This window comes from Rattus rattus, chromosome 14 (assembly GCF_011064425.1).
Source record: "Rattus rattus isolate New Zealand chromosome 14, Rrattus_CSIRO_v1, whole genome shotgun sequence".
NCBI classification, from domain to species: Eukaryota; Metazoa; Chordata; class Mammalia; order Rodentia; family Muridae; genus Rattus; species Rattus rattus.
The window spans coordinates 26,584,281-26,707,619 of NC_046167.1; the positions used below are offsets into that span (position 1 = coordinate 26,584,281).

At 42.1% G+C, this 123,339-nt stretch overlaps 1 protein-coding gene and 2 pseudogenes across 1 annotated transcript; 1 reads left to right on the plus strand and 2 right to left on the minus strand.

The window, feature by feature from the left end:
- Positions 1–15,008: 15,008 nt before the first annotated feature.
- Positions 15,009–118,945, plus strand: Ccny (cyclin Y). The gene is made up of 8 exons (XM_032885290.1): positions 15,009–15,596; positions 79,421–79,495; positions 88,279–88,313; positions 100,858–100,958; positions 104,488–104,523; positions 110,472–110,529; positions 110,621–110,740; positions 117,946–118,945. The coding sequence occupies exons 1-8, from the start codon at positions 15,443–15,445 to the stop codon at positions 118,114–118,116; spliced, it is 750 nt and encodes a 249-aa protein (XP_032741181.1). The 5' UTR covers positions 15,009–15,442; the 3' UTR covers positions 118,117–118,945.
- On the minus strand, positions 36,128–38,147 carry LOC116883892 (annotated as a pseudogene).
- On the minus strand, positions 72,573–75,846 carry LOC116883893 (annotated as a pseudogene).
- Positions 118,946–123,339: the final 4,394 nt, after the last annotated feature.

Consider the following 123,339-nt stretch of genomic DNA (forward strand, 5'->3'; position numbering starts at 1 on the left):
ACAATGAAAAAGAAAAAAATGGAGCAAAAAGAAATACCACCTGGAGAGAAAAAGAACACTAGGAAGCTTATGGTACAACCAAGAAATGTGCTGAAAGAGAGGATGTTAACCGTTAAGGAGATCAGAGCATTAAGTAGAGGCCTGCCCTGTGCTAAACAAAGGGATAGGTCCATGAAGTACAAGACTCCTAGCTAAGTTTTCAGTTTATGAAAGGACAAAACCTAAGGAGTTGCCTGCTTCTAGAAAGCAACTGAATACAAAAGTTCCTGTTCATGTGGTCAAAGAAAGCAAGGATCTAATCTAAGCCAGAATTTGAACCTAGGGGTCCCATCCATGTCACTGGCTTTGGAGAGATGAAAGATGCAAAAGTGATGGGGTTACGAACTTTTGCTCCAAGGTTTCAGAGTGACTAAGACCAGGCGTTGTTTGACATGGGAGTCCCCCAGGAAGGCCCCAGTAGGGCAGGAGGTTTTGGAAGGTCACTGCATGAAGCTGCCAAAGTGAAGCCTGCATTCCAGTGAAGGCCCCAAGATCACGAAGGTGCTCGAGCCATGAAATATCTGCCAGAGAGCGCTGCACACGGGGAGTGTAAGCAGCCCCAGTGAAAGATCTGTGCTGCAGGTAGCAAATGCTGAAGGAGCAGATCCCTCTAAGCCCCTTTAAAGTGTGAGACGTCAGGCAGGAAGATACAGGATTCAGTGTTTGCCTGCTGCATTTTGGACCTAATTGGATTATTATTCTCCCACTATGCTCCCAATATCCTTTGCAAGAGAAATGTATATTCTCTGACACTGTATGTTAGAAGTTTATAAGTTGCTTTTCCACTTTACAGGAGCTCACGGTTACGAGATTGCATCAAGTCTCTGAAAAGTTCCTTTCTGGAACTGCAAATACAGAGAAACTTCTTCCTTTAGTTGCTTCTGATCAGGAGGACCAATCTAACTGCACTCAGAGCTTCCAGTCCATCTTGCCTTCTACTATGGGGAGACATGCATTCATGGTCAGAACCCCTAATATCTGCAGATTAATCAGTGGAAATTGTAAATATGAATACATAGATCTGTGATTAAAAAATAGTATCAGATCCTGACTAGACCAGGGCAAGGCTTTTCTGAACATAATTTGGCAGTTAAAAGTAACGGTTTATTACCATTCTTATAAAAACTTAGCAGGCCATTACCTCAGTACATTGCTCTCTTCTTCAAGGTCACCCCACAGTCTAAAGTGGATGCTAAAATTCCCAGCCTACATCCTGGTATTCGAAAGTGGATGCTAAAATCAAGGTCACATCCCGATCAGTAAAGAGGAAGTCTCTATAGGGAGTTCCCCTAGAAGCTGCAGTTCACATTTCATTGGCCAGACTTAGTCATACAGTCAGCTTCCCTTGCTGGGCTGGGAATAATGATATCCCTCAAATTGGAGAGACCTGCACTCAAGGAAGCCAGTGAACAGACACTGCGTGGGCATGCAGCTTCGGCCAGTGTGACAGCTTCCTCGATCCTCCTTGTTATAGACGCTGAGCTTCCTTATTAAAATTAGTCTGAACTTCTGTGAGCACACATGTCTTAACTACTTTTTATGGATAGCAAGACAGACTAGGATTGAAGCCATATAGCTTCAACATTGGTGATAATTATTTTAAGTCTGAGGTAGCTAAGCCAGTTTCCAAGGAGGCTTCAATACTCTAGAAACCATGGCTTTCCCAGCATCCTTATGTATCCCCTAAACAAATGCTTTGCTTGTGCAGACAAAGTATGTATGAGAGTATACATAGAGGCTGCTTCTTTACCAGCCTCTCCTCCATCAGTCTTCTTTACTGCTAAGCTGGAGCCTTATCTCAGAATCCTGAACACCATGTTTTGGGCAATTATTGTGTCCCATAATACTTGACACAGGTATATTAAGTCTATCTTTATTTTCTTGTGGGAAGTTTCATCCGAACCCCACAGAAGACTGTTGGTATGTTCATGAGGGTAAAGGTATATATTTAGAGTAAGAAGTTGGCATTTTTCAAACATTATCATTAGCTGGTTATACTCACTGTCGTTACTGGAAACATTGTAAACTTGGTTGTATTTCCTTCACTGGATTGTAATTTCTCAATGCCAGAGGCTAGACTATAACCACTTTTGTATTTGTATAAGTTCCTAGGTCATTACACTCTCGAGAAATGTTCTGTTTACACGCAGAATGCCTGGTGACGAGTCAAGTGGCTATCAAAGTAAGTGTCTCTGCTATACCCATTTACATCTCAGGCAGCTTCAACCAGGACCCTTATCTGGAGGGAAGGACCCTGGAAGGTACTGACAAGTGACAGTTCTGTGTCCACAACTGTCTTAGAAACATCGAATTAACCGACAGTGAAACTGGCTTTCCAGGTGATACGAAAGGGCAGCTGTACCTTGAGTATCTGTCTTTCACTCCAGTTCTAAATTTCCTTTATTTTGAATACAAGGTTAGGTCTCAGGTTTTAGTGTGGCTCAATCTGTTCTGTGCTGTGGGATGTAACTTAGGAGTCGTCCAAAGGACCATTCAATTATTTCACAAAGGCTAGTATGGTTGATGTGAGGCTGCGTTATGCTCTTTGGTTCACTTAAGATTGTCTATTCTTGTTGATATTTTCTCTATTGGAAGTGCTAGGGATAGAAGCTATGGCTTTATACATGTTAGTAAGAAATGCTACTATTGAACTGTAAGCCAACTTTTGATTTTCTTTTATAATCAGATCTTACTGTGTAAGTTAGTGTTAATACTATCTATGGCCTAAAGATGATTCCATACATTTTGTTAAAAAAAAATAAAAACAATCATGTATCCCTGGTTGGCCAGCACTTGGAGGCCAGAAGAAAGACACCAGAGTACCTGCCGCAGGTGCCTCTAGGATGAACAAATGTGTGATGGAAAGATGGGAATAAGGGAGTGCATGGAAGAGAGATGGAAGAGAAAGCAAAGCCGAGGGGTTTGTATGCTGTGGAGAAAGGCGGAACTGCAGTGACTCCATGGCAGTGAGGAACAGGGAAATAGGAGGAGGCCATGATAAGGTCCTGGGTCCAGGCTGCCCCTAGGGCCCCCTAGGTCTGTGGTTGTGCTGCAGCTGAAGTTCTGTGTTGATATATGTGGTCTGCGCTGCCACTGGAAACCATGGGGATGTCTGAGGGTGGTGCTGCTGGGTGCGTTTGGAGGCATGTTGATCTGAGTGCCCTGGGCTATTAAGGTCATGGGGATATTCAGGCTTAGGCTGCTGGGGGAGGGGACATGCCTGAGTCTATGGTCTTATATTAGCTGGGGTCTGTGACCCTAGGCCTGTGCTAACACCAAAGGACAAACAGATGTCCCTGGTCTGGACTACTACCTGAGGAACTGTGCTGAGCTAAACCCGCTCCTGTGTCTGGGAAGCACAGTAGAGCTGATCCTACTTGGGGGAGGGAGGTGATGGTGGGGATAGAGGGGAGTGGGTGAGCACCAGGAGAATTGGCCCTGCTTTACCTGCTGTGGTGTGGCTTGTTCAAGAGTGAGATGATCCCTGCCCCACAACATCCCACTCCTCCTGCTCCTGCAGCAGGTAGGAGAGCTGGTCCAGAGTTCATAAGAGTGAGCAAAGCTGTCTCTGCCCCTCACCAGCTGTAGCACTCCAGTGAGCTGGCCCTGCACCTCACCAGGGCAGCATAGTTGAGCTGGCTCTGATGTCTGGGTATAGGTGAGCTGGCTGGAGGATGTGAGAGCAGGAGAGCTGACCCTGCCCCTTCCTGGCTGAAAAGCGTTGGGTGAGTTGGCCAGGGTAGTGCTGGAGATTTTGTCCTAGTGGTGCATGTCCAGGAAAGCTGGCAGACTGCCTAACTCAGTTACCTCCCAGGACCAGGGCTTGAGTTGGGTCACTCCAACATCTACACCATCGATGTTCTACTGGAGCGTATGAAAGGACCAGTTCTGCAGATCCAAAGCAGCAGGATCTCCATAATATAGGGCAACAACAGGACACCCTGAAGGATTCCCTGTGAGGATCTAGTATTGATAGTGTAGCAAAAATTAGAGTCTTCTAGCAGACCAATGACTTATTGCAATGAACATGTGCAAATAAAGATGTATAGACAAAAGTGTATACCGTAGGATACAGAATGACACATTACAGCTTTCAGGATATAATCTATGATCTCTCTCTCTCTCTCTCTCTCTCTCTCTCTCTCTCTATCTATCTATCTATCTCTCTCTGTGTGTGTGTGTGTGTGTGTGTGTGTGTGTGTGTGTGTGTGTGTGTAATTCTATCTTACGTAGGAGGAATGGCAGTGGCCACCTCTATGGTGGGTGCCTCACAGCTGCAAAGGCATCTCCCACAAGAGGACCTAATTGAACACTGCCTGAGAGACCAAGGATTGCTGATGCAGACAATGCCAGCCAATTGGAAACTGTTGTTTAGGAGAGATATTTTCTTGGGCCCAATGAGGCATGGGCGGGGGGTATTAAAGGAGCTTGCAGAGCTCAGATGAGCTTGCTGCTGCTTTTAGCTCCTGCTCCCAGAGTCTGTATTGTTGATTCTGAGCCACTTCACCTCCAAGGTGCAGGTAGGGTCCGGTAGTGAGTAGTTCAGGGCACAGGCAGTGTCTGACGCCCAATGGCATCAATGGACTACTTCATAGTCCTCATTTTGTGGCTGCCTGTGAACCTCCTTTTCTGGGGACTTCTTTTTACCTGTTGCTGCGAGGACCGCTCCTGGTTCAACCTGATCTGCTGTTCATCTCTTTGTGGTTCTGCTGCCCTGCTCTCTTTGGTTGCTTCTTTGTTGAGTTGGTACCTTAGTGTTTTATGTGGTGGGTCCCACAAAGGTAAGTGCTAGGGACAGCATACCAGGATAGGGACTGCCAGCAGTATGTTGGGATGGAGACATCTCAGAAGCCTGCAGCAGCTCCTTGTAAAAAAGGATGACATCTGGGACCCTGAGAAGCAGGAGACACATCCCTCCAGGGGCCCTGCCATCTGAAATAAGGAACTGCCTACAGGATGGAGACATCTCGGTAGCCTGCGGCAGCTCTTTATAAAAAATATAAAAAATGGTTGTTCCCATTTCTCCTAACCTTAGTTCTGGAAAACGGCTGTATAGATTTCATTTGTGCGTGGCTGATTTTTAGTTGGCCTTGGTGTGCATAATTATTCTATCTGACTTACCTATTTCTCCTTCTGCTCTGGTGAATTCTGTAAAACTATATGTTTCTTGATGTTAATGATTCTTAAACAATTAAAAATTGAGGCACAAGGGCACAGCACAGCACAGTCCTAATGGCCCAGGTGCATGCTGTGTGCTCTCATCTTGAAAACAATGTAATAAGTGCACAATGGTAGTTCTAGATTCATGCTTGACTGGCAAAGAAAGTTTGAAGAGATTATTAGAAAAAGAATAGCACCAACATTGATACCCTGAGAAAGGAAAAGCTTTTGAAGTTATGAAATAAGTTTTACACAACATTTGAGAGTGGTTCCTGTATGATAAGTATAGAATACACAAAATCTTATACTAGTAAAACTACGTCAAAACACTGGGACTCCTACGAGAGTCATTGTGTGCAATGTGCAGAAGCAGAAAGTTAGTGGAAGTACTGAGTTAACTTGATTCTTTCTGGCCACTGCCTGGCAGCTTTGCCCATGTCATTTATCATTAGTGCTTCCCAAGAAAGTAGTAGCTAACCTCGAAACCCTGAGCTCTGAAGTATAAGTCAAAAGTTAAAGTTTAAAAAATGATAAGTTTGTAATTACTGTTATTTTGGCCAAAGGCCTGGGAATAGAGGAAGCTTGAAACTTTGGGGAACAACTGTAATTCTTGATTCTTTGTGGGATGTGGCTGCTTTTGGAGTATCAACCAAAGACTGGGGCAAGAAAAAGACAAGACAGCAAGTGGAGAGCGTGTGAAGAGTGAGTGGAAGGCAAGTGAGGTGAGAGTGAGGTGTGTATGAGGTGTGCATGAGGTAAATGTGAAGAGTGAGTGAAGAGAGAATGTGAGGTGAATGGCGTGTGAGGGAAAGGAGAGTGCATGGGGTGTGTGTGAGGTGCGTGTGAAGAGTGTGCATGTGAGACAAAGGGGAATGCACGGAGTTGTGTAGGAGTGTGGGAGCTGGAGAAAAGAAAAAAGCATGAGAAAATCAGAGTGCTCAAGAGAATGCAGAGTGTGTGCAGCCTCAAGCTGTGAGCAGGGGTGTGTGTGTGGAGAGAGAGAGAGAGAGAGAGAGAGAGAGAGAGAGAGAGGCCTTGAAAATTTGCCTGTCAGTTTGTACCCGTAAAGTAGTCTGTGTGTATTTATTGTGCAATTTCCAGATATCCCTGCTTCTAGCTGAGAACTCCAATTCTGAGTCAAGGCTGGACCCCGACAGGTGAATACACAGACCTCATTTCTGTTTTCTTTGTCTGTTCATCCAGGCGAGCATAGTACTTTCACTTTTGGTCTCAGTGCAAGGGTGAGTGTGCAGCAGCCGTCTTTTCTTTCTTCTTTGTCTTTTTCATCCAGGTACCTGACACGGGCTGGTCTCAGGAATCAGCTCCTGAATGCCTTTTCTATCCTGGGGACACTATGCAGGCAGAAGGCCATTGAGCTACACCCAAGGGAGTCCTCTGCTTAGTACATTACTTTCATCACCTTCCCTGTCATATTTGTCATCTCTGTTCTCCGTTTGTTTCCTTTGCACTTACAGTTGTAGGTTACCTCCCATCCGCCATCAAGGAACCCCAGATTAGGGCACTGAAAACCCTTCTGGTTACTCGTGGTCTCAAGGTTAAGACTCATGACCTGGACCAACTTTTGGAGGAGGCAGATATTTTGGTCTCCTGGATATCGCTGGAGAACATGTGGGACTCTGCCCTCTGGATGGTGTTCTTTTCCTTGCCTGCAAGCTCGAGGTGCATTCTGGGATTACCCCTCTCTTGTTCTTTGTCCTCATCCTCCTTTCAGTCATCGCCAGTCTTAAGAATTCTTCCCCTGAAGAAGTGGTGGCTGCCCATAATAAACACAATCAGGATCAAGCTAATATTACTTTCCATTACTGACCCCATCCCACTTTTTCTGGCCAAACAGGTTGATTTTAGTGATGAGGATGAGGGAACCTCTGCTCCAGCCCTCCAGCCACCAGCCCTCAAGCTGTCCCCTATCCCTCCTGTCCCAGGTCCCTCACTCACTAGCCCTCCTGCTCTGCCCCACCAGAGGTACCACCAGCTTACCCCTGTCGTGATTTATGGGGACTTTGCCTTCCAGCGGTCACTTCTGTGGTGGTCTCTCCTGTGATGCCTGTCTCCCATGCTGGACTTTCTCTTCCTTGGTGGTCTCATTCTCCTCAGGTATATTGTGAGGCTTTCCCTGTCAGTCGTGGTCTTGATGTGGTGACCAGGCCCTGGATTCCCACTCCTTTGGCTGAATTGGCACTAATCAGAAAAGCTACCAATGATTCTGGCCCAGATCCCCCCTTGTTTTGAACAAATGCTGAAGCAATGGACCAAGTACCTCGACCTATTGTGATTGGTATAGTCTCCTTAAGGTGGTGCTCAACCCTGCTGTGTTTCTTAACTGGAGGTCTGCATATCATGACTTGGCTGAGAATCAGGCTAGGATTAACTGGGATGTAAGCTTAACATTGCCTTTAATATGCTAACTGGCTATGGGGCATACAATAACCTTGTCACTCAGGCCACGGTTGGACTGCATGCTTACTTTAATCAGGTTGCTGATCTTGCCTTTAAGGCCCTTAAGGCCTATACTCCTCCTCGGGCCCCTCTGCTTACTTTTGCAATCTTATCCAGCAGTCTGGGGAGTCCATCATTGATTTCCTGTCCTGTGTGACTGAGGCAGTAGGAAGGCAGGTTTATAATGGCCCAACCAGAGACATACTCATCAAGCAGCTTGCATGGGAAGGCCTTAATGCCCCCATTCACAATGCTGTGGCAGCCATAAGGAATGATGATATCCATAAATGGGTTGTTGCCACTCGTGATTTAGACCCTGGTGTGGGTCCCATTGTAGCACTGATGCATTGGTGAAGTATGAACAGAGGAAGTGCCCTCCTGCTGAAGGGCCCCCTGATCACACATGTTGGGGCTGTGGCAAGCCTGGTCAGCTCAGACTGGACTGCCCCTCAGGTAGGCCCAAGACCAGATGTCCCTGTTGTAATAAAGGTTACCATTGGGTTGAGGATTGTTGTTCTCAAAAACAGGACAACAATTTAAACTCCAAAGGGGGAAACCCTCAGCCCCACCAGTAAGAAGGACCACTGCTTGGCCAGGAGTCTTTTGAACCTTGCCTGTATTTCCTCACTCCGAGATGATGATTATACATTTAGATAGTAATCCCATTAAAGGGTTGGTTGACACAGGGACAGATATTGATATAATAACAAAAAATGAATCACTGAGGTTCCCTCATTGGAGATTCCAGTCTGGTTCCTCCATTATGGGAGCTGGAGGCTAATAGGCCATCAAAATGACTACCTAACTTGCCCATTGGCAGGATTTGTACAGCCATCTGGGATGTTTTACACCTGTTGTAGCTGATGTTACCCCACAACCTTTGAGGAGGAGATATTCTGAAAGTCATGGGGCCACCCTTACTATGATTGTGCTTTTTTTGATGACCATGACCAATTAGACCTCACAGGTTACAAAGCTGGGGATCACCTCCAATTCTAGTGGCTATTGCCCACCCAGCGACCATTGATATCAAAGTACCTGACCCTCTACCATTGGCCTGGCTGTCTGAAGCTGATATCTGGGTGGACTAGAGGCCCATCTTGGTACTTAAGTCTTCTGCTCTCAAGGAATTGGTCTTGGAACAATTAGCTTTGGATCGTTTGGAACCCTCAACCAGTAGACATAATATTCCCATTATTGTCATTAAAGAGAAGTCAGGGAAATATAGGCTTCTACAGGATCTGAGAACTATCAATGAACACATGGAGAAAATGGGGACTACTCAAGTGGAACTGTCTCATTATAGTGCTATCTCACCCAAGTACTGAAGGACCCTAATTCTTACTGAAGTGCAAGAGCTATTAAGAGGCTTGGCCTGGTAGAAAGTAGGTAGGTTATGAGGACCCTAAGGGCTTTCATCAGCTTTACGCCTACTGCCTCAGGTCAAGATTAGGCCAAGTACCAGCTACTGGCCTCAGGTCAAGGCTAGGCCAAGTTCCATTCTCCACCCACAGTTATTGGGAAGAGCAGGGACATTCCTGAAAATCTGCAGAATGTACTGACATAGTCACCTGACCCTCTGGTCCCAGATAGAGTTCGAATGCATGTCATATGCTTGCTAGCCAATAGATTCAAAGGTCAATATGCTTAGCCAATAAGTTTAAACTGTACCCTTGCTGATGTAACCTTTACCCCTAAAAAGTATAAAAACTGCTTGTTATAGCCCTTCAGGGTCACCTTCCAGTTAGTTGCCATGAGGGGCTGATAGAAGGTTGATCCTGACACTCCAGAAAAAATAAACCTCTTGCATTTGCATCGAACTCCGTACTCATGTCTCACTTGGAGAGTCTCCGGGTAGTTAAGACTCACTTCAAACCTTACAGTACATGTGATGATCCTAGAAATTAAGGATTGCTTTTTCTAGATCCCCTTGGCTCCCCAGGATAGATGCTGTTTTGCCTTCACAGTATGGAAGTCTAATATGAATAAACCAGTTAAAAAGTTTATTGGACAGTCCTGCCTCCAGGCATTAAAAATAGCCTGACCATTTGTCAGCTGTATGTGGCTGAAGCCATACAGGGAATCTCTAGGGATGTCCTTGTAGTCCATTACATGGATGATATCATGCTTGTACACTCTAGCCTGCCTGATCTTAAAACGGTGTCCTCTCAATTGTTGCTTAACTTAGAAAAACTCAACTTGAAGGTTGCTCCCCAAAAGACTCAGAGAGTCCCCCCATATGCCTTCCTGGGCTTTTCTGTTTCTGACAAGGTTAAGCCTCTGGCCTTCTCTATCATAGCAAAAGAATCCAACTCCCTTGTGGAAATATAAAAATTGTGTGGAACTGTTAACTGGCTCAACCCTTTCCTGCCTATTCTGGACTAGGAGATGAAGCAACCCCTCTGCCAGGGTTAAACTAACATCTAAGGCTAGTAACCTACTACAGAAACTTATGGTGCTACTTTCTGTATCAATTTTGGAAAGTCATGACCCAGGTAAGCCCCTCTTGGCCATAATCCTGTGGTCTCTTGAGAGGGTCCTAACAGTATTGTGGCAGAATGGGCCCCTCATGTAGTTGCACTAGGCCCAGTCTGATTTATTTAAGGCTACCTTGAAGTTTGAGATTGCCCTCTGCCTTGCCCTTAAGGCCTTAGCAAGAACTTATGACAGGGAACCAGACAAAATAATTTTTATCATTCTCCATACAATATTCTTAATCATTATTGACAGATTCCATCAGCTTTCAAGAAATGATGGTGGAGTTCACAAGCTCGTTGTGTAATCACACACCACCAGACAAGTGTCTTACTGCTTTGTCTCAGTTCCCAATTACAGTTAAACCTCATAGCACACCGAGCTCTTGCCCCATTCCCAAGGCAAATATGGTCTTTTCTGAGGCTAATAAAGCCAAATATGGGATTCTTATGCAAAGACCAGAGAACAAGGACACAAAGGAAATTCTCTCTAATCTTGCCTCAATGCAACTAGGTGAATTATTTGGACTCCTGAAAATTTTTACACGTTGTCAACAGGAACCAGTTAATACTTTCTCAGAGAGTCAATATGCAGTAAAAGCTGTCTATATCCTGTCCTTCTCCTATATTACAGAGCAAAACAGCCCTATACATACATGTCCACAGGGGACCTATCCTGAAGGCTCTCAAGAATAGGGCACATTCATGGCTCTTCTCACATATGAGATCACATTCTAAATTACCTCACCCATTCACAGAAGGAAATGAGAGGACTGATGCCCTGATTATGGCTGTAGACATGGAATTGCTAGAACAAGTCAGTGCTACACCAGCAATTTCACCTTTCTCCTCTATATTTGTCACACTCTGGCTGAGCCTCTCAGAAGAGAGCTTTATCAGGCTCCTGTCAGCATGTACTTTTTGGAGTACTCCATGGTCTGGGGGCAGGGCAGGCTCTGAATGGCCATTCCTTCAGTCTTTGCTCCAAACTTTGTCTCCATATCTCCTATGATTATTTTTGTTCTCCCTTCTAAGAAGGACTGACGCATTTACACTTTGGTCATCCTTCTTGAGCTTCATGTGGTCTGTGGATTGTATCTTGAGTAATCTCAGCTTTTGGGCTAATATCCACTTATCAGTGAGTGCATATCATGTGTGTTTTTGTGATTGGATTACCTCACTCAGGATATTTTCTAGTTCCACCATTTGCCTATGAATTTCAAGACGTCATTGGTTTTGATAGCTGAGTGGTACTCCATTGTGTAGATGTACCACATTTTCTGTATCCATTCCTCTGTTGACAGGCATCTGCGTTCTTTCCAGTTTTTGGCTATTATAAATAAGGCTGCTATGAACATAATGGAGCATGTGTTCTTGTTATATGTTGGAGAGCATCACTTGGGTATATGCCCAGGAGTGGTATAGGTGGGTCCTCAGGTAGTGTAATGTCCAATTTTCAGAGGAACCTCCAGACTGACTTCCAGAGTGGTTGTACCAGCTTGCAATCCTACCAACAATGAAGGAGTGTTCCTCTTTCTCCACATCCTTACCAGCATCTTTTGTCACCTGAGTTTTTGATCTTAGAGATTCTGACTGGTGTGAGGTGGAATCTCAGGGTTGTCTTGATTTGCATTTCCCTAATGACTAAGGATGTTGAATATTTCATTAGGTACTTCTCAGCCATTTGATATTCCTCAGCTGAGATATTCTTTGTTTGATATTCTTTGTTTAGTGCTGTACTCCATTTTTAATAGGGTTATTAGGCTCTCTGGAGTCTAACTTCTTGAGTTCTTTGTATATATTGGATATTAGCCCTCTATCAGATGTAGGATTGGTAAAGATCTTTTCCCAATTTGTTGGTCACCATTTTATCCCAATGACAGTGTCCTTTGCCTTACAGAAGCTTTGCAGTTTTATGAGGTCTCATTTGTGGATTCTCAATCATAGAGCATAAGCCATTGGTATTTTGTTCAGGAAAATTTCCCCAGTGCCCATGTATTTGAGGCTCTTCCCCACTTTTTCTTCTATTAGTTTCAGTACATATGGCTTTATGTGGATGTCCAAGATACACTTAGACTTGACCTTGTATTGGGCAATAAAAATGGATGGATTTGCATTCTTCTACATGCTGACTTCCAGTTGAACCAGCACCATTTGTTGAAAATGCTATCTTTTTTCCACTGGATGGTTTTAGCTCCTTTGTCAAAAATCAAGTGACCATAGGTGTGTGGGTTCATTTCTGGGTCTTCAATTCTATTCCATTGATCTACCTGCCTGTCTCTGTACCAATATCATACAATTTTTATCACTATTGCTCTGTAATACTGCTTGAGGTCTGTCTGGGATGGTGATTCCCCCAGAAGTTCTTTTATTATTGAGGATAGTTTTCACTATCCTGGGTTTTTTGTTATTCCAAATGAATTTGCAAATTGCTCTTTTTTCCTCCATTTTTTCCTTTTTTTTAAATTGGATAAATTTTTATTTACATTTCAAACGTTATTACCTTTCCTGGTTTCCCAGACATAAGCCCCGTATCCCATCCCCTTCCCACTTCTTCTATAAGGGTGTTTCCCCCTCCCCAACCACCCTCCCTTCCTGCCTCCCTGCCCTGACATTCCCCTACACTGGGTGGTCCAGCCTTGGCAGGACCAAGGGCTTCTCCTCCAATTGCCCCATTGCAGCACCAGGATTTTTTTTTATAATATTTACTACAAACCACCATCTAGGTGGTGAGTCAGCATGACTATCATTTGGGCATCCTAACTCTGTGAGCAGTTGCTTAGGATCCTACAATTAATTCTTTATAAAGTGCCACTGTTTGTCAGTCCAGTGGCACTGCTACCTGGAATACTGTGTAAGTTTGTTTACATGTAGTGGTATGTGACAACTATGTAAATCACTACTGGAGCTTACGGCCTAAATTTCTATTTCTTGCCTGGTGACCATACTCCCCAGTATATCTAAAGAGATACAATTTCTAAAGAGAATGTGGTGAGGGCATCAAAGAGGGAGTGGAAAAAGTAGAGGGGACAAAACAGTCCCTCTGACCAGTGCCGTTCGACCATTTGGCAAGCATGGGTGGGTCCAATTTCTCCAAATCTGCCCCCCCCATTCCAAACATTATTCCAATGACCCACATGCAGGCTCTACTGCTTCCTGAGTGTTTTCCCATTTCTCTCATGGCCCCCCAATTAACAGTAACATAACTATGAACTCTGATTAAATTGGTAACTTTGAGTGGATATGTAATGCTCTCACACAACTCTATTTCAAAGAGCTCTAACAACAGACAATGTAATTTTGAACCTCCTTAAACATTAGCCTAGAGAGTCTCAGTGTTTGCCCTCGAGGAGCTGCATATATGCTCCCAACATTCCTGTTGTTAGAAATAGCCCCGGAAGTCATAAGAAAATGGTATCAGGCAAAAGTTTTAATTCTTCAAAATGGTGCACTGTGGTAAGTCATGTGGTCGTGTTACTGGGTTTTATTCTTCATAAAGGGTCTTGTGTCTTCTTCTGAGAAGTCAGAGCCTGGTCTCACGTTTTTATGAGATTGGCTAAGGAAGAGCAGTGTGTGCAGTTGTTAGGCAAAGCACACTTTTTTGAGAAAGGTTGAGAACGCAACCTGGTTGCACCCCCTTTGATCTTTCAAGGAGGCTGACTGGAGGAAGGACTTTGTCAGATGACATCTTCCATCTTAGATGGAACTTCCTTTGTCTCATTTTATCCTTTGGGAGAAAAGACAGTACCTTCTATTTACATCTCACACTGGGAAGGTCAGTGTAGCCTTGTTTTGATGCTGTCTAACCCACCCACTCCCACCCCCCATTCCCCAGAGCTGGAATTTTCTAGAACTTCCCTTTACTGTTTTCTCTCTCATTTGGTCAGCACCACCACTCTTCAGCCATCATTTCCCATTGCATTCTGTCACATAAGTCTACATATGACATTATTACAGCTAAGCATGGAGCCTCCGCACCGCTTGTAGAGCAACAATGTATGAATACTCCTAAGCGGTGGATGGATTGACTGCACAGGCTTAAAAAGAGTACAAGACAGGTACAGATTGCTAATGTTTGGTATCATTTTCTCATTTCTCCAGTTAGGACAGAGAAGATCATGCACATCCTCCCCTTTACTGACTCCTTCACTAAGATTTTGAACTCCTGATGCTCCTGTCTTTACTGCCCTACTTTAAAGGCGTGACTTACACCTGTTTATGCCTGGTTGAGGATGGTAGAAGGGCCCCAGTACCCTTCACTATTTGGAAAGGATTTAAGTGGCTTTCCTCATATTAAATCTTTTCAACGTTTATCTTGGTTCACGAGGCAACCCACGCACAAAATCTACGGCAGGTGAAACATAAAACAAGTGTAGTCCAAAAACTCAGAACATTACAGTTAATTTGTCATGACTTCAGCTCCTGTCCCCAGGCTGACTCCCAAGTCCTCCGAAGAGATTGACAGATGAGCTCCTAACTCAACTGGGAACTCCTTCTAACATTAGCAACACACTGGCCGGCCGCCCCCAAGAGGCAAGCAACCAGGCCCCCTCCAGTGCGCGCCCTCTCGTGGCTCCTAGGGCTACTATCTACTTCCTGACGTTGAGACTCAAGAGCGGAAGAGCGGAGAGCCGCATTGGCGTCTAGAGGGCGAAGACTTTTAGACAGGGTGCCGGCTACTGCGCACTTTCACGGCTGGAGAATCTGCTTCCAGAGCAGTGGGAAGGAAAAGGGCTGTGTGTAAACCGCGGGGGCCTAGCACAAAGGTGGAAGAGAAGCAAGCGGGCGTGAGGCGTGGCCGCGGGGAGGGGGCGGGGCCGACGTGTGCAGGCGTGGGGCGGGGCTCGCGAAACCCGGTCCGCACGCTAAGATTCACCGTGCAGCGCGGCGGACGCTCCAGCTCCTGCGGTCCCGTCATTGTATCCGCGCGCACTCGCGAGTCCCCGGCGTGAACCGGAACAGCTTGCGGAAATCGCGGCTGGGAGCCGGGCGCTGAGCAAGAGCGCGGTGGGAGGCGGCCTGCGCGGCGCCGCCCGCCATGGCCGCGGCGGGGTGAGCTCTGCGCGGGGCCGCAGTCGCAGACTCAGGCTCCTCCGCTGCAACCCAGGGGCTGAGGCCGTAGCAGCCGTGGCCGCTGTCTGTCGGTCGCCGTAGCCGCCTGCTCGTTGCCGCTGTCCATGGCGCGGCCCCGCCGCCGCCGCCGCTGCTGACCCGGGCCCCGCGCGGTTTCCGCCCTCCACGGGGCGCGGGCGGCCTGCCTTTGCGCCCGAGCCTGCGCCCGCGCCCCGGGACTACCAGCCCGGTGGTCAGCGATGGGGAACACAACTTCGTGCTGCGTGTCGTCCAGCCCTAAGCTCCGGAGGAATGCGCACTCGCGGCTGGAGTCCTACCGCCCGGACACGGACCTCAGCCGCGAGGACACTGGCTGCAATCTGCAGCACATCAGCGACCGGGAAAACATCGACGGTGAGTGGCGCCCGCCTCCGCCTCCGCCTCTGCCTCGGCCTCTCCCTCTCCCTCCTCTTCCCTCCCTGCAGGACTTGGAGCCTTGCGGTTCTGCTGCACTCACGGAATGGTGGAAATTTTGTTAGCCACGGCCGGGGAGGTCCAGTAGGTCCAGGGAGGGCGTGTGGCATGTGTGTGCTGGGGTGCGTCTACATGCGTGTGCACCCCGGAGATGGCATGGGAGGCCCCAGGCTGTGTGCTTTTGGGATATTGCCAGAGTTATGTTTAGGGTGGCGGTGGTATTTGCTCTTTCCAAAAGGAATTGTGACAGTCTTTACCTGACTGGAGTTGGCATGGGTTCCCCCAGACAACTCTACCCCTTTTCCAATTAAAAACTAAACTAGGCCCAAGGGAGTATGCTTGTGACTATATAGGCACAAATGCATACATATGTACTATGCGAGTATATACAGTCCTGTGCACAAACACATAAATACTTTATGGGTATGTTTGCTGGGTAAACAAAAGTAAAAGGTACACCTCAGACTGTTTAAAAAAGAAAATACCAGTCGACTGTAAGTTAAGTGATCTAGTTTTAGCATGGGCTAGAATTATAGTCCTACGAATTTCAGATTCGTCTGGGCAACTTGTGTATTTGAAAAAAAAGTTAAAAGAGGCATCATTGCACCTAGTAACTGGTTTTGCAGTATCTTTCTGAGTATTGTTTTGTAATCAAACTCATTGTATACTGGGCATAAAATACAGTTTATATAATTTCCTACTTAAAAGATTAAATTGGAAATATCTTTAGGCCTTGTTTTTCGTTTTTGTTGTTTTTACGAAAATCCTCACACAAATAATCTAGTTAAATTCACTTGTAATTTTTCTTATATGAATGAATTGATACTGGTATTGACTCATTCTTGTTGCCTTTGGAGTGGAGTATTCCTTGCAATCGTGAAAGGCTACATTTGAATGCTAAGAAGAGTTTTCTTCTTGTTTCTTATATAAATAGTGTCTGCATGTTAGGGACAGCAGCTTTATTAAACAAGTATCATAAGGTTACTCACAGTTTATACTAAGCTCTGGCACTACGTGATTTTTCTAGTGTTATTAAAATTTGTGTATTCGTGTGTGCAAGTGCACACTCGCACTCAAGAGTGTGCTACCTGTGTGTGGCAGTTGAGGTAAGAGGAAGGTGGTGTATGTCACGATCTGGAGTTACAGGTGGTTGTGCTGGGAACCTATCTCGGGTTCTGTGGAAGAACAAGGCGCACTCTTAATCACTTAGGCATCTCTTCAGTCCCTCTGGTGTCATTTTATGTGTCCATTAGCTCGGTTTTTTTTCTTTAGGTGATTTTGAACTGCAGCTTCCCATTTACACATTTAAAAACATGTAGAAGAATATTGAAGTAAGAACTCCCAAACACATAGTAAAACTGTATTTTCAAGGGCAGAGTGAAGAAGTGAACACGTCCATTGTAGAATATTGCTAACGGCATTGACAAGCAAAAAGCATTAAAGAGTACTTTAACAATTAATTTTATTATACAGGTTTACATTAGGCCATTTTCACGCACAGTTTTGCGTCTATTTTCAGGCCACTCCACATAACAGCATTTTATGTCTCTCACTCATAAGCGAGGGAAAATGATTTGCCCTTCTGAGACTTGTTTAATATAATTATTTCCAGTTGTACCCATTTTACTTCAGAGACATAATTGCATCTTTATGGCAGAAATGAATTCCATTGTATATAAATCACAGTTTCTTTTTTCCATTCCTCAATTACTGGGCAGTGGTGCAGTAAGCGTGGATATGCCGGTATTTTTTTTTTTAATTTGTTTTGTTTTGTGTTTTAAACTTTTGAACAGATACCTGTTAGAGGTATACTGAGTCATAAGGTAGGTCTGCTTTCCATTGATCCCCATTCTGACTATCACAGTCTGGACTAGTTTCCATTCTCACTGTTAGTGTATAAAGGGGTTCCTCTTATCTGCTTCCTCACCAGCATTTGTTATTTGTTTCCTTAGTAATTGCCATTCTTATTGAGGTGAGAAGGAAAAATAGAACCTCATTGTAATTTGTGTTTCCTGCTAGTGATGTTAAATTATTATATTTTTTATTGTCATTGTTATTTTGTTTGTCTGTTTTCGTTTTGGGTTTTTCGTTTGTGCTTTTTTTGAGAGATCTGTGCTTTTTTTGAGACAGGATCTCTGCATGTGGAACTCAATGTGTACGATAGGCTGGCCTCAAACTCACTGAGCTCTACCTGCTTGTGCTCCAAATGCCGGGACTAAAGGTGTGCATTAACATGTTTGCGTTCATACACTTATTGAAAGTTTCTACCTCTTTTTCATCTTTTGGGAATTGTTTCTCTAATTCATTAGACCAGTCTTTGATTGGGTGGCTTAGTTTTTGATCACAGGTGATGAGGTTTCTGAGTTCTTGTGCATTTTAGATTTTAAACTCTGTAATTTGTATACCCGGCAAAGACTCCTCCCATTTTGTAAGTTGTCTCTTCGAGCAGTTATTTTCTTGAGCGTTCTTAAGATAATTTTTATCTTCATGAGAATCAGTTGTTCTATTTCTTGAGAGACTGTGTTCTGTTTAGAAGTATTTGCCTATACTGGAATCTTAAACATTTTTTTCTACTTTGTCCTTAGGAATTTTACCGTTTCAGGTCTTTAAATAAAATCTTTGATCTGTTTAGAGTTATCTTTTTGTATGTGGTGACACATGGGTCTAGTTTTCTTCTGTATGGCAGAAGAACATAACCAGTTTGCCAACAATATTTATTTGTTGAAGAGCCTGTTTGCTCAAATGTGTATTTTTCTGATTTTGCTTAAAAAAAAATTCCATGGTTATATTGGTTCATAGCTGGGTCGCCTCTGCTTTTCTTTTGATTTATGCCTTGTGTTCTTGTATTAGCTTTATGATGCTTTTCTCATCTTCATTTCGAGTCAGGGTCTTTGTAGCTCTGGCTGTCTTGGAAGTCACTAAGTAAATCAGACTGGCCTCAAATTCAGAGAGATCCTCCTGCCTCTGCCTCCTGAGTGCTGGGATTAAGGCCAGTGCCAGTGATGTTTTTATTACAGTGTTCTGTAGTCAGCTTGGAGTCAGGCGCAGTGATGGCCTCCAGCATTGCTGTTTTGCTCAGGATTGCTTTGCTGTCTGATCTTTTGGTTTCTCTGTAAATTTTAAGCTTTTTTCCCCTTTCTTATTTGTGAAGAAGAATCTTGGTGTTGGAATTTCGATGGGACTCTTATCCAATCTGTAGATTTTTTTTTTTTAAATAGCATAGCTATTTTCATATCTATTGTTTAGTTTATGAGCATGGGATGATTTCCCATCTTACAGTATCTTCAGTAATTTTTTTTAGTGTTCTAAAGTTTTCATTGTAGAAGTTTTTTACTTCTTTGACTAGCTTTATTATGAGGTCTTGTTTGTTTTTTAATTATTTTTAATTATTTTTCTGATTTCTTCCTCAACATAATCTTTACTGGTATCTAGGAAAGCTAGTAAGTTTTGTGTATTGATTTTCGTATCCTGTCTCTTTGCTGAAGGTGTTTTTTTATTAGTGCTAATGTTTTTCTGGTGGTCTTTTATCTGCCAATAAAGTTACTCTGATTTATTTCTTTCACACTTCTTTTATTTTTCTTTCATCATACTGTTCTACCTAAAGCTAAAGGAATAGTACTGGGTAAGGAGTAGAGAGAGACACCTTTGCCTTACTCCTTATTTTATTGGAAATGCTTTCCATCCCACCTCTCCACCCCCATTAGTATAACGTTGGGTATGGGTTTGTTATGTATGACTTTTATTATGTTGATAAGTTCTTTCTATTCCTAGTTTTTCCAGAACTTTAATTATAAAGGGTTACATTTTGCTGAATGTATTGAGGTAATCATGTGATTTCTTTCCATGTGATCTATTACACAAACCATTTTAAATCATGATCTTTTGGATATGTTCTTGAATTCTGTTTGCAGAAATATTTTTCCTTTCCTATATTTGGTGGAGGTTTTGTTTTAAATGAGAGATTAGAAACACCCTCCCCCACAAAAAAAAGAAAAACAAAAAGAAAAATAATTCACAACTGAACTGGATATTACTATGCACTAAAGAGATGGGTATAATGGTTGTAATCAGCTGTTTGGCACTAGGGTTTTATCCTAGTTGGACTTATGATTGCTGTGATGAAAACACCAAGACTCAAAGCAACTTAGGAAGGAAAGGGTTTGTTTGATTTTCATATCCTGAATCACAGTCCACTGAGGGAAGCCACGGCTGGAGCTGATGCAGAAGCCATGGAGGTGTGCTGTTAACTGGTTTGCTCTCTCTGCTTGCTGATTTTGTGTCAACTTGACACAAGTTCAAGTCATCAGAGAGGAAGGACTCAGCTGAGGAAATACCTCCCTGAGATCCAGCTGTCAGGCATTTTCTTCTCAATTAGTGATCAATATGGGGAAGATCCAGCCTAATGAGGGTGGTACCATCCCTGGGCTGGTGCTCTTGGGTTTTACAAGAAAGTGGGCTGAGCAAGATGTGTGAAGCATATCCAGCTGTGTTGAGTTTCTTTCCTGACTTCCTCTAATGATGAGCTATGATCTGGAAATGTCACCCACAAAACCTTTTCCTCCCCAGCGTGGTCGTTGGTCATGGTGATTCATCTCAGCAATAGAAACCCTAACCAGGACATGCTCTAAGATACACCTAAGTTCATTTGTGAGGCCTCTTTGAGAAAAACCTCTAGAAGACCACAGACCTGTTCTTCAGACTTAGAGTAATTTAGAGCATAAAGCTGGCAGTGAGATCTCTAGTGGAGGCTGTAGGTTCTCTACAGTCCATTTTTATGATTATGCTAGTTTAGACCTCTAAGTACTAATTTGTCATAAAAATAGTATTCTACCTCCCAAGTTCAACAGATACATCAAGAATTTATCTAACCAGAAGTTTTCAGCATTGGTATTATTTAGAGCAGAAATGTAAGCCTCTTCAATAGAATGAGTAGGTTTATTTAAAAGTTTCCAAGTAGCTCTGAGATGCAGTTGGGCTGGTTGGCAGTGCAACCTGCTGCTCTAGGGTTATTTTGGTACTGAATCATGTAATGGCAACAGATTTAAGTAAAACTGCATAGATTCACTGTGTGTCTTTGCATATCTATGTTTGAATATTTCAATTTCTCTGTTATGGTTGGTCTTTGGTATCCTTGTGTTCTGTATATGGATTCATTTAACTGCAGACCACAAATACTTTTAAACAATTGTATCTGTACTGAATACATGTAAACTTGTTTTGCGTCTCTTGGGCATACATGTTAATAACTATCTAAATAATAGTTATAGTCAGTGTTATAAGTAATTCAGAGAGCATCACTATGTATAGAAGGTGTGTGTCAGCTGTGTGCAAACACTTGGCCATTTCTTGGAGGGACTTGAATACCAGCAGACTCTGATATCTAACAGGATCCTGGAATAATCACCTGCAGCTACTGGGGGACAACTGTATATTGTTAAATTATTAGTAAATTTTTAAAATTACATGTCAAGACTTCTTGAGTGTCACTGTCTTTCTTCTATCTTGAGAATCATTCCAGGCAACTACTAGTATTGAAGATTGATAGTTTGTTCACGACTCTCCCAGACTATCTGAGGTTTTTTTTTTTTTTAATGGCAGATATATGCATTTCCGCACCACGCTCTAAAAATAGAAAGGAGGCAGTGTTTGTTTGTAGTATCAGTAACTTGTGTTAAGGTAGGCAGGCTTCTTTGATGCCCATTGAGAATTTGCTACCCTTTATAGTAGTGTGAGATTCTTTGTGGTTTTGAAAGTTGTGGGCAGTTTAACTAACTCTCTAGGACTTATCTTCCATGAAGTCACTCAGAGGTCGAGAAAAAAAGACTAAACACTGATAGGAAAAGTCACAGCTCTTCTCTCAATTCTGTACCCAGCACTGCTCTGAGTGTAGAGGTAAGGATGGATCTAGTCTAACAGTTACAAAGCTGAGTAAGAAAGAAGAATAATAGGAGAGGAGGAAGGGTGGAATGTTGGTTTAGAACACAGGATTATGGAAAGATATAAAGCTTACTGTTAGCACACACAGAGTCACCCACAATGTGAATGTGTACAAAAATGCAACAGTAGTACAAATATAAATTAAAGTGAAGCCCCTCAGGTTCAGAATGACTTCCAATTATATAGAATTTCTTTGAAACATAATAGACTTTGGGTCTGAGTAGGTGCTTGCTTGAGTGGCTGCATTAATCTAGCTCCCTGTTTGGTTTGTTTATAATAAAGAGGGTTTTGTTAAATGTTGAGATAGAAAGAAGCTGAAGCCAGGGTTATTTTATTTTCTTCAGAGGCTTGAAATGTATATAAATATGCTGTATATTAAATGTTTGCTGTTCCTAGAGAGGGGCATTGGGTGTAAAGATAAGTTCTACCAGTCTTGATCAGATCGTTAGACATCCCCTAACATTTCTTTTAGGAATGAGTCTGGCTAGATCCAGTTTCAGAAAGCTCAGAAAGGAAATTATCCACTGTTTCTCAGCTCTATAAACCACCTGTATTTGTTGCTGTAACTCCCTTCCTTCGGAGAAAAGTGGCCTGCCATGATAAAAGTTGAGAAGTATTGGTCTGACAGCTCACAAATGATAACTCACAAGATTCTGCCTGTCAGATCTCTTGGTAGCTTTGAAATTCCTATCAATTCCTGCAAATGAGCGACTGTTTTCTTACAAGGGACAACTTTTTAATAAAGACATGGAAAACCTTGAATACTTTTTCTTCACCTTCATCAGAATGTTTGCATTCTGTATATTAGTTTTGACTTTGTAGTGGACTTTTCTATAAAAAACTGCACCTGTGGTTTTGGTGTGAAAGTGAATTGTGTAAAGACATTTCAAAAGGACTATAGCCATGATAATGTCTCTGGGCTAAGTGATTGATAGCCCATGGTTGTACTACTATTCCAAAAGAATCTCAGTCTGGTTTTGTTGTTGATTGTTACCTAGGGTTTGTGATTGTTCTGTCCCTCAGTCATGATCATTGTCCTCTGCTCTAGATGATAGACACAAGACATAAGTTGCACATATGGCTCCTGGTGCCCAGGGAAATATAGCTGTGTTACACTGAAGATAATTGTTAGTTACAGTTATATCCATGCCAGTTTGTTCCAAAAGCCTTGCAGCAGCCTTTGGTGAGTGATGAATTGCAGGTCACTTCTGTTTTAGATTCTTCTGATACAGACCTGGCGGAAGGATGACTGGGATATACTGTACATGGGAGTTCATAACGCTTGCAGGTATTGGCACAGCTGAATGTTGAAGACATGTAGGCAAGTGTTTTACTCTAGATTGGTATTTTTGTGAATTCCTTGAGAATTTCCTAAAATGCATTTTTATAATGTTCATTTTCTTCGGTCCCCTACTTGGTCTACCTGTCTATCCACTCAACCTCATGTTCTCCATCTGCTCCTCTCTAAACCCATTTAGTCCAATCTGTGCAACTAAATACTCTTTGGAATGGGGCCTGCCCAAACATTGACCTGCCAGGGGTTACACTCTTAAAAGAAAACTGACTTTCCTTCTCCCACAGGTGTCAAACGCTAATGGTTTCTCAGCTGCAATGGAAGTTCATGCCTACCTAACACTTCCTATGCTGGAATTTTGTCTGGCACTAGCTTGAACATGTCTTATGTTGCAAGCTGTCACAAACACGGGGAATTCATATTGTTCTTAATGTGCTACTGTCCTGTTATGCCTGGAGAACACTTTCCTTGTAGTCATATGCTACCTCTGGCTTGTACTGCAATCTTTCTGTCCCTTCTTCTGCAAAGATGTCTGAGCCTTTGAAGGAGGGAATGTGATATGATGTCCCATTTAGGCCTGAGCACTTCGCAGACTTATTCTCTTCTGTACATTGACCAGTTGTGGGTCTCTGTTAATCCCTGTGTACTGCAAAAAGAAAGCATCTCTGATGAGGTTTGAGAGATGCACTAATCTATTGGCATAACAATACTTATTAAGCAGATAGTTTAATACTATGTCCACTTAGCAGAATAATAGAAGCTTCTTCCCTAGGGTCTATGACCTTTCTACACACAGGTTATTGACTCTAAAAACTATGCCAAGTGTGGGTTTCATCCTGCAAAGTGAGCCTTAAATCCAATCAGAAACTCCTGTAACAATTGTACTACTATTGCACTAGTAGACATATTTTACCAGGCCAGTCATTATTATGACTCGGAGAGTTGAGCTAGGCAGGAGCATTGATTCCTATCCTTCTGTAACACGTTTACCACTTTTGCAGCACTATGAAAGCTAGCCAGTTGGGGTGAAACTACAAGGTCAGTGCCAGCTTGGTTCCTGTGGTGTTCTATACTCAAGAGTTTTACAGTCAAGCTTTAGAGGGTAACTAGGAATGATAGTGATAGCCTATAATGCTTGGAAGTCTATAGGACCCCATCGGCCATCAGATCTAGTACCATTCTTGGTACTTAACTAACATGAGGTGTCTAGTTGGGGTATTGCAGCCTCTGTTATAGGATGGTTCCATGTAAATCCTTTTCTTCCTCTTCGTCTCCTTCTCCTCCTTTTCAATTTTATTTATTTTTTCCTAATTCACTTTGTATTCTCACTGCCCCCCTTCTGGCCACTCCTCCCAAAATCCCCACTCTCTATACTATACTCCCATTCTCCTCTGAGCAGGGGTGGGGGTGAGTGGGGGGGTGAACTCCCCTCCCCCCCAGTGTCTGCATACCCTGGGACTTCAGGCCTCTACAAGGCCGTGTGATTCCTTTCCTCAGGGGCCAGACAAGACAGCCCAACTAGAAAAACCTACCCCATATACCTACAACAAACAGCTCCTGGGATAGCCCCATTCCAGTTGTGTAGGACCCACATGAAGACCAAGCTGCACATCTGCTACATGTGTGCGGGGAGGCCTAGGTTCAGCCCTTGTATGTTCTTTGGTGGGTGGTTCGGTCCTGAGATCCTCAACGGTCCAGGTTAGTTCCTATGCAGTCAGTTCCTATCCCCTTCGGGACAGCAATCCTTCCTCCTGTTCTTCCGTAAGAGTCCCCAGGCTACATCCACTGTTTGGCTGTGGCTGTCTCTGTCTGAGTCTGCTGTTGGGTGTAGTCTCTTAGAGGACAGCATGCTCCTGTTAGCAAGCATGACAGAGTGTCATTAGCAGTGTTAGGGATTGGCGCTTGGCCCACGGGATAGGTCTCAAGTTGGGCCAGTTATTGGTTGTCCATTGCCTCAGTCTCTGCTCCCTCCCCTGTGCCTGTCTTACTTGTAGACAGGATACATTTTGGGTTGAAAGTTTTGTGGGTGAGTTGGTGTCTCTGTCACTCCACTGGGGTTTCTGTCTGCCTACAAGAGGTGGCCTCTTCAGGTTCCATATCGCCAGTGTAGTGAGTCACGGCTTTGGTCACCCCTGTTGATTCTTGGGTGCCTTCCTTATCCTAGGTCTCTGTCTGTATCTGGAGGTTCCCCCACCTTCTTCACCCTCATCAGTGGCAGGTTTCCATTCTGTTTTCATGGCCATCTAGCCATCTCTCCTGTCCTTCCCTACACTTGATCCAAATCCTCCATTCCCCTCCCCATCCCCTTCCCTAAAAGTTCCCTCTCCATCTGCCTCTTATGACTATTTTATTCCCCCTTCTGAGTTTCAAGCTTCTCCATTTGGGCCTTCCTCTTGTTTAGCTTCTCTGAGTCTGTGGAGTGGTAACGTGGTACCTGTATTTTATGTCTAATATCCACTTATAAGTGAGTACATACCATCCATGCTTTTGGTATTGGGTTACCCCTCACTCAGGATGATATTCTCAAGTTCTATTTATTTGCCTGCAAAATTCATGATGTCTTGGTTTTTAATAGCTGAATAGTATTCCATTGAGTAGATGAACCACATTTTCTTTATCCATTCTTCAGTTGAGGGACATCTAGTTTGTTTCCAGTTTCTTGTTATTATAAATAAAGCTGTTATGAACATAGTTGGGCATGTGTTTTTGTGAGATAGAAGAACATCTTTTGAGTATATGCCCAGGAGTGGTGTAGCTGGGTCTTGAGGTAGAACTATTTCTAGTTTTCTGAGGAAACACCAAATTAATTTCCAAAGTGCACTCCCACCAGCAATGAAGGAGGGTTCCTCTTGTTCCACATCCTTGACAGCATGTGTTTGATCTTGGCCATTCTGAAGGGGATCAGATGGAATCTCAGAGTTCTTTTGATTTGTATTTCCCTGTCGACTAAGGACTGAACATTTCTCAAAGACTTCTGGGCTATTTGAGATTCCTCTCTTGAGAATTGTTTAGTTCTGTACCCCATTTTTAAATTGCGTTATTAGTGTCTAACTTGTTGAAGTCTTTGTAAACTTTGGATATTAGACATCTTTCAGATATACAGTTGGTGAAGATCCTTTCCCAATCTGTAGGCTGCCAATTTGTCCTTTGGCTGTCCTTTGCCTTAGAGAAGATTTGCAGTTTTGTGAGGTCCCATTTTTCTATCTACTGTTGCTCTTAGATCCTGAGCCATTGGTGTTCTGTTTAGCAAGTTGTATGTTGTATCAGTGTGTTCAAGGGTATTTCCACTTTCACTTTTTTGAGACTTAATGTATTCGGTTTTATTTTGAGGTACTTGATTCACTTAGACTTTTTTCCCCCAAGGTGATAGATTTGCAATCTTTTACATAGAGACGTCCAGTTAGTCCAGTACCATTGTTGAAAGTGCTTTCATTTTTCCATTGTATGGTTTTGCCTTCTTTATCAGAAATCAGGTGTCCAGAGGTCTGTGTTTTATTTCTGAGACTTTGATTTGATTCCATTGATCAACATTGTCTGTTTCTGTACCAATACTTTGCAGTGTTTATCACTATTGCTCTGAAGTACAGCTTGAGGTCAGGGATGGTGATTCCTCCTGAAGTTCTTTTATTGTTCATGATTGTTTGCTGTACTGGGTTTCTTGTTTTTCCATATGAGGCTGAGAATTGCTCTTCTGAAGTCTATAGAAAACTATGTTGGAATTTTGATGCGGATTACGTTGAATCTGAAGATTATTTTTGGTGAGAGGGCCATCCTTGAGCATAGGAGGTCTTTCCATCTGATATCTTCTTCAATTTCTTTCTTCAGGAATTTGAAATTCTTGTTATACACTTTCACTTGATTGGTTACAGTTCCACCAAGATGTTTTATATTATTTGTGGCCATTGTAGAGGGTGTTGTTTCCCAAATTTCTTTCTCAGTCCATTTACCATTTGTATAAAGGAGGGCTAGTGATTTCTTTAATTTTGTATCCACCCACTTTGCTGAAGTGGTTTATTAGCTATAGGAATTCTGGTACAATTTTTGGGGTCACTTATTTGTACTATCATATCACCTGCAAATTTTGATACTTTGACTCCTTCCTTTCCAATTCATATCCCCTTGATATCCTTTAGTTGTCTTATTGCTCTGGCTAGGACTTCAAGTACCATATTGAATAGATAGGGAGAGAGTAGACAGCCTTGTCCCTGCTTTTAATGGAAATACTTTTAGTTTCTCTGCATTTAGTTTGAGTTGGCTTACTGAATATTGCTTTGATTATGTTTAGGTATGTGCCCTGTATCTCTGATTTCTCTGATACCTTTACATGAAGGAGTGTTGGATTTTATCAAAGGTTTTTTTTAGCATCTAATGGCATAATCATGTGATTTTTATTTTCCAGTTTGTTTATATGGTGGATTATGTTGATAGAATTTCACATATTAAACCATCCCTGCATCCCTGGGATGAAACCTACGTTTCATCCATCTTGATGGATGATGTCTTTGATGTGTTTGTTCCTGGATTTGGTTTTCAAATATTTTATTGAGTATTTTTACATCAATGTTCATAAGACAAATTGGGTTGAAGTTCTCATTTTTTTGTTAAGTCTTTGTGTGGTTTATGTATCAGGGTGACTGTGCCCTAATAGAATGAGTTCAGCCGTGTTCCTTCTGTTTCTATTTCGTGTAATCATTTAAGGAGAATTGGTATTAGCTAGCTCCTCTTTGAAAGCCTGGTAAAACCATCTGGCCCTGGCCTTTATTTTGGTTGGGAGACTTGTACTTCATTAGGGATTATGGGGCTTTTTAAATAGTTTACCTGATCTTGATTTAAGTTTGGTTGGTAAGTGGTATCTGTCTAGAAAATAATCCATTTCCTTAAGATAGTCCAGTTTTGTGAAGTACAGGCTTTTGAAGTAAGACCTAATGATTTGAATTTCCTAATGTCAGTTGTTATGTCTCCCTTTTCATTACTGATTTTGTTTATCTGGATATTGTCTTGTCTCTTGGTTAGTTTGGGGGTTTGCCTATTTTGTTGATTTTCTCAAAGATCCAGTTCTTTGTTTTGTTGATTCTTTGTATTGTTTTCTTTGTTTCTAACTGATTGATTTCATCCCTGATTTTGATTATTTTTTATTTTTTGGATGTACTTAACCTCTTTTGGGTTTTAGTTTTCCTTCTAGTATTGACTGTAGAGCTGGATTTGTAGATAGATATTGTTAGAATTATCTTAAAATATTTTGTTTTTTCCATCTATGGTGATTGAGAGTTTTGTTGGATATAATAGTCTAGGTTGGCACCTGTGTGTTTTTTTAAGAGGTTTTACGATATCTGTCCAGGCTCTTCTGGCTTTTAGAGTCTCTGTGGAGAAGTCGTGTGTAATTCTGATCGTCTGCCTTTGTAGGTTACCTGGCCTTTTTCCCTTGATGCTTTTAATATTCTTTTTGTGTTCTGTAGATTTTGTATTTTGATTATTATATGGCGGGAGGATTTTCTAGTCCAATCTAATTGGTGTTCCATAAGCTTTTGGGATGGTTATAAACATCTCTTTCATTAGGTAGGTAAAGTTTTTTTCTATGATTTTTGTTGAGAATATTTTCTGGGCCTTGGAGCTGGGACCCTTCACCTTCTTCTGTTCCTGTTATTCTTAGGTGTCCCAGATTTCCTGGATGTTTGGGTTTGGAAAGTCTTTAGATTTAACATTTTCTTTGACTGCTGTATCAATTTCTTCTATTGTATCGTCTGCCCCTGAGATTCTCTCTTCTTCTGTGTTCTGGTGGCCATGCTCACATCTTTTGTTGTTGTTCTTTTCCCTAGGTTTTCCATCTCTAGGGTTTCCTCAGTTTGTTTGTTCTTTATTGTTTCTGTTTCCATTCTCAGGTCCTGAACAGTTTTATTTATTTCCTTCATCTGTTTAATTGCATTTTCCTGTATGTCTTTAAGGGATAGCTTCTATCATCTTTATAAGATCAGATTTTAGGTCATTTTCTTGTGTTTCAGTTGTGTTAGGAGGATATCCAGGTCTAGCTGTAGAAGTGTAGTTATGTTCTGAAGGTGTCACATTCTCATGGCTTCTGTTGTCTTCTTCTGAAGGCCTTTAACCATCTGGATGGCTTTGATCCCTGGATGTTCTGCCATACCTCAATGGTCCTGGTGGCAGGCCTCTAGTGGGTATCCTTGGATCCTTGGGCTGTATGGTTCCTGACCTGTACATCTGTATGCATGGTTCAGGACATGTCCAATGAAGATGAGCAGAAAGGTGGCAGGAGAATGGAGGTCTCCCTGGCTAGCAGGCTACTAAGGGCATCTTGGCTTAGCCCAGAGGGCTCAGACTACTCAGAGGGCTCAACCAGCAGAGAAGATGGGTAGGGGAAGGGAGCATACCTGTTTGGTTCAGCAATCTGATGGAGCTGGAGAGGTGTTGGAGAATAGACACCGCCCCCATCCCGAATAGCAGGATGATCAGGGCAGGTTGGCTTGGTCCAGAGGGCTCAGCCAGCAGGGAAGATGGGGGTGGGGAAAGGGGTGGAGAGGGGAAGCTAACTTGTATGGTTCAGGAGTCTCAGGTCTGATGAGGGGGTGGGGGGGAGGGGGAGAGGCAGCAAGAGAATCTAGGTGCCCCTGGGATAGCAGGCTGTTCAGGGCCCCATTTAGATTCTGTATATGTATATAGTTTAGGCTACCTCCACAGTAGTAGGTTTCTGTGTTGTGTTTTCAAAAGCTCTTTAGTGTTATTCCTCCTTATGACTGTCCTTTAACCTGCTGTTTCATTCCCTAGTCCACTGAATTTGCTCCCCTTTCCCTTGGTATCATTACATTCTGCAATCCTTCCTTCGAAAGAGTTCCACATCCCTATAACCTCTTACTAGTTCCCTAACTCTATATCCCAAATGAAACATACATATTTAAGATTCAAAGAAGCTAATATCCACATGAGAGGAAAAAAAAAATCAGTGATTGACTTTCTGGGTCTGGGTCCCCTCTACTCAGAATGATTGTTTCTAGTTTCATCTATCTACCTGCAAATTTCATAATTTAATTTTCTTAACAGCTAAATCATATCCCATTGTGTACATGCACTACATTTTTATTATCCGCTCATCAATTAATGGGCACCTAGGCTGTTCGTGTGAGTCAGAGCAACAGTGAATGTGGGTGAACAAGTATCTCTGCAGCTGGAATAGAATCCTTTGGATATTTCCACTGAAAGGCATAGTTGAACCATATTGATATGTGTATTTCTAGCTTTTGGAGGGACCTTCACACCAGTCTTCATAGTGGCTACACCAGTTTGTACTCTCACCAGCACAATATAAGTGTTCATATTTCCCTGAATCTTCACCAGGGTCTGCCGCTAATTATTTTTTGACTTTGGCCATTCTGAGTACAGTCAGATGATATCTTAATGTAGTTTTGATTTGTATTTCTCTAATGGCTAAGGATGTGAACATTAAGTCATTTGTATTTCACCTTTTGTTCCCTCCCAGTTTGGTTCCAGTGTTGCTGGTATCGCTGGATGGCTTGGAGTGCACTATACCAATACTCCCAAATGCTGGCACTCAAGGATTGTGTCTCCATGCCCCAACTGTGCCCCAGTCCTAAGTACTAACCCAGTGTCACAAGTGTAGCCAGTGATACTTTGACAGATGGTAACCGCTATACAGAAACTTTAGTTTCTTTTGATCCCTTTTGCTAATTATGATGTTTGTGTCTGTGTAAGCCTGGTACTGTTTAGAAAGTCCTCTCCTATGTCTGTGAATTTAAGTCTATTGTGTACTTTCTCTTCTGTTGGATTTAGGGAATTAGGTCTTAACACTGAGGTTCTCTTGCATTTGAGTTTTGTACAGGTTGAAAGATACAGATCTAGATGAATTTTTCTTCTTTAGCCACCCAGTGTGACCAACACCATTAGTTGAAGATAGAGTATTTTCTGTAAAACCAGGTCACCATAAGTATGCAGTCTTAAATCTGGGTCCTCTATTTCATTGATCAATGTATCTTTGCTCTTAAAATGGGGAATTTTGGTACTTTCAGCAGTGTTTTTATTGTTTTGGGATTTTTTTTTTTGTATATAAAATTGAGATTGCTTTTTTATTTTCTTTGAAGAGCTGCATTGGAATTTTGAAGGGAATTACATTGAACATGTAAACTGCTTTTGTTAGGATGGCCATTTCCACAGTATTAATTCTACTAATCCATGACCTCCCCTTTTTTGACAGTATGGCCTTCTCTTCCTTAGTGTTGAGATAATCACTGACCACCTCCCCCTGGCCTTACGTTTAAAATTTCTTTAGGTGTTGTCTTGGGGATAGAATCTAGAGCCTTGTGTATACTGGGCAAGTGCTTTACCACTGAGCTGTTAGCATTCCTTCTAAGCTCTACCCAATACTTACCTGGCAACAGCCATGTAGGCCTGGCTTGCTATAGAAGTTTGGCCTCCCTTTGCTCTCTTTGACTCTTTACCCCTTTGTTTCTTTCTGACTCCTTTCTCCCTCTTCCCTTTCCCCTCATTCCTCTCTCCATGTGTTCCTGGTCAGTCTTTTCTCATTTTCTCTTTCTTGCTTTCCCTTCTGTCTCTGCCTCTACTCCCTTCTCAACTCCCCTTCATGTGTCCCCAGATAAACTCTGTTCTATACTACACCCGTCTTATGGCTGGTATCTGGGGAGAGGGATGCCTGAGTATGGGCCCACTGAGGTCTGCCCTCCCAGGGCACCATGCCACGCTCTATAAACATATCATTGTTTTTATAAAACACATCACAAACCCCTTAGTTAGCCCTTGAGAAACTTAGCAATTTCAGAATATGTTTATGGTTATTGGGTAGGATATGAAATCTGGCTTTTTACCTCTCCAGGAAAGATTTTACATTTACTATTTTGTTCCTTAATTACAGAACTTCAAGATTTTAAATGACTTTAAGATTTAACTTGGAGCTGGAGAGATGACTCAGTGGTTAAGAGCACTGACTGTTCTTGCAGAGGTCCTGAGTTCAATTCCCAGCAACCACATGGTGGCTCACAACCATCTGTAATGAGGTCTGATGCCCTCTTCTGGTGTGTCTGAAAACTGCTACAGGGTACTCATATATAAGAAATAAATAAATCTTTAAAAAAAGGGGGGGGATTTTTAACTCATTACTGCTATTTTAGCCACCATTATCTCTGATTCTTGATTTTAATTTTATTGACCTGTTTGAAACAAGAGATTTGCTCTGTTACTTAGGCTAGACTAGAACTCACTGTGTAGTCTGAGGTTATGTGGAACTCAACAGTCCTCCCCCCTCAGCAGCTCAGGTGCTGAGGTGGATAGGCTGAGGTGGATAGGCTTGTGCTTACCGTTCAGCTTCACAGGTCAGGGTTGGCTGCTGTCTGTGTTTCATCCCTTCCATTGGCGGTGTTTTCTCTTGGTGTGGTGAGCTGATTTACACCCTTTGTTTCTTCAAGGATGTTTGCTGACTTTTTTAATGTGTGTAATTTGAAAACCATTAGTAAAAGTTTGTTATTTTATAGCATCACAGTGCCTTTTGTAGTCTAGAAGCCAAAGTTGATGTGGTTGAGAAGTTGCATCGTTTCTTCATTTCCATTTTTTTTCGTTTGTGGGATTGTTTTAAAGATATCCAGCAAAGCTGCTACAGTTGGTTTTTCATATCTGTAGACTTGGCACACATGGTGAATCAGTTGTGCATCAGAAATACTTGGAAAAACTTTTATCCTTGCTGACATTCTCTGAATGACACAGTGTATCTGCTGTGTGCACTGTTTCAGAAGCGTTACAGGAGACCCAGACATGGTTTCCAATGTGCAGGAAGTTGTGCATGGCCTTATCTACAACTCTGCCATCCATTTATGCAGCAGTAAACCACTGAAAAGAATGTGAGCACCTACTGATTGTGCTGCCTGCCAGTGACATGGCTATATTCAGAAGGAGTTCTGGAATATTCACAGACAGATCCCAGGGTGCCTCTGTGGAACACTGTTGCTTCTGAGAGGCCATCTTGGTTACCTTTTGCTCTCTCCAAACACCCTTGGCTCAGGTGGAAGAATATGCCTTGACATCTCTGGTCATGAATTTGTGACCAGCAGCCTCTGTGTGCTGGAGATTTCAAAACGACCAGTGTATATTGGAAACTTGTTTCTTGTTTTCACATATTTTAGATGTTGAAAAATGATCAAAGTGTCGCATAGAACATAATATAATTGTCCTTAGAACTGCAAGTTGAATATGATATATTTCATTGATTGAGTTAGAGAGCGCCTAGCTAAAGGGTCTTAGAGACCCTGTTTACCAGCAAGAGAGTGAATCTCTTAGGATTGCTCCTCATCATATCACATAGCATTGTCAGTTGTGTGACAGGACTCTAGAGAGTATGTTTATTTTCAGAACTCCGATCCCTCTGTACCTGTTCTGACCAGTTTGTGTATTACCCCTCAGATCACCAAAGTGAGCCATTTCGGTGCTTTGAAAACAAACACACAAAAACCATGTTAGTTCAAATAAGATTTATTATCCAGAGACTCTTCTTAGTTTTCAAGGTGTATAGCATCACCTGTCAGAATTTCTAGTGCAGGACCTTGAATATGAAAGATTGCTCTCTGCCGTCATTTGGGCTTGCCATTATCTCAAGGGCTCTATACTCTTTTTGCTTCCACATTGACTCACAAGGTTGTTCTCACATCAGACTTTCACCAATGGTTGGGTGAAGCATCACTTCCTGCCACATTGGCCTCTGCAACTAGTAATATAGCATCTTGCAGACTAATTTACCTGAGAGAGAACAAGACAGACGGAAGCCATAGTCTTTAGATAAACTAAGCTCCAATGTGTCCAAAGTCTACCCACACACAAGAAGTGATGCAGTTTGAGTCTGAAAACCAGAAGGTATGCTGTTGTCAGTCTTGGAGGCTGCGTGGGACAAACATTACGATTCTGTCAGTAATACCTAACAGAGATCTAGTAAAATTGACTCGGGTAACTCAGTTGGCATAGCCCCTTGCCAGCAATTACTGGTTTTCAGCCTCCAACCCATATAACTTGGCTGTAGTGGTACAGGCATGTATTTCTAACTCCCAAGGAGTAGGGGCAGGAGGATTAGAAGAAGTTCAATGTCATCTTCACTTGGGTAAATTTGAGGATAGCCTGGGCTACCTTGTCTTAAAGAACAACTAGTAAAAAATCGACTTGAGTAGTTGTGTTGAGGAATTGGGTAGAGAAGAGTTACTATATATGAGGACTTTCCATGGAAGCCAAAGGCAAAAGGCCATACTGAGTTTCACAAGGAACTGGAATTAGGAGTTGTAAGCCTGTGCATACTGAGGTTATTATCTCCTCCATTAACTTAGTCTTTTTCTGTGTCACAAATTAGCTTCTCAGAAATTCTTTTTTTTTTTTTTTTTTTTTGGTTTTTTTTTTTTGGAGCTGGGGATCGAACCCAGGGCCTTGCGCTTCCTAGGCAAGCGCTCTAACCACTGAGCTAAATCCCCAACCCCAGAAATTCTTTATAAAATAGTTCTCTTTCTTTGCCTATACGTAACGGAAATTTGCCACCCCTAATCCTTGCTTTTAGAACTGCAAAAAGCCAAAGGAGTCTTTACATCCCAATGGAGAGTAGAGAGTTGACTCAGACCCTTTATTGAGTGGCTCCTTTGGAGTAAAGACTCAAATGAATGGAGGTACTGAGCTCATGTAATATTTGGCAAATGTTGTCTTGTGTTTCTTGACCTTGGTATTTTAAGGAACATGAGCTACTTACTTCATCCCTCAGTTTGGATTTATCTGATATTTCCTCTGGATTAAATTTACATCATACATTTTGTCAGGAATATGGTAAGAGTCACACATCACATCAAGAGTCCTGTGTTCCCTGTTCATTCTGACTGAGGACCTGTCTTCTAAACATGTAGGGAAGTAAGCCAGGCTTGACCTCCTACAAGATTCTGGCCTCTTATGTTACAGAAACATTACCTAGTATCTTCCCACACAATCTGCTGTGACTTGTGACTTCTCAGAGCATGTTAAGTAACTGAGGAGATGCAGGTCAGAGGTGGAGCAGTTCCTCCCCCTGCTGCCTTCTACTCTGCCATCTCTGAGGCCAGTCACTTGGCTTTTCTGCCCCTGCTGTTCTGCCTTCCCTGAGTCCATCAGTCCTGCAGCTAACTGGTAGACCCTGGTTATTGCTGGGTACTTTCTTGCTCTCTCCCCTGCCAGGTGCTGTGTATATGTGTATGTGTGCCATTCGTAGTCTAAAGTTTAATTTCAGATATTATTTCTGAGGTATCTCTTCACTGGCTAAGAGCTCACCAACTAAGCTGGCTAGCCAGTAAACCCCAGATGCGTATTTGTTTCCCAGTGCTAGGATTACAAACCACCATGGTGGTTTTGTTTTGTTTGTGGGTAGGATATTAAGTTCAAGTCTTCATGACTGTGTGCAAATACTTGAGTGACTGAACAATCTCCCATGCCTCTCTACTGATCTATCTTTTTGATGGCTATTTTGTGTTTGTCTGTTCCTTTTTGCATTTTTGTGGTAAAGCGTGCTATAAAAATGAGTGCTTGAGTGTATATTGGTAATAAGTGCATTCATACTGTTTTGTACTTATTACCCCCCAGCCATGTTTAGAGCTTTTCATCATCCAAACTTCCAATCTTGCTCAGTTAGGAAACATTCCCCAACCTCTAACCACAACACTTTTGTGCTTTGACTTTGAGTTTGATTTACCTCAGATAAGTGGGGCCTAAAGTGTTTGTCTTCCTGTGACAGGTTCAGTAGTAATGTTGTCTGGATTCATCTATAACCTTACTTTTCAAGGCTGATAAAATCATTGTATGTGCCACTGTTAATCATTATTAGCTTGTCCTGGACATGCAGATTGCTTTCACCACTCAACTGTTGCATGCAGCGTTGTCATGAACAAGAGTGCATACACCCAGAGACGTCTGTTTGAGCCCTTGCTTTTACCCAGAAGTAGAATTTTGCTAGGAATTATACTTTGAAACTTTGATGCTTTGGCTAATTTGTGTTATCATTGAATGTTAAAATTGACAAGAATAAAATTGATCAAGAAGCTGTATTTCTGTACCATATATTGTGTAAAGACTAGTATAGATGATAGTAATTTTAAAAATTACATTCATTTTTCCACTTTGTTAATGAAGCTGTTGAATGGAAAATTGAGAAAAGGGAAAATGTAGAAAGGGATCATTTGTATACTATTATAAGTCAGAGCAGTGCTTATTTTTGGTATTTTTTTTTCACAGAATTCACGTTTAATAGATACTTTAAAAAAAAAGAGAGAGAGAGAGAGAATTAACAGGCTGGTTTCTGTGACTGATATAAGATGGTCTGTCCCTTACCAACAGTGGAAGAAAGGCTAACCACCCCCAGCCCTTGTAGGAAAGGCTTATCTGGAATCACACCACGTCATGTGTAGAGTACAAATTTCTTCTGGCTGCTCAAAGCTGTCTGGCAGAAAACTGGTCCAGTGCTCACTTCTGCTTAGAGAAATAACTCTTTGCTCTTATTGACATCAGGCTTGATGGTATCACGGCCAGGTTTCCAGCCAGCTGGGCACACTTCGCCATGTTTGTCAGTGAACTGGAAGGCCTGGACTAGTGTCAGAACCTCATCCACAGAGCGGCCAACAGGAAGATCATTTATTGTCATCTGGCGAAGGATACCTTTATCATTAATAAGAAAGAGGCCCCTGAAACAGATACCTTCATCAGCCTTTAAGACTCCATCATCCTGAGCAATGGTGCGCTTGGGATCTGATACCGAGGGAATGTTCATGGGTCCCAATCCTCCTTGTTTCTTGGGTGTGTTAATCCAGGCCACATGACAGAAGTGAGAATCCTCAGAAGCTCCAATCACTTGGCAGTTGAGCTTCTTAAATTCTTCTGCTCTATCACTGAAAGCAATGATCTCCGTGGGACACACAAAAGTAAAGTCAAGAGGGTAAAAAAAGAATACAACATATTTTCCTTTGTAATCACTTAGACTGATATCTTTGAATTGTCCATCTGGCTTATTTTTGGTATTTTAAAGTAGTATTTTATGTTGACTAAAATATTTATGATTATCTTAGTGGAATATCTACATATGATTATGTACAGTGTATTGCTTGAAATATATTTGCATCAGAAAGCAAATTTAGTTATTCACTGATTGAATTTTTTTCCCTTTAGATGTTTAACTGTTTTTATATTCATACATGTAGATAGATATAAATGGGACAATACTATGACTATGTAATCTCCCTTTATCTTTTTATGAAAGGAAGATCTCTAAGTGGTTGTCTAAAACATTATTATTACATAGTATTAAAAACAAAGGATATCAGTTACATAATTATTTTATTTTTATGATTTTATTGTATTTTTACAGGATTTCTAAAGCCTAGGCTGGTCATTAATTTTGTTGTGTGGTTGAGGGTGGTCTTAAACTTTTGCCTTCCAAATGCTAGAATCACCATTGTACACCACCATAGTTCACAAACAAGATACTGTGTCTTTGAGGACTTTTTGTAACTTGACTTTTAGCTACTTTTTATGCGTTCCCTTCTCTACCCTTATCCCTTCCCCAACACTAGGTAGTAGAGAAAGAAGGCTAAGGGGAAAGGGGGCATTGATCTCCTCAGACTACTGACTAGTGCCCTGAGTTTCTTGCGTCAGTGTTGATCTTCCTTGGTAGGATATCTCCAACCAGCAAACAGCAACAACCACCAGAGTTTCCAGAATTCCAAATGCCACATGCTCTTGCAAAAACTATCTGCAGCTTGTCAAAACCATGGCCCTGCTATATAGAGCATGAGGCAGATTATGGTCTGCTGCTGTGGGCAATCTGAAGGAGCCCCATATCCCACACCTGTGATTAAAACAAAAACTTTTCCTTAATAATTTGTGTGTTTAAAGAAACCAAGGCTTCACCACAGCCTTTCTTTAGGACCTGATAGAATTGTGAAACCTCCATTGATTCTTGGGCACCTGTCTTATCCCAAGTCTCTGTTGCATCCTGAAAATGTCCCCCACCTCTCCAACCCAGTCAATTACGATTTCCATTCATTCTCATGGCCATTTGACCCTCTCCTATTCTTCCCCACACCTGATCCTGAACCTCCCTATCTCCTCTCTCTCCCAGTTTCGTCCTCCATTTGCCTCTTATGACTTTTTATACCCGCTTCTAAGTGAGATACAAGCATCCTCACTGTGCCTTCTTTCTTGTTTAGCTTCTTTGGGTCTGGAGTATAGTATTTTATGGCTAACATCCTCTTATGCGTGAGTACACACCATTCATGTCCTTTTGGGTCTTTGCTACCTCAGTCAGAATCAATGGTCGGCCTTAGCTGTGACTCACTGCATTGGGAACATGCTTGGTCTCCCATCTCGTAGACAGGATACATTTGGGGTTGACAGTTTATGGGTGGGTTGGTGTCTCTGTCACTCCACTGGGTTTCTTGCCTGGCTACAGGAGGTGGCCTCTGCAGGTTCCAGATTAATGATACTCTTATGCTTGTAGACAGGAGCCTAGCATGGCTGTTCTCAGAGAGGATCCACCCAGCAGCTGACTCAGTCAGATGCAGACACCCACAGCCAAACAGTGGATGGAGCTTGGGGATTCTTAAGAAAGAATAGGAAGGATTGCTACCCTGAAGGGAATAGGAACTCCACAGAAAGACCAACAGAGTCAGCTAACCTGGAGTTCTCAGAGACTGAATCTCCAACCCAAGAACATACATGGGCTGAACCTAGGTCTCCCCACACATATGTAGCAGGTGCTTTTGAAGTAGTTAACAGTAATGTTATGATCAGACAAAGTAGCACACACTCTTAATCCAAGCACTGTACAGATAGAGGCAGGTGGGCGGATTTCTGTGTTTGATGCCAGCTAGCCTCATTTACACAGTGATTTCCAGAACAATGAGGGCTGCATGCGCCTGTGTGTGTGTGTGTGTGTGTGTGTGTGTGTGTGTGTGTGTGCGCGCGCGCGTGCGCATGAGTGATGCTGTGAAGAGTCTGTTCTCTTGCCTTCTCTAGCTTCTGTAGTCTGCCTATGTCCTCAGCTCATGATGTCCTCCTGTCTTCAAAGCCTGCAGCTTCTGTGTGCATTTGCCATCACACCTTTTCCTTCCACTTTCTATTCCCAATTCAAATGGGTTACGTTGGATACTCAGATGACAGAGATTCATGTGTTTCAAACTTCGTTCCAATGTCATATACACATCTACCTTATACACAGTATGTTCTTCAAGAGTTTATGAAAAGGGCAGTGATCTCAAAGCTTGGGGAGTTGCTTTACCCCACATCTGTTCCCTGGTCCCCATGAAGAGGCGGCCACCTCTGAGCTGTACTCTTAGCTCATTTACATTTGCTGAACTCCTTAGCTCTTGGGGTGGCAGAAGTGCCAACGGCGTAATGTCTGCTGACCTTTAGGAAAGCAGTTGTGAATTAGTTTTTCTGCGTTATTCTTTGTATGCCTGTTTTTTGCTCCTAGACCCATGTACCTTGTATGCCGTCTTCTTCTGTTAGCTGGGCAGGGCACGCTCTCAGCGCAGTGTTCCTGACTTCTGGGGAGGTGTGCAGTGCCTGCTGCTTGCTCGATGCTGCTGCTCTTTCTCGTAGAGACTCTGGATTTTGTCCTGATTTTCTGCTTACTTTTTAGTTCATTAATTCCTGCACTTTGAGAAGCCTGAAAGGCAACTCAGGAATAAACTCATTTTCCCACTGGCTTGTAAACATTTGCAATTTTCCTGTCTCTGTGAGAAGCCTGATATTTACAATTTCAAAAATACCCATTTGATTGAAAATGTAGGCAGTTCACTTTTGTTTTGCTTGCTTTCTTTTAACTCCTCTAGAGGAGGGGAGAAGTGTCATTGGTTAAATGTAAAACCGTTTGCATTTATGTGTTGTTTGTGTGTGGTGTGCACATGCAGTGCTGCAGTGACATGCAGGATAGAGAACAACCAGGGAGGGAACGCTTTCCTTTCAGATATGCATTCCTGAGCTCAGACAACAGGTTCCGAATGGGTGTCAGCTCCTAGACTGTTCTGGTACTCGAATGCTCTACTTCCCAGAGTCCAGAGCAGTGCGTGGTTCTGCTAGAGCCATAGGGTTGTGGGGGCGCAGCTTTATGATTCTTCCATGACAACTGGTCTTGGGGCACACTGACTTTTTGGAGTTATAGTCCTTGCTAGCAGGTACTGTACCTGTTGGTCAATTCTGACATAAGTTTCAGTTTTGAAGGGGCTTTGTGACCTCAACAGTATAGATAAAGTGGCAGGGCCAGAATGCACTTTTGAATAACCATAGGAAAATAAAAATAAAGATAAAATTGCTTTGCTGGAAGCAAGATCTACTTTATTCCAAAGTATTTTTTTTTACACTTGGGTAGGGGGTGTATAGCCATTGGCTTTTCTACCCACATCCAAGTTTACGAAATAATGACTCTGAGATTGAATTGAATTATTGTAAATAATTGCCTAGGCCAAAAGCTCTGGCTCGTTTCGCTAGCTTGTAACTCAGTTATCCTATTTATTCTATTCTAAGTCACTCCACAGGATTGGTTATCTCTCCTCAGTTTCATCCATCTTCCTCAGAATTGGGGTGAATCTCCTTAGGTCTGTCTATCCCAGAATCCTCTCTACTGGATGTTTTACCTCTAATCATGCCTCAACTCATGCCAGCTTTTTATTGATAGGTGATATTTTCATACAGTACACAAGGTCAGTTGTTTCAAGCAAAGGCAACTTTTGTCCCTCTGAATAGTTTTTTACTCAAATTTATCATGACTGTGAGATGTATTGGTGCATGTGTTGGTGTAAAGCTACATTTCAAAGAGCTAGTTCATTTTGGAGTCAAATATAAGTGACCATGGCCTGCTAACCCAAATTCAAGTTACCTGTTTCCATATTCCAATAAGATCAAGAAAAGTCTGGTTATCTTTGTCGTACCCTCAGATGTTAGATCTGATTACATTCTTAGGCTTTTAATTGGTAGATGCTAAGGGTCTATGAAGTTATTAGATTTCAGAAAGTTTTCAGTTAGTTGTTTGTAACAAAGAAGACATGTGTCAGATACTGAGGTGGGCAATTCAAAGAATGGCTGTTTTGGGGACTAAATGTAATCCAAGATAAATTGGAATTAGGTTCTACCCTGTACCCTAACCTCTCCACAGTCACTGAAGTGTACTACTCAGTTAATCAGCTTTGTGGATATTTCACTGTAAAGTGTGATTCCCCTGCCCCGAAGGAATTTTTCAGACTCAGTATTTGGGAGGCTTAGGCAAGAGGGTGGCTATGAATTAGAGGCCAGTCTGAGCCACATGAGAATGGCCCAGATAGCTCATGTATTTGAAGGCTTGATCCCTAGTTAGTGAAAATATTTTAGAAAGCATCAGGAGGTGTGTTGTTGGAGGTGTGTCCCAGGCCCACCCTCCCTTCCTCCCAGAACCCCTGCCCTGACCCTCGTTTGTGGTTCAGATATAAGCTGTCAGCTATTGCCCCAGTGCCATGCCTGCCTGACTGCTCTGTTTTCCCTTTCATTTCATGATGATCATGGACTCACACTTTGAAACAGTAAACAAGCCTCCCAATTAAATGCTTCATTTAATAAGTAGCCGTGGTCACGGTATCTCTTAATACTAAAACAGAAATTGGTACCAAGAATGAAGTATTGGTGTGACAATCCTGACCATTCTGTTCTTTGCGGGATTATGGAAGATGGTGGGATTATGGATTAGGAAAGTGGTTGAGTGCTGTAAGCACTCCTAGTAGAGGCCTGGAAGACAGTAAGTACTGTTGAAAGCAATTTGGACTTTGGAGGCCCTACTCAAGGTTTCCCAGGGGAGCAATATTAACAACTAGACTAAAGGTCATTTTTGTGATAGCAAGGAAAATCACTTCTTTTTGCCCTTGTCCCAAGAAGCTTAATTGAAGAGTTTTGAACTAATTTCATTGGCAGAGATTTCAAGATAGCCTACTGTTGACTCTGTTGTGCAGTTCTTTGTGATCACTCTTATGTAGGTCTACAGTGAAAAAGAGTAAGGGGGGGGGGGGGAACAAAATGAAGAGTTTGAGAAGAAAAAGAACAGTAGGAACTTTATGTGCACAGATCTGAGTTTAAAAAAAGGCCTGATTGAAAAAGAGAGTGATGCTTCCTGGGAAGGACCCCATCCAGCTAAGCTTCCAATCAGGAGGAGGAAATGTCTGACAAGTCCTAAAGTAAAGGAAAGCTTATTCAGCAAAGGAGATTAACTTAACAAGTGAAAGCCTACCACAGAGGAAACTGTTTGGGAAGGGTTAGGAGATGAGGCCCTGCTTGGGGAGTTGTTTCACTGGGAATGAATGGGCTTTGAGGTTTCAAAAGGCCCTTTGTGTTTGTGGGTCAGATGGATGCTCTCAGCTACTGCCCCAGTGCCATTCCTGTCTACCTGCTGCCATTCTACTTAAGTGGAAGGTTGGGCACACCCCTGTGAAAGCATAAACAAGACCTCAGTAAATGCTTTCTTTTATAAATTGCCTTGGTTATGGTGTCTTTTTGCTGCACTCAGGAAGTAACTAAGGCAAAGTCTGAGGGAATTTGTTTTCTTGAGCAGGGAGAATTAAAACCCATGTACCTTTATTGAAGAATGTAGATGATGGAACAGGCAGAAGTTTAATTCTAGTCCGCCCCCCCCCCCCATGTTTTCTAACAGATGCTTCATTTAGGCACCAGCCATTGTTGCCAACCTGATGATACCACAGCTTTTGTCTACTTGTATGAGGAAGCAGCCATGTACAGGGTGCCAGACCACGGACAGGATAAAGTCTGAGTCACTGAGAAGAGACTGCGGGAGCTGAAAACACCTGTAAACAGGGAAAGGCTTCAGGGGAGTAACGAGAGGTTGAGGAACAGAAACAAATGTAATTCTAAATTTTTTTAAATTACTGAAAATTTAACTGATACTTCATACATTTCTTAAGTTTGAAAAGAAAAAGGTGGCAGCGGTGGTACATGCCTTTAATCTCAGCACTTGGGAGGCAGAGGCAGACAGATCTCTGTGAGTTCAAGCCTGGTCTACAAAGTGAGTTCCAGGACAGCCAGGCTGTTACACAGAGAAAGCTTGATTTGAAAAACAAACCCAAATAAAGAGGCAGTATCTGTAGGAAAATGTTGGGATCACATTAAACTTGCCTGTGTGTTTAAGGGAGTCTGACTTTTAAGCATTGCAAGTGTATAGCACAGCAAGGGAGGAATCTGCTCCCTGTTGTGTCCCTTAGAAGGAGATGCATGAGAACCACTGGCTGGAGGACTGGTTCAGACCAAGCCATGCACTGGAAGGAGCCTGTTGACAGCCCCTTGTGCAACTACCTCAGTTTGCGTACCAGCTGGAACCCAGATAGGGGACCCAGATGCCAAGGGAACAAATGGATGTGATCACAGAAACACTGAGACAAACTGAGAAATTGTCAGGAGAGGCGTATTTATTACTGGGAGGAGTGATTTGTTTTAGCTAAGTTTAAGAGGACACAGACCAACATGGTGGGGAAGACATAGTTGTCCTAGCCTAATGTTGGGAGCTGTTCGCAGCTATGGCAGCAGAAGCTTGAGGTGACTAGTTACTTCAGCATGGCATACAGGACAGAGAGAATGCAATCCATCACCATGTGCTAGTGATCTCTAACCCTGCTCTCTGCTTCCCAGTGTTCTTGTTTAAACACTTCTGAAAACAGTGCTGCAAGCTGACACAGCTTTCAAATGCACGAGTCTATGGGAATCAGTTTTATATTCAAAGCATTACAAATGGGGAAGAAATGCTGCAAGGTAAGACTAGAGAAAACAGGTAGCTGGGAGCCTTGTAGATTGCCTCTGTGTCAGCAGTCAGCTCCTGAGGGTTCAGGAAACTTGGACTTCCTGAAAGCTGGTGAAAAATTGTCAGGGGCACAGTTTTGAGAGGATTGCCAGGAAGGATAGCTGCAAAGTCTACCTCTGTGTCTGGGGCTTTGTCAGAATCACTGGGTTCTTTTACAGGGACACAAGTTTACATCCCACTGAAGTCCAAGGGACAATTGCTAATCTGAAGAGTCTGCTTTGGTGTCTATAGTACTGGACTCGGGGAGGATAGGACATAGAGAAAATTAGGAAGTTGATTGGAAATCGTAAACAGTGTCTCTGACTGAAGAAAGTGTAGCTACTGTCTTGCCACCCTTTTAATGACACACATTGTCTTTTTCATTTTGCTATAATATTCTGATCTGGACTCACATGTAAAGTGATTCCTTGGAGATCTAAGGTAAAAAAAAAATGTGCCTCTCAAATTCATAGCTCTGCAAAATTAAGAGCCAGAGTTCATGTTGTTGTTAATATATACATGGAACATATCTATGGGCCAGTACATACAGGAGGCAGGACAAAAAATCCTAAGGGCCCAGGGACTGTTTAAAGAAATTATAATAGTGTTGAGGCAGTAGGCAGTTTTCATTACAAAGGAATAAAAGATGAGGTTTATTCTGTAGAAAAATTAAATGCAAAATGGGAACAACACTGCTATAGGGCTGTGATGCTAGCTGATTTGAAGAATGGGTTTTAGGCTGCTAGGTGTGGCTTTATCTGTTAGCCTTGGCATGAGGTGGAGAGTGTTGAAGGTGGGGCTGGGGCAGTAGCTATTTAGAAGGCTAAAGATAGCCAGGGTACATTGTCACTGGGCTGTGGACCTGTGATGTTCTAATGTCCCCACATCAGTGATATTCCAGTCACGTGATGTTCTAATGTGTCCACATCAGTGACATTTCACTCAGTCTGCCTTTGTAGGTAGAGCTTCTTTCTTCTATTTGGTGATCTTTGTTTATTTCTTCCCATGGTTAGGCTAGGTCTGAAGTATTTTGTGAAAATACAGTTTCACGTTTTAATATTTTGACAGAATTGAAAGTATACTGCTGGAAGAGTCCAGAATCTGTAAAAGAAGGCTAGCAAGCTTCAGCCTTCTTAGAATGCCTGAGCCCTGAGACTCTAAGAGAATACCTGTGTTGGTTAAGAGAATACCTGTGTTGGTTAAGAGAATACCTGTGTTGGTTAAGAGAATACCTGTGTTGGTTAAGAGAATAGTGTTGGTTGCTGAAGTTAGGTTGTTAGATGTGTTTTGTGTAAAACATGGATAAAATGAAGTCCATATCTGAAAAACAGTGAGGTATATGTCTCCCACCAATTTGAAGAAAGATTTTATGCTAATGTAACAATTTCTGAAAAAGCTGTGAATATTATACTAATATTTTATATTCCAGGTGAGACTTTGGATGTCTTGTCTTGTCTTGTCTTGTCTGAATGATCTGGAAAACTTAATGGTTTTGCCTGGTTACAAGTATCTCACAGCTGGTAGGAGCAAACCTTTTATTTTTTGCTCATGTTCATGATGGCAGTAGGTAGCCTGTGGCTCCAGATGTCTTCTTTTAAGGCCCAGAAGATTTAAGCCCTTGCTGTGTTAGAGGTAAATCTCCCGATGACAGAGGAAGGACTGTAGGAGAGCCAGAGCCAACCCATAGGGCAGGGATGAGGAAACATTTTTTAATGTCTGTTGGCCAAGTGTGTCACACTGCTTAAAGTATCTAGACACAGTGAGCTCCCACTGAGTATGGCTGCTGTGACTGTCATGGGATGTGAATTAGAAGCCCATTCTTTGAAAGTACAGAAACTTAAAACAACAATCTGGTAATCATAGATCAAGGTTCAGCTTACCTTAAACTTTGGTTGATTGCTAACAAGTAAGGCATGGATTGTAAAGATTTCAGAGGACCAATCACTGAGTGAGGAGTAGGCGGGACTTCCAGGTGGGAGGGGGGAAGAGAGGAGGAGAAAAGGGACTTGAAGTTTTTTTGGAGGAAAAGGTTTTGGGGTACAAGATGAAACAAACTGGTAGATGGCATATCTGCCCCAGAGGGTTTAATGTAGTGTGGCTTACTGATTAGGATGTTAGTTTAATGTAGTGTGGCTTACTGATTAGGATGTTAGTTTTCGTGCCCAACACTTGTGCTATGTGTTGATTCTAAACTAAGATTGTGTGGTGTTTTCCTTCCTGTGGCCACTCAACTGAGTTCCAGAGAAAGGTATGGTGGCAGGGCACCCCAGCCGGCCCCAGAATTTGGGTGCGTGGGGCTGGTGTGGCAGTGACCTGCCATGGGAACATAGTGAGTTGGGTGGACAGGCTTCAGGAGCTCTGGGCCAGTTACTGAGGTGAGAATGGTCCGCCGGTGCCACTTGGCCTGCTGGTGTCCTGACTACTCTGTCTGGGATGGCGCATTTTTTAGTATTTCCCACTGCAATGCATGACTGAGATCAATGAAATAGTCCCTCGAACAGCTCAGTCTAAAAGGACAGATCTAATGTCAATATAAAACACAGTTCTTAAAAAAAATAAGAGAGAGTTTATTCTGAAGCCCAACATGAGTAACTGTCTCAGGGATACAAATTCATGTTGCCCCAATACCATTTTCCAATGGGAAAAAGGGAAAAAGAGTGCCATGAAGGTTTTATAAATGCGGAATAAAAGAAAGCCATAAGTCAAGGCACTTAGTTTTTTTTTTTTTTAAATTGTGTGTGCACAGCTTATACCTGTGCTTGAGTGGATGTGTACCAGATGTCAAGTGTGCTTTTTGAGGCACATCACTAGACTCACTAATTATGCTAGGGTGGTGGCCAGAGACCTCAGGGATCTGCCTGTCTCTATCATTCCAGCACCAGTTCAGACAGTCACATTTAGATCTTTTACCCAGCAGCCACCCTACTGACTGAGCCATCTCCATCTTCCGTCTTCCATCTTCCATCTAGGAACTTCTCAACTACATTGGAACCCCACTAAAATGGAACCATGGCTGCTATAGGTTTCAAGGGCTATTTGGTGACATTCTTAACATCTGGGTTAGTTGGATCCAGTGGTCTCTTAATATCTCATAAAACCTGGAGTCAGAAGAGTACAGGTTGTTTATTATTGTTGTTGTTGTTGTTGATAATAATAATAACGTTGTTAGAGGGCTGTAGTTAGGCTGCTTTGGAGGCCTTACTGCCTTGCTTGTTCCATGTAACTTAGCCCATGATGGAGTGTGCTGGCAAGATGAAGTCATTATCCATGTGGTGACACACATGTCATGTTCTGTTGATTAGAAACAAGCCACATGTTCACACATGGCTGGACGAGGTGGTTACCTGCAGGCACACATGTCAGGAGGGAGTAAATTTGCCTGGGGATGCCTTAGAGTGCACTATCTCGGTGCATTTGTGATGTTGAGAGTTAGCCACCTGCCTTTCCTCCACGGCTAGAAAAGAGTAGCTCAGCTCTCTGTGAGAGGAGTCCTTAAGGGAAGGGGAAATGACAGTGGAACTGTGAAAGGCAGCGCCTCCAGATCCATACACTAAAGGAGTAGGAGAGGAACACAGCTAGGACACACGCTGCCGCAGAGGCTGCACACGAAAGTGAGCAACCACGAGTAAGCTGAGCGGTGTTGCTAGGGAAGAACAGAAACAGAGACCTGGAATTTGGCAGAACACATGGTTTTGCAGGGAGGGCGAGGATAGCAAGTTTAGGAGATACAGCGGTCAGGAGGAGGAGGTGAGGCTGGAGAGGTAGACTGTGTGCCTGCAAAGGAAAAGGGGAGCTTTCGCCCAGAGGGACGTGGTTAGAATTGCTTCCGATTGTGTTTTCTAGGACTGATGAAGAGAGGCTCCATCATTTATTGTTTGGACCTGCCTAATTACCATCAGTGTTTGTAACACTAAGCGATTTTGATTATGTTGTAGCATGTTGGTGTTGACCTCCTGTGGCTCCTCTTACATATTTGAGGAAATCAGACTTCCAGCCTTAATTGTGTTAATTTGTTTATAAAATTCTCATATTCCAATAATAATGGAACAGCCAGCCCTGTGGCTGAGCACTGTGCATTGACCAAGAATTGTCCTCCATGCTCCATGCTGCATCAGTTCTCTTTGTTCAGCAGTTTACAGAAGAGCTCCCATCAAGTTGCTGTACAACATTCATTCAGCCAATACCAGCTCCAATCCGTCTAAAAACTCTAAGCCCATGGTCTTTTGTGTATGTCTCCTTTAGAAGCTCTTGGTTGAGGCTTTTAGAGTATAAAATGTGATTTGTGGTGCAAAGAAAAAACACAGCCATTGAGATTCAGTTTTTCTGCAGGCCGAGTTGATACCTGAGCCATAAGCCATCCTATATTAGGAGTTGTGAGGTTTTATGCAAGAGGCAAGGAAAAGAGAAGCTCTTGTGCTCCAGGTGGGCTGTCCTACTAGCCTCGCCCACTCAGAGTGTCCTGTGCAAGCCTTGCAGTTAGAATGGGAGTAGTGCAGGAGCTGAGGAGCCCTCCTGGCTAGCTTAGTACATCTGCCTAGGAAAACGTCTTGGTCCACATAGCTATCTGACCAGGAGAAACAGAAGCAGCTAGGACGGAGTATATCCTCACTTGATGATGCCAGGAAGTTAGCCAGTTTTCATGTCAGGTTCCAAGAACCAAGTGCTAAGGGTAGAATTAAACAAGATAGCTATCACGGATTTTGCTTAAACTCCATTTGGCTGTGGTCAGTCTGTGACTATTAAATCTGAATTTTTAATAATTAGTGAATGTGTTTCAAAACAGGTAACTTTATAAAGTGTTTGCTATGCATTCAGGCTAGTGGATGTGGTCCAGTATAAACCAGTGATAAGTGATGGCAGAGTGTGTATCATAGCTCAGAGAGTGTGTATGCCATCATAGCTCAGAGAAGGAGCACAGTAGAGATTGGCCTCTGGAATCTGAAGCCCTTGATTACTTACTGAATGGCGACAGTTGATGTCTGTTCTTCCTTTACAGAGTGTTTCCATATGCTTGGTGTTAGTGCCATACTCTGTATGCTATACTGTGATTTTGAAATTCTTGGTATACAAGTGGATACGGAACGAGCAAAGTCTCTCTAAAGTTGTCATTATGCTGAGTAATTCAAACCTTGCCCTGTGAACAGAGGAATGGTGAAATATCAGTATGATAGTGAGGACCTGAGGTAGCAGGAGAATCCTGGCAGAAATGAAGGCCACTGGGGAACTCACTGAGACAGCATGGTATGGTTCTGGCACATACCAGTGCATTCAGGTTTTCAGACAAGGATGTATGATAAGGAAAGTCTTCAGATATCCATGATTGAAAGCCACCTAAAATATGACATTATTTTGACTAGTTCTCACTAAAATATAGGTATCAGATAAGGAATATCAACTTGGTGTGTAAATCACAGGAGATTTTGCTTAAGCGGCTTCATTTTTCTGTAGGAGTCTGCATCACATCTCTCATCTCGTTTTTCCCTAGGAGCATTTAGGAATGCTGAACAGTTCCTTCCCTGCTGTATGGCAGAGTATCTACAGTCTCAGTTCTGGGTGCCCTGGCACACAGGGGTGCTGGGCTGGAGGAGCAGTACTCCTGGATTCACTCCATTCCTTGCTGATTCCCTTTGTTTCTTGGCACCCTGGAGGCTGCCATGAAGTTTTTGTACCTCTCGTTTGGTGTAGGTAGCATTTTGGTGATTATCAGTCTTTCTGCATATCTTAACTATTTGAATTAAAATAGATAATATGGCTGGAGTATGACTGGAATGATTTGATAAGCCAGTAAGATAAATGCCAGAGTGCAGAGCCCAGGATCAACTTTTCCATTCCTGAGGGGCTCTCAAGACAACCTTTACCTCAGCCTCCTTTGAAAATGACAAGCTCTTCCAAAATGTCAGAGAAGGGAACTTTTTATGTTTTCCTTGTGTTTGAGGCTTTTGCAATAAATATACAAAAGCTTTATTTGCCAGTTTTGGCTGTCACACCTAAATGAAATGTGATTGGAGACCCATTTATAGCTGTAACTCAAAGACTTGATGGAATTGGAATTCTAATCTCAGAATCTTACTGGAACTATTTGGCTGGCTCAGGTGAAAAACATGCCATTTGTAGCATTTCAGCCAAGTCTTATATAGAATCATGGTTGGAGTGTATGTTCTCATATTGCCATTTATTTCTCCCATTCATTCTAACAAACCCTTTCTGATTTAAAGGCAGTGCTGCTCTACTCTAAGACTAGCTTTTAGGTCTAGGATGAGGAACAGCCTGAGGCCTGGGGGACTGCAACCATTCTGAGGCTCCTGTCTCATGACCTCTTGCACCTTTTCTTCTCCAAGGTTGTGCTTCCATAAAATGTCTGTTGGGTCAAAGTCAGGTTTGGACGTTTCTACCAGCTCGCAAACCCCAGATTCCTGCGGTATACATGATAACTGCCCCTGGCCACTCAGCGCTGTCTATTGCTCAAGAATTACTGCTGGTCAGCCATCGCTAGAGCTCCATTCAGAGCGCTGAGTTCTTTTGCATCCACATATTTTGAGATTGAGTGATTTTTATTGGGGTCCTTTGGTCTTTTTTCCAAAAGTTGAACTGGGATCCTTGAAGGGACTACTTTTCCCCTAAGCTATCTGCTGATCTCTTTTTGAGATGCTAGCAGCCCATTCTGATTTTTTTTAATTGGATATTTTCTTTATTTACATTTCAAATGTTATTCCCTTTCCTGATTGTTCCTCCAGAAACCCTCTATCCCATCCCCTCTGCCTCTATGAGGGTGCTCCACCACCCACTCACCAACTCCCTCCGGCCTCCCTGCATTCCTCTACACTGGAGCACAGAGCCTCCACGGGACCAAGGGCCTCTCCTATTGATGCCCAACAAGCCCATCCTCTGCTACATATGCAGCTGTAGCCCTGGGTCCCCTCTTGTGTACTCTTTGGTTGGTGGTTTAGTCCCTAGGAGCTCTGGGGTGTCTGGTTGGTTGGTACTGTTCTTTTCCCTTCAGCTCCTTCAGTCCTTTCTCTAACTCCTCTATTCTCAGTCCAATTGTTGGCTTTGAGCATCAACTCTGTATTTGTCAGCATCTGGCAGAGTCATCCTGATCTTTTTTTACATTTTGCCCTGGTTTATGGGCCAAGCATTGTTCTCAGTCTCCAGTGAGGTAGGGTTTTTTTTTTTTTTTTTTTTTTTATTCCCCTCCTATTTATTATAAATATATATATATATATATTTTTTTTTTTGCAAGTGCTGGGAGTGGACCCCACATTCCTATTCCTGAGTGATAGGAAAGGGCTTTTGCCCCATATCTAGTGCATTTTTATCAGTACACATGGCATTTCTATGAGATGGACAACGATCTTCCCATTTTGCAGTTGGAGAGCCAAAATATAGAGACGATAAGTAACTGCCTCAAGTCATCAAGTTTCCACCACTAAGGAAGTGGTGGAAATTTGTTTAGAAACTCCAAAAACCTGCCTAGGCACTGAGATTATAGCTCAGTAAATGACATGCATGAAGCCCTTGGTTTCATCCCCAGTGACACATAAATGGGCATGGTGGCTCATGCCTGTAATACCAGGTGGAGGTGGGACGGTCAGGAGTTTGAGACCATTGTGGAACATGTGAAACCCTGTCTCAAAAAATAAATAATCACTCCTGCCCCCAAAACCTGTTCTTTTAAACAATTTTGTATTTTTACTGACTTGGGGCATCTGCTGTCTAGAATCCTTTCCTTGTGGTCTGGTGACTCCAGGGTGCTTTAGCCCTCTGTAGGACATTTAGCCACTATTTTATTCTACTCTTTATTGTGTATGTGGAGGTTTGTACCACTTGGAGAGCGTGCGCATGTGTGTGTGCGTGCATGTGTTTTTTCATGCTTATTTTTTCTTCTATACATTTTGGTATTGATTGCCTTTAATTTCAACACTCAGGAGGCAGAGGCTGGGCGATCTCTGTGAATTCTGATATACATTAGAAATTCCAGGTCATCCAGACAAAGCTACACAGTGAAATGTTATCTTAATAAACAAGCAGACAAACATACAAGCAGATACTGTATAGAGGAAGGGCCCTTCTAAGACATTAAAATAGAGTTGCTTTCATTTAATATTTGAAGCTATTAAACCCATTGAAGTTCTGTATCAGTCTTAAGGGTGTTTTGTATGCTTTCCCCACTTATAGACTAACCGGCTCTCCTTGAGTGGTTCTGCTATTGGTATTCATTGTTATCATGACTGTATTCTGGAAGAAGCTTTGTGTGGGGGAGATGTAAATGGAATGCTGTTACAGCAGCAGGTCATCGTAATGCACTGTAACTAATACTTTATTAGACAGACACACAGCCTTTTTGATGATTGGTTCCACATGCCAGTTTGGTTTCTATGACTGAGTCTTTTGAGGTTCCTGAAAGGAAACTTTTATTCCAACAAGAACTTTGCTCTGCTTTACTGCTTAGGTAAATGATTAAATACAGCATAATTCTTCCATAGACAGTTTGAAACTTGTGTTTTCTGAACTCCAGTAAGAATACAGTGAGCCAGAGGTCAGATATTTACTTAGAAACCGCGCAGTAGAACGTGAAGTGAGAGTCCCTCAGATAGCATTCGCCTTGCATCCTCTCCTTTGGACGCATTTGGGTGGCATCCCCTCTTGTTGGAAATGAAACAGGCTAGGTATCTTTAGCTAGATCCCGTGCTGTAATAAGGTAGTCTGGCCAAAGGTCAGAGACTGCCTCTGCTGTCACATTGCAAGTATGCTTTTCCTGTCTGCCGGAAAGGTTCTTTCAATCCTCATGAGAGCAGGGTTAGGATGGGCTTGAGAGTATGGAACCTGTTCCCCGATCACCATCGGTACTCTGACGTTCTGGAGCTTTTGTATAATAACATGAAAGCTCACAGAGTGCTTTTCTCTCTTTTTCTCATTTGCTGCTTACAAAATCATCTCTAGTTCATTCGTGTGTGTGTGTGTGTGTGTGTGTGTGTGTGTGTGTGTGTGTGTGTGTGTGTGTCTGTGTGTGTGTCTGTGTGTGTGTCTGTGTGTGTTTGTGGTCTGTGTGTGTGTTGTGTGTGTGTGTGTGTGTGTGTGTGTGTGTGTGTGTGTCTGTGTGTGTGTGTGTGTGTGTGTGTGTGTTTGTGTGTGTCTGTGTGTGTGTGTGTGTGTGTGTGTCTGTGTGTCTGTAACGGACATTGCTAAGTATTTGCTTAGTCACCCAGCTGACACATGTCTTAGGTAGTGCTCAGTCTTGTTACTGTTACAGAAAGCTAGCTGAGAACTTATATTATGTGTGAATGCAAACCAGAGAAAGACAATATTCAGGCTCTTGTATTCATCTGTGCTTTTAGCCTTTGTTGAGAGTCCATTTGCTTTTAGGGGTGAGTTTAGGTGACTTCTAATTCACATTACTTTGTATCTGTACCAGTTAGGCAAACATGACTTACAGGAACAAAACAGAGACAGTACAGTGTCTGGGTTCTTACTTAGCCTTTGCTGTGTTCTTTAGCAGTGAAGAGGATCCGCTGTGGCTGTGGAACTGTTGTAAGCAGCGGTACCTTTGGTGTGTGCATGAGGTCAGCTCGGCGTCACTGCAGAGCTGCACTTTTGACAAGACTGCTCACTTGAATAACCTCAAACCTTGCATAGGCCTGATTGCACTGGAATTGAGGATAACAACATTAACCCACAAACCACTGGTCCAACTTGATTGGAAGGCAGATGTTTAAGTTCTTCATATTTGACCCAGAGATTTCATTCCAAGCAAGTAATAGTGGGAATACATCTACATGTTTAAGATTAGGGATTTTATTATGCATTTATAACAACTCCCCACTGGAGACTGGTAAATTTCTGCTATTAATATAGCCATTGAAATAGATATTAAATGTGGTTTTATGATGAATTATAAGTACAATTGTGTACAAGGTACTTGTCTTAGTCACTGTTCTACTGCTGTGAAGAGATTCATGACCAATGAAACTCTATAAAAAAAGCATTTGTTGGGACATCCTTATAGTTTTAGGCTTTATCAATCTATTGCCTTTTGCAGGTCAGGAAGACAAAGAGCTGAAACTAGTTTGACATCTGGAAGCAGGAAGAGTGCCAAGGGGATGAAAACCTCAAATCCAGTGGCATACTTGTCCCAACAAGGTCCTACTCCTTTCAGATAGTGCCACTCCCTAGTGACCAAGCTTTCAGACCAGTGAGCCTGTGTGGTCCTTTCCTACTCAAACCACCACTGCACCTGAAGTGAGAATGTACTACTAAAGAGAATGATGAGTTTTGGATGCCCAATGCTTATTTATAACAATGCGAAGAGGATGAGAGCTCAGGAGTAACGGGAGGTGGAAGGTCCGCTGTAAGCTACAGAGCAGAGTGTTCTGGGTAGATGCAGTATAGCATTAGTATGGAGGACTTTCACACTTCAGTATAACTTCTTTTCTTAGGGGATGGTGCACAGTTCCTGCTATGTAGCCTTGCTAACCTTGAACTCTTGATCTTCCTCCCTAAACCTCCAGGATGCTGGGATTAGAGGCATCAGAATGGGCCATGCATGGATTATGCATGTGTATAAGTGCCTAAGAGTATATTTTGGGTGTATATGGGCAACCAAAGTATGTTAGGAGTCATCTTCAATCACTTTCCACCTTAATCATTGAAGCAGGGCTTCAATTGATCCCAGAGAGTCACAGATACAGCTACTCTGGGTACCCAGCTTGCTATAGGGCTCCCCTGTCCCCCACACCTTTATAGTATTAATGTGAATTCTGGTGATCTAAACCTCTCTGCTTATGTTTGCACAGTGCTTTACCTATTGACCGTCTTCCTAGACCTACTTTGTAACTTTTGAAACTGTTACTTTTGCAGTCAGCAAAACTATAAACTAAATGAAAAGTTGTCCATGGCAGTGGCTCCACCATTGCCCTCAGTGGTCAGGCTTTCTCTTGGGACTCTTTCTCTTTGTGCTGCAGAAATGTTTCAGAATGGGCCTGGAATTTCCTCTTGGCCTTGGGGACACCTAGCTGACACCAAGGAACCCCTTAGTCTGATCTTTGTTCATACAAGGCCCTTGCTTCTCTCTTTTAGTACCTTTAGTACATACCATGTCCATTTTCATGTACTTAGACCTTTTCACATACTCATGTACCTCCTTCTCTCTTACACACAATCATACAACCTTTTCCATACACAAACCTCTTTGTGTAAGAGGCTAGGTGGGTGCAGGCAGCTAGGACTTTGCTTTGAGACCCTCTGCAGACGTGTTTTTCCCAACTGGCATCGGGTTATTAAGAGCTCCCACACTTTGGGAGGGGGTCATCAAGAACCAGAAAATTCCATTAGAAAATGCTCAGTTGAGGAATTGCTTTAAAATGCAGTGCTAATTTGAGGTCCAGATTCTTTTGCGTGAACCCTGCCTTTCTGGTACAGTTCTGAGTTCACCTGTGCACAGAGGCAGACACTGATGTGGAGAAGGGGCTCACCTTTTTTAATGAGTTTGTTCAATATTAGATTGCACTCTGAGGTTTCCTGTCTTGGTCTTTGCACATTTGTAACACACATTAGTACGTGCATCAAAACTGTATTTGGATCTTGGCCAAGTAGAAGTAAGATCATTTTACTATTTGGCTATGTTCGGTTGGTAATTAAATGCAGCAGAGTGTCCCATGAAATTATCCATTCAGCTGTAGCACTGGGTGCCCCAAGGCTCTGACTGAAATGCCTGTGACATGCAGAACACTAGCCTGAGGCAGCAAAGGTTGCAGTGAAGAGCAGGGAAGGTGACTTTGGAATGTTGGTCTTCCACAGGAGTATGGCACGCATGGTATGTATTGTGTTCCCCAGCAGCTGGCTGCTCCATGTGACTTCTAGGTGCTGTCATAAATGAGTTCTACGCTCACTTAAGTTTTTAGGGTACCCAGTGGCAAATCCACTCCCGCAGGGACACACCTACTCCAACAAGGCCACACCTCCTAATACTGCCACTCCTGGGCCAAGCAAATACAAACCATCACACTCTATGTTGTGGATTAGGGACCTACCTTTATTGTAGTTGGGTTTGTTTGTTTGTTTTGCAAGACTCATTCTGTAGCCTACACTGGCCTCCAACTCAGGGTGATTCTCAGCTTTTAGAGTCCGAGATTACAAGTATTATCCACATTCCTGGCTTGGAATGCTTACTTATATTTTAAGAACTTTCCTTTTATAAATGAGTTTGTAAGGTGGCTTGTGGGGTACTTTATAGTTTTACAGCCTGGTAAAATAAAAACATGGGTCAAAAATTGTCAATGTTCTCTATACATATGCGAAGGCAGTTCCTAAGAAGAGTGCTGTTCTGGCCATGGGGAGGAATGATGGTAAACTCGAGGTGACACAGTTTGGCCTTTCAGGTGTGGCTCATTAGCAGCTTCAGCATTATGGTTTGACATATTTCTCTCAGAAGGAAGAGAAGACACAGTCTCGGAATCGAAGTGGTCAGTTGTTGGAGACAGGTCCCGAGCATGACGGTCCTTCTCTTTCGTGCCCTCTCGTTAATGCTCCCTGTCTTTCCATATTGTCTTGAAGGGAGGAGGATAAGATCAAGGAAGTAGCCCATGGGATGTGCTAGGGGCATGCCTTTCATTTACTTACCAGCAAAGTGTAAAAAAAATTTAGAGAAATGAAGGCACAAAGAGACCTGGCCAGTAAGGTGTCTGTAGCTGTGGAAGAAGTACAGTTGAGATGCGGGCTGCCAGCCAGTCAGAAGACTTCAGTAGTCAAGTATGTATTTTGCTCCCTCATGTCTTGGTGACCAGGGGGTCTGCAACAGGAAGGCTGTCACCAGGCTGCAGATCCTTGACCTTGTACCTTCAGAACCATGAGCTGAAAGAAATAGTCTTTCTTTATAATCAAAAAATTCAGTAAAGCTCTCCCTGACTGTAGAAGACACAGGGCACCTGCCAAAAAGTATAGAAGAGAAGACAGTGAACTGGATTACAAGTAGAAAGAGGCAGGAAAATGGAGGGACTGTGTGCAGAGTTGTGCCGAGCTTTGGGACAGAGTGTAGTTGGGCGCTGTAGTTGGGGTTGTGTGGAGCTGCATCAAAGAAAAGCTTCTTTTCCCTTCAAAAAGCAAAAACCTTGCACATATTTGCATATTGGAGAGGAGACTTTGTCAGTACGGAATAGAGGGTTCGGGCTTCCAAAGCTGCAAGAGGAGCGTCTGTCTGGGAAGGGTAGGCCTTCAGTTGGCAGGGCTGTTTAAGCAAGAGGTGTAGCCTCAGAGCACTTGGGAGTGCATACCACTGTAGCCATTCCTGTAGATAGAACAGTTTTGCAAGGGCCGTGTTGTTCTCTTTTCTTGTAGTCCTTGGTTGTGTCTTTGTGCTTCAAAATTTACACCAATTCGGAACTAGTCGCACAGTTGGGACACAGTGCCAAGAAAATTTCACAGTATTTTGTCACCCTTTAAGTAAGATAGAATTTAGTGACAATTAAGGTAATCTCATTATTGAACAAATTGTTTTGTGTTCTTCAAATTAGTCACACTTAGTGGGGAAAGTTCAGCATTAAGTATATTTAAAACTCTTAAACAAAACAAGTTTGAGACCTTCAGTTCTCAGTTTAGCTGATGACAATACTGAACCATTCAGATGGTTATCTCTCTCTCGGTCTTTGCATCTGATGGCTTGAGCTACAGGGTGGGTCTGTGGCCTACCCTATGTTACTTTTCTTACAGTGACAAATACATGAGAAGAAGCAACTCAGGGAGGAAAGAAAGCTTATGTTGTGCCTCATTGTTTCAGGGTACAGTCCATCCTGGCCAGAGAGCACAGTGAGAGGAGCCTAAGGAACTAGTCATGGCAATGTAGTGAGGAAGCAGGGTGAGCGCTGCTGGTCAGCTCACTCTCTTTATTTAGTCTAAAATCCCAGCCTGTGTGGCCTAGTACACCCACATTTTGGGTGGATCCTCTCACTTCAGTTAATTCAGTCTAGAAACTCTGTCTCAGAAATGCCATGCTCAGAGGTGTGCCTGCTTTGTGATTCTAGGTCATGTCAAGTTAACAATATTAACTGTGATAATTACACTTTGTCAATATGACACTCAAGTGTACTGCTTTTAAGCTGTAACCTTCGACCCTTTGACACCAAATTCTTTTTTTTTATTTTCTTTTTTCCTTTTTATTTGATTTTTTTATTTATTTACATTTCAATGTTAACCTCTTGCTCCATTTTCCATCCAGTCCATAAACCCACTATTCCATGCGCCTTTTCCCTTCTTCTGTGAGGGTGTTCCCCTACCCATCCACCCACATCTTCCCACCCCCAAACCCTGACATTCCCTTACACTGGGTAAATCAACCTTGTCAGGACCAAGGACTTCTCCTCCCATTGGTGCCCAAAAGGCCATCCTCTGCTACATATGCAGCTGGAGCCATGAGTCTGTCCATGTGTACTGTTTGGATGGTGGTTTAGTCCCTGGGAGCTTGGATTGGGTGGTGTTGTTGTTCTTATGAGGTTACAAACCCCTTAAGCTCTTTCAGTACTTTATTTCCTCCAATGGGGACCCCATTCTCAGTTAAATGGTTGGCTGGCAACATCTACCTATGTATTTTGACACCAAATTCTTATGTCCCTTTAATAATTATATTCAGATTCAGTACAATCTCAAAAGTCCCTGTGGTTTTTAATGGTCCTAGCAGTATTTAGAAGTCCAAAATTTCTTCTGAGATACCAAAATTTTAATTGTCAGCCTCTGTTCCTTTTAAGCATATTTCTAACTTCTAATTACACAATTATGGAGTAAAATTGCTGTTGCAAAGGGGACTAAGGAAACATAACAAGGAATGAAGACCAAAGCAAGAAAAGCATAGCAAGGCAAACAGCAAGTGTTGTTGCTCTGTTTCCAGGATCGCAAGCTCAGAGCATGGGCAGTCCCACCTCTCTGCCTCTTGGGGTCTGGAAGAAACTCTGAACTCAGTTCCATTCAGATCCTTAGGCTGAGGCCAGCATGCAGCGCTGGTGTTTATCTTGCTAGCGTGTCAGTGAGTGGTCTCCACCTCTGTCCCTGATAGGCCAGCATGCAGCGCTGGTATTTATCTTGCTTGCTAGCATGTCAGTGAATGGTCTCTGCCTCTGTCCTGATAACATCCTTGCTCCCTTGTGGATCGTTGTGAGCTTGGCTTTCACTGTCTTCATACTCCCGGCTTCCTGGTTCTCTTCACATTCCCATTCAGGCTCTGAACATAACCAAATACAGATTGGGGCTAGGAGAGGAGGTCACATTGAGTCTCTGTGTTGGGTTGGGGCTGGGCTCTACCACTTGTTATTTTACTTCAGAATAGTGTCTTGTTTCATGTCAACTTCAGTTTCCTAGTTCATAAAATGAGAAAAGTAATGGCTTCCTCAGAAGGCTGTTGGAATGATGAACAAAGATTTTCTAAAATAATCCAATAGTAACTGATACACAGTAAGCCTTAATGTGTGGAAATTCCCTAAAGCTGTTTACCTTCTTCCATAATTTTCATATTACTAAGTTAACGATGACTGAACAGATATATTTGTACAAGGGTGTGGTATCTTTACTTGTAAAATGTCAGTGTTTTTCTTCTCTGCTTCTCCTATTATCAAGTAGAGAGTATGTATTGATGTATCATCTCAGTGAGAGAAACAATTAGCTCCTGCCCAGAGCTGTCACCCAGAGGAGCCAGGAGAATTCTTTAGCAAAGACCTCCATTTACCCTTTAGGAAAAACCAGTTGCTTGGCCACACTACAGGGAGAAGTTAAGGCAAGTCAGCATGAAGCAGTGTTGGTATCTATGTGGAAAGAGGAGGAAGGAAGGGGCTGAAGAGACGGCGCAGTAGTCAACTTCAGCACCTTTACTCTTCTAGAGGACCCAGGCTTGATTCCTCGCACTTACAGAGCGGCTCACAGCCATCTGTACCTCTAGTTAAGGGGGGTCAAGCACACATGTGACACACAGACATCCACAGCAGCAAAGCATCCATACTGAGTGACTGAGTGAATGGAAGGAAGGAGGGGCTCTCAGTGAAAGGATAAGGTACATCTCAGAGCCTCAGTGTGGCTTCCTAAAGAAGAGTCATTCTTAAGAGGTCTAGTGATGACCATAGGTAGCATTAGGGGATTATTGGAGTTTTGTCGTTCACCCTTTTTGATCGTGAAGACTGTAGGGTAGCTTTGGAGGTACCTGCGCTACAGGTGTACACTGACGAACTCAGGAACCACTCACTGTGTTTTCAGGAGGCATTTAGGGTGTGTCCGTAATGGTTTCTGGTGAAAGAAAAAGGCCCTACTTAAGCAAATACTATTTGGTTTGGAATTCTTTTTAATCTTATTTTTAATTAATTTAATATGTGTGAATACTTTGCTTGCATGTATATATATATGCCACACAAGTGCCTGGTTCCCATAGAAGTGAAAAGAGGTTTCAAATTCCTGTAGAACTGGAGTTAAAATGGTTGTGAGGTACCATTTGGATACGAGGTGTAATTCTAAAATAGGAATAAATATTATCGTAAAAGAACTTACATTTTTATCTAATTTCACAGCTCAGAGAAGCAGTGTTTCAGGAAGATCACAGCTGAGTTGTGACCTGGCCTCTGCAGATTGCTCTGAGTGCTAATAGACAGGTGCTGGAGGCTAATAAAGCCATTTGCTTTCCTCTGAAATGATATTTTGCAGTGTGTGATCTTGAATTATCGGACTCATAGTTTTTCGTCCTCGGTGGAGTAACAGATTTCAAGTGTGTGTGTACATATTGGTCACTTGATGTTTTTGTCAGTATGTTTTTTATCTTTTCTTTAATTTATCTGAAATATAGTAAAATATTGTTAAAAGTTTGAAAGGGACTGCTGTGTGCATCCCATGCATACATTACCACCAATATTTATAGCCCTGTGAGTCTATATAATTGTGGCAGATTATTAATGCCTGTTCACTTTCTGTTGCTGTGATAAACCCTCATAACCAAAAGCAACTTGGGGAGGAAAGGGTTCATTCTTAAGGTTCTCGGCTCACTCAGATCAAAGGCAGGAACTAAATAGAGATGGAGCCATGAAGCAGTGCTGCTTGTTGGCTTGCTCCTCATGGCTTGTTCAGTGTGCTCTCTTCTGCTCCTCAGGACGTCCTGCCCTGGGATCCTGCCGCCACCTGCATTGAGCTGGGCCCTCCCACAGCAGCCATCAATCAAGGAAATGCCCTAGAGACTTGCCTACAGGGAGCTGGATGGAGGCATTTTCTCAATTGAATCCTCTTCCCAGATAACTCTAGCTTGTGTCCAGTTCTCAGAATCCAAGCAAGAACAGTCTTGAACTTGGGGTTCTCCTGCCTCAGCTTTCATAGTGCTGTAATTACAGGCATGCATGGTAAATGCCTTGTGCTTCTGTGCAGTCTTTCCAGAAAACCAGTTTCTTGATAAGTCAGCACTTTCTAATCGATGTCTTGGTTGATCTACTTTGAGCCATTTGTTCTAACTTTCATTTGCCTGACAGACTATTCTTCTAACAACATTGCTTGTAAAAATTGTATTTGCTTCTCTTTATAGCAGTGATAGGTGTTCACCAAACAAAATTTAGAAAATGGCATATAATCACAAAGCAGAAAACAAGTATCCACTTTGAACCTTACTCCTAAGATAATTTTATCCCTTTTTGTTATCTCTTTTTAGCATACTTCTTGTTCATATAGATAGTTAAATTTTTCTTACATGAACTTTATTTTTTCACTTGATGTCTTCTTGTAGCTATCCTACAATCATGTTAAAATGTTTTCTTTAGAACCCAACAGATATATGTTCACATTTGGCTTCATACTGTGGTGGCTGGTGACCTTGTATGCTTTTCCTTGTCTCTACTTTCATTTGTAGCAGTTACAAAAGTACTTTTGGTTTTTTGTTTGTTTGTTTGTTTTTTGTTTTTTCTTCATTAGATTTTTATTAACTTCTAAGGAACTCCAAATAGAGCCACACATCTTGCTGTTAAAATTTATGCAAAGAAAAGTTTAAATGTTAATAAGATGGAGTTCTCAGAAGAACAAAGGGCCTGCTTGCATTTTGTCCATCCATCCATCCTCCCTCCCTCCTTCCCTCCCTCCCTCCCTCCCTTCCTCCCTCCTTCCTTCCACAGGAATTTGATTTATATAGTTACCTGTTATATTTTTGAGTATTTAGAATTTTAGGATTATTCAGTATTTGCCAGTAAGAGGCTCTTGAATAAATAGCATGATATTCATAGAATTAAAAGAGTGGAATTCCATCTTGTTCTCCTAAACCAGTTTTGAAAAAAAACAAAACAAAACCCAAAGACACTTCCTGTCTCCCATGGTATTTCTTACCAACCATTAGAAGAGCTGATAGTTAACTTAGCTGCTGTGGAAGGGAGGGTCCATTCTGAAATCAGCTTGGGCTGGTCTCAGTATCCCCTTTCCTGTACACTCCTTAAACATGAATTTACTACTGACATTGAGTTTTTCCTTGGGAATGGCATCTGTGCTCCCTGTATCCCAGAAGTTCTTTTACATATATATGAACAGTCTTGACTTTGTCCTTATCTCCAGACCCAAGGTCAGGCTTTCTGGAAAAGTTTACCTGGTCTGTTTCAGCTCTGAGATTGTTAGAAGTAATCATAGAGAGAGGGACAGGAAAGGGCCTGCCTGCTTGTTTTCCTGTTAAATGTCATTCACAAAACTAATGGGGTCTGGATTTATCTCCTGCTTCATATTTCTCCTCACTTTACATATCAATGACATCCTAGGATTTTAGAACAAGCTTTCAGAGTTCTATGACACTGATCTCACCAGCCATACACAGCCTTTTAAATATAGAGATGTTAGAACAGTTGAGAAACAGCTATTGTCAGTGGGGAGAAATGAGACTTCACACACCACAGCAAAAATAATGGAGACTGGAGTAAAGATGCAGACGTGTAATAGAGACTGTGGTCCTTAGATGCCTCACTCCTGGTTGCCATCCTTTGTGGCTATTGTTTTTAATACGCCATGAGTGCCTCCTCATCTCGCAGATCATGTCAGCTGAGACACACATGTAGAGTTTATGTGGCAGTATTATTTTAAGACATCTCTTCCTCCCTCTCTCTTAACAGTGTTCCTGTGTAGTGACATATTCCTACATGATAAGTTTTTTATTTCATGTTGTGTTTCAAAGGTACCCAGGCTTTTCCAGTGCGTGTGGGTTTTGTTTTTCCTTCAGCAGAGAGTACTGCATTTGCAAATGGAGAGACCATTCTGCATGCTATCATTTCTGATCACACAGGGTCCTTTAAGGAGCTAGAGTGATTCTAGGGAGTCTTTGCAGTGCTGACAGGTGACTGTGCTGCTTGCTGTGAATACAGTCTTGTTTTTACCACGTTATAGAATGAAGCCATTGTTAGCCAAGAACAAATTGGCATTTACACTGTTGTTAGCCAAGCAGAAGCAGCCTACTTTGAAAATACTTTCAATTTGGAAGGAACAGTGAGTGACAAGTCTGATAGAGCTTTCCCAGATGTTGGGTGTTTATGGCCTCACAGAGCGAGCAAGACAGTGTTTCTCCTGTGTCTGTCTACACTGAGTTCACTTCTTGTTTTCTTAGATTCAATGCCATTTGAATTTGGTCTTAGTATGGTGAAAAGGCCAGAGTGTATTAATTTGGTAAACTATTTATCCCCCAATCTCCATCCCCCAGAATAAAATGTGTTTCTTTGGAAAGAACACATTTTGATTTAAGATGATTTTCCTTAAGAAGACAATGGTGCAATAAAAAACCAATTTCCATTTGTCAGTTAAGTACGGTGAGGAAGAGTTGGACCTACTGTTAAGTAACAGTTTAGATGTTCGGAGAAAGCATATGGAGTATATGGGTGTAACTCAAGAAGTACGAAGGTCAGAGGGACAGCACTACCTGGACCTTTGTGGATTGCTTGGCTTGGCCTGGGGTGGTAATAGATCACTAAGGCCACAAGGAGCTCATATGCAGAAGCTGCATGTGAACTAAGCTGACTATGCTAGATAACATTGGTAACAAAGAAAACCTTTAAAGCAAAGGTGTTGAAAGGCAGCTGGAGTAGCAGAAAGTAAATTAGCAAGCACTGTCGGGAAAGGGGAAGCCCTTTGTGCATAGTCCTAGCTAATGTGGGCAAACCCTAGTGGCTTAGTGTACAGCATGGAGAAGAGTACAGTCGGTTTCTGCTTTCAGAATCTGAGGAAATTAAGAAAAACTCATCAGATCCTACTACAAAAGCCTATATTCAACAAAACTAGAAAATCTAGAGGAAATGGGCAATTTTCTAGAAAGATATCAGGTACCAACGTTAAATCAGGATCAGATAAACCATCTAAACAGTCCCATAACTCCTAAGGAAATAGAAGCAGTCATTAAAAGTCTTCCAACCAAAAAAAGCCCAGGAACAGATGGGTTTAGAGTAGAATTCTAACAGACCTTCATAGAAGACCTAATACCAACACTGTCCAAACTATTCTTCGAAATAGAAACAGAAGGAACACTACCCAATTCCTTCTACAAAGCCACAATTGCGCTATACCTAAACCACACAAAGACCCGATAAAGAAAGAGAACTATAGACCAATTTCCCTTATGAACAACGATGTAAAAATACTCAATAGAATTCTCACAAACCGAATCCAAGAGCACATCAAAACAATCATCCATCATGATCAAGTAGGCTTCATCCCAGGGATGCAGGGATGGTTCAATATACAGAAATTCATCAGTGTAATCCATTATATAAACAAATTCAAGGACAAAAAACCACATGATCATCTCATTAGATGCTGAGAAAGCATTTGACAAAATTCAACACCCCTTAATGGTAAAAGTCTTGGAAGATCAGGAATTCAAGGCCCATGCCTAAACATAGTAAAAGGAATGTACAGCAAACCAGTAACCAACATCAAACAAAATAGAGAGAAACTTGAAACAATCCCACTAAGATCAGGGACTAGACAAAGTTCCCCATCCCTCTCCCTACTTATTCAATATAGTACTTGAAGTCCTAGCCAGAGCAATCAGACAACAAAAGGAGGTCAAAGGGATAAAAAAAGGAAAGGAGGAAGTTAAAATATCACTATTTGAAGATGATATGATAGTATATTTAAGTGATCCCAAAAGTTCCACCAGAGAACTACTTAACCTGATAAACAACGCCAGCAAAGTGGCTGGACATAAAATTAACTCAAACAAATCAGTAGCCTTCCTCTACTCAAAAAATAAACAGGCTGAAAAAGAAATTAGGGAAACGACACCTTTCACAGTAGTCATAAGTAATATAAAATACTTTGGTGTGACTTTGACCAAGCAAGTGAAAGATCTGTATGACAAGAACTTCAAGTCTTTGAAGAAAGAAATTGAAGAATATCTCAGAAGATAGAAAGACTTCCCATACTCATGGATTGGCAGAATTAATATAGTAAAAATGGCCATTTTGCCAAAAAGCAGTCTACAGATTCAATGCAATCCCCATAAAAATTCCAACTCAATTCCTCATAGAGTTAAAAAGAGCAATTTGCAAATTCATCTGGAATAATAAAAAACCCAGGATATCGAAAACTATTCTTAATAATTAAAGAACTTCTGGGGGAATCACCAACCCTGAAGTCAAGCTGAATTACAAAGCCATAGTGATAAAAACTGTATGGTATTGGTACAGAGACAGGCAGGTAGATCAATGGAATAGAATTGAAGACACAGAAATGAACCAAGATACCTATGGTCACTTGATCTTTGACAAAGGAGCGAAAACCATCCAGTGGGAAAAGATAGCATTTCAACAAATGGTGCTGGTTCAACTGGAGTTCAGCATGTAGAAGAATGCAAATTCATCCATTCTTATCACCCTCTACAAAGGTCAAGTCCAAGTGGATCAGGGACCTCCACATCAAACCAGATACACTGAAATTAATAGAAGAAAAAGTGGGGAAGAGCCTCAAACACATAGGCACTGGGGGAAATTTTCTAAACAGAACACCAATGACTTATGCTCTAAGATCAAGAATCTACAAATGGGACCTCATAAAATTGCAAAGCGTCTGTAAGGCAAAGGACACTGTTATTAAGACAAAATGGCAACCAACAGATTGGGAAAAGATCTTTACCAATCCTATATCCAATTGAAGGCTAATGTTCAAAATATACAAAGAACTCAAAAAGTTAGTTAGACTCCAGAGAGTCAAATAACCCTATTAAAAATGGGATACAGAGCTAAACAATGAATTCTCAGCTGAGGAATATCAAATGGCTGAGAAGCACCTAAAGAAATGTACAACATCCTTAGTCATCAGGGAAATGCAAATCAAAACAACCTTGAGATTTCACCTCATACCAGTCAGAATGGCTAAGATAAAAAAACTCAGGTGAAAACAGACGTTGGCGAGGATGTGGAGAAAGGAACACTCCTCCATTGTTGGTGGGATTGCAAGCCGGCACAACCACTCAGGAAGTGAGTCTGGAGATTCCTTAGAAAATTGGACATAGTACTACCTGAGGACCCAGCTATAACACTCCTGAGCATACATCCAAAAGATGCTCCAACATATAGCAAGGACACATGCTCCACTATGTTCATAGAAGACTGACTTACTTTCTAGCCAGAAGCTAGAAAGAACTCAAATGCCCTCAAAACAGAAATGGATACAGAAAATGTGGTGCATCTACACAATGGAGTACTACTCAGCTATTAAAAACAATGACTTGATGAAATTCATAGGCAAATGGATGGAACTAGAAAATGTCATCCTGAGTGAGGTAACCTAATTACAAAACAACACACATGATATGCACTCACTGATAGGTGGATATTAGCACAAAAGCTCACATTACCCAAGATACAATCCACAGATCACATGAAGCTCAAGAAGAAGGATGACCAAAGTTCAGTCCTTAAAAGGTGGAATAAAATATTCATAGTAGGAGATATGGAGACAAAGTTTGGAGCAGAGACTGAAGAAATGACCATTCAGAGCCTGTCCCACTTGGGGATCCAACTCATATACATACAGCCACCAAACCTAGACAATATTGGTGAAGCCAAGAAGTGTCTGCTGACAGGAGCCTGATATAGCTGTCTGCTGAGAAGGTTCTGCCAGAGCATGACAAATACAGAGGCGAATGCTCACAGCCAACCATTGAACTGAGAACGGGGTCCCCATTGGAGGAGTTAGAGAAAGGATTGAAGGAGCTGAAAGGGTTTGCAACCCTATAAGAGCAACAATTCCAACCAACCAGAGCTTCCAGGGACCAAACCACTACCCAAAGAGTACACATAGACAGACCCATGACTCCAGCTGCATGTGTAGCAGAGGATGGCCTTGTTGAGCACCACTGCGAGAAATCCTTGGTCCTGCTAAGGGTGGATCCCCCAGTGTAGGGGAATGTCAGGTCAGGAAGGAGGGAAAGGGGGGATCGTTGTGGAGGGGGAACACCCTCAAAGAAGAAGGGGGAGAGGGGTGGGACAGGGACTTTATGCTGGCGGAAACTGGGAAAGGGGATAACACTTGAAACGTAAATAAAAAAAGTATCCAATTAAAAAAAGTTCTATTATAACAAATTCATATTTGTGCACATATGGTATGTGTAATCCATTTATTAAAATAATTCTAACTTTTGTTCTGAAGTACATATTGAATAGTTGGAATGGGGTTTATATTCCTGAAGAAAGGTTGCTGGCTCTCATGGCATAAGTTTTGGTGCATATGTGTGTTTGTGCGTATCTGTCTGAGAAATGTGAACCAATTTATGTGGGACAACTCATCTGCAGAAGGCTCTCCACGCAGCCTATCACAAAGGGCAGGCAGCCCGGAATCAGGTAACTGAGGAGCCGCCTCCTATTTGTTATTTGTTACGTTGTTGCTGCTGATTTAATGTTTTTTATTGCCCAAGATAGGGAGTTCGTATGTCCTAGACTAGTTTTGAACCTGGGATCCTCCTCTTTGTCCTGAATATGGCAAGTGACATGCTGTAGAGAAGCAGGATTCCTGTGACACACCAGCACAGCCGTGGGAGGGAGTCAGGCACTGTTTCCTACGTACTGTACCTTAGAGACTGGCTTCCTCTAAACACTTTTCAGAAAGATGGTGATGGGAGCTTTAATTCTACAATCTTTTGCTTTTAAAAATAAATTATTAGTTTATAAAAATGTGTTATCTGGGTGCTGTAGAGATGGTTCAGAAGTTAAGAGTACCTGCTGCCCTTTGCAGAAGACCCAAATTCAGTACTCAGCACCTAATTCAGGCAGCTTATAACCCACCTGCAACTCCAGCTCCGAGGAGATGCCCGTGATTTCTGACCTGAACTCATATGCACATGACCACACACAAAAATCCTCCATATATGCAATTAGTTTTGAAGTCATAATCCCTAAATTTCTTTGCTTTTTAAAAGTTTACCAATATACTATCCATTTAAGCTATCTATGTCTTACACACAATGCAAATAAGCGAGTTCTACAGAGTATTATATAGAATAAACATGTCTTTTTTTTTTAGTATGAAAGGGATTATTGATAAAGACTTGGCCAGTGCAAACTGAATTGGCATGTATGTTTATATAAATTGCAAAATTATCTTCTCCAGCCCTATCCCTTTTTTATACAAAAGTGAAGTTTAAGTGGGACAGGAGAGAAACAGAATTTGATTGGCTATCTGGGTGCTGGTGTTCAGTTTGATAGGAGCTTACAGCTCCATCTTTCCTTAGAATGGTGTGTGTGTGTGTGTGTGTGTGTGTGTGTGTGTGTGTGTGTGTGTGTGTGTGTGTCTGTGTCTGTGTCTGTGAGCACTTAGCAAAAAGTTGCAAACCTCACTATATTATTCAGATCAGAATGAATGATTAATTTTTCATTTTCTTAAAGTGGCCACTGACTGTGTCTTTGAAACCATAGTATAGATAGACTGCAACCTGAGCTAAAGCATGAAGCTAGGACCTTTTCCAGGGCTCTGTTGGTTTGGCTCCTCTTTTGTGAGGTGCTCAGCAGATAACTCGATAAGTCAGATCTCCCTCTGTGGGTTGAAGGTGGGTACCACCTCACCTGGGGCTTCTAAGGCCAGCACAAGAAAAGCTTGTTACTGGAGCAGGCAAGAGGGATTCTTGGTTTCCACCCCTCAGTCAGTACAGCTCTCAGTAGGGAGTTCATGCCCTGGGGAGCTAACTTAAACAAAAGTGGGCCAAAAGCTCCTTCTCAGCAGCTCACCTTGCCTGTCTAGTACTTGGCATGTATTTGTCTAAGACCAGAGTGGCAGTGATGTGGGAACTAGCAGTACCTTCTAGTCATCTCCTTTGTAGTTTATTTCAGGTTACAGGCTAAGGATGTATTTGAAACAGTTTTTTGAAACAGTTTTTTTTTTTTTTATTCTTTAATGGTGTGAATAATAATACATGATATTCTGGGCTTATTTCTAGTGCACTAAGTTTAGTCTTGTTTCTACGTGAATGAAGGGTAGTAGTGTGGCTGTATGTTGCAGATACAGCTGTTGGCTGCAAGCTTGGAAATGTCTTCCTTGACATTTGCTGCCTTCCTGCTCAGGCCCAGAACACTGGTACAGTTCTACAGGGAGTTTGCTCTACAGCTGAGATTCGTTCGTCTGTATTTCAAATTTTAGATCATTTAATGTGCTCTAGAAATAAGAAATGGAGAATTTTTCCTCCTACTCAATGTCACCTTTTCTGTTTATGCTAGGTCAGTGATTAATACGTGTTTGGTGTTTAAAAACCAAGCATAGTCCTACTTATAGGATGGAAGTGCTCTTATTTAGAGGTAAATGTAAACTTCAGTTTAATTTTTAATGTTCTAACTAGTGCCCGTTTCTTTCATTCTTCTAAATAAAGGTTCTCAACTTTCCTAATGCTGCAACCCTTTAATAGAGTTCCTCGTGTGGTGAGCCCTCCAACCTCAAACACTAAGATTTTGTTGCTACTTCATGACTAATCTTGCTACTGCTATGAATCGTAATTTAAATACCTTGGATTTCCCATGGCCTTAGGTAAGGCAGCCAGATCTCTGCGTTTTAGACCAGCTTGGTTCCAGGACATCCAGGGCTATGCAGAGAAACTCTTTCTCAGCCCCACTTCCCTCCACCCCAAGAAAAGGAAGCGATCTGGTATGCTGGCTCTGCCACAGGAAGCCTCCCCAGTGACCGTGGGTACCTTCCTCTTCTACTTGTGGCTTTCCCCATACTTAGAAAGGGGGTGAATGAAACCTGTAACAAGAAAATGTATTTACACATGAATTCAAGCCTGCCTTTCATAATGATAATCACATGTGAGTAATATTTTTGCACTCCATATTTCCTATTATGTTTCTCATGAGTCATAATCATGTAAATCGATTTCATAGTCTGAAAAACACTGTACCACACGGTGTTTTGTAGAACTCGGGAATTTTCTCCCGTTCTCCTGCCCTGTTAGATTTTGCTTTTTCTGTGGGTGATGAGACTAGCCTGAGAACGGAGGGAGTGAAGTCCTTTACCCTTTGGTTTCTGACAACCAAATCTAGTCATGTCAGGGGAAAACCCCTACCAGATTTCCACACTCTCAGACCAGATAAATACTTCTAATTCTCTTTCTAAACCTTTGACTTCTATTTCACTCTAACTGCAAACCCTGCCTCACACACATTGTATTTCAGGACAAAGTATCAAGAGAAAAGGCAACCAAAGGTTGGTTGGTTGGTTGGTTGGTTTGTTTGTTTGTTTGTTTGTTTGTTTGTTTTACTGTTAGAGCCCAAACTCCCTTTAGTCTAGGGTCTTTCAGCCTTAGCAGGACCAAGGGCTTCTCCTCCCATTGGTGCCCAACAAGGCCATCCTCTGCTACATATGCACCTGGAGCCATGGGTCTGTCCATGGGTAGTCTTTGCCTCTGTATTTGTCATGTTCTGGCTGAGCCTCTCAGGAGACAACTATATCAGACTCCTGTCAGCAGACACTTAGCTTCATGAATATCATCCGGGTTTGGTGGCTGTGTGCATATGGGCTGGATCCCCAGGTGGGGCAGGCTCTGAATGGCCATTCTTCATTCTCTGCTCCAAACTTTGTCTCCATAGCTCCTCCTATGAATATTTTTGTTTCCCCTTCTAAGAAGGACTGAAGCTTTGGTCTTTCTTCTTCTTGAGCTTCATGTTGTGTGTGGATTGTATCTTGGGTAATGTGAGCTTTTGTGCTAACATCCACCTATCAGTGAGTGCATACCGTGTGTGTTGTTTTGTGATTGGTTACCTCACTCGCTGATACACATTTCTTTGGTCTTCAGCAAAGCAGTTCTGAATGCAAACCTTGCCCATCTGGCAGCCTTGTGCCTTTCCCTACTGCATAACAGTTTTGGTTGAATTCTGAATGACTGTGCCTTTGTAGTCACAGTTTATTTCATCATTTGCTATGCTCCTCATTTCCTTCCGTTTGAGGTGACCACGTACTGGTACAGTGTCTGGAACCGGAACGTATGTGGAGTGAGATTACAGTTACAGAATGAAATAGGAACTTAAAATTTTAGAAAGAGAAGTAAAATATTTTTCTGGTCTGAAAGTGAAACTCTGGTGGATGATTACCTCACTTTCTCACATTTGATTGTCAGAAACCCTAGAAGGGATATATGTGACATGGACTGGTTGAAAATAATCTTCAGTTTCTTGTGTTTAAAGTAGCTATCTGCCTTGTCACCTGTTAGTGCTTGGCAGCAGAGAGAAGAACCATTTTCCCAGAGAGAAGAGGCCTCCAGAGCAGCCACTGTTGCCTGTGATTCAGAGAGAAAGCATTTCATTTTTTACTGAAAAGTCTGCGGGAAGTGCGTCAGTGTCCTGCCTAAGAGTGCCTTCCTGTTAGCTGTCCTGCCAAGGTTTCTTGCACTCGAGTCCATTGTTGGTCCTGAGTTGTATGTTTTTCCTGGTGTTTGATGTGATAGCCGTTGATAATCTTTCCTCTTACACTCCAGAGCTAAGTTCCTGTTCTATGGCTGTGACTTTGGTTCTCAGCCCCCGCCCATTTCCATGTGCTTTGATTCTAGATACCTTAACATCTCCGGTGGTGATGGCTCCTTTCTGTCCAGTGTAAATCTGTCCCTTGACTTTGGTACTCCTCATCTGTCCACATGCCTTCTTGGCTAGACATCTTCCCGTGCCCTGTAGTACTGGACGCTGGAGCACAACCCAGGGAGGGCTTGCTTTCAGGGCTTCCTAATGCGCCAGGAAATTGCTTACAGCTGAGTCGCAAGACATCTTACTTCATCATTATGGATACCTGACACCCCCCCCCCGCCGTGTTTTTGGGTGTGGGTGTGTGCGCACGTGTGCACATACATGATTGTGCCACAATACCCATGTAAAGAACTGGAAAACTTCAGGAATCAGTTCTCTCCTTCTACCATGTAGATTCCAGGGATCAAATCAGGCTGGTACGTTTGGGGCACTTCATCCACTGAGACATTTCACTGGTCCCAGCTTTAAACTCCCTCATAAGAGGCTCAGTTACATGAGTCCCCCATGCTATTCTGTTAGGGTTTCTTTGGCTGTGCTGTAAATCCATGAACAAAAGCAACTTGGCTTAGATTCCTACACCACTATTCATATCAAAGGAAATCAAGACAGGAACTCAAAACAGGGCAGGAATCTGAAGGCAGGAGCTGATACAGGGGCCTGAAGGGTGCTACTGCCTTTGGCATGCTAAGCCTGCTTTTTATAGAACCCAGCCCACCAGCCCAGGGATGGCATCACACAGAATGGGCGATGTCTTTCCTCATCACTACGTAAGTGAACAGCCGATAGGCTTCGTGCACCAAGGTCTTCTGAAGGCATTTTTTTTTTCAATATATAAGCCTTTTATTGTCCCCAAAGAGCCCAAATTATACTTGTGATCAGGATCTTGTTTCTGAAGCTAGGAAACTGAGGTCTCATTCGTCAGGTTGCTGCACAGCTCCCTTCTCAGAAACATAGATGCCGTCCAAAAACTTTCTGATATCCTTGATTTTAGCTGTTGTGGCTTGCTGAATCAGAGCTGCTGAATTTGAAACAAGTTCAATATCATTTCCTTCAAGGATTATCTCATCCATCTGGGCTTGAGAGACAGAACAAGCAACACCTGTCCTCATCCGAACCCTCCGGATGTGTTTTTCACCCAAGAAATTTCGGATTTCAACCAAAGACCCATTCTCCTGAATAACAACGTTGATAGGGAAGTGAGCATCCACAGACCTCATCTTGTAACGGAAGCCCAGTGTCACACCCTTCATCGTGGTCTGAACAGGACTGCAGACAGTTCTGACAGTGGCCAGTTCTTCCTGTTACCCCACCACTTGTCAACATGGAGCCTTTTCTTTTTCTTTCCAAGAAGACTCAGCTGTACATTGATGTGATTGAAGCCCCTCTGCAGAGTTCCCCTGGGGCCCTTCACAATGGCTATGAGCCCTTCAGAGTGATGTCGACATTTTCTGGATGAAATGCTGAGAATGGTCTTCAGAGTTTATGAAGGCATTTTTAAATTCAGGTTCTCTCTCATGACTTTAGCTTTTGTCAGGTTAACATAAAACTATCCAGAACACATGCTAAAATCATGAATTAAAAATTGTGTCAGGCTTCTCCTAAAACAAAATTCTAAGAAAATCCTAAATGTAGAAATGGGAATTCGATTTTTTTCTGAAATTTTTAATGCCTGTTAATTTAACTATTTAATTTTTTTAGTTTCTTTTTTCCTTCTTGTTATTTTGAGAACAATGAACAAGAGCTGTTCCATATGTGTTCTTTGTTTAATGGAAATTTGCAGGTAATACCATCCTCTTCCCCTAGAAGGAACAGTAGCATTAGTTTTTTTCCAAGGGGTAGTTTTTGTAGTTTTGTCCCTGACCACTGTGGAGTTAGTCGTCTTTGGGTCAGGGAGGGATGTTGGTTGACTCAATCCTATCCTTTACCACTGCAAGGTTCTTTAAGACAACTGGAGTAACAGGCATCACTAGAAGATTGAAAGATGATCAGACGTGGGGCATGTTTTAAAAGCTTACTGCCAAGCTCTGTTGAAATTGGATTTTTACAAGAAAGTGTACAGATGGGTCTGTGAGAATATTCAGAAGCTGAGAAGGTCGGCTGGTTGCTAACTAATTCTGCACCTTTTAAGAGTCATCCTTCAGTATCTTAGACATTCTTTGGGGGACACTTATGCAATGGTGTGTTCACTACCTTCTTTCTGATGTATATTTATGAAAAAATGGGTTAAGGCTTTCAAGTAGAAACACATGATGAGTTTTGCAGACATCTCTGCTGCCCATGTGTGGTGTGTCCAAGCATATTGTTCCTGTTGTAGTTAGTTGTCTGAATATGTAAGGACATAAGGAAACCACTCTGTAGACTCCCCTCCTCCTGCTACTCCTCACTCCACAGCATACCCACAGTCCATAGTCCTCACTTTATTCCACGACCTCTTCCCAGTTCAGAGCATTTGCCTAGTAGGTGTCCGGACTCTAAGGAATTTAGTATGTAGATTCCATCATGCTCTAGAAAACTATGTATTTATCTCAGCTGCAACCCTAGTGACTGAATAGGATCACAATGTAATAAAATGTTTTTTTTTTCTCTGAATAGTTTTTATTGTGGGACTGGTTTGAATGTTTCTGATGGGTTGCTGTTTGAACTGGTTTGCTGTCAGTGGACAGGGCCTGTTCTGTTTGCTTCATTTGTTAACTTGGTTTCACTGAGGTTTCTCCACCTTGTTGTCTTCTTACCCCTAGAATCTCATGGAAACCAGGAGACTGGGTAGCAGAGCTATCTTGAGACCAGAGTCAAAATGAGCCTCACTGTGACAGAGGCAGCAGCGCTTGGAAATGCTAGGCACTGGATTTGTTGACATGGGTTGCAGTTAGTCTCTGACTGCTTCTCCAGGTAGAGACTACAGGAGTCTTTTCAGAATAGAAGGGTGATGGACTGAGGGAATGCTGTCCACTCCAGACGTTTCATCAGCTTTGTGCACCTCCTCTCTCCCCCCACCTAGCTCATGGGAGTCACATCTAAGGCACAACATAATTTATGGGCTCGTTTTACCAGGTGGGAAGGACTAGGCAGGTCTTTCCACCTCAACTTCAGTTAACGTTATCAAAATAATCTGTGACAGACCCTACCTTCCAGGTGATGGTTGATTTTCTTAACTAACCATTAAGCAGGCCCCTTACGTAGAGTAACTTCTGGTCTTCTCAGCCATGTATGATCAGCCCACCTTACCAAGAAGGAAAACGAAGGAGACTCAGAGTTGGTAGAAGTTATGTCACATCTAGGTATTTTATAATGTAAAATGTTATTTCTACTCCATTTTTGGCTAAGGGGAAATCACCAACTTGCCAGAAAAATCTCCTTTCATGTGAAGTCACTCTCATTGGGGTTTCAGTTTGTTTTCTCCATGATACTTCACTGTGGTGTAGCACAGACAGTGGTTGATGACCCTGGAGTTAGTAAATAAGTAAATGAAAACGGTGCACAGTGGTCTACCCCCGTATTCACTGTATTAGTTTTCTTGTACTGTGGAAAACTGAACCAAGAATCAAGACATTAATTTCGGCTTACAGCTGTGGTCCCTTCTGGTGATGGCCATATGGTAGAGACCAGGAGTGTACTCACAGCTGTGGTCCCTTCTGGTGATGGCCATATGGTAGAGACCAGGAGTGTATTCACAGCTGTGGTCCCTTCTGGTGATGGCATATGGTAGAGACCAGGAGTGTACTCACAGCTGTGGTCCCTTCTGGTGATGGCCATATGGTAGAGACCAGGAGTGTATTCACAGCTGTGGTCCCTTCTGGTGATGGCCATATGGTAGAGACCAGGAGTGTACTCACAGCTGTGGTCCCTTCTGGTGATGGCCATATGGTAGAGACCAGGAGTGTATTCACAGCTGTGGTCCCTTCTGGTGATGGCCATATGGTAGAGACCAGGAGTGTATTCACAGCTGTGGTCCCTTCTGGTGATGGCCATATGGTAGAGACCAGGAGTGTACTCACAGCTGTGGTCCCTTCTGGTGATGGCCATATGGTATAGACCAGGAGTGTACTCACAGCTGTGGTCCCTTTTGGTCATGGCCATATGGTAGAGACCAGGAATGTACTCACAGCTGTGGTCCCTTTTGGTGATGGCCATATGGTAGAGACCAGGGTTGTACTCACAGCTGTGGTTCCTTTTGGTGATGGCCATATGGTAGAGACCAGGAGTGTATTCACAGCTGTGGTCCCTTTCTGGTGATGGCCATATGGTAGAGACCAGGAGTGTATTCACAGCTGTGGTCCCTTCTGGTGATGGCCATATGGTAGAGACACAGGAGTGTACTCACAGCTGTGGTCCCTTCTGGTGATGGCCATATAGTAGAGACCAGGAGTGTACTCACAGCTGTGGTCCCTTCTGGTGATGGCCATATGGTAGAGACCAGGAGTGTACTCACAGCTGTGGTCCCTTCTGGTGATGGCCATATGGTAGAGACCAGGAGTGTACTCACAGCTGTGGTCCCTTCTGGTGATGGCCATATGGTAGAGACCAGGAGTGTACTCACAGCTGTGGTCCCTTCTGGTGATGGCCATATGGTAGAGACCAGGAGTGTACTCACAGCTGTGGTCCCTTCTGGTGATGGCCATATGGTAGAGACCAGGAGTGTACTCCATCTTTCCTGATCTCGACGTCTGCCTGCAAAGCCACCTAGTTCTGAGGGCTCCCCTGATTGCTCTACAGTGCTAATCTTCTTTAACTGCTGGATTAAATTGAGGTTTCAGCTACCTGAACTTTATAGTGAGTGTTAAATCTCAACACAAGAAGTATTTTTGTTTGGGGTTTATTTTGTTTTCGTTTTGGAGTTTTGCTTGTTTTCGAGGGGGTGGTACAAAAGCCATCTGAGAACAGAGCACCTACCTTTACATTGTAAAGATTCAACTGCTACTTCTTCACACTCAGGTAGCCGTAGTAACCTCTTGTTTGTACTCAGTGTTGAATTTTGGTATGCTGCCTTTTATATTTAGGAACTACTACTAAGGGTTAGGATTCAAGAAAATAAAGTCATGTACCAACATTTAGGGAAATGTTCCCTGTCATGTCTAACTACTGAAGAGTCCTTGCTACCTCACTAGCAGTAGAGTGTGCTCTGTTTAGAAGCAGAGGAAGATTTCCCTCTAGAATTTTCACTTTAAAATGTAAAGTTTGGGGAGATATGTGAATTTACTTTAGGCACAGGCTCTAGGCCTTCTGGGGAGACAAGGTTTAAGATTATGTTTATAAAGTGTGCTCATTCAGAAAAGCAAGAATTGCTCATATGCTTTATTTAGATGAAACCCAATAATTCTGCGTGCTGTGTGTTTATTATGTCTGTGCATATTTTCTAGTATATCACACTGCTTCCTGGTGGGTGACATAGGTATGTCTGTTTCTGTGTCAGTACAGTACTCTTGCATTTAGTGGTTGGTAGTTACTGTGTTGTCTAGGTGGACTGAAACAATATGTATGTGCTCTTCTTGGGAGTCCTTTCAATCTGTGGTGGCCCCAGTTTTAGTTCTGGTTGCCAGCCTTCCGTGCTCCAGAACAGTGTCTGCGATATAAAAATAAGTTCTCAGTTTGAGAAAACCCAAGAGTCCTATAATTGTGACTACCAGCAGGGAAGTATATCTGTTGCTTTTGTTTTTCTAACAAGCCCTGTCTGCTGTGTTTTAATGGTAAAGGAGAGTTAAAGTGGTCTGATAGACAAGTTTATGATGGATGGTACAGGTTTGAATGTATGAGGTTATGACAGCATCTAGGCAACCTTTGTGCCAGCACCTATCTCAAGCAACAAACGCACCTTCTCTTCTAGTGACTGGGATGCTTTCTGAAGGTTACCTGCTCTGGTTAGCATTCTATGTTTGCTCTTATCTTTGTTATATAGAAGTCCTCATAAATACTAAGTAACATATTTGCAACCTCCCTCCCTCCCCCTCCCTCCCTCCCTCTCTCTTAAAGTAACAAGATCCTAACCTGAATAGGAAGAAACTATCTCACATCAGGACTCTTTATTTAGTTCAGGTTCAAGCAAGTTTGAAAGATTGTGTCTTCCTTTCCCATCTTCTCCCTATAGAGCCTCCTCCTCAAGGCATTTATTTACCTGTGAAACTCCAATGTCTTGCAGCAGAAGTTAAAGTGCCAGAAGGTCTAAATTACTTGAGTCTGTCAGTGATTGTTCTTTTCTTTTGCTTGTTTTCATTTGTGTGTGTGGTATGTGTATATTTGAGCACAGTTTTGTGTGCAGGTATGCAAGTGCATGCATGGGTGTATTTTCTGGGCAGATGCAAATATGTGTGCATGTGTGTGGAGGAGCCTTGTTCTTTGATCTATACTTTGTTCTTGGAGACAGGATCTTTCAGTCAGACGTGTAGCTCACTGGTAAAGCCTGTCCTCCCTAAGACTGAGGTTGCAGGTGAGTCACCGTACCCACTCAGCATTTAGGTAGGCTCTGGTGATTTAAACGTTAGCCTTCTCCATTACCAAGTAAGCACTTCAACCACAATGACGTCTGTCTCCTCGGAGTTTGCTTCTTGAATCAAATATGGCGAACAGTTAAAAACTGTTTGTTTGTAAGAACTTGCCTCCCATTTATGTTTGCCCAGAATATGTCAGCACCCATGTGAGCCAACATTTAGTGTTGTCTTCATTGTTTTTATGACTATCCTGTTTTTTCTCCTTTTACCTTTAGTTCATTGCTTCTTAAAGCTAAAGACAGGCACTGTTTTATTTAGTGTTGATTGAGTTCTTGAAGATTGTTGGAATGGTTTAATCCCAAATACTTTCTTCCTGGTACTCACTGTGAGTGAAGCTGAATGGTCATCCGGGCTCTCCAGCGTGTTTAGATGTTCTCTTCTCCCTGGACTTCATTCTCCTGCCTGGATTACCCATTTCCCAGCTCTGGTGTCAAACGGTTCTTTTGTTATTGTACAACTTAGACTGGGATTCTTTTGATAGAATATGAAGTTAAATAGAGAAGCCCTTGATCCTTGGAGATAAAGCTGGGGCTGCAAACCAAATGCCCATGGGAATGGGAAGACAGGAAGATTAGAACAAGGACTTGTAGCCCCTGCCATATTAGGGGTCTAGTGCTACCAGATGGCTTGATTGTCCAGAGATGTTGAAAATAAGGGTATATGCTTTTCTTTCTCTGGGTGTGCGCATGTGTGCACACACAGTCAAAAGGGTCATGCATGTGACTCTCTTTGCTCTCAAAACCTTCTGATTGCTATGTGTTAGTCTGGTTTTTTTTAAGTTTGGATTGAATAGAATACTTGCCATGGCCCACATTAGATCCCACATTACCTATATACTTCAAACAGTACCTTTTCGTGTGATCATGCCAGTGACCTGAAATGACCTCAGACATCATTTGTACACTTCTGAGGAGCACATGCTCTAACATAGGTATAGAACTTGTACAGAATTGTGTGTAATAGTCTGCCCTAACTTTTCAGGGCCTCTCAGTGCAGGGGAGAATTTTCAAAAGACAGTGGAGTTTCAGACCACTAGCTCCCCTATGGGAGCATATCAGATATGGGTGGGTTTTTGGTTTCTTTGTTTGTTTGTTTGTTTTCCAGAGTTTTTCAATAGTAGTGTTCTTAATGGAACCAAAAGAATCTACTAACACAAAATACGGCTTCCACAGTCATAGACTATACCAACAGTTTAAGATGGAAAAGTTGAAAATTAATCATGACTCTACCTAATTATCAACTTGTTATTTACTTAATCTCTCTTTCTTTCTTTAAAGATTTAAACATGGAATTCAATCCTTCAGACCATCCTCGGGCCAGCACAATATTCCTCAGCAAATCTCAGACAGACGGTAGGTTATTAATTTATTTGCCTTTAAAAATATAGTTAACCTAAATGTGGACACTGCCAGGATTTGATTTTTCATTTATGGTAGAGTTCTCTTTAGTAACCATGAATTACTATGTGTAATGGTACTCTTGGTTATTCTGTGGTAATGAGTTACATTTTTACAATGTCTCATTTGAAGCAACTATCATCATTTTGCCATTAGCAAAATGGTAGCATTCTATAGTGAAAGTTAATTGGGTCAGAAATTTCCCTTTAGGTCCTAAAGTTTAGGGCATGACACTTATGAAGTTCTGAAAGATCAGATGTGTTCATTTGTCAGACATTAAGTAAAACAAAAATCTAAACCTTACATGAAAGCCAATTAACCCTCTTCCTATCACTCATCAGCTCAGTTGAACCTGCACAAGAGATACAAATCCTTTCTTTTCATTTCTTTCCTCCTCTTCCCCCCCCCGCCCCTTTTTTCTTTCACCAAACATTAGGTAACTAGGTCATTCTGAAGATGTTAGAATCCTCGCAGTCTGTCCTAGGTGTGTGTGTGTTTCTCCTATGGTGCAGGCTTATCTCTTCTTAGCCTCTTATTTACCTCACTGTTCTCTGGCCATTGGTTTCAAAGGAGAGGAAAGATAATACAAACTCAGTTTTTATAAATCTTCTAGGACACCAGTGGAGAAGTAGGGCATAATGGCAAGGTGACCAAGGTATGTCTGGTTCTACCCTTGACTCTGGACAGATTAATGGTTCTAATTCAGCTCAGGTCCTACAGAGACCACAAAGAAGACAAACATAGCTAAAACAGTGGTTTATGTATGAGGACTAGAGCTCTTCAGTAGGGTGGGTGTCAGTTTTGGTAGGATACTGTGTTGACACAACATGGATGATTATCAAGCAAACTTTTGAAAGATTTCTCCAAGAGTAAGAAAAGAAAAACCAGCAAACATCAAATACTGGAGAAGGATACTTCCAGTCTGTTAGGTTAAAAAAGTCAACCCAAAACTTTTCTCTTTAACAAATGAAAAGCTGCCGAGAGGTATAGCATATTGCAGGCAAAAGAAGGTGGGATATGTATGGGACTGTGGTGAAAATGAGGATCAAAACTGATTTTCCTCAAAAACTTGAAAATGGTGAGGTGAGAAACTAGTGTCAGGCTGTCTGGCGGACAGGACTCTTCTGTCGAGCTGAGATATCTTCCCTATTATCTCCTGTGATTGTCAGAGCCTCTGGGTGAGTAACACACTGTGATTGTCCTGGGAAAAGGAAGTGACCTAACTAGGGGAAGGATTATTCCAGAAATAGACTGTGGCCATTTTGCTAGACTCTGTCTTTCTTCCTTTTTACTAGAACTTCAAATCTGTGTATTGCTTTAGTTTCTCCTAACTACTAGGGCTTTCTACCTTTCATGCAGACATAACTGAGTTCTGTATTACAAACAAGAAGAAAAGAAACCTTCTCTGCTCTTTCCATTCAGATTGCTTTCCTGGCCTGGGATTCAAGGGGACATTTCAGTCCTGTGGCCCTTATTGCTGTATCTTCAGGCAGAGCCATTTGCTAAAAACAGTTCTCCTTAGTGAACAGTCAGTGATTTTTTAAGATGTGCTTTTATACATCTTGGCAACTCTAACAACTTATTTTTGAGTGAAGTGGTTGAGAGAATTGGTTATTTACTTTATGAAACAACTTTGAACAACTTGATACAGAAAATTTAAAGCTACCATTGCTCTATTCATATACATGGCCAGTTGGAACAGTTGCTGCCGGGTTGCAGTGTCTGTGTTTTCTTGTTCGCTCCTTAATTCCACATCATCTCTCCTCATCCCGTAGAGTCTGCCTTTCCGACGGGATTTCTTGGTGACTCAGATGGGAGCCTTTGGGGGTTGCACTAACATATTTACATTATGGTTTATTATAGTAGCAAAATTACAGCTATGAAATAGTAGTGAAATAATTTTCTGTTTGGGGTCCCTACAACATGAAGAGCCTGCAGCATTAGGAAGGTTGTGAAGCCCTGCTTTAGAGCCTGTGCACAGAGCTGGCAGAGTGTGCATCCTGTACTCAGAGGAGCTGCTTCTCCTCAGCCTTCTGCTATGCACCAATCTCTGGCCATTTTAGCTCTGTAAGCACCTGAGCTCGAGACCTTACTCTCTTTGTAGCCTTGAATTATCGTATGACAAAATACACTTTTTTTTTTTCTAATTTATTTACTCCTCAGCAGTTTTTTATGTGCTGTGTGCTGGCGAACTTTGGAACTGTAGATTGCTTGATGCCATCTCACTTATCAGTCTGTTTTCTTTGGCCTATGAACAATGACATTTCTCTCTTCTGGCTCTTTTTAATTATGCAGTACATCATAATTAACCGTATTCACCCATCTGTGTAACCAAACAAGAGACTGGGATTCCTAGCCAACTATGCCTTTTTACCTGTAATCAGCCTCTATGTCCCATGTCCCGTGTTCCGTGTCCCGTGTTCCGAGGCCTGTAACTATTGCTTTATGCTATTCTTCTGTGAACTGCCCTTTGAAGTCCCGTATGTCAAGACACAGTTTGCTTTTCTATGATGACTTACTTTATTTCACATTGAATCTCATCATTCAGAGGGAACTTTTTGATTTGGATTTTTGAAACAATGTCTTGTTTTGTGTCCCATATTGGCTTGGATGGAAGGCAGCATTCCTCCTGCCTCAGTCTCAGTACTGAGATTACAGGTATGTGCCAGCAACCCCAAAACTGTCTAAACTGTTATAAGTAAAGACGATTTATCTATATTACTTTTTGCTTAAGAAGAGAGATTGTTTTCTTCAGTTTGTTCTAAGTATGTTGCTACCAGGTGTAGGAAGTTGATAAAACGTGGGGAAGGAAAGGATAAAGGAGTCTTACTACTTCATTCTCAGCAGCTGAACCATTATGAGATGGCTTTATGTAGCAGTTCACTTTCTCCCTCAACGTCTAGCTTTATTATAAAGGGATATAACCATTTCATAAGCAGTGGTTCTCAACCTGTGGGGTGTCAACCAACCTTTTCACGGGTTAGGTGTCTTGCAAATTAGATTTTTACATTACACTTCCTAACAGTAGCAAAATTACAGTTACGACGTAGCATTGAAAATAATTTTATGATTAGGGGTCACTACAAACTACTAAAGGATCAGAGCAGAGGCAGGGGAACATAGATATTTCTTACCCAGGTAGTAAATGTGCAGTTGTTCTTCCCACTTTGAATTTAGTATGACTAACCTGTCCTCTTTCTCCACAATTATCCCTTGAGCTGTATGAGGTAAGGGCTGTGTATGTGATGGGGGAGTGGGGAATAAAGTCTCTTGGCCAGGCCAGCTCTGTGGCCTTGATACTTTTTTCAGGTGCAGTGGTTGCTCTTCTAATGACCATTGCCTTTCTTTGAGAATCGGGCTTTTCAATCTGGACAAAATTGTTTGCATAGTACAAACTCTGATGCAGTCAGTTAGAGCCAAAGGTTTTCTTACTTGCTTTTACCATAGCCTAATAGTGTCCCCAGATACAATGGTTAGGGGACTTCATCAGGTAATACAGACACAGAACAGAAATGAATGGTAGTGGTTTGCCCAACAGGGTAGGGTTCTCTCCCCTTGTCTTCATAATCTCATTCCACTGTTGGTAAACAGCCTTGTGCTGTGGTCTGTTGGTCACAAGTAATATCTAGTTATCTTTCATCTCTGAACATCTTCTCCTCCCCTTCTATCAATACCAAACAACTCTCTCTGTGTTTCATAGCTTAGTAGCCTATCTTCAATTAAATATGCATTTGATTACCTGAGCCATGACATCAAGTAGGTTGCAGAAATAAAAATATAATGTCACAGACATCTTGTAATAACAGCTAAAAGCCACGTGTAGTGATGCAGGCCTTTATTCTTAGCACTTGGGAGACAAACAGATAAACACAACCAAACAGAACAGCTACATATCTTGGGAGGATATCCCGAAGTCCACAGTGACTAGAAGCTCAGAACCATAACCAGCTATTTATCTGTTCTTTGTAGGTATGTCTTTTTAAACAAGTTTTTGTTTTTGCATGTACACATCTAAAAGTGTGTGGGTGTGTCTTATGTGTACACATGGAAGATAACCTGAGGGGACGGGGGCCAGAGACATTAGATCCTCCTGGAGCTGGAGTTGTAGGAAGTTGTGTGCTGCCCCATGTAAGTGCTGAAAACCTGACAGAGGTCCCCTGAAAGAACAATAATCAACTAATGGACTATTTTTCCAGTCCCTGAATATGTTTTTCATCTTTCAAGTAAAGTTGGTAAGTGGTTCTGAGACAAGCAAGATGGGAAGAATGCCCAGTCTACCAGAGCTCTAAGCACCACAGTCGAAACAACTGAAGCCCAGCAGCTTTTTTACACTGAGTTTCTTCCTTTGGCTAGGGCTCCGCCATCCTCTCTACAGGTCTTGGTTTCAGAGTCATGCTACCCATAGCACCTTACGCCAGAGCACAGGGTCTGAGAGGAAAGAAGATGCACTTCAGCTGAGAGTGGAAGTTAGCTCTTTTTTCAACTGCTACTGCCTATCTTTCTACTTCTAGTTTTCCTTACTACAGATAAATTAGTCTTGGACACATTTAAGAGTTACTTCTGAACATCTTGGAAAAACCAGGAATAGGTCAGGTCTGTAAGATGGTAGCAGTGCTCTGAAGTAATGTACCCAACGGATACCTTGAGTCATCGTAATAACTCCTCACCTCCATCCTGTGCAAGAGGCTGTGCTAGTGACTTTGTTAGCTCAGTTGTTTCAGTGGATTCATGAAATCATGGGCACCCTAGTGCAGGACAAGTATACATGTGAACTTATGAAAGCAGTACAGAGATTGGGCATGGTGATACATGCCTGTTATTCCTGATCTCACGGGGCTGTGGCAGGGGGACTATGAGTTGGGGTTAGCCTGGTATAAAAAATAAGACCCTTTTTGAAAAAATGAAATGGTGGAAAATTTTTCCTAAAAATGGAATCAAGTAGGAAAAATATAATACATATGACAAAGTGCATTTATGTTTCAAAAAATGAAAATATAGTCAGCAAAAATGCTGATACCAGTACAAAAATTGACTTGTTTCTATTGGTGTTTATGAAGAAAAACACCCATTTCAAAAGTACACATTTCTGTACATGCACGCAGGACTTAAAAATATACATCAAACATATACTGTGTTGGGATTGCTACTGTTTGTTTTCTCTGTGCTATTTCCCAGGCCTTAAGTTTTACTTACACCATTCCTTCTGCCTCATAGTGCAGTACGTTTTCCAATTTGACATAAATATGTCTTTTATAATGAGAAGTCGTTTCTGGTTATAGTTAGTTGACTTTTCTGTGTTTTTTAAAGAAATCCCCTGGTATTCTCTGTGGAAACAAGTTGATTGATGGATTTTTGCTGTGTCCTGCTGCCCTTATATTTTCTGTCTTGCAGTGTCTTCCTCTGAGTGTAGACGTCTGAAATTGTCCTGTCTGTCCCTGTTGCCTCTTTGCTCATTTGTATTTCCTCTTGAATGTACAGAGTATCCCAATCCTCAGACTCTGGATCTAGAAATAAATGAAGATCTGCTTACACTTCAAGCTCCCTTCCTGCATCCCTGTGGAAATGACCTCACCAGGATGCCTTGCCTAGAGCTAGGAAGTGTGAGCTAACATCCTCTTACAGCACACTTTGTGTTCTGGCCATTGTGTTCTTGACCTCTGGTCAAGTTATGAGCTCAACAAAGTGGAAGTTCAGTGTGCACTCCAAACTAGGGCTCAGCAGTTGTTTCGATATATGTGTATGTGAGTACGTGCGTGCGTGTGTGTGTGTGTGTGCGCGCGCGCGCGCACGCGCATGTGTTTGCTGCCCTATGTATGTAGAGCCGGCTGGTTTTGTGCTCACAAAGTGAGTTGGTTTGAACTCACAAAGTTTAGTAGTGTTTAGTGGAACCTCACTGGCAAACAACTCGGAAAGAGGTAACCCATTCCGATGTTGGGGGTTTATTTGCTAGCATGAGGCACCTGGTTGTCTGTATTGTCGAGCTGTCATTTCCCTCATCCCTCCTTATTGAATGACTCCATTTAAACTTTGTATTATGTATATTTATTTTAGAAAGCGTCTACAGTGGTATTAGTTCCCCTCCGTTCTATCCCCTCTCCTACCTGCTTTCCACTCTACCCCATTTACTCCTCTGGCTCCGTTACTTTCAATTCCTCTTCATACTGCCTGTGTTCTGTCTCCCCTCTCTTAAAGTGTCCTCTACCCCCATGACCTTTATTAATTTCCAGGCCTCTGTGGGCACTCCAATATTTTAAACATGCATATGTAAAAATTTCAAAACTAGAATCCACATATTAGAAAGAATAAGCAGTGTTTGACTTCCTGGATTACCTCTGTCAGAATGATTCCAGATCTGCTTACCTGGAAATTTTGTAATTTCTATTTTCTTATTAGCTGAATGATTTTCCATTATAAAAATATAACACTTCATTTGGGTGATAGACATCTGGACTGTTTCCATATTCTGGCTATTGTGACTAGAACTTGAGTGAATATGGATGATTGGGTCTCTAGATAGTAGGATACAGTCCTTTGCAGAGAGACCAAGTGTATGGCTAGCTCATGTGTGGATCGTCGGTAGCTTTTCGAGGAGCTTCCATTCTGATCTCCACAGTGGCTGCAGTAATTTGTGTTCCCACCAGGAGTGCATGTGCCTTTTCCCATACCCAGACCAACACTTGTGTCATTCGTTCTTTCAGTCTTAGCCGTTCAGATCAGGGTAAGGTGTGACTTCAAATACATTTTAATTTGTATCTCCTTGATGGCTACAGGTACTGAACATTTTACAAAAACATTTCTCAGCCATTAGTATTTTGTCTTTGGAGAATTCTGATTAATTACATGTCCTACTTTTTTAATTGGATTGGTTTCTTGACATTTAGTTTTTTGAGTTCTTTATATACTGTAGACTAACTGTCTGTCAGAGGTGTAGCTGGTATTTTTCCCATTCTGTAGACTGCCTCTTCTCTTCAGTTATAGTTTACTTTGTGGAACAGAGGCTTTTCAGTGTTAGAAGTTCCATTTATCCGTTGCAGGTCTTGAAGCCTATATTACCAGAATACTGTTTAAAATATCTTTTCCTAGTCCTGTAAGTTAAGCTTATTCCCTACGTTCTCCTCTCACAGATTCAGGGTATCATCAGGTCCTTGATTTATTTGAAGTTGAGTTCTATGCAAGATCTGAAATGTTGACTGAGTTTCATTTCACAGATGGCTAAACAGTTTTAACAGCACACTATTTGTTGTCTTTTTCTCCAATGTATAGTTTTGGCCTGTTGATCAAAAATCAGGTGGCTATGTAAGTATGGGCATAAACATACATACATACACACACACACACACACACACACACACACACACACACACACACACACACACACAGACACGGGTCTCAAGTTCTAATGATTGTTTTTATGCCAGTTGCTGGTCTTATTATTATAGCTTTGAAGTATAACTTGAAATCTGGGATGATGCTGTCTAACATTTTCATTGTTCAGGATTCTTTTGGCTACTTTGAATTTCTGTATTCTTTTGTGTTTCCATATTAACTTTAAGGTTACTTTTTAAAATTTCTGTGAAGAATTACATTGGGTGAGTTTGTTTGCTTGTTTGTTTGTTTTGAGGTAAGGTTTCACAATATAGCTCCGACTGACCTATCACTCAAGAGATCTACCTGCTTTTGATGCTGGAGTGCTGTGATTAAAGGCCTGACCCTGAACTGGAATTTTGAAGGACATTGTATTAGATATGTAAATTTGCTTTTAGTAGGATGACTATTTTCATAATATTGAACCCTACCAATCCATGAACATGGGAGGTCTTTCTGTCTTCTGGTATCTTCAGTTTCTTTCTTTCAGTTTTCATTTACAAGTGTTTAAGAACAGGTCCCTTCACTTGCTGGGCCAGGACTTTGACTCCGTTACATTGGAGGCACCGAGAGTGTTTCCCTAGGAATCTAGAGCAGTTCTAAGTGCAGGATTGCTCGAGGGTTTCGTGGGTACAGACTACAGGAGAAACGCTTGCTCAGTGCAAAGCTGAGGCTGTACTTTGTCGAGTTAGTGCCTTCTTCTTGCAGAAGCCTGAAAGGACAACACACCATTTAGTTTCTCTGTGTTCTCTGGCAACCTTCTGGTTTCTGAGGCTGGAGGTTGCCTGTTCTGACAAGAACTGAGGCTAAAGGCATGCAATGCCATTCAGAATAAGCAAGAGCAAGGCTGGACGAATCAATATGGGAGGCTCACGTGCCTCCTTGAAAGTAGATTGGAGCCTCAGATGTGTTTGCTGATGGTAGTAGCTAGAGGAGACACGTGTCTTCCACTGGAGAGCACTTTTGTGCCACATCACTTGGTCTGCTATCGGGGATGTCAATTTTCTTACTAATAATTCATTCATATAATGCTGATCTATAAAAAACCATTTGGGTTCTAGGTAAATAATCATCAATTACCTTAACGTATTGGATACATATAATTTTCATGAGATACACCAATACTTCATTCAGGTAATGACAATCTGTCTTCAGTTGACTTGAGATAGTTATGGTGCTGTTTAAATGGCTATGTACTGACCTCTGTTGATCAACCATTCATGCAGCTTCTTTACACTTCAATTGGTAAATGAGTAACTGGGAACTTGGTTGCTAGGAGAATATGAGCATAGCAAAGAGGCTCATTCCTCTGCCACCTACAGGGGTTGATATGCAAGCCTGTAACATTTTTGTCCCATCTTTTGTTTTCACAGTGAGAGAAAAACGAAAGAGTCTCTTCATTAACCATGTAAGTGAAACTGCCTCCCCATATTTTCATAATAATTTTATAGTAAATGTGGTAGGTGAAGGTGCCCTGTGTGTTTTGTGGAACTTACAAGAAGGTGAGGGGTGAAGAAATGATGGTTTGCTGGGCATGGCTTGGGATTCACTCCCACAGCATGTCACCAGATACTCCAGGACTGCTGTGGAAGGGACACGCCCCAGGAAAAGACCACAGCAAATACTGCATGCGTCCAAAGAAAGCAGAGGCTTTTCATTTTGAACCTTTCATTTCTGCTCCTTCCCAAATTCCTGGGTTTTGTTGTTATTGAGGCTGTTTGGTTTTTTTGTTTGTTGGTTTGTTTTGGTTTTTTTGTTGGTTTGTTTGTTTGTTTTGGTACAGTTCTCTCTTAGTAAATGTAATTGTTTTTCAAGAGCAGCTTTCTGATTCCTCTCTTTCTTCTATTCAATGGCTGTTTGTGGGACCGTTTCTCACATTTTTGTGTGTGTGCTTAAAAGCAGTTCTTATGTATGGGGAGACTAAACTTACCCTTTAATTTTAAAAGCATTTTCAAAATTTTCCTCTAGTGCCTTGTTATTCTCTGCAATATCTCTCCCCATGGAGGCCACACAGGATAGGATCAGGCATATCTATCTTCTCCAGCCTCTCCTCACCCGCCATGGCAAACTGTCAACAGACAAGCTATAACCACCCCTCCCATTCTAATCATTTTTGTTCTTTAAAAAAGAAAACTGCTTCCACAAGGTAAGGAATGATATAGTTAGGTAACTGCCAAAGTAAGCGTGCTATAAACTCTCATACTGAAAACCACAGTGATGAATCTGACCTTACAAAGGCATGGCTTAGCCTGCATTCCTAGCCTGCATTTTAGAACTTGTCCATCCTAATATGTGTAATGATAAAGCTGTGTATTAAAGACTCTTAAGACCATCAGAAGATGAAGGCGGGGTCATAGGAAACTGGTGATCCCTCTGCAACAATGACAGCTACTACTTACAGATCACTTTCTAGAGGTTAGAGGCTCTCTAATTTCTATGGACTAATTTTTTTTGTTTTTTGGCTTGTGTTATGTGAGGGTGCCATGGTGTGTGTGTGTGTGTGTGTGTGTGTGTGTGTCTGCAAGTGTGTGTTTGTCAGTCAGAGGACAATTCTCAGGAGTCACTTTTCTCCAGCTACCCTTTAGGATTAGGGTTATAGGCTGCCTGTCCAGAGGATCTTTACTCCGTGACCTCCCATATCAGCCTCGGTCAGATTTCTAAAGCACTTCCCTGGGCCACCAGATTGTTTTGTTGTTGTTGTTGGTGGTGGTGGTGGTGGTAGTGGTTTGTTTTATTTTTTCTTAACACGTAATAATTTATTTACAGTTGAATTCTTTACAAGATAGTTATAAGACAGACAGTTGTACACATCAGAAATTGTATTGACAGTATGAATTACAGCGCAGATAACAGCATGAAACTGGCTTAAAACAAAGCTGAGGTAGAAAGACAGTTTGTCTTTTAATTCATTAAAGTTAGCTTAAATTTTGTTAAGGAAATAAAGACCTATGTTCTAGGAGAACAGCAGGACCATTCTGATGGAGATTGAATTTCAAAGTTTCGTATCCCCTGTAGGGAAAATAAGACTTATTTCCCACACACTCTTTAATACACTGTAATTTCATTCCTGGAACTTTAACATCAACCTCCTCCTTCTCAACAAACTCCAACATACCCAAACAAAGGAAATCTAGAAGAGGAGAAAATAAAATTAGAGATCCTCCAGGAAAGAAGAACCAAAACAATAGAGTCTACTTAACTCTTGCCAGGTAGCATTTCCCTGGCTCTCTAGGGTGTCATTTGTAAGCATCTATGGGACCCCAGTGTTATACATGTGAAGCAATGATAGAAATGGCTAAGAATTTTGTGTGTTAGAAGGTGTATTCCTGAATCTAGGAAGGGCAGGAGATTGAAGATAAGTTCCCAGTTATTTACCTGTGGTGTGTACTTGGCTGCATTCTCCACAGTAATACTTAGGCTCATTAGAGAAGATCTAAAATTGCCACCAGACCCCTGATTCAATTTAAGGGCATGTGAAAGAGAAGGCGTTTGATTGTCCAGGCTACTGCTGATAACAGTCAATGGGACAGGCGAGATTTCACAGTCCATTTGTTTTCATATGCTCTGCACTGTGACCTTCCCTGCATCCCTGTGCAGTCTTGGCATATGTCTCCTCTGAAATCAGCAGCCATGGACTAGCATGTGGAGATGGGTACTAGGTTGTGCATCCTAACTCATGCTTCCTGAGAGTTTGCCCAGCTGTCATGCAGTGAAGTCAGACGGATGAGTTCTCATATGTTCTGGATACAGATAGCTGTGTACTACGTTTCTTTGTAACAGACGGCCCTGGAACTTGTACTCTCTCACACTATTCACAGACTTGCCTACAAATGAGCATTTGAGTTGTGCTTCCACTAGAAAAAGCCACATAAGACAGAGTCAAAGTGAGACTGGATTAAGTCACAAAACTTGTGAGTTTCACAGCTTCTCACTTAAAAGTTAAAAGTAGAAGGGGAGCTAGAGCAATGGTTCCACAGTTGGGAGCACCTGTTTTCAGAGAATGTGAGTTCAGTTCCCAGCACCCATGTAGGAAGGCTTACAGCCTCCTATAGCTCTAGGGGATCTGACATCCTCTTCTAGCGTCTTCAGGGATATACAGATACATACATACGCACATGTACGTGAAAATAATAAGACAAGTCTTTTCTTAAAAAAAGAGCAACACTGACTGTTGGGCCAGACTTACATTTACCACCTGACTTGGACGGTTTCCACATCAGCTCAGCACTCAATCAACCCCTCATCCGTCTGATAATGAAACATGTAACAGACGTGCAGCTGAAGTCTTCATGCAGGTTCCCCAACAGCTGGAGACAGGGCTGTCCCTGCGTTTGTTCCCAGTCTGCGGACCCTGTTCCCTAACTAGGTCACCTTGTCTGGCTTCTGTGGAAGAGAATGTGCCTAGTCCTAGTCCCTGGGAAGGGGGCGGGGACATGATGACCAGAGGGGAGCTCCCCCTTCTCAGAGAAGAAGGCAAGGGGAGAGGCAAGCTGATATTAGGATGTAAAGTAAAAAAAAATTTACAATAACAAAGAAACAGATAAGTAGTAGATCTAAGACTGTAACTTGTCTGGGTGCTTCCTAGAGGGATCGGCTTGAATTCAGAGGTAACAATTGTAGTTCTGCTTCCACAGGACAGTCTAGTCTGGAGGATTCCATTCTCACTATGGATCCTCAGTTAAAAGTTTCAAGTTGTTCTTACATTTTGGAACAACTGGTTTCCTTTGTATAACTTTTAATATAACTTTATTGTTGTTTGATTTCTCATTGAGATTCTGAAGAACCTGTGTAGTGTAGTCTACAGGCAATCTACAAAGACGACGTCGTTACTCTAGAAACGCAAGTGAGGAGAAATGGTCAGAGTTCCCTCTGCTTCCAGTTAAATAAGAGCAACTCTAGCTGCACCGTTTACTGTCCTCATTGCTGTAATCAAATACTTGACAAAACCACTTCCGAGAAGAAAGGGTAATTTCATTTCACAGCTTGAGGTAGAGCCCATCACGGTGGGAAGTGCATGGGAGCAGGAGCATGAAGCAGCTCCATCTTTGCAGTTAGGAAGCAGAGAGAGGAATCTTGGTACTCAGCTCACTTTTTTATGTAGCCTGGGCTCTATCCCATGATATTGTGCCACCCATGTTTAAAGTGTATCTTCCTACTTCAGTTACCTCAGTCTTAAAAATCTTACAGACATGCCCAGAGGCTTGTTTCCTAGGTGATCTTAGATCCTGTCCAGTTGAAAACTCTCTTTTAACAGCCATAGCCTCTGGGAAAGTGACTTCCTCCAGATGGGAAAGCTCCTCTGGCTGCCAGCAGCACACATAGCAGGTGGGAAGAAGCCCTGCCCTGTCTGTTGAGAGAATTGAGGCAGGCGTGGGCGAGGGAAGGAACCAGAGGGGTTTAAGGGTTAAAGTGTCATTGCGTCTCAAGGTTTCTTGCACAGGAATAAAATGATCTGGGAGTACCAACAGCTGCTAAAACAACTGACTTAGATTAATATTCTAATCACCATGTCGGTGATTCTGTATCCAGGTTCTGTATCCAGGCTTTAGATGTAATTAGAATGGACAGAGAAAAATGTGATAAGTTATGAAAAATTTTTAAAGCTTTGTGTCATGGTATTTATTTAAAATTGACTTCTTTAAATAAATTTGCTCAAGTTTTGCTTTTGTTTTTCTCAAAAATCAGATACTTAAGTATATTTTTAACTAAAGTGTGAAAATCTCTGATTATAAATTACAATGTTGTCGATAATTGTAGTTGAGAATCTTCCCAAAACATAGGGAAAGTTGAATTTGCTTTATTTTTCTCTGACCTCCTCCTGCCCCCTGCCCACAGCATCTGTAATGTGAGTCTTTCTACTACAACAGTGAGGGGAGTCTGGGGAGGGTGGAAAGAGGACGCGATCAGGAGTGAAATGGCCAGGCTTTCCCATGCTCTTTTCACTGCACATAGATTTGGACACCAGGAAGCCGACCAGGAAATATTCTATAGTGTTATGTTCTTCAAAACTTTAGAGGGAGGTGCCTCACTGTCGAGATAGATGATTGTTCTAAAACCTTGATAAGGAAACAGTGCAAGTAGAAATCTGTATGTGAATTAAGCAACAATCTGTTACTAGTCAGACCTAGAGTCAAAAGAATTTTGGAGCCCTGCTTCTGGCAGTCTTGAACCTGTTCTCAGTATTAGACTCCCTGTCTTCTCAGCTGGGTCATGACAGCTGTCCTGTCTGACTCATGGGAAGCAGTGAAGGGAAGGAGGTCTGCAGGCCGATGCACGTGTCGTATTGCTCGTGGATCGAGTCTTCCAGGTTCTGTATTAACAGCTAATGTCATTGTTCTAGTATTTGAGTATAGTTCCGGGAACTTTGTTATATAATTACTAAGAACAGGATTCCCAAGTGGCCATATATTGTATTCATTTCGTTTTAAGAACACTGGTTTCAGTAGTTTTTGTTTTGTTTTTAATGTAACACAGCTCTGAATTGATTGTTTCTTGTGAGCTGTGAGTGATCGAAAGAGAATTCCTTAAGAAATGGAGTCTTTGCTAGTTTCAGTCTGTATCTCAAATTATGGGAGTAAAGGAGGAAGTGGGACAGTCCAGAGTCTGAAATGTTTAGAATTCTGAACTTTGCTTCTAAGAGATTTATTCTGATTGGAGGAGAAATTTGTCAGACAGCTAGTATGCTTGTTATCAATACAGTATTCTTGGAGAATACTAAAAAGACTCAGTAAAATTTCAGTTATTTAAGATTTTAGAATCTGCTAAGATGAAGGAATTGGAATTCCAAGTAGTTTCAAGTTGAAAGGAAAGTTACAAAATAAAAAGAGTGGAATGTTACCAAGCTCATTTCGCAAATTCAGTAATACCTTACCACAGATGACACAACCAAAATGGAAAGTTATTGTTCAGTCTTCTTCATGGATATTTACATGCACAAATTCTCATTAAAATACTTGGAAACTGAATTTAAAAACACATTAAAATGTACCACGATCAGGTTGGCTTTATTCCGGAGAGGCAGGGATAGGGACTTGAGATAATATATGGTCATCTCAGTAGCTGCAGAGAGGTTTTTTGGTTGGTTGGTTGGTTGGTTGTTTTACAAAACCTAACATCCTTCATGATAAAAGCCCTAAGGGACAAAGACTATCTTAATATGGTTTATTAAAGAACATATACACAATCTATGCCTAACATTATGCTAAATAGGGAAAAGCAAACTATCGACTGAAAGGAGGATTAAGATAAAAGGTGTTCACATGTCCACTATCTCTAGGCCTTTGTTTGTTTTAGTATAGTTCTTGAAGTCTTAACCCTGCTCTGAACATAACTTAAAACATATATGACTATTATATTAGAAAGCTGCAGCTGTTTTGGAAAAAACAAAAAACAAAACCCCTCCTTTTCTTAATGGCTGCAGAGACCTCGTGTAGCAGAGCACCCCAGTGGGTATGGGTATACAGGAATCCTCATGAGCATATTGTGTCCAGGACCACCCTCTCCTCACATCAGGCCAAGCCTTATCTGTGGTTCTGATATTACCTCACTTTTAATGCACATTTTATTTGATCCTATTAAGTCCTGAGATGCAAGACTCTTTCATTGTCACCAAAAGTAGGATTCCAAAATAAGGATTCTGTTGAAAGTTACGAAATTCATTTAGGGAGTATGTCCTACACATCAATGGGCATGCATTCTCACAGTAACAACAGCAAGGGGCAAGCTTTGCCACCTGCCATGGACAGATTAGGGCCTTGGGAACTGTATTGCTTTGTTCTGTGTCTGTTTGCCACAGCTAGAGTTATCAGAGTGGAAGGAGCCTCCGTTGAAGAAATGCCTCCATTAGATCAGACTCTTAAGGCATTTTCTTAGTGATCAGTGGGGCATGGGCCAGCTCACTGTGGGTGGTTCCGAGTTCTGTAAGAAAGCAGGCTGATCAAGCCATGTAAAGAGGCCTTTCCATGGCCTCCGCACCAGCTTTGCCTCCAGATTACAGCTATGCTTGGGTTTCTGTTCTGCCTTCCTCCAGTAATGGGCTGTAATCTGGAAGTGTCAGCAGAATAAGCTCCTCCCCACTTGCTTTGTAGTCATGCTGCTTTTGTCCCAGCAGTAGAACCCTAAGACAGAGACTGAGCTCAAGGTGGGCACGTATGGCCTATGCCAGACATTGTTGAGTGTGAAAAAAATCTACCTTTATGAGACACTCCAGGATGGTGGGGTGAGCAAAGGTGTCCCTTGCAAACAGATTGTGAGAGTTGTTTACACAGCCTCTCTATGGAGAACAGATCCTTGAGCACTGGCCCCTGAGCCTACCTGCAGCCCCTTCCCTAGAACTTGTGCATCTCAGGCTAGTATCTATGGCTCCTTGGGTCTGCCTGCCCCTCCCCTGTACCACTTTGCTGAACATGTCCTTTCCTTCAGGATGGCATAGGTTCTCCCTGAGATTTGAGATGCCAGTTTGTTGGGCACACCCAGTCGACTCACACAGGACCCTGTATTTATCGTGGGGAGGCAGACTTCCTGTGCTTGGTGGAAGAGCTGGCTACTAGCTTGCCAGTCAAATGAATACCTGCTTCTCATCTGGTGACTCAAGTCCAGGTCCTAGACAGAGTCCAGCTGAGTGAATGCAGGTTAGAACAAAGCATGGTCAATGATACTGAGATGAATACAGGGTATGTAGACACATAGAGAGGACATAGTCTGTAGAGTTTGCCCATGCTTAACCGACACCACCACTGGGCCGTGTCTGGCTGTGGGAAGTCACGGGACACCACTCAGGAGGTAGAGAGGCACAGGACTCAGCCAGAGCTGGCACAGGGGTCCCGGAGGCTGTCAAGTTCTCAGGCTGTTGGGCATCCAGGGTACCGTTGGGAAGATCTGAGGACAGAGTGGGGGCTTGCAGAGCTGGATCTAGCCCAGTTGGGGGGGGACTCTGGCTGGTCCCACAGGGAGAGTCCTTGGCCTTGGCTTGTTGGGCGATGGGCTGCAGGTTTGGGGGTGGGGTGTCTGGGCGCAGGGGGAATTTCTTTAGGAGATTAAATAGCGACTCTGTAGTTGAAGGGCTTCTGTACAGCTCCCCATGGCAGATCCCAATGAAAAGTGACAGTCCTCGGTTTCAAGGCGTTTATTGTCACGGTGGAAAGTGGATGAGTAAAACCATACCCACTTCACAGAATGGGCCTGAGATTAAATACCTTTTGCAGGGAGGAGTATCTGGGAAGGGAAATTCATTGGCTAAGACTCCAGGCCTTTAGGTAGCTCATTATAATGGAGATCTATCTTGAGATCATCCTCTACCTGTGAAAGACTTAGGGCTTTGCCCGATGGCCACTAATCTAGGGAGGGCTGTGGGCTAGTGATGGGCCTGGTTTCTTGGGCTGCAGGCTAGTGAAGGGTCTGGTTTCCTGGGAATCAGATGAAATGCCTACTGTCCCTTTTAGTGTCTCTGAGATTCAAGCCTCCTCAACTGGGAACCAGGGTGCCTTTCAAGGTACCAAAAAAGTCTACCATAGGTATAGTAGCAAGGAGTTCTGGAGGGTAAACCAAACGGACAAGAACATGCCTTCACGGTACACGTGTGCAGTCTAGAGAGATGAACCACAGAGTAAGCAGGCTCTGCCTGCTGATTTGATTAAGTGTGAGAGGTAAGATCCACAGAGTGAAGGCTAGGGTCACTGTGGAGGGTACAGGCCCTTGTTTCTCAAATCTGACAGTCATCAATGTTAGGATTGCTAACCAGATAGACTCAGTAACTGACATGCAGAGTAATGACGTTTAGTTGCTTTTCATCATGCAGTCCAACAAGCTTTATCTATCAGTAGACATTGGTGTAAACAGTCAATTATTTTGTACTATGGGCATTGTGTAAATACCTTGACTTGTTTCAGTATTAGTTTTACAGTTATCTTGTTTAACATTCATAATTTACTTTGTAAAATATACATTGATGGAAAGAAAAATGCTATTACTGCAATGGAAATAAAGCATCCTGAGGAAATAATTCTTCCTGATAGTCTTGCCTGACTCCTCTGCTAGTTACCACTAGAGGAGATTATCTTTTCTGTCACCAAGACAGCGGTTACTGGAATTCTCAGCTTCTTTTTAAGTAAAATACTGTTTTAAGTATTTTCCTTTGTGATCTACATGTCAGAGACATCCCATATTGAAGACATTATAACATTTAACATTTTAAAAAACATATACTATGTACAAGAGCAGAGCCTTCTATACACCAGCCCTCTTCTAACACAAACTAACTCCAGTATTCCTCGTAGTGTGACCTCATGAGGCCAGGTCCGCTATTGTAACTGCTCCACAGATAAGTAAATTCAGCTAAGAGCTCCTCAAAATAACCTAGCCGGCAGGCAGTTATCTGACTCATGTTACAGTTGCTGTGTCCCTCTTATTTTTTAACATTTATTACTATTTCTTGAGATTTTTATACATGGTCATGTATTTACATCACATTCTTTCCCCCTGCAACAACTCCACGATTTTTTGATTCTGTCTGTCTGTCTGTTGCACACACATACACACATAGAGAAACAGAGAAAGAGAAATACACTATATATATAAATGCAGCCTGCTGAATCTATTTAGTATTGCTCATCTGTATCTGTGTTCAGAGATGACCACTTGGAATTAGATAGCCTATCCTGGAGCTCATCCCTAGAAAAGATCGGCTTTCTCACTGGGCAGCCATTAACTACCTATAGTTTTTTATCTAGGGGTAGGACCTTGTGAGATTTCTCCCCTCTACCTTGGGATATCAGCTAGTTAGGTCATTGTAGAAAGTCTTCGTTAGGTGGCTATATTGTTAAGATTTCATGGGTACAACTGTGTGTCATATATAGAAAACTCTATTTCTCAGTAGGTTTCCTGGTCATCTGGCTTGTATGTATAGTTTTTTTTTTTTCTCAGAACATCTTACATGCTGTTTCCTGATACATGCTCGGGTGTATCAATGGACACCCCACATTTAGTAGGTCTTTGAATTTTGACCAGGTCTGAATTTCTGTGATGTCCCCATCTGCTACAAAAACAAGTTTTTTTGGTTTTTTTTTTTTTTCATGATCTAAAAGAGTTACACTTATCAGTGGATACAAGGATAAATTTAGACTGGTGTTGGGAATTATAGTTTAGGGTTCAGTGCCTCACCCTCCATGGGTAGTTGATTAGGTTATAGTCCCAGACATGAATTCCCTCCTTTTGAATGGGCCTTAAGTCCAGTTTGGTTGCTCTTGGCTGCCTTCCAGATGAAAGTCCCACTATTGCACCCTTGAATTGTCTTGCTGTGCTGGTCATTGCTGTGGTTCGTAACCATCGTCTGCTGTGCCTCTTACCACTGTCTTTTTACCAGCAGACTGGGACAGTGAAGGGAGCGTAGAGTCTGTCACACGTGTGTGAGCATGCTGTTTGTTTTCAGAGTCATAGGACCACAATAAAGCATGGCTGAAGCTGCAGAGCCGTCTAGCATGCGGAACAGCATGTAAAGGCTGATGAAGCCTGAGGGAGTGTCCTGTGACTGCTGTGAACACAGCTAGGTCTTTGGTGCCATCAGAAGCATTGAGAAGTTAGAGCTGTCCATGTTGTGACACTGTGGTTAGGTGTTGGTCCTTGGTATTCCTAGCCTCCTGCTGTGCTCTTAAAGGAAGAGCTCAGTTCAGTCTCCGGCTCAGGCTCTCCTAGTAGGTTTCTGCTTTCAGCATCCTAGTGCCATAAGGGTTTTGGCCAATGACAGCTTGCACTCTTAGAACTTCAGTCAGTGGCTTGAGGCCAGTTGTACCTACAGTGATGAGACACTGAAGCTGGAATTTGAGGGTAGGGGGACGAGTTATAGAAAACTGTGGTTTGGGAATGGAATATTAACTTAGAAAGGGTTTCGGACCTAACCAGGACTGATGCCTCAGTGAGAGGCTAAGCTGGCTTTGATCTCTTGGTTTGCATATGTGGTGTGTGTTCTTACTCACAGACTGAAGGATAGATGAAGTGCGGTTAAGGCTGCATTCTTTGCTGCAGTGCAGCATACCGCCCCACAGCTCCAGGTGTTGGCACTTTGTGTATCACAGTTTCATATTCAGGGAGTTATCTAAAGAAAGATTTGAAACCCCGCAACATCTAGAAGTAAAATACTGTTGTCTTTTTGCTTTGTTTGAATTACTAATATTGTAACATATCTCTAAAATACCTATTAGAATGGTAACTCGTTGCTGGATTTTTATGTCAGAATCTGTTGATTCGGTGGAGGCACTAGATTTTTGCACCTGAAGCATGCAGATGTCATAAGCATAGTTTCCTTCATTTCTTATATTTCTTAATATTACATGATTTCAGTGCTATTATTATGAGATAATTACTTTTAATGGCATCCCAAGATACAGAAAGGAGAATGTAGATTACTGAAATGCCAGGATAAACTTAATGTTGAAATTCTACACTGACCTTGACTTGCTCTCTCCATGTTCCTTCCACACACGAGCACGTAGTAGTGAGCCTGAGCCTGGTGACCCCATAGCATCTCCTGGTGGCCCGAGGCTGGTGCCTCTGGCCTGCCAGCTGCTTACAGAGTACTCCACAGTATGCCACTGGTGCTGCCTTCTTGTCCTGTTTTAAGGAATCAGACACCTAAAATACTGAGCAGTGAGTATTTGCAAGAGAAGCTTGTGGGTTTTGCATTTTTCATGTCTTTCTTGGGTTGCTGAAGATGCTTATAGTTTCTTCACTCCCGAGGAAACCTACAGATAGGAAGCAGATGTGACCATGCCCAGCAGACATCTGGGCCTTAGGTCAGCTACTTTGTATCTCAGGAGTTTTGCTGAAAGTAGACAAATAAGGCAGGTGAATCTGTGATGTGTTTGGGTTTTGTTGCAGAAGGTGACACCCCTTGTCAGAATAATGTCAGGCAGTAAGGAGGTTTGTTTGCATGCTTTGATTTTTTTTTTTTCATTCTAACCCAGAATTACCCAGATGGAAGTCTACTAACCCTGTTTCCCAAACATTTGACAAATGTCCCCTTAGCATTCAGTTAGCTGTCATGTTAGTTAGTTCATGTTGCCTATCAGAAGCTGTTTCCTAGCTCAAGTTCTAGATAGAACTTGAACTTGTGCAGTTACTAAAAATGACAATCATAAGAGCACCTGTTACCTATAGGTCATCCCTGCAAAGCCCAGTCTTCTGCTGCAGAGTGAGTGAGTCTTCACAGAGGAATACCTCCATTTATAAATTTGTGTGAATTTAAACATATTAGCCAAGAGGATTTTAATTGATCAAGGCTTGAGAAATAGGTACAGTGGATTCTCAACTTGATTTTAATGCATAGAACTAAGATGCCACCTTAGTCCACTGCATGCTACAGGCTTTCTGTGATCCCCATAAAGAAGGTGGGGACTAGGGGTCATAGCGTCTTAGCATGGAGATCAAAACAGATTCCAGTGTGGCCCAGTGTTCTGCTCTGTTAGCAAGTGTGGCAGAGCTCTTGACAAAACGTGTTTCCTTTCTGTCTGATCTCAGAAAAAAGGGGAATGTAATGTCTTGGTTAGGGGTTCTATAGATGTGTTAAAATACCATGACTAAAAGCAATTTAGGTAGGAAAGGGTTTTTTCAGCTTGCTTAAATGTCCCAATCATAGTCTATTTGTAGGAACCAGAAGCCATGAAGAAACACTACTTACAGACTCGCTCCTCATGGCTTACTTAGTGTGCTTTCTTATAGCACCCAGGACCATCAGCTCAGGGGTAACACTATTCACAGTTTGCTGGATCTTCCCACATTGATCACTAACCAAGAAAATGCCCACACACATTCCCATAGACCTGTCTGGTAGGGGCCCCTCCTCAATTGGGGTTCCTTCCCTCTAATGACTCCAGGTTTTATCCAATTCACAAAAACTAGCTGGCAAGGACCATTTGGTGGAACTTTAAGTCTTGTGTAACTATTATCATCTTTTTTTCTAGCATCCTCCAGGGCAGACATCAAGGAAATACAGTTCCTGCTCCACCATCTTTCTAGACGACAGCACAGTCAGCCAGCCAAACCTCAAGTACACCATCAAATGGTGGGTATGCAGACTTGTTTGTTTTTGAGTCTGGGGGGCTGTTGTTTTTGTGGTGTTGCTTTAAGACAAGTCTCTCTAGTTTTGACTATCCTGGAAACTACCTATAGACCAGGCTAGCCTTGAACTTAACAGAGATCTTCCTTCCTCTGCCTCCCAAGTTCTGGGCTTAAAAGCATGGGCCACAATGTCTGACAAGATATTTTTTCAAGGTGTTTTTGTTTTGTGTATTGTGGGTATTTTGCTTATATCTACATTTGTGCATTATGTGCCCTGGAGGCCAGAAGAGTGCCTAGGACCCTGTGGGACTGGAGTTACAGAGTGTTGTGAGCTGCCACGTGATTACTTGGAAGTGAACCCTGGGCCGTCTCTAGGAGTAGCCTGTGCTGGTAACCTCTGAGCTGTGTCTCCAGATGTGTTCACTGAATGGCCCGAGTGTCCAGACTTCTCAACGTCACTGGTGCCAAGCTGTTTATTGAATGTGAGGGTCATTGATACTTGGAGATTGTTTATTAGAAGCGATGTATTATTTAGAATATTCAGGCATGTGTATTGTAAATATTGAGAGATTAGCATTTCACCTTATTTTAAACATTGATCACCTAAAATTTGACCATTGGTTTGTGTATATACATGTGCAATTTTGCCCTTTCTGTTATGACTGAAGCTATCCTACATAGTGTCAACTGTATAGTGAATGAAATGAGACCTTTCCCTCCAGTCTCAGATGGGAACTTGAGCTAATTAATGCTAGAGTAGGATGGTCTAACCAGGGGCCTCAGAGCCTTGTCTTAAAATAGACTTAGAGGACAAAGATGGAGGGAGGCTTTGGGTCACGGGTGTGTGTGTGTGTGTGTGTGTGTGTGTGTGTGTGTGTGTGTGTGTACTCTCTTTCCTTGTTTAAAAAAGGAAAGAACACTGGTTTTCCTCTACAGTCCTGTTCCATTAGCACAGTGACAGCAACATCAACCCTTGGAAGGGGTTTCAGAGAAACAGCTTGCATGAAAGTCTTAGATATTTTATCTCTGTTTCCTTAAGAAAGTTCACATCTAATCACAACTCATTTTAGCACATGAAGTACTAAAATTACCACCTATAAACTTTTGTTTTCATGGGCAAAGTTTACTCAGTTAGAGGCACTGTGTAGGATTGTATGTGACAGTCACTGACTCAGTCTAGGCATCGAGGACTATTACTAACTTACATGGTCAGTGTCTTAGTTCTGTAATGGGGAATCGGAGGCCACTTCGATCACATAGGGTTCCTTTGCCCCGTTGCCCCAGCATGGGATGATGGCCCGTGAGCATGCATGTAGGGAAACTGGGAAGAGATGCATTATACATAGCACATAGGATAATTATGTGAATGACCTCACTAAACCCACTCACTTCTGAGGATGGAGCTCACCGCTAGCAAATGGACAGTACAGAGAGCTTGTAGAGAAAAGTGAAAAGTCTGGTGTCTGTGCCGTGTAGTTCTTGGCAGCTGCTCAAGCTACCAGGTTTCATTGAAGCTTCTTCCCAGTAGCAAACCAGAGATGAGAGAGAAGGATGGAGTATTTCCAGAGTATCAGGTAGAAGAAAAGGGCACAAACCATGTACTCGTCAGAAATCCTGATCTGCTGTTTGAACCTGAAATACCTGATTTAGAATATAGGGACTGTGATAAGGCTATGAATGTATGGGAGGATTCTCTGAAAACAGTATCACCTTAACTCGGAATCCATTTCATCTTAGTCATACACCCCTCATCAGCTCAGATCCTTGTTACTTGCCTCTTGGTCCTGTGCTAGGGTCTGTTCTGCTTCGGTCTCAGGAGACGCAGTACACACATTCTCAGATGTCTCAGAGCTGGCTTACGTCTCTGCTGTCACTCCTGTCATCCTTACCTCTGGCAGTCTATAGAATGCTATTATTCTCTGGGAACCACAGCACATTGTAGTCCTACCAGTGGTCTGTTTTTAGAGGCAAAGAAAATAACTTTGAGGCATTTTTTTATATATATTTGAAGTAAGACAAAAAGAGTAGAAAGAATTTTAGACAATTATTAATTAAAGAAGAAGATAATTTAAAAGTAGTTAGTATACTTCATCATGATGAAAACTATGCCATTTGTCTATTCAGAAGGAAGAGGTTTTATCAAAACGTTCAAGGTGAGCGTCAGTGATTCTGCCCTGAAAGGACACGATCGGGGTACAAAGACACCTGCAGTCTGTGTTGGGACCCGCGCCTACCAAGTCATCCCAGTATAAATAGGATGCTCTCCCGTAAACGTAAGATAACCACAAGTTGCAGAGATACGTGTAAGCCTGTTTACTGTGGTGTGAATTAATTACCAAATAGTACATACAATTTAAATATTGAGCCACAGAGAATGATTCAGTAACTAGTCAAAAGTCAAATTATGAAATATAGCTAGTAGCTTTTAAAAATCGTTTTTATTATCAATATTTCCTAAAAGTTAAAAAAAAAGCAACAACATGGCTGTCTAAGCATAGGATGCCAGCTTCTTTGTTCACACACATATAAGTAAAAATAGTAACTGACTATCTCAAGCTGATAGTAGTTTTTTGGGGGCCAAAGATTGGTTTTTGGTTTTCTGTGGGTTTTTTTTTGTTGTTGTTGTTGTTGTTGTTTTGTTTTGTGGTGTATGCGTGTGTGTGCGTGTGCGTGTGCGTGTGCGTGCGTGCGTGCGTGCGTGCGTGTGTATTTTATTTAGTGACATACTCTTTCTGTGTACCCATACTCGCCTCAAACTCAATTCTCCTGCTTCCCAAGTGATGGGATCACAAGTGTTCATCGTCATCATCATTCTTGGTTAAAAAGAATGCTTTAAAGTTATTTCCCCCTGTACCGGGAATCAAATACAGGGCCATACACATGCTAGGCAAGCACTTTTCCACTGAACTACATCTTACCTCAGAGTTGTTTTTATGCTTTCTAAACTTTCCAAAATTCGTGTGGTAAGTATAATGTATTTTATATTAGAAAAGAAATTTAAGGAGAATGAATGTTTGTTACATTCATATATTTGAGAAGTTTAGACAGTTTTCAGACAGTGTTTGGGTAAGTTACAGTGCCATTTTGGGGTGAGTGGCAGTGCTGAATAGCACTGCAAGGTGTGAGAGGAATGCCATCCACTGTTTGTGCAGCTCGGTTTCTCTTTCTGGTAGATAGGAAAGCAACTAATGATTTGCTAACTGAGTAGGCCATGAATTGCAGGCTCCTAAGTAAGTTTTATTTGTAGTATTTTTATATAGTACCTGCATTTTAAAAGTGAGGAAGGCTTAAAATCTGATAGAAAAGCTGTAGTCCCTCTCCCCCGGTTATCTGTATTTCCAGCAATAATCTAAAGTCCTGGGCTTGACTACCAGGGCTCCCGAGTATGGAGTATAATCTTGTCAGCACTGGAGGAAGGGGGCTTTTCCCGTGAACTGTGTGGCTCATAATTAAATGTATTTACCCATAGTGCCTAGTACATGACATGATGAGTGTGTTTATGGAACACTGAATTCCTGTGTTTTATTTTACAGTGTAGCTCTTGCGATATATTACCACATCAAAAACAGGTATGTGGTCACTTAATTCTGTTCTAAGCGTATCATATACCGTCTCACTATGTTCTTCCTGTGTATTCTCTGCATTTATAGTTCCTAGCACACGTCTTCACAGGGCACGGGGTAAAGGTTAATGCACCAGGCAGAGTGCTGGGTAAAAGCTGAGCCCTCTGGACCCGGGCAGCAGCGACGTGGTGGTATGGCAGGAGCAGACTTCCTGAGAAGGCTTGAATTCTTCTTCGTTGTTTACTCTCCGTGCAGTTTAACTAAGCATTCCATGTTTTATAAATGGTTAGATTTAGGTTGAATTCAGTTGTGGAAAATTTGACATGTAATGCAAAGCAAGGTCGAGGCTCTCCCTAATAAAGTACGTCTTGCAGTGGTTCTGTCGGTTTGAAAAGTGAGGTAAAACTGGATTTTTTTAAACCTACCTTAAACACAGTAATAAGTATTTAAGGTAGCTTTATAGAGGTGAGTTAAATAAGAGCTCTGTCACAGTATATAAATGGCTCCTAGCACCTATATTGTGCCCCTTAAAAATGACTATAATTCCAACTCCAAGGAATATGACACCTCCTCTGACCTCCCATCAGACTCTCTCAGAGGGAGGCACAGTTTTAAAAAGAGGGGGAAATGTGGGCCTGAAAGAACCCTGAGTAGTTAAGAGTGGACTCTGCTCTTGCAGAGAGCCTGAATTTGGTTCCGATACCCATATCAGGCAGCTCACAACCTCAGAACGGCAGCTCAAAGTGCGTCTGCTGCCACCACTTCGGCAGAGCTGCTTGCACTCACGTGCACACACACACGTAGAGACATGCCAGAAACAATGAAAAAAAATAAGGACATTTTTTAAAGGAAGAAAAGGTTGATAATTCTTTTATTTGCTGATTTAATTCAGCACCATAACTTTTGCTTCAGATCTGGGGCATTAAGCTGTATCCTCTTTTTCAAACATGTTTAACCCAATATTAAGGACTCTGAACGGTATCTGCAGAGCACTGAGAGTAGAGTCTTTCAGTTTTGACCACATCCGTACCAAACTTTTCACTGCTTTCCTTTTATTGGACTTTTACAAAACACACTCTTAATTTTCATCACAAATACTGTTTCACCACTGTTGCATTTTAGTGATTAATGTGGTGGTTTATAGACAATGTTATATGCAGAACTAGTTTGGGAATGGGAAGGGCCTCCAAACAGCAAGCTAGCCGTCTACTAGCCGTCTACTAGCCGTCTACTAGTGGCCTCTGTAACAACTCAGGCTGTTTACCGTGAGCTGAATAATGTTAGGCATGTGGTGCGATGCAGATGGCAGCTTCTGGGGAGCAGCATTCTAGAGAAACAGCCATCTGGAAGCCCCTGGAAGGTGTTCACTGCAGTGGACTGTTCCAGCTGTAATTGTGATTGAGTGCATTGGGGCTTCTGAGAGTTTTACATATAAGAATTACAATTTTGCATCTTTGGTATCTGAGCTAGGATAACAGTAATGCAAGCATTGTCCTGTCGTTTCTGCGGTACACTTTTAAACTTTAAAAACACTGATGCCAGAATTACATGTAAGACCTGTAGTGAGACTCAGATGTGCTTTTAAACCAACTTTTTTTTTTTTTTAAGTTCCTCACTCTTTTATGTATGTGACACACCAGAAGAAGGCATTGGATCCTATTACAGATGGTTGTCAGCCACCATGTGGTTGCTGGCAGTTGAACTCAGGATCTGTAGAAGAGTCGTCAGTGCTCTTAACTGCTGAGCCATCCCTCCAGCTCTTAAACCAGCTTTTAATTAGCGTGCTTAAAGAGATTTCTTGGTTCTTTTCTTGTTTTGGTGCTGAGAATTGGGCCAAGAATCTATGGATATTGAGCCTTCCCTCTGCCAGTGAAGTCCATCCCAAAGTCAAGTTAGCTGTAAATGATGGCACACAGCATTAAGTGCCTGCTCAGACTTCTGTCAGCTTTTGCATGAGTCCTCAGTTTCAATAACAGAAAGCGCTACTTTGATTATCTGCATTTTACAGATAAGGAAATTGAGGCCCAGAGAGTCTCTTAATCAGTGTTCTCTTGCTGTGAAGAGACCCCATGACTGTGGCAGCACTTAAAAAGGACATGTAACTGCGCTTGCTCACATTCAGCAGTTTAGTCCGTGGTCAGTAGGGCGAGCAGTGTGGCAGCACACAGGAAGCCGTGGTGCTGGAGATGTAGCAGAGAGGTCTATGTCAGGATTGGCAGACAGCAGGAAGAAAAAGAGGCACTGGGTCTAGCTTGAGCATTCAAAGCCCTAAACCCACCCCCAGTTACACACTTCCTCCACACTTCCTTATTCCTATCAAATAATGCCTCTCCTTAATAACTGAGCATTCAGACATATGAGCCTATGGGATTCATATCACAGAGAGGTTCAGTAATGCCTTAAGACTGTACAGCTAGTCATTTGAGAAATTTGGAGTTGAGCCAGTCTGCCACCCATATGTTTTGATACCACTGCTCTTGTAGATGAATGTTAATAAACTGGGCCAAAGGTGAGTGGAAGTGGAGAAAGTATAGAGTTAGTCTGATCTGCAGATGGAAGCCTAAGACTCCCTGGGGGTGCAGAGCAAGTGACTTGTCTTCAAATGTTGTTGTGAACAGCCTACAAACAGCCCTGTAGGGCTAGCCATTTATCTTACAGCTAGATGGATCTAGTACTATTCACCTGAGACACATAGTTTGGTATGGATGGGGAAGGAAACAAGCCTAATTCTCAAGGGATTCATTAAATTTTCTCAGTCATCTTAGCTTAATTCTTAATCTTTTTTCTTTGTTTATTTTCTGTTCTTCCTCACTGTCTCTGCTCCATCCCTTCCACTTCTGAGATGAATCTTATGTATCCCGGGCTGGCCTCAAGCTTACTGTGTTATCAAGAATGATCTTTAGCCTAGAGCCACTCTCAGGTACTGACATTAGAGGGGTACACCGTCACACCTGACTTTTGCCATACTGTGGCTCAGATCTCTGGCTTCATTCATACCAGGCAGATGCTGCCTACTAACCTGTTCTCTTCAGTTATACTCTTAATCTGTTTTCCTAAATTACTTGTGGCAAATGTTTCTCTGGTATCCTAGATGGTTTTCAAAGTTCCCATTCACTACGAAAAATTTAACAGCACTTTAGATGGTCAAAAGTAAGTTTTGTGCTGACGAGGTTTTTGAGTGGCTTGCCACAGGGAAATTGAAGGGATCTGCTGACTCCTAGTGGCTGGGACATGGTCAGAGACACTGGAGCCAGGTGCACACAAGAGGAACTTTTGCTACAGAGTAAGACAGAGCCTTTCTTTCGATTGTGTTTGTTTATGCCCTTGCTGCTAGGCTCTTATGAAAGGCACAGGGCACAAGTAGAGATCCTTAGAACTTTTGGTCAGTTCCTATGCTCAATGCTGGAATGGACTCTGGGCTGTTTTATAGAGATGTTAACTTTATAAAGCAGTAATTGGAGTGTTTAATGTGATATTATATTTATAATATATATTATGTATGTGTATATATGTATATTTAGGATTAGGTCAGTAAGCCTGGTGTCTCAGGCTGAACCTAAACTTTATACACAAACTAGAAATTATGTGATACTACCCACAAACCACTGGGGGGTTGTTTGTTTCTTTGCTTGTTTGGTCAGCTTAACATAAACTAGAGTCATCTGCTAAGACAAAAACCTCAAATGAGAAAATGTCTCCATCAGAGTAGCCTATAGGAAGTCTATGGGGGCATTTTCTGATTGAGTATTGATTTAGGAGGTCCTATCTCATTGTGGCCATTTCCACCCTTTGGCAGGTAGTCCTAGGTTGTATAAAATATATTAAACTGTCTTCAGCTCCTGGCTTGAGGTTCCTGCTCTGAATTTCTGCCTCAACTTCTCTTAGTGATCATCTATGATAAGGAATTACAAGCCAAAGATCCCTTTTCTCTCCAAAGTAGGTTTAGTGTTTTATTACTTTAGTAGAAAGGCAAAATAGGACTTGCTTATCATTGTGGCTTTTAAATGAAATTTATAGACAAAACTCAAATTATATTAAACAGTTGAATGTAAGTAGATCTGTCACTGATCAGGTAACATGCTCTCTATAGAGACCAAAACTTCAAGGCTCTTGACCAGAGGCCAGCAACCCAAAGTACCAAATAGACTAGAATCCAACATCTCAAAGCACTTTGTAGGTCAGAGGCCCAAAGCCCAAACTGCTGTGTAAAGCATCGGTTAGTTTCCCGTAATTCTGTGTAGACCAGAAGACTAGAAGCTAGCAATTCAAGGTACTGTGTGAACCAGAAGAAGCCAGTAGCCTAAGGTTGTGAGTGGTCAGCAGCCAAAAGCATTATACAGATGAAAAGCTAGCAGCTCCAAGCACTTTGTGCACCAGAAACCAACAGCTCAAAGAACTAATATATCTGAAGCCAACAGCTCAAGATTCTGTCTATATAAGTTGCTTGCTAGCCGTGATCCAAAGCACTGTGTGGGCCATAGGCCAATAGCCCAAAGCAATGTGTAAAGCAAAAGTTGAAGGCACTATGAGATCAGAAACTAGTCCAAGGTGCTGTGTGGGGCTACACCCCTGTAGCCCAAAGCAGTGTGGGAATCTGAGACCACAACCCTATTTCCTACATGTCGAGCCATGGCTGGCAGCCTGTGTACTGAATGGTCCTGTGTTTCTAAACATATACAAACCAAACATATGCTGCTGTGAGGTTACTGCAGTACAAAGCCTAATTATACCATTTATTAAAGAAGAAAACACGTTTGCGTGTTAGTGAGATGGATGCGCTTATCTATGTTTACATAAAGGAATCTTAGCTGAATATTTGATACTGCGGGACACTGACCTTTAGCATTTTTGATATTTTTATAATTTTTAATGTTGAGAATGCTGCTTCACATACATATCCAATACAAAGTGGCAGAAGTATGTGTAGGGTCATTTCAGAAGTTGCTGGAAATTCTTTTCTTTCCCATACCAAATTTACGGAGTAATAGTTTATGAAACTCAAGTCAGCAACCCAAACTGCGTTTTTAACAATCAGGTATTGTAACACAGTAAATTTAGAGGTGTTAATTTGATGCTTCCATAATGAGAAATGACAATAGGAAAATACCAAAATATTTATTTTTCATAATTAGACCATTATGATTCTACAAAGTCAGATACCTTTGTATAGTAAGAAACACTGGTTCATAATATCCAGGAGTCGAAATTCCCAGCTTGGGGATTTCGGGCAGTATCCTTGGCGTCATTTGGCATGCAAGCTGAAGTGTGCATACTGGCATACTGTGTGTTCACACCAAAAGCTGAAGTGCAGTCATGTGAATCACCACAGATGGGGGTCGCTAGAAATCTCTCAGAATTGCTGTGTTGTTTGAGTTAGCAGTGTGTGTTGTGACAGTTTAAGACTGATTTCTGTCGCCTGCCGCACGCCCCCTTTCCCAACAAAGGTCACCATATACTATAGGAAAAGAAATTGATACAATTAGATCATTTTAGGTTTGGTTCATTTAAAAAGCCATAGAGGATCTTAAGAGGGAAGGCGAAAAATTGTGAAAGCTGTGGACCACATGAGGTAAAGAACTGACCAAGGCAGTCAGCCTTACTGAGAAGCAGGCAGAGTTGGAGAGAAGACATGGGGAAGAGGAGTGTGGAAGAGGAATGAACAAGAAGAAGATAATTGACACCTGTATGAAGATGTCAAGGCAAAAACCATTTCTCTGTATTTAGTTAAGTTCAGAAATGAAGAGGAGAGTGTTGGAAATTAAAATCTACACTTTTAATCTTTGTGGATTCTTCAACAAAAATGGATTAATACTGTACTTGAGAACCAGCAATGTCTCCTAAATTTAGCACTTTCTGTCTCTGAAACTACAGTTGAACTGAAATGTGTTTTATTTCGTTTTAAGTGGCATTTATTGTGAAGAGAGTAACCCCAGTCTCTGTGCTTTCCTTCCCAGGGACCCAGACGGAAGGACGCTCTTAGATATTTTTGATGAAAACCTCCACCCTCTTTCGGTAATTGCCTCCTCATGTTTCATGGGATGCTTTAGTTAGTGTCTCTGGCTTCTGTTAGGTGGCAGTCATCTGAAAACTTCTTTTTTCCTAGAAATCCGAAGTGCCACCAGATTATGACAAACACAACCCAGAGCAGAAGCAGATTTACCGGTTCGTTCGGACACTGTTCAGTGCTGCTCAGCTGACAGCTGAATGTGCCATTGTCACCCTGGTGAGTGTGAGCGGCAGAGACTCAGCACATGACCTGGGGAAACTTGTGAAAGTTTCAGTGTCTTCTGTGAGAGTGTGGAGTGTATTTCACGGTCCCCTTCCAAAATCATCTGTGAAGTCCCACTCAAAGCACTGATGTTTTCAATGCAGATGCGCCCAGCAGGGCTGATGCAGGGTAGTATGAACCAAGAGCATCCTCTGCCAATATCTGGTTGCCTTTTGTTCACTTCCCACGACAGTCTTAATGACAGCATTCCAAGATAGAAAGTGTCAACGGAGTATGCACATCCTTGGCCTAGATATAAGAAGTGTGATTACGACTAGCCTCTGGTTTGTTTTAGATAACAGTATAGAATGTCCAGTTTAAAACCTCATGGACTGTCTAGATCAGTTATTTGGGAACTAGGTTTAAGAGTGTAACCTCATTATCCCTGACCATTACGTAGCTCAAACGCTCACATGAGAAGTAAGCATTGCCTGTGACTGGGCATGCCTACAGACAGACTCTGGCTGCCGAGTTCCTGGGGAACAGAAAGCTCAGATCTGGAAGGCTTGGTGCTATATCTCCCCACACTAGGCTTTATCGGCCTGGGGTAACGCAACAGTAAGCCATTTGCTCAGTCGTGTGTTGGTTTGTGGGTCCTCACTTCTGCTGGCTACAGAGTGAGACTTGTTCAGATAATCCTTACTGATCCGTAGGTTCTAAGATCAAACTGGGAATGCATACATTCTATTTTCTAACAGGAATTTGTCTTACAAAACAAAAAAGGAGCAGCAGGGTTGATAGTTTCTGGAAAAGAAGGGCTGAAAAGTCGGAAGACAATTGAGATTAATGGTAAAATTTATGCTGTGAGAAAACTTTGAGTTATTAATATAAACACTAATATATACTTTAATATAGATTAGTGGGTTTAGCTGACATTTCTGTTCATGACATAAAAATATCAATATCATGAGTCAATGATCTCAATACTTGTTTTTCACCTTCTGTCCTCACCCTGTTCCCAGTCCCCTCGTGTCACCTGAGCCTACCATAGAAGCAGTCCCCTTCTAAGGACAAACCTTGGGCCTGCTGCGTTCACTCTTTACTATATACACCACAGATTGGTACATTCTCCAGGGCTGCATAGACTCTTAATAACAAAAAATAGTGTTGCTCTGATTACAAAACTAAGCAGTTTGTATGTGTGTGGTTGTACCGTTGTCATGCTTGAGGTTTTCTTAGTAGCCACTCTTTGCTACTTAGAAATGCAGGGATGTGTTTTCTGGTGTTGAAAGAGCAGACAGAACCAAACTTCCTGATTGGAGTCTTAGTTAAAGGTTACTCACTCAGTTTTCAATAGAAACTGCAAGCCAAATAAAACCAATGTTTCCATTTTCACTGTAAGAAACTCAAAACTTTCAGATTTGTTCTAAAATAAAGTACCATGAGGTCACCAAAGAATACTATCATATCATCTTCAAATAGTGATATTTTGACTTCTTCCTTTCCAATTTGTATCCCTTTGACCTCCTTTTGTTGTCTAATTGTTCTGGCTAGGACTTCAAGTTCAATATTGAATAAGTAGGGAGCCATCTCTAGTCCCTGATTTTAGTGGGATTGCTTCAAGTTTCTCTCCATTTCGCTTGATGTTGGCTGCTGGTTTGCTGTATATTGCTTTTGCTGTTTAGGCATGGGCCTTGAATTCCCGATCTTTCCAAGACTTTTACCATGAAGGGGTGTTGAATTTTGTTAAATGCATTCTCAGTATCTAATGAGATGATCATGTGGGGTTTTTTTTCCTTTGAGTTTGTTTATATAGTGGATTACATTGATGGATTGCAATATACTGACCCATCCCTACATCCCTTCATGAAGCCTTGATGATCATGATGAATGATCATTTTGATGTGTTCTTGGATTCTGTTTCCTAGAATTTTATTTTTTTTTATCAGTATTTGTGAGCTAAATTGATCTGAAATTCTCTTTTTCTGTAGAGGCTTTGTGTGGTTTAGGTAAAAGTGTAATTGTGGCTTCAAAGAACAAACTTGGTAGTGTTCCTTCTGTTTCTATTTTGTGGGATAGTTTGGACAGTATTGTTATTAAGTCTTCTTTTTGTAGTAGGATCTTATGATGGTTTGAATTTCCTCAGTTTCTGTTATGTCTCCCTTTTCACTTCTAATTTTGTTAATTTTGACACTGTCTCTGCCCTTTGGTTAGTCTGGCTAAGGGTTTAACTTTCTTGTTGATTTTCTGAAGGAACCAGCTCCTGGTTGTGTTGATTCTTTCTGTGGTCCTGTTTGTTTCTACTTGGTTGATTTCACTTGAGTTTGAGTATTACCTGAAGTCTACTCTGGGGTGTATTTGCTTTTTGTTCAAGAGCTTCTTTGTGCTGTCAAACTGCTAGTGTATGCTCTCTCCAGATTCTTTTTGGAGGCACTCAGAGATAGGAGTTTTCCTCTTAGTACTGCTTTCATTGTGTCCCATAGGTTTTGGTATGTTGTACCTTCATTTTCATTAAATTCTAAGAAGTCTTTAATTTCTTTATTTCTTCCTTGACCACATTGTCAAAAAAGTGTTGTTTAGCTTCCATGTATGTGTGGGCTTTCTGTTGTTTTTGTGGTTGTTGAAGACCAGCCTTAGTCTGTGGTGATCTGATAGGATGCATGGGATTATTTCTATCTTCTTGTATCTGTTGAGGCCTGTTTTGTGACCAATTAATTATATGGTCAGTTTTGGAGAAGATATCATGAGGTGCTGAGAAGAAGGTATATTCTTTTCTTTTAGGATGAAATGTTCTATAGATATTTGACTCACTATGTCTCTGTTTAGTTTCTGTTTCAATGATCTGTCTGTTGATAAGAGTGGGATGTTGAAGTCTCCCACCATTATTGTGTGAGGTGCAATGTGTACTTTGAGCTTTAGTTAAGTTTCTTTGATGAATGTGGGTGCCCTTGTATTTGGAGCATAGATTTTCAGAATTGAGAGTTCATCTTGGTAAATTTTTCCTTTGCTGAGTATGAAGTGTTCATCTTCATCTTTTTTGATAACTTTTGGTTGAAAATCAAGTTTATTTGATATTAGAAAGGCTATTCCAGCTTTTTCTTGGGATCATTTACTTGGAAAAAAATTTTTTCCATCCTTCTTCTCTGAGGTGGTGTCTGTCTTTTTCTCTGAGCTGTGCTTCCTGTATGCAGCAAAATGCTGGGTCCTCTTTTTATATGCAGCAGGTTAGTCTATGTCTTAATTGGGGAATTGAGTCCATCGATGTTTAGAGATATTAGGGAATAGTGATTGTTGCTTCCTTTTTCTGTTATTGGAATCATTTTTGTGTGGCTTTCTTATTTTGGGTTTGTTGAAACAAGATTACTTTCTTGCTTTTTCTTAGTGGATTTTCCCTCCTTGTTTTGGAGTTTTGTATCTGTTATCCTTTTTTTTTTTTTTTTTTTTTTTTTTTTTTTTTTGTTTTTTTTTTGTTCTTTTTTTTCGAGCTGGGGACTAACCCAGGGCCTTGCGCTTCCTAGGTAAGCACTTTACCACTGAGCTAAATCCCCAGCCCCCTGTTATCCTTTGTAGGACAGACATTGTGTAAATTTGTTTGTCATACAATATCTTGGTTTCTCCATCTATGGTAATTGAGAGTTTTTCTGGATATAGTAACCTGGGCTAGCGTTTGTGTTCTCTTAGAATCTGTATGACATCTGCCCAGGATCTTCTGACTTTCATAGTCTCTAGTGAGAAGTCTGGTGTAATTCTGGTAGGTCTGCTACTTGACCTTTTAACTGCTTTTAACATTCTTTCTTTGTTTTGTACATTTTGTGTTTTGATTATTATGTAATGGAAGGAGTTTCTTTTCTGGTCCTGCCTATTTGAAGTTCTGTAGACTTCTTATGTTCATGGGTTAGGGACCTTTTCTCTTATTATTTTGTTGAAGATATTTACTGGCCCTTTAATTTTGCAATCTTCACTCTCTTCTATACTTATTATGCTTAGCTTTGGTCTTTCCATTGTGTCCTGGATTTTCTGGATGTTTTGGGTCAGGAACTTTTTGTAATTTTCAATTTCTTTGTCTGTTGTTTCAGTGTTTTCTGTGGTAACTTCTGCACCTGAAAGTCTTTCATTTATGTCTTGTATTCGGTTAGTGATGCTTTCATCTATGACTCCTGATATCTCTCCTAGGTTTTCTATCTCCAGGGTTGTCTTTCTTTGTGATTTCTTTATTGTTTCTATTTCCATTTTTAGATCCTGGATCGTTTTGTTCAATTCCTTCACCTGTTTGGTTGTGTTTTCCTGTAATTCTTTAAGGGATTTTTGTGTTTCCTCTTTAAAGGCTTCTACCTGTTTACTTCTGTTCTCCTGTATTTCTTTAAGGGATTTATTTACGTCCTTCCTAAAGTCCTCTATTATCATCATGAGATGTGATCTTAAATCACAATCTTGCTTTTTCAGTGTGATGGGGTATCCAGGACTTGGTGTGGTGGAAGAACTCAGTTCTGATGATGCCACGTAGCCTTGGTTTCTATTGCTTATATTTTGCAGCTTGCCTCTAGCTGTCTGGTTATCTCTAGTGCTACCTGCCTTTGCTATCTCTGACTGGAACCTGTCTTTCCTATGATCCTGGTTGTGTCAGAACTTCTCAGCGTCCAGCTGTCTGTGATCCTGTGATTCTGAGATCCCAGGATCCTGACATGCTGAGTGTGTCAGAGCTCTTTGGAGTCAAGCGTCAAGCTGTCTCTGGGATCCTAAAATCCTGGTCTGACCAAGCTTCTGAGATCTTGTTGTATCAGAGCTCCTGGGAGTACAGCTTTCTCAGGGTGTTGCAGGAGTGGGTGTGGAGCCAGAGCCCTGGGTTTACTTTCGGCCCAAGTATAAGCTGGAAGGAACCTGTGCCCTGGGCAGGCAGGGCTTTGTGCTCCCCTGGTTCCTCTGTGGGCCCCAGTTACACCGCAGTACTTCCAAATGCGACTTCAAGTCCTTGGTGCTTCCTAAGCCCCTCTCTGACCCTGATTGGAGGCTCAGGGTCAGCATAGTGCATCCAGTGGGATCTGCATTTAGACACTGATTGGCAGGTAAATGCCCTCATTAACCTGCCCTCTTTCTGTTGTCTGTTGTCATTAAGTCTATGCTGCTGCCTGATGTCTTACCTTTCACTTCACCTAGTGCATCTCTGTAAACCCATGCTACTATCCTGATTCTCTAAGACTTGCCAAAATTGAAGCCTCTCTTGTGAGCCCCCAGTACTATATCTGGTGCAGGTTTTCTTTCTTTAGGAAATCTCTGTCCTCTGTTGGGCTTCCTGTGGAATTCCTGTCCCCTTCTGGGTGGCAATTCTTTTTCCTGTTCTTTCATAAGAGTACCCAAGCTTCATCTACTGTTTGGCTGTGGGTGTCTGCATCTGTCTGAGTCAGCTGCTGGGTAGAGCTTCTCAGAGGACAGCCTTGTTGGATTCCTGTCTGCAAGCACATACTTAATAGTGTAAGGAGTTGGTGCTTGCCCATAGGATGAGTCTCAAGTTGGGCCACTTATTGATTGGCTATTCCCACAGTCTATGCTTGATCGTTTGTAGAAAAGAAAAGAAAAATGTTGGGTCAAAAGTTTTGTAGGTAGATTGGTGCCCCTACCATCCGTTCTGTTGGGGATCCTGCCTGCCTATAGGAAGTAGCCTCTTGACGTTCCATATCCCCTATGCTGTGAGTCGTAGCTGAGGACACCCCCATTGATTCTTGGGCCCCTCCCTTATTCCAGTTCTCTGTTTTGTCCTAGAGATGCATGATACTGAGTGGAATAAACTAGGCCCAAGAAGGTCAATATTGTATGATGCACTGATATAAAATACTCATAAGATACTTGTTCATAGAGACAAAAACGTACACTAGTGCTTGTAGGAGTTGGCAAAAGGAGGAATTGCAGGGGCTGGAAGAGAAAGAAATTGTTTAGAGAGATATATAGAGTTTCATTTGGGGACAGTAGAAAAAGCTACATATTGATGGGTAACGATGGTTACTGAACATGAGCGTGCCTAGTACTGCAGATACAGTTAGAAATGATTGGGCAACAGTGCTGTGACACGTGTGCTCTACTACAGTATTGACCGTATCAGCAGCCACATGTGAGCTAAAATTACAGTGAAGCTCAGGAGGATCTCTGTGAGGCACATAGTAAGCCCCTGTCTTTAGCAACAAACAGACAAAAGCTCTGTAACAGGCGACGAGATGGCCCCTTCCCACACAAGCCGGAGACCGTGCTCCATCCTCAGAGCTCACAGAAATTAGAGGAGAGGGCTGGCTCCATACAACTGTTCTCTGGCTCCCACCTATGTAGCGTGGCACATCCTCACGTATCTACATACACAACAATGGTCTTTTAAAAATAAGTCCTGTGTAGGTCAGCGGCTGCTTGAGCACTGGCCAAGATCCCGAATGGCACACTTTAATGATTAAGAAAGAATTGCTTAGGTTCGTGGCCTGGACTTTCTTTGTGGGAAAGTGTTTGAGCCGTGGCTTTGGGATTTACACCAGTCTCAGTATTGACAAGGCGAGCTACATTTTCACTGTTACAGTGTGTGAGTGACCTCAACTCTTTCTCTAAGCACATTCATTGGCCTCGAGCACTTTAAGAATTAGTGTGTTCTGGTGCATGTATGGCCTCCAGGTCATTGTTCTCATAGGATTATTGGTTCTTGATTGCGAATGGGTGGCTCTGTTTCTTGTGCCTTCTCCGGGGCACCTTTCCTTCTATTTGTTTTGTCTAATTCTGCTGGCTGTGTTAGTTTTTGTTTTAGCTACCATATTTTATTTTATTATTAGTAACCTGTTTGTTTCCTAATGAGGGATAGCAAAGGAGTGGATCTGAGTGGAATGGTAGTAAATAGAAACTGCGAGAAGGAGAGGGAAGGAAAACTGTAGTCAAAATACAGTATGTGAGAAAAAGAATCTATTTTCAATAAGAGGAGAAAAACAGGTAAAAAAATAATATCTTAGGTTATATATTCTAAATGTACTCAACAAATTTCCTTATTTATGTTTAGTGTGCTTGGTTTTGTCAGTACCTTTACCATTGCTCTTATAAATGACATCATTTCAAGACTTTTTTTTTCACTGATTATATCAGATTGTTCATATAAAGAAATAAATGTGTCCGGGTATCTCCTGGTTAAAAGACTGTTGAGTGTACTTGGCGGAGGAGACAGCTGAAAGCTCAGCACTGGTTTCCTCATGTCTCCTCAGGTATACCTTGAAAGGCTCTTGACATATGCAGAGATTGACATTTGTCCAGCCAATTGGAAGCGCATTGTTCTAGGAGCTATCCTGCTGGCCTCTAAGGTGTGGGATGACCAGGCTGTGTGGAATGTGGACTACTGCCAGATCCTGAAAGACATCACAGTGGAGGACATGTAAGTGTTTCGGGACTGAGTAACAGGGTACCATTCCTATTTCGGGTGGTAAAAAGTGAGTGAATTTAGCTGAATGTTTGAAGCCAGTCCAGCAGGGATCCTGGCTGTGGAAATGCAGTGGATTGTATTTCTCATTTCTGTGATCAGGAGCAGGTGCTGGCAATACTTTCTGGTTTCAGAAAGCATTTGCTGAAACTCTGCTGCAGGTAAATATTTCTTTGGGGATTGGTATTTGCAGTGTTTTCATTTGGCTTCAGAGGACACATTCCATGCTTTGCCAAGTTGTCAGTCCTGTATTCTGGGGCTGGATTTGCACAAGCATCGTCCCACCATTCTCTCTGCAAGCCCCGTGGAGGAGCCTCCACATGAGGACAGCTGTCCACCCAGCTCCCAGGGTTATGAGATGATGTCCCAGCTGGACCAGACCTCAGATTCTGTGAGAATTATTAGCTGAGGGCTTATACACAGGTGTCAGGGAAATGAGAAGGGAAGGCTAAGTCATAGAAGCACAACCTCTCAGCCAGCAGGAGTCTTTTATGCCTTATTGTCAGTTCTGGTGCTCTTTGCTTGGCTTAGCTCTTCAGCTAACTTCCCTGAGGAAGGAGGTTAGTTACCAGCTATATACTAGTCACACCACATTCTTGATCCAATATCCCTAGAGCGAGAATCTTTATGCAACCTGTATGGGAGAGTCGCCCACCAGACTAGCGGCACATCGGCTAGTAAATGATATAGCCAGGATTTATATTTCTTCTCTCGGGAACAGGTAAAGCCAAAATTGTCTAAACTTACATAACATTGTAGTTTTAAATGATTATCTATCTATCTATCTATCTATCTATCTATCTATCTATCTATCAGGATTCAAGTCATTTTCTATACAAAAACCTACAAAATCTAACCAAAATTCCTTCAGCTGGAATTTAGTGTAAAGAACTGATTGCCGTTTGGAGGTAGAGCTCAGAGATGTGCCTGGACATATCTGAGGTTCTTGGTTTGGCCCCCAGTACTTGCAAAAGAGAGAGAGGGGAGATTATTTTGATTAGCACACACTAAATATGGGGGTTGTTGTTGTTGTTGTTGTTGGATCTTCAGTACCATAAGCAATTATCTATTATACTGAGGTTGGAATTTTTTTTTCAAGTAAGGGTTTTCTTAAAGAAAACTAGTTTTTTGAAAGCATTATATTACATGTAATATTAGTATTCATGCAAAATATAGAACGCATACAAAAGTTCTGTGTATTCTATATTTTGCCAAAAGAAAAATAATGGTTTTTTAGACTCGTTTCTGTCCCTTCTTTGAACCTTGTTTGTGACAAGCTGACTGATTGCCAAAGACACACCGCTTAGTTCTCACCAGATCATAATAGCCTCTGATGGATGATGGCTTTGCGCCAGTTTCTAAGGAAAGGGGAAAGCGCCGTGACCACTTGGTTCCGGAACACAGACTATAACCAAGTGTGTTGTGCGATTGCCAATGCTTGGAGACAGGAGGATCCAGACAAAGTCCAAGGCCAGAGCAGATATGCAAAGTCCCTTCGAAGAAAATAGAATGCACCCTTCTCATAAACCTCGGGTGCCCTTCCCCTGCCTCTGGAGACCACAGGCCTGCATTAGGCCTACTGCTCTCCTGACTTAGTGACTTAGTGAGCAGCCTGTTGACACTCTGGAGTGAGGACCCTCCTTTTGTTCTGTGAGCCAGAGTTCTTGCTCTGAATAGGCTATTTATGCATTTGCTGAGAAGCCTATGTATTCTCAGAGGAACCAGTGACACATGTGGAGGTCTGTGGTGTACAAGTTTGTCCTGTCCCAGCCCCAAGCAAAAGACCCAAGGCCATGGAATTCTTCCTAGTAGGGCATCAGTGAAAAGAATGCTTTGCGTAGTGATCCACCATGACCACAGAACTCTTCACACATTTAGCTTGGTTTGTCCATCCCTAAAAATTTTTTGGAAAATTTTATCTGTTCCACCAGGAGGTGATGCTAAAAATTTTTCATTAAGTGTGATGGCACACACCTTTAACCCCAGCACATAGAGACTGATACAGGGGATCCTTGACTTTCAGGCCAGCCAGATACCAAGACTTAACTGAGAGAATGGACGTGGACAGGTTTCCCTTGTCATATTTTGTGATTAACCCCATTTTAAAATGGCAAATGTGGGCTAGACCCTGAGTGCCACCATTATCCATGTTCTCTGAATCTGGGGTTTTACATTGTCCCTCTTCTCATTGAATTAAATTTTCTTTTGAATTTCTTTGCTCCTTAATCTTTTCTTAAATTATCTGTAACAGAAAAGCATCCATACAAAGTGATATTGTGCACGGCTCCTTTCTGGACTTTTATAGTATCACTTTGATTTCTTCACCTCGTTAGCACTCAGGTGCCCAGCGAGGAGAAGACTCAGCTGTGGTGCCACACCCTGTAATCGCAGCACTCAGAAGTGCAGAGGATGCTGCGCCCAGGCAGCCTGGACCTGTCTCAAAAATCAACAAAAGATAGGAATCTCTAAAGGTTATAGAATAAACTAAATCTATTAATAGGTTGGTATAGCTGATTTCTTTCCTCCATCAGTTCATAATTTTATATATGATTATAACCTAGTGACATAAGTTATTTGCATTGTTTCTTACCTTCAATAATACAATAGCTGTGGGACTGACATCACGAGGGCTTTTGTTGTATTAGTACCACTGGTCTATTTTGCTGTTTCTGAATTGCATACTAAACTCATAGTCATTTGTTAATACAATTACCTAGTTCATCATCCTTTATTATTATTATTTTTTTTTTGTATTAGCAGCCACTGAAATTGTTTTCTCCATAGCAACACACCAGAAACTCCACCCTGGGGTAAGGAACCTGTGTAAGGCTGGGTGCGTAGTGTGCCCCACCACCTAAAACAGAAGAAAAGTGATGAAAAGAGGCCAAACCACTGATTCGCTCCATCTCAGAAACTGTTGCTGGCCCATGAGCTTTAGTGACAAAAATTATAGTTGGAGTTATAAGAGTCTTTCCCCATGCTCTGCTTCTCTGCATGCCTGAAGTATTCTTTTTCCTGCAGGTAAATGGATATCCTAGCACTAAGATTAGAACTCATTCAGAGCCCTGTAACAGGTTCTGTCTATTAGCAGCCAAATTAGATCTTCTCAGAGTCATACATTCAAGATCTGCTCCATAAAACTCTGGATGTAGCCATAATTGGTGATAACGTTTTTAAAGAAGGCATCAAGTTAAAATGGGGTCATAGGGATGGGCCCTAATCAAATGTGTCTGTGGTCCTCACAAATGGACAAGATTAAGCCATAGACACACAGAGAGATGGCAGGGTGATGGTGCAGAGAAGGTAGCAATTTCTAAGCAAGGAGAAAGGCCACAGCAGACAGATATTATCCTCTCATCCTTTAGAACCATGGGGAAACATTTGTTGCTTAGGATACCTAGTCCATCTTCCTGGTTTTTGGGGGCCACTGTTGTAGATTTGAGTGTTGGGAAATCTTGCTATAACAAATTCCTGAAAATTGTGGGGTAGGGGTAGCTTTGGAACTCACTTCCAAAGGCTAGAAGAGTTTAGAGGCATGTTTTCAAAAGGAAAGCTAACCCTGGATTCTTGGAGATTGTTAATAGAAATAGGACATTAGTGGCAGTTCTACTGAGGGCTCAGAAAGAATACAGCTGTGGGGAAGGTAGTTTCATCTCACATATAAGTACAGATAGTGCATTGTGACCAGAATGTCTTGGGAGTGAGACAGAGGGGCTCTCTGGTGAATTCTCAGATGAGCCTTGCCCCATTATTTTGTGTAAACTGAATATAGAACTCAAATGAGGATTTTTTTGGTGAAGTGCTGAAGGTGTGCTTGATTTTACTTAATTGTAAGAGTAAAATATAAGAGGAGAGGAAATAAGCTGCAAACAGAATTGCTAATAAAAATTAAATGTTCAAGTTGAACATCTGGAACCACTACAATCTTCTAATCTTCGCTTTTCATATTGTAAAAGGTGAGTCACTGCTCTAGAGGGAGCACTACAGCGTGAATGGATAGTGTGCTAAACTTGGTTTAATTGGCCATGTCACTGGTTTAATTAAAAGGCACAGGCATGGGACAAAACGAAGTAAGGTCGCCAGACACGATTAGGAATGCTGCAGGACAGGCCTGTAGAGGTAGCTGTGGAAACATGACTCTTCTCCTCAACCCTAGCAGGCTGTGGAATCCCAGGGAGGACTGTTATCCAGGGGCAATAGAACCAAGAAGATGCATCTCAGCTAGAATTTGCCCTCCTGGGCTTTGGGCTTTTTGATGTTCATAACCCTTTCTTCCTAGGTAAAAGATTTCTGCCCTTTGCAGAGGTAATGAGTATCCTGTATCTATCTGTCACTCTTGTATTTTTGGTGGCAGATAACTTCAGATTTGCAGGTTCATGCTAGGAAGGAATTTTATCTCTGAAACCACACTTAGAATTTCTTTCATTTCTGGTTTCAATCATTTATAGATTAGGATTAGACTTAGAGACATTACTGTGGTATGAAACGAGGCAGCATGAAAAGAATGTGAGGACTTGAAGCTTGGAGGTCAGGGGATGATAGTACAGTGAGGCCCACCCACATTTATATGAGACGTTGTAAAAGCACTTAAATTTAAACGGCAGGTCTTTGAAGAAACAAGTAAGTTTATGGTTAGTAGGGTAAGCCCTGATGTAGTGTAACTGGAACACCATAAGCGGAGAACCTGGAGGACATAGCAACGTGGCATGAGACCATTGGAGACCCAGGAGAATGGCTACCTGTAAGACAAGGAGGAAAAGCTCAGACTATAGATGCCACCCTCCCACAGAAGAGAGGCTTAGCTGTGACATTTGTTGCAGCAGTCTTGGCAGACTAATATACTGTAAACCATTGAAAGATACAGTTACCAAGGAATCTGTAGCCTTGAACACAAAAGAAGCTTCCATACTATTAATTCCGTGATAAACTGGAGCTCTTAAGCCCTACTTTTTTTTCCGTTTTTTTTTTCTTTATTAACTTGAATACTTTCTTATTTACATTTCTGATTATCATTCCTTCTGGTTTCCCAGGCCAACATCCCCTAACCCTCCCCCCTCCTTCTATATAGGTGTTCCTATCCCCATCCTTACCGCCATTACCTCCCTCCCCCCAACAATCACATTCACTGGGGGGTTCAGTCTTGGCAGGACCAAGGGCTTCCGCTTCCACTGGTGCTCTTACT

What these genes read in the sequence shown, in the direction of transcription:
- Ccny (XM_032885290.1), top strand. Translation starts at nt 15,443, where the DNA reads ATGGGGAACACAACTTCGTGCTGCGTGTCGTCCAGCCCTAAGCTCCGG. An exon ending in CGACCGGGAAAACATCGACG is followed by an intron (nt 15,597 to 79,420) that starts GTGAGTGGCGCC and finishes CTTTCTTTAAAG; the next exon opens with ATTTAAACATGGAATTCAAT. An exon ending in AAAACCTCCACCCTCTTTCG is followed by an intron (nt 110,530 to 110,620) that starts GTAATTGCCTCC and finishes CTTTTTTCCTAG; the next exon opens with AAATCCGAAGTGCCACCAGA.